The sequence below is a fragment of the Podarcis cretensis genome (genome assembly GCF_951804945.1).
Source record: "Podarcis cretensis genome assembly, chromosome: 4".
Taxonomy (NCBI): domain Eukaryota; kingdom Metazoa; phylum Chordata; class Lepidosauria; order Squamata; family Lacertidae; genus Podarcis; species Podarcis cretensis.
The window spans coordinates 656,681-778,576 of NC_137173.1; the positions used below are offsets into that span (position 1 = coordinate 656,681).

The 121,896-nt window shown below is 47.8% G+C and overlaps 3 protein-coding genes across 4 annotated transcripts in view; 1 reads left to right on the forward strand and 2 right to left on the reverse strand.

Moving 5' to 3' along the window:
• LOC307214657 (uncharacterized protein) overlaps positions 1-7,363 on the reverse strand; it is an 18,968-nt gene extending 11,605 nt beyond the window's left edge. The window contains exons 1-4 of the mRNA XM_079973424.1: positions 7,080-7,363; positions 3,022-3,510; positions 2,738-2,819; positions 2,362-2,444 (exon numbers count right to left, since the gene is read on the reverse strand). Of these exons, the coding sequence (XP_079829550.1) occupies positions 2,362-2,444; positions 2,738-2,819; positions 3,022-3,423 (567 nt within the window). The 5' untranslated portion in view covers positions 3,424-3,510; positions 7,080-7,363. The remainder of the gene's footprint in view (positions 1-2,361; positions 2,445-2,737; positions 2,820-3,021; positions 3,511-7,079) is intronic.
• Positions 7,364-16,935: 9,572 nt separating this feature from the next.
• LOC307214789 (uncharacterized protein) lies at positions 16,936-108,554 on the forward strand. 2 transcript variants are annotated; one of them, XM_079973796.1, is made up of 6 exons: positions 34,111-34,235; positions 35,691-36,172; positions 36,844-36,925; positions 37,228-37,310; positions 51,014-51,140; positions 104,151-108,554. In XM_079973796.1, exons 2-6 carry the CDS (start codon positions 35,780-35,782, stop codon positions 105,323-105,325), a joined length of 1,860 nt encoding a protein of 619 aa, XP_079829922.1. In that variant the 5' UTR covers positions 34,111-34,235; positions 35,691-35,779; the 3' UTR covers positions 105,326-108,554. The 2 variants fall into 2 exon arrangements, with proteins under 2 accessions (XP_079829921.1, XP_079829922.1); XM_079973795.1 differs by lacking the exons at positions 34,111-34,235; positions 35,691-36,172; positions 36,844-36,925; positions 37,228-37,310; positions 51,014-51,140 and adding exons at positions 16,936-17,401; positions 84,886-84,967; positions 85,246-85,328; positions 88,510-88,636.
• LOC307215394 (CD209 antigen-like protein C) lies at positions 63,195-72,870 on the reverse strand. Its single transcript, XM_079974586.1, has 7 exons — positions 72,734-72,870; positions 71,947-72,057; positions 70,418-70,516; positions 69,451-69,537; positions 67,669-67,820; positions 65,659-65,768; positions 63,195-63,691 (listed from the first exon to the last, which is right to left on the reverse strand). The coding sequence occupies exons 1-7, from the start codon at positions 72,801-72,803 to the stop codon at positions 63,538-63,540; spliced, it is 783 nt and encodes a 260-aa protein (XP_079830712.1). The 5' UTR covers positions 72,804-72,870; the 3' UTR covers positions 63,195-63,537.
• Positions 108,555-121,896: the final 13,342 nt, after the last annotated feature.

The window sequence follows — 121,896 nt, forward strand, 5'->3', positions numbered from 1 at the left end:
CAGATTGAGGTCGAATCCTGACAAGACAGAAAGTACTCTTTTGGGGGACAGAGGGTGGGCAGGTGTGGGGGACTCCCTGGTCCTGAATGGGGTAACTGTGCCCCTGAAGGACCAGGTGCGCAGCCTGGGAGTCATTTTGGACTCACTGCTGTCTATGGAGGCACAGGTCAATTCTGTGTCCAGGGCAGCTGTTTATCAGCTCCATCTGGTACGCAGGCTGAGACCCTACCTGCCCATAGTCTCGCCAGAGTGGTGCATGCTCTGGTTATCTCCTGCTTAGACTACTGCAATGCGCTCTACCTGGGACTACCTTTGAAGGTGACCTGGAAACTACAACTAATCCAGAATGCGGCAGCTAGACTGGTGACTGGGAGCAGTCATTTTTTTGTAAATAGGTGGTTCTCCAGTTGGTGTTTTTTTCTTCTTCTTTTTTTAAAAAGAATATTTATTAACATTTCCAAAATAGTACAAAAACAAAAAAACCACAAAAAATAACAAAAATACAAAAATATAAAATTAAAACCAATTAAAAACAGATACAATTTCCATTACTTATTTTCGATTAACTTGTTTCCCAGACCTCCTCTCACCTCCCCTTTTTGTATTCCAGTTCAAATTATTAGCTCAGCAAATCCTTATTGTAACTTATTACAACTTATTATAACTTATTATTCCAGTTATTATTCCAGTTGGTGTTTTTCAAGTCATTCTGCCTACGCAAGCATCCCAGTTTCCCTGATGGAAGAATCCACTTTCTCCTCTCCTCGTGAGTTGTTCTGGGGAGGTTCCCTCCCAGTGCCCTAGAGCCAAATTCAAGGGGTTCATGGGGGCATGGAGAGGGGGAGGAGTGGGGGGCAGGCTATATTTCGCAGCAGATGGGGCTGGCTAGGTGAATCCTGGCCTCTATTTGTTCTTGTCTGTCCACTGCTTAAAAGCCTATTTTAGCATTCAGTGATGAATATAGAAATACAAGAAGCCTAGTTTGGATGGCCATCTGTCTTGGGTGATCTAGCTGAGACTCCTGCAATGCAGGGCGTGGGACTTGATGACCCTTGGGGTCCTTTCAACTCTAGGATTCCATGAAAACTGCAACTACAGATGAATCCTACAGGGGACATTCAGAAGGCTGTTGTCACAGAGTTATCTGGGCAGGAAATCCCACACTTCACAGCTGGAGTTTACTCTTTATCAGCAAGAACACGATATTCACAATCTTGGCTGAGTTTCGGGCCTCATGAGAACAGCAGCTCATTCCCTGAGGGTCTGTCAGTTTGCATTTCTTAGTGCAGAAAGGATGGATCTGATATTGATATTTCCTATACTATTTAATTCACGAGGGTTCCGGAAGCTTCTCTGAATAAAAGAAACAGAAGTTTCCTGATGTTTGGGTTATTCCTTCAGAGAAGCTGAGTACAGCTGGGTTAAAGTGGTTCTGTCATCTCTTCTGTCAAGGTCATGCTGACTATAAGAAGAGGCCAGAAGGAGCCTGGGTTTCACTTTCTCGTTCTATCTCTCTCTCTCCCTTCTGGTGTTCTGTACATAGTATGCTGAGTGTTAAGGTTTAGACTTATTATAAGTTGTGGTAAGTTTAGGTTAAGTCTGCTGCAACTGGATTTCTGATGGAGAGGGCCAATTCCGAACGTTTTGGATTTGTGACCAGTATCCTCATTTGCCTTCAGTAACAGTTAAAGCTCTGCCGGATGAAATACAATTGCCTCTGGCCTATTTTTGGGAATCCTGCAACATGTTTAGGTTTTACTCTGCTAACTATACATTGGACTTCTGCTCTGGATGAATATTGAGTAGAATTTTTGTGTCTTCCTCCACAAAATCATTTGCTGAGAGTGAAGGCCCCCAACTCCCCACAGCTTTCCAAGTCCCCTCCTCTCTGGGGTTTCTGGCAAGCGATTGAACAGTGCGCCAGTGTGCAGCCTGCCTTTGCTCCTCCATTGTCAGACGTTTCCTGGCTCTGAGAGACAAGCAGGGAGGGTGGCTTCTGGCAGAAGGAGAGGGAGCCCCCAGTGGCTCCTCCTTCTACTGACTCACCTCTGCCTCTCGACCTTCCTCCTCCCCCTCGCCTCCTTCCTCTTCTGCCTCTGATTCTGCACTGCATTCTGCCTCAGAGTCCCCCAGCCCACTAAGCCCTGTTACCATTCCAGCTTCTGACACCTCCTCTTCCCAGGCTTCTCCCTCTTCTGCCTCTTCTCGCCCATCCTTCCTCCACCTCCACTCCTTGGGTTCTGACCAGTCTTCCCTTCCTGGTTCCCCGGCTGCTTCCTCCCACCATTCCTCTGTGCCCAACCAGTCCATGACATTGCTCCATCCCTCGGCCTCTGTCCCCACAAGGCAGCTTCCCCTGACCTGATCTGGTTCCACAGCCACTGCTTCCCTTCTGCCCCCATGAAAAGATGGATCAGGAGGTTTTGCCGGCATCGTTCTGTCACCTGCAAGAGAAAAAATGTAAGCAGGATGCCAGGAGTGCCTGCTTCTCTCACAGGTGAAACAGGGCATCTCTAACTACAGATGGGCCTTTCAGAAAGCCTTTCCTGCTGAGAACATTTGGACGTTTGTGCCCATTTCATATGTTAGTCATGCAGAAATACATCTCTCCTCCTCTGGACCCTTCCTCCCAACTCCCCCCCTCCCCCCAAAAAAAAACTTGATGAAAAGAACCCAGAGATTAGTTGGGAAAGCAACAGAATGAGACCAAACAGAGAAAAGCCACCTTCCTCCTTACCCAGTGGCCTCTCTCTGGTGTCCAACGGAGGCCTCTCTGCCTCACAGGAATCCAGGTCCATTTCTGCAAAATGATCCTTTTCCTGAAAAAGAAACAAGGATTCAAAACAGAGAATGGGGAGAAATACTAGAAAGAGAATGACAAAGATAAAAACTTTAAGGGTGTGAGATCTCATTCCATGGATGGCTTCCCAGAAAAAGGATGGGCCATCAGCCGAGCATTATGGGATGTTCATCATCCTGTTTGGAGCCCCTTGGGAGTATCCAGAGGAAAGTCTCTCTCACCTGCTCTCTCTCCTCTGCCTGACTCAGGAGGAAACCTTCGGCCAGGGCCACCGCCTGGGAACTGGTCTCTGCTCCACACTCCCTCACCCAGCTCTCCATCTCCAGAGGAAGGACAGCCAGGAACTGCTCCAAGATCACCAGGTCCAGCATCTCAGCTTTCGTGTGCCTTTCTGGCTTCAGCCACTGACGGTCAAGGTGGTAGAGTCGGCTGCAAACCTCTCGGGGTCCTTTAGCCTCCTGGCAGCAGAACTGCCTCAACTGCTGGCTCTGCACCTCTGAGCGGAGGGTGTCCTCCTCACCCAGGATCTTCTGCCCAGAGTTTTCCCAGAATCCCCCACTGCTCCCAGTTTGGTTGGCATGGCCTCTTCTTGCTCCAGGGCCAGCTGAGTCTCGCTCATCCATCTGTGCTCTCAGGAAGCCTCTGAGAGATCGGAAGGAACCCTTTGGTCTTCTGCCAAGTTCTGTCTTAATGAGAAGCTCTTGCCAATCCTACAAAGCAAATGCTTTGTTACGTAAAAGTTTTTATTATTAGTAGTAAATATTTTTATTTTTTGTATAGTTTGTATAGTTTTGTTCTTTAGGTGAGAGGGTCAGGGCTGTCTGGGAGTCGGCCCCATTCAACAGAATGGCAGGGGGCGGGTTCCCCGGGGGGGGAGCACTGGGACACCCGATCACAGTGATCACAGGTAGGAGGAGGAGTTACACTATGACCAGACCACGTCATTACCGAGGAGGCAGGTTTAGTCATTGTTTGAGGACTATCCTTCCCTCCGGGTCTGGTCTTGACCAGAAGGATACTGGATTCAGCAAGGGAGACCCACGTGACCTGAAGGGGCTGCTGTGCAAGCCAGGTCAATGGTTCATAAGACCACGACTTGGATGGAGGACTTGACCTGGCATGTTCACCTCTAGGGATGTGGGTGATCTGACACGAAGTGAAACCAAAACAAAAGAAGTGTCATGGTCAGAACACTTCCTGGTGCAACTGGACTTCTCCACGACCCTTCCCTACAGCAAGGAGGAGGGACGGATTCGGACGGCCCACCCCTGGTACTTAATGGATCCAAATGGTTTCCAGAAAGGAGGTGGGGATGTTTTATCCCATGTTGATGGCCTTTCAGCTGATTTTCTTGTGGCCCCTGGAATGTGGAGTTAACCCGGGCTATCGATGGCCTGGTTCAAAATCGACCTCTTTGATTGCATGGAGCCTGGACAGCCCCATGGTTTTCCCCGGATCTGATGGGGGTGAAACAATCACTGAGATGGCTAGAGTGTCGGTGGCAGAAAACACACTCTGAATCTGACCAGATATGGGTTAGAGCTCAACGTCGAGCCTACCAAGTGACGATGGCTGTCTAAACTGCCTCTATTGCATCTGCAGAAAACAACACCAGGAGACTCTTTCAGGTGGTTCACAATTTAGTGGACCCACCTGCGTCATTGGGGCCTCAAAAGGACCCTGAGATCTCCTTCAATGATTTGGCAAAGTTTTGTGCAGTTAAATTGACCCAGATTTGGAAAGAGGTAGACTCCACCATGGGCCAGGGTGGGAGAGTGCTAGAGTCCCGTCTAGTCAGGTTGCCTCCAAGGATGTGGACAGGCTGCTTGGACAAGTGAAACTGACCACCTGCCTCCTTGCTCATCCTGGCTCATAAAAGCCAACCGGGAAGGGCTGGGCGATGGGCTCTGCAGGGTGGTGAATGCTTCCCTCTGTGAGGGAGCCTTCTCAGACCCGATGAAAGAGGCAGCTACTAAACCGCTTCTTAAAAAAAATATCTTTGGACCAGGCCAATATAGCCAGCTATCGCCCAGTCTCAAATTTTCCATTTTTGGACAAGGTGATTGAGCGAGTGGTTGCTGAACAACTCCAGGCACGCCTGGAGGATGCGGACCATTTGGATCCCTTCCAGTCGGGATTCAGGCCTCATCATGGAACTGAAATTCCCTTGGTTGCGCTGGTTGATGATCTCCGGCGGGCTAGGGACAAAGGTGAGAGCTGCTTCCTAGTTCTGCTGGATCTCTCAGCTGTCCATGGAAGCACAGGTCAAATCTGTGTCCAGGGCAGCTGTTTACCAGCTCCATCTGGTACGTAGGCTGAGACCCTATCTGCCTGCGGACTGCCTCACCAGAGTGGTGCATGCTCTGGTTATCTCCCGCTTGGATTACTGCAATGCACTCTACGTGGGGCTACCTTTGAAGGTGACTCGGAAACTACAACTACCGCAATCCAGAATGCGGCAGCTAGACTGGGAGCTGGTGACTGGGAGTGGCCTCCGTGACCACATAACACCAATCCTGAAAGACCTACATTGGCTACCAGTACATTTCCAGGCACAATTCAAAGAGTTGCTGCTAACCTTGAAAGCCCTAAACGGCCTCAGTCCAGTAGTCCTGAAGGAGCATCTCCACCCCCATTGTTCTGTCCGGACACTGAGGTCCAGCACCAAGGGCCTTCTGGCGGTTCCCTCATTGTGAGAAAAGAGGTTACAGGAAACCAGGCAGAGGGCCTTCTCAGTGGTGGCACCCGCCCTGTGGAATGCCCTCCCATCAGATGTCAAGGAAATAAACAACTATCTGACTTTTAGAAGACATCTGAAGGCAGCCCTGATGTTTCATACTGTTTTTAGTATTCTATTGGGGGACACCCAGAGTGGGTGGAGTATAAATATTATTATTATTATTATTATTATTATTATTATTATTATTATTATTATTAATAATAATAATATTGGAGCCAGGGCTGGATTGCACCACAGCCAAAACCATGAGGTATCTGGAGGAGGAGGAGGAGGAGAAGGAGGAAGCAGCCTCTATCCCTCCTAGAAGGAAGATTGCAATGCAGAATGTGGAGGCAACGGAAAGGGTTTCTGGGAGATGAATCAGCCTGGTTGCTCCTGCCTTCCAGTCAATGCATGAAGTCAGAACTGACTGACAAGGCAATCATTTGTATCTTGTGGAAAATGGATGCCTGGCTCACTTGGGGGTCCTCAGGAGTTGCTCTCCCCCCACCCCCACGTCTGGGCACATTTCTCCCCTGCTTCCGTCTCCTTTTCTTGCACTTGGACTCTCTGCCGCTCTCATGACAGATTCATGGGGTGGGGTCCCTTTTTCTTTGCTGTGAGGGCCAGGTATGTATCTAGTCAACCCCCTGAGGGCCAAGTGGGCGGGGCCAAAGACATCTCCCTTGAAATTTAGGAGTGTAATTTAGTATTATTATTCAGTTAGATAGCTTAACACACGCACAGCCACTGATGCCCAGGTCCCTGGAGGCTCAGTGAGGAGCAGCGCCCATTTCCGGCTGGTTTTCCAGCACCAATCCCTTTGGGAGAGAGAGGATGGGGTCCTGGGATGCCCTGCTCTGGGTGCGAGGGGATTGCTGCCGTGGCCTCCGTGGGGAGATGCCCTGGGAGACACTGGGAGACACTGGGAAACTGGTCCCCAATGCAGCAGCCAGACTGGGATCCCTCTCTTTACTCCTGGTCTTCCTCTCCCACCTTTTTTTTTGAGGGGGGGGGGGGCTAGTCCACCTCCTCGTCCAGCTTTGGAAAACCAGTTGCACATGTTTCCTCTGTTGTGCAATGGGACTCCTTTGTTTAAAGAAGGGAGATTTCGTGGGAGTCATTTTTTCTGAAAGGCCAACTGAGTTTGGGATCCTCTGCTCTGCAGGAAGGAGGGAGAGCGTGGCAGCCCTGGCCCCTCCCTGGCAGGACCCCCTCCTCCTCCCTGACTTGGCCCCCCCCTGCAGGAGCAGATCCGCCCCCCCCCCAGGCCTCCTCCCCTGCTGCAGCCCTGGGACCCCCACCCTGACTTGGGGTCCCCCCCTCTTCCCGGCAGGAGCTCTCTCCTTCCCTGACCTTCCTCCTGGCTCTCAGCCCCGGGGCTCCTTCCTCCTCTGGGTAGCAGGAGCATATGGGGGGGTCTTTGCACCCCTGACCTTCTCCTCCCTGACTTGGGGTCCCCCCCCCTGCAGGAGCAGATCAGCCCCCCCCCCAGGCTTCCTCCCCTGCTGCAGCCCTGGGACCCCCACCAGATCCCAGAGAGAGAGAGGGGAGACTCACCAGATCCCAGGAGGGGGGAGCGAGGCAGCCCTTGCAGGAGAGACACCCAAGCAGGGAAGGACTGGGGGGGGAGGGGCCTTGGCTCTGGAGGACCTGCCCCCCTTGCTTCCTGGCCTCTCTAGGAAGGCAGCTCGGTTCCCTTTAACCCTTGCCAAGCCGAGTCCCCCAGCTGAGCCCTTCCTCCCTTTGCACAGCCTGACCGACCCGCTGCGCCCCTGAAGAGATCCCGGCTCGCCAAGGGTCTCTCTCATCCATCGCTGAAGCGCAGAAAGGGGGGGGGGAGTGGAGGGCTTGGCCAAAGAGGGGAGCCCCCCCCGCTCCCTCCCGCCTCCACGTTCCCTCCTGGCTGGACCAGAGCAGCTTCTCCTGGGGGGCCACCCCCTCCTCTCCCCCCCACCCATAAATTGGCATATTCATGGCACCGTTTTAAAGCCGATTTTGCGGGGGGGGCGCCTATGCCGGGGGGGGGGGAGACGTCCTTGCCACTTTCTTGCTAGATACGGCCCTGATCCCAGGGTCATCTAGTCCAACCCCCAGCAGTGCAGGAATCTCTGCGGAAGCATCCAGGGCAGATGGCCGACCGATCTCTGCTGAGAAACCTCCAAGGAAGGAGAGTCCCCCACCGCCCAAGGGAGACCTTTCCCCTGCCCAACTGCTCTTAGATGTCCCTCAAGGCAGCGGGTCCTGAGTTCGAGCCCTGCTGAAAGAATGGCACTGGCCGCCAAGGAGGAACCAAGAGAAGCTCAAAATAACATCATCATAATAATAATAATAATAATAATAATAATAATAATTTATTTATACTCTGGGCAGCTTCCAACCAAATATTAAAAACACATTGAAACCTCAGTCATTAAAACCTTCCCTAAACAGGACTGCCTTCAGTTGTCTTCTAAACATCAGATAGTTGTTTATTTTCTTGACATCTGATGGGAGGGTGTTCCACAGGGCGGGCGCCACCACCGAGAAGGCCCTCTGCCTGGTTCCCTGTAGCTTTGCTTCTCGCAATGAGGGAACCGGCAGAAGGCCCTCAGAGCTGGACCTCAGCGTCCGGGCTGAACAATGGGGGTGGAGACGCTCCTTCAGGTCTACTGGGCCTTTGAGGCCGTTTAGGGCTTTCAAGGTCAGCACCAACACTTTGACTTGTGTTCAGAAACGTAATGGGATCCTATGTAGGTCTTTCAAGACTGGTGTTATGGGGTCTCGGTGGCCACTCCCAGTCAGCAGTCTGGCTCCCGTGTTCTGGATTAGTTGTAGTTTCCGGGTCACCTTCAAAGGTAGCCCTGTCCACCCCCCAAAACAGTACTTCTGTCTTGTCAGGATTCAACCTGAATGCATTAGCCGCCATCCATCCTCCAACTGCCTCCAGGCACTCACACAGGACCTTCGCCGCCTTCACTGGTTCTGATTTGAAAGAGAGGTAGAGCTGGGTATCATCCGCATACTGATGAACACCCAGCCCAAACCCTCTGATGATCTCTCCCAGCAGCTGCATGTAGATGTTGAAAAGCATGGGGGGAGGACGGAATCCTGAAGCACCCCACAAGTGAGAGCCCAGGGGTCTGAACAGTCATCCCCCACCACCACTTTCTGAATACGGCCCAGGAGGAAGGAGATTAACCACTGTATAACAGTGCCCCCAGCTCCCAGTCCCTCTAGACCAGAGGTCAGCAACCTTTTTCAACAGGGGGCCGGTCCACTGTCCCTCAGACCTTGTGGGGGGGGCAGACTATATTTGTGGGGGTGGAGAACGAATTCCTATGCCCCACAAATAACCCAGAGATGCATTTAAAATAAAAGGTATAATTTTTCTCATGTAAAAACACACTGATTCCTGGGTTGTCAGCGGGCCGGATTTAGAAGGCAATTGGGTCGGATCCAGACCCTGGGCCTTAGTTTGCCTTCCCATGCTCTAGACGGTCCAGAAGGATGTTATGGTTGATGGTATCAAAAGCCAGAGAGATCCAGCAGAACTAGGAAACAGCTCTCACCTTTGTCCCTAGCCCGCCGGAGATCATCAGCCAGTGCGACCAAGGCAGTTTCAGTCCCATGATGAGGCCTGAATCCCGACTGGAAGGGATCCAAATGGTCCGCTTCTTCCAGGCTGCCTGGAGTTGTTCAGCAACCATTTGTTCAATCACCTTGCCCAAGAATGAAGGATTTGAGACTGGGTGATAGTTGGCCATATTGGCCGCATCTAAAGATGGTTTCTTAAGAAGCGGTTTAATAAGGCTTCGGGTTCCTTTTGCTGAAGCCGGGAGAGCAAGACTCTCCCGGCTTCAGCAGAGAGGGAGAGCTGCGCAGTACCCCTTCAGTCAAGAAGGAGGAGAAATGGAAGGAGCTCCGTTTCTCCTGCCCCTTCGCTGAAGTGGCGCTGAGCAGAGAGGGGGAGAACCCCCCCCCCGTTCTCCCCCTCTAAAACAAGGTGTGTCCTATGGTCGGGTGCGTCCTATAACTCACAGACAAAGAACAGATCCCTGGATGATCTCTCCACCCCTCAGAGGCAGGACGACTGGAACTGAGCTGTTTAACCCTGTAAACTCTGATTCCCCTCACAGAATCAGCTGAAAGGCCATCAACATGGGATAAAACATCCCCTACCACTCTCTGGAAACCATTTGGATCCATTAAGTGGCAGGGGCGGACCATCCAAATCAGTCCCACCTCCCTGCAGAGGGGAAGGATCACGGAGAAGTCCAGTTGCACCACAAAGTGATCTGACCATGGCACTTCTTTCGTTTCGCTTTTACTTTGTGTCAGATCACCAGCATCCATAGAAGTGAAAACGAGGCATGTCCATGACTATGAGTTGGGCCAAACTTATTCAGGGACAGCCACAAGGAGGCCATGCTTTCCACAAAGTCCCAAGTGTAAAGTCGTGTCGGTGTGGATGTTAAAATCCTCCTGGACAACAAAACTTGGTGCCTCCAGGAGAACATCCGCCATGAACTGAAGAAGCTCAGGCAGGGAATCCTTGGTGCAGCGGGGAGGTTGGTACACCAAAAGGAGTCTTGTACTGCTCCTATTGCCCAACTTCCAGAACATGCACTCGGAAAACTGGGTCTTCCCACTAGGATGCTGATACGGAAGGAGAGGGGGGGTACCTTTCCTCACTCCTCCTCCTCCTGAGTAAGGGGCCCGAGGCGATGACCTTGACGGCGCCCAGCTCTGCCGTGACTCCTGAACCCCCACACTGTTGCACAAGCACCACACTATACCCCTTGACTTTATAAATAATATCCTTTCCTTCTATATACGGGCGAAATAAGCCCTTCCTTCTTAAGCCTAACTTTCGCCCTATTTCTAACATGAGTAGACCGTATCGTACTGTTTTCCCCATTGACTATAATGGCTGCGCCTTAGCCAATCAAGAGCGTGCATTCCCCTGCAGGAGCTAGCTCAGGGAGCTCTTGCACGCCTCATTTAACCTCCTGACAAGTTGTTGACGGCTCCCCGCTGCGGAAACAATGGAACCGAAACCAGCGACCTTGTAAAACTGTCAAAGTCTTGCTACAATGTATCCATTTGTTTCCGCTTCTGATATACAATACACACTTGACCGGCAAAGGGCTGAAACTTTGGAAAAATCATATAAAATCAACCAAAGCTCCGACTTTCTCCATCTTGACGTCATTCTACTCAGTTCCCTTCGGACTCCATGTTGCTGCCCCACTTCCATAATTCCCTGAGCGACAGGTCACATACTCAGGAAGACCCTAATCCGGTCGGATCGTTCTGCCAAACCCTTTCCCCGGGCAATGCCAGGTGGCAGACGATGCATATCTGCGCCATTGTCTTGCCATCACCTGTACTCAGGAAACGTTTATCCATGTTTATCTATGCATATCTCTTACTCTGCATATTCCCCCCTCCCTTCCTAAAATGCTAATCCATGTAACCCCACCTTTCTGTAATATATTCATGATGTAATCCGTGAAACCCAACCTTCCCATAATGTATTCATGACATTTGTTGCACTGTATTCTGGGACTTGGAGGGAACTTTTAAAAGTTTATGTCACCCCATACTCGGGGTTCAATTCCATTTTGAACCTGTTGCGCAATAAACTTTGGATCCCCGTTTATTGCTCCTGTCTCCGGCTGAGCTCATTTCTTCCGCTAGGACTCGCGGACATCGTCCGACGAGCCGGGTGGTAGGGTAACTCCGCACCCGGAATTTTCCGTAACATTTGGCGCCCAACGTGGGGCGGGCAGTTCTCCCGTGCTGCTGACCGGGGCCCCCGAAATCTTCAGCCGGCACCTGGCCATTTGCCTGGGAAGATCCTTAGGACCTCCGGCCATCTTCCAGGCGGTAATCGAACGTCCCAAGGGTTCAGCCAGGGAGCAAAGGGAATCCGGCCGGCATATTCATCGATCCCGGGATCAACGTTGAAGACGCGTGAGTATAGTAGAGAAACCCAGTGCACTGGTGGTAAGGGGGTGGAATCTCCTGGCAACTGAATTCTCTGCCCTCCTCTCTATCGATCCTTCTTACCCTTCTCCTCTTGGTCCGTTGCGAGAGAGAACGTGGACCACTGCTCGACCCAAAGGGGGTTCTGAGCTCTATCTCTTTCCCCTCTCAAACCCTCCAGTCAGCCGCACCAATTGGGGGTCCGAAAATAAGACGGAGAGACCCGGCTTGAAAAGATAGCCGACTCCCCGCAACAGACATCTCAGTTGAGAGCAAGGGTCTGGAATTCTTTTCCGAACTTCCCGAGCGCCCTTACGGAGGGGGCAGGAAGGGGTCTGGCTTTCTATTAATTAATCCCAGCCGCACCGGTCGGGCCACGTAACACGTGAATCGTGCGTGAGCCCGCTTCCGAAAGCAAGGGGGATTTTCCGTTCGAGAACTCTATCAAGGGACCACCCGATCTGGCACCGCACGGTGCGGGCGTCCAGTAGGGCCCCTTTTCCTAAGATTGTGACGATAGGTAGGAGGTTGCCAGGAGAGATAGTCCAGGGAGGACTGGGCGGGACTTGGCAGAGTGGAAAGGGAACCCCAGGAAATTGAAGAAGAAGTAGGAAAGGAAGAAAATAGGAAATAGGTAGAAAGAGCTCTCTAAACCCCGTTAGGAAATTGTTGAAAATTCCCAAAACCCCAATAAACCCTAACGACCTCCCCTCTCCCTTCTCTTTACCCAGACACGCGTGAACAAAATGGGTACCCAAGCTTCCAAGCATGAGCGGGCTCGCTCCAGGAGGAAGGCTTCAAGGAAGCCATCTGAATCCCAGAGGGACCCCGACTCCCCTCTTGAATTTGTCATCTCTTATTGGAAGTCTATTCCCGGGCACAACTTGCTATCGAGGCAGAAATTAGAAGATCTATGTAGAGAAACCTGGCCGGCCGGAACTGCCTCCGCGAAGCCCGAGTTACGTTGGCCAACAGGAGGCTCTTTCAATGAAGACCGCCTGAAACATCTAAGAAACTACTTGATGGAGGAAAAACCCCGTCAACTAGGATAACACCTTAAACAAACAAACAAAACCAATAAAACAATACAACAACAAAAATGTAAAAATTACAAAAACATCAAAATAAAAAAAATAATTCCCCAAACCCAACCAAACATCCATCCCACCCCCACCCCCCACATACAAAAAATCCAAAAGAAAATTAAAAAAAAACATTTTAAAACCACTCTGTGCCCCTCTTGCAGTAACAACTGTCCTAGTGAGGCCTGTCAGGCCCCGCCCTGGGCCAGGTGGTAAGTGGCAGGAAGGAGCAGGACCCTCAGGCACCCACTCAGGGGAGTCCTCCTGGGCAGCAGGCAGCAAGCAGCAAGCCGCATGCAGTCCTTATGAGGCTTCAGGCACCGCCCCAGGCCAGATGGTAAGTGGCAGAAAGGAGCAGGGCCCTCGGCACTCACTCAGGGGAGTCCTCCTGGGCAGCAGGGAGCAAGCACCATGCAGTCCTTATGAGGCTTCAGGCCCCACCCCAGGCCAGATGGTAAGTGGCAGAGAGGAGCAGGACCCTCAGGCACTCACTCAGGGGAGTCCTCCTGGGCAGCAGGCAGCAAGCAGCACGCAGTCCTTATGAGGCTTCAGGCCCCGCCCCAGGCCAGATGGTAAGTGGCAAGAGCAGGGCCCTCAAGCACTCACTCAGGGGAGTCCTCCTGGGCAGCAGGCAGCAAGCAGCACGCAGTCCTTATGAGGCTTCAGGCCCCGCCCCAGGCCAGATGGTAAGTGGCAAGAGCAGGGCCCTCAAGCACTCACTCAGGGGAGTCCTCCTGATAATGCAGGTGAGCTGTGCACATGTGAGCTGCAAGCAAGCTGCCGGCCAGCTCTGTGGAGGCTCCTTTTATTGACACAATATGCAAACCCAGGCAGATACATTTTGGGCTGTGACCTTTACACATCTTCCAGTCCCGAGATCGTGGGGTGGTACAAAGCTATTTTGGCACCTGTTTCCACCGCGTCCTTTTCCCCTTGCACAGTGTATGACGAAGGAGACACAAAGGTTACAGACAGGACATGGCAGAGTACTGAGACCGCAAAAGGTTAGACAGAGGGCAAGATGTTCAGACAGCTGTGGCTTTATCTGTGGAGGGGAGTGTGCCCCACACCCAGCAATCATTCCTACAAAAATAAAAGCAATTTTTAAAAAAGGAGGTGGGGAAATCATGTGTACTATTCTACAGATCTTGCATGTGTTTTATGTTATTTGCAGACTGTAACTCCCAGTGATTTCACATTATCTATGTGTTTCTGTGTGTTCAGCACACATGATTGCAGGTGAGACTGAATAAAAGACTTCCTAGGAAATTCCCTTTGACCGCTTCTGTATTATTTCAAATGTGACTTCACTTACAGATAAGAACAAATATTTATTGTTGACAAATCACACCACAGTCAGCTCATTAATCTCAACCCCAACAAACCCTGTGTTTAACAGGAGCAGCTGCTTTCTTCCCATTTCTTAGGTGGAAATAACTATAAGGAAGAAGGGAGATACACCCTTTCCCTTGACCTTTGGGGGTCTGGGGGGCTTCATTTCACCCCTTAGTCCTGCTCCTGAAAGCTTGGCAAATGTGAAGTATTTGCTCACACTCTGCCATGACTTAAAGATCAACATTTTTTTAAAAATGGTATTGCAATACTAAAAAGGCTCGAGAACGCCATTCCTGTAGTAGCTTGAATTAACAATTAAGCATTTCTGCATGGGGAAATGATATACAGTGGTACCTCGGGTTACATACCAAAGGCCCCCCCAAAAGGGACCGAGGGAGATGCTCAGAGCCCAGCCAAGAGCCAAAGGCCCCCCCCAAAGGGACTGAGGGAGATGCTCAGAGCCCAGCCAAGAGCCAAAGGCCCCCCCAAAAAGGATCCCTTTACATAGGCGGATCCAGGGGGAAGCTGCCCCTTTAGAGCCATTCAAAAGAATAAAGAGCTGAGGTTCAGAAAGGCGAGAGAGGGCTGAGCTGGGGGGGACTCGGCACTGCAAGGGTTAAAGGGAACCGAGCTGCCTTCCTAGAGAGGCCAGGAAGCAAGGGGGGCAGGTCCTCCAGAGCCAACCCCCCCCCTCCCCAGTCCTTCCCTGCTTGGGTGTCTCTCCTGCAAGGACTCTGGACTCTCCTGCAAGGGCTGCCTCGCTCTCCCCTCCTGGGATCTGGTGAGTCTCCTCTCTCTCTCTCTCTGGGATCTGGTGGGGGTCCCAGGGCTGCAGCAGGGGAGGAAGCCTGGGGGGGGGCAGATCTGCTCCTGCGGGGGGGGGGGACCCCAAGTCAGGGAGGAGGAGAGGGTCCTGCCAGGGAGGGGCCAGGGCTGCCACGCTCTCCCTCCTTCCTGCAGATCAGAGGATCCCAAACTCAGTTGGCCCTCTGCCCCCCCCTTTAGAAAAACAATGACTCCCACGAAATCCGGGACTTTAACTTTGAGTGACATCGCTCAGCCTCATTGCACAACAGAGGGAACATCTGCAAATGGTTTTCCAAAGCTGGACGAGGAGGTGGCCTAGACACCCCCCTCCCAAAAAAAACCCCACGGGGAGGGAGGAAGAAAAGGTGGGAGAGGAAGGCCAGGAATAAAGAGAGGGATCCCAGCCCAGAGTCTGGCTGCTGCATTGGGGACCAGTTTCCCAGTGTCTCCCAGGGCATCTCCCCACGGAGGCCACGGCAGCAATCCCCTCGCACCCAGAGCAGGGCATCCCAGGACCACATCCTCTCTCTCCCAAAGGGATTGGTGCTGGCAAAGCAGCCGGAAATGGGCGCTGCTACTCACTGAGCCTCCAGGGACCTGGGCATCAATGGCTGTGCGTGTGTTAAGCTCTCTAACTAAATAACAATACTAAATTACCCTCCTAAATTTCAAGGGAGATGTATTTGGCCCTCAGGGGGTTGAACAGATGTATACCTGGCCCTCAAGAGAAAGAAAAAGGGACCCCACCCCAGGAGTCTGCCTTGAGAGTGGCAGAGAGTCCAAGTGCAAGAAAAGGAGACAGAAGCAGGGGAGTGGGGTGGGGGAGCAACTCCTGAGGACCCCCAGATGAGGACACCCACTAGAGCCAGGCATCCATTTTCCACAAGATACAAATTATTCCCTTGTCAGTCAGTTCTGACTTCTTGCATTTACTCGAAGGCAGGAGCAACTAGACTGATTCACCTCAGAGAAATCCCTTCAGTTGCCTCCCCATTTTGCATCGCAATCTTCCTTCTAGGAGGGCTAGAGTCTGCTTCCTCCTCCTCCTCCTCCTCTCCTCCTCCTTCTCCTCTCCACCTCCTCCTCCTCCGTCTTCTTCTTCAGAAGATATCTCATGGTTTGGTACAGTCCCACCCTGGTTCCTAGGAAGACTCATCCATGCTTGCTCAAGGAACATTTCTCTTCTTCGGACCTAAAAATTCTGTAACTAAACAATGTATTTGCTTTGTAGGATTTCCTTGTTGTTGTTTAGTCGTTTAGTCGTGTCCGCCTCTTCATGACACCCTGGACCAGAGCACGCCAGGCACTACTGTCTTCCACTGCCTCCCACAGTTTGGTCAGACTCATGTTTGTAGCTTCGAGAACACTGTCCCACCATCTCATCCTCTGTCGCCCCCTTCTCCTTGTGCCCTCCATCTTTCTTCTCCAGGGAGTCTTCTCTTCTCATGAGGTGGCAAAGTATTGGAGCCTCAGCTTCAGGATCTGTCCTTCCAGGGAGCACTCAGGGCTGATTTCCCTAAGAATGGAGAGGTTTGATCTTCTTGCAGTCCATGGGACTCTCAAGAGTCTCCTCCAGCACCAGAATTCAAAAGCATCAATTCTTCGGCGATCAGCCTTCTTTATGGTCCAGCTTTCACTTCCAGACATCACTACTGGGAAAACCATGACTTTAACTATACGGACCTTTATTGGCAAGGTGATGTCTCTGCTTTTTAAGATGCTGTCTAGGTTTGTCATTGCTTTTCTTCCAAGAAGCAGGTGTCTTTTAATTTTGTGGTTGCTCTGAAAATCTGCAGTGATCATTGAACCCAAGACATTAAAATCTCTCACTGCTTCCATTTCTTCCCCTTCTATTTGCCAGGAGGTGATGGGACCAGTGGCCATGATCTTAGTTTTTTTGATGTTGAGTTTCAGACCATATTTTGTGCTCTCCTCTTTCACCTTCATTAAAAGGTTCTTTAATTTTTCCCCACTTTCTGCCATCAAGGTTGTGTCATCTGCATATCTGAGATTGTTTATATTTCTTCCTGCAATCTTAATTCCGGTTTGGGATTCATCCAGTCCAGCCTTTCACATGATGAATTCTGCATATAAGTTGGATAAGCAGGGAGACAATATACACCCTTGTCATACTCCTTTCCCAATTTTGAATGAATCAGTTCCATATCCAGTTCGAACTGTAGCTTCTTGTCCCACATAGAGATTTGCTAGCACTTCTCATTAACACAGGTAGAACTTGACAGAAGACCAAAGGGTTTCTTCTGATCTCTTAGAGACTTCCTGAGAGCACAGATGGATGAGCAAGATTCAGCTGGAGCAGGAAGAGGCCATGCCAACCAAACTGGGAGCAGTGGGGGATTATGGGAAAACCCAGTGCTGAAGATCCTGGGTGAGGAGGACACCCTCCGCTCAGAGGTGCAGAGCCAGCAGTTGAGGCAGTTCTGCTGCCAGGAGGCCAAAGGACCCCGAGAGGTTTGCAGCCGACTCTACCACCTTGACCGTCAGTGGCTGAAGCCAGAAAGGCACACGAAAGCTGAGATGCTGGACCTGGTGATCTTGGAGCAGTTCCTGGCTGTCCTTCCTCTGGAGATGGAGAGCTGGGTGAGGGAGTGTGGAGCAGAGACCAGTTCCCAGGCGGTGGCCCTGGCCGAAGGTTTCCTCCTGAGTCAGGCAGAGGAGAGAGAGCAGGTGAGAGAGACTTTCCTCTGGATACTCCCAAGGGGCTCCAAACAGGATGATGAACATCCCATAATGCTCGGCTGATGGCCCATCCTTTTTCTGGGAAGGCATCCATGGAATGAGATCTAACACCCTTAAAGTTTTTGTCTTTGTCATTCTCTTTCTAGTATTTCTCCCCATTCTCTGTTTTGAATCCTTGTTTCTTTTTCAGGAAAAGGATCATTTTGCAGAAATGGACCTGGATTCCTGTGAGGCAGAGAGGCCTCCCTTGGACACCAGAGAGCGGCCACTGGGTAAGGAGGAAGCTGGCTTTTCTCTGTTTGGTCTCATTCTGTTGCTTTCCCAACTAATCTCTGGGTTCTTTTCATCAAGTTTTTTTTTTTTTGGGGGGGGGGGAGTTGGGAGGAAGGGTCCAGAGGAGGAGAGATGTATTTCTGCACGACTAACACATGAAATGGGCACAAATGTCCAAATGTACTCAGCAGGTAAGGCTTTCTGAAGGGCCCATCTGTAGTTAGAGATGCGCTGTTTCACCTGTGAGAGAAGCAGGCACGCCTGGCATCCTGCTTACCTTTTGTCTCTTGCAGGTGACAGAATGATGCTGGCAGGACCTCCTGATCCATCTTTTCATGGGGGCAGAAGAGAAACAGCGGCTGTGGAACGAAATCAGGTATCGGGAAGCTGCCTTGTGGGGACAGAGGCCGAGGGATGGAGCAATGTCATGGACTGGTTGGGCACAGAGGAATGGTGGGAAGAAGCAGCTGGGGAACCAGGAAGGGAGGACGTCTTAGAGACCAAGGAGTGGAGGTGGAGGAAGGATGAGCGGTCAGTGGGAGTAGAGGGAGAAACCTGGGAAGAGGAGGTGTCAGAAGCTGAAGGGGCAATAGGGATTAGTGAGCTGGGAGACTCTGAGTCAGAATGCAGTTCAGAATCAGAGGCAGAAGAGGAAGGAGGCGAGTGGGAGGAGGGAGGTCGAGAGGCAGAGGTGAGTCAGGAGAAGGAGGAGCCACCGGGGGTCAGCATGACCTTGACAGAAGAGTTGACAGAACCTCTTTAAACCAGCTGTACTCTGAAGGAATGATCCAAACCTTACGAACCTTCTGACTGTTTCTTTTTCGCAGAGAAGCTTCCGGAACCCTCTTGAATTACCTTATTTTTCGCTCTATACGACACACTTGTTCCCCTCCAAAAATGAAGGGGGAAAGTGTGTGTGTCCTATGGAGCGAATGCAGGCTTTCGCTGAAGCCTGGAGCGCGAGAGAGGTCCCAGCGGACAGCTGCCTGCAGCCCGAAGCCCGGGGAGTGCGGCGCTGTGCACCCCGGGCTTCGGGCAGCTCTCCACAGGTCTTCGGAGCCCGGTGGGAGTTCCTGCCGGGCTCCCAAGGCTTGCAGATAGCAGTCTGCTGTCCCCGAAGCCAAAAAAGTGAGACGGGGCGCTGCGCTGCCCTCCATCTCGCTGTTCCAGCTTCGGGATGGCTGCGAAAAGCCTCTGCAGGGTGGCGGGGTGAAGGCACCCCACCGCCCTGCAGAGGCTACAAAGGATGTCCCTAAAAGCCTCAAGCCTTTGGAGTGCAGCTGCGCTCCAAAGGCTTCAGGGATCTTTGAGGCTGGTGGTGGGGGAAAGCAGCGCTTCCTCCCACTGCCAGCCCCACAAGCTCGGGGGGCAGCAGCAAGGTTCCCTGACCTGCTCTTGAATGCACCATGAACGCACCTTGTTTTTGAGGGGGAGAACAAGAAAAAAAAATCCCCCCCCCTATTCTCCCCCTTCTATGGTCCGGTGTGTCCTATGGTCCGGTGCATCCAAAAGAGCGAAAAATACGGTAACTAGAATAGGAAAGAGCTCTACATATCAGATCAATGCTTTCTCCACTAAGAAATGCAGACTGACAATTTATTAAGTGCAGGAAGTATTGATACGCAAAACACCTCTGGAAAAATATTGCATGTACACTTTCCTTTGACAAGAATAAATCCTAGCCTTTGGTTGGTAGACCTGCAGTTCACTAGCAGACGACACAGTCTGACCAGAAGCTTCTGTGAGCAGCAGAACAACATCCTGACTCCGAAAACTAAATGTTGTCCCTCACATTAGAAAACAAAAGGCTACCTATGAAACCTGACACAGTTAAGGAAAAAACACAACTCACTCATCAAAACAGCTATCTTATAAACCTTATCACCTTATCTTAGTTTGGTTAGCTTACTAATAGTATATAGACTCCACTCAAACATATAAACCAATGTCACGGCTAAAATGGCCGCTGTTTCTTTAATGCGAATACAGCTGGGTCAGCATGACTTAGCGGCCTGCAGCAGGTTGTATATATAAAGTGAGAAATGTTAGTTTGAGGCTGAAGCTGGTGTTTGGTTGGTTAGTGCTGGTGTGTATAGTTATTCAGTCGTGTTTTGCACAAAGACTTGTTCCAAGGATATTCTCGTGGACTCTTTTTGTTCCGACAAGGGTCCGAGGACCAGGCTGAGGAGACAAAGGGAGGTCAGAACCTTTTCCTTCTTTTTTGCTTTTTACAAACACTGACAACCAAGACCGGAAAACCTCGCTTTATAGCAAATCTCTCCAACAGAATATTCAACAGAGCACTTCTTTACCAAACCACATCAACAAACTTTGCACTATATCATCTCACTTTTCAAATCTCTCCACACTAAAGAAACTTCCTCCTAGACAACTAGTCCATTAATTGAGTGACGGTGCAAACTGACAGACCCTCCAGGAATGAGCTGCTCTTCTCATTCGGCCTGAAACTCAGCCAAGATTGTGAATATCGTGTTCTCGCTGATAAGGAGTTAACTCCAGCTGTGAACTGTGGGATTTCCTGCCCAGATAACTCTGTGACACCAGCTTCTGAATGTCGCCTGTAGGATTCATCTGTAGTTGCAGTTTTCATGGAACCCTAGAGTTGAAAGGGACCCCAAGGGTCATCAAGTCCCACCCCCTGCATTGCAGGAGTCTCAGCTAGATCACCCAAGACAGATGGCCATCCAAACTAGGCTTCTTGTATTTCTATATTCATCACTGAGTACTAAAATAGGCTTCTAAGCAGTGGACAGACGAGAACAAATAGTGTCCAGGATTCACTTTGTTGTTGTTGTTGTTTAGTCGTTTAGTCGTGTCCGACTCTTCGTGACCCCATGGACCAGAGAACGCCAGGCACTCCTGTCCTCCACTGCCACCTGCAGCTTGGTCAGACTCATGCTGGTAACCTCGAAAACACTATCCAACCATCTCGTCCTCTGTCGCCCCCTTCTCCTTGTGCCCTCCATCTTTCCCAACATCAGGGTCTTTTCCAGGGAGTCTTCTCTTCTCATGAGGTGGCCAAAGTACTGGAGCCTCAGCTTCACAATCTGTCCTTCCAGTGAGCACTCAGGGCTGATTTCCTTCAGAATGGAGAGGTTTGATCTTCTTGCAGTCCATGGGACTCTCAAGAGTCTCCTCCAGCACCATAATTCAAAAGCATCAATTCTTCGGCGATCAGCCTTCTTTATGGTCCAGCTCTCACTTCCATACATCACTACTGGGAAAACCATGGCTTTAACTATACGGACCTTTGTTGGTAAGGTGATGTCTCTACTTCTCAAGATGCTGTCTAGGCCTGTCATTGCCCTTCTCCCAAGAAGCAGGCGTCTTTTAATTTCGTGGCTGCTGTCACCATCTGCAGTGATCATGGAGCCCAAGAAAGTAAAATCTCTCACTGCCTCCATTTCTTCCCCTTCTATTTGCCAGAAGGTGATGGGACCAGTGGCCATGATCTTAGTTTTTTTGATGTTGAGCTCTCCTCTTTCACCCTCATTAAAAGGTTCTTTCATTCCTCCTCACTTTCTGCCATCAAGGTTGTGTTATCTGCATATCTGAGGTTGTTGATATTTCTTCCGGCAATCTTAATTCCGGCTTGGGATTCATCCAGCCCAGCCTTTCGCATGATGAATTCTGCATTTAAGTTAAATAAGCAGGGAGACAATATACAGCCTTGTTGTACTCCTTTCCCAATTTTGAACCAATCAGTTGTTCCATAGCCAGTTCTAACTGTAGCTTCTTGTCCCACATAGAGATTTCTCAGGAGACAGATGAGGTGATCTGGCACTCCCATTTCTTTAAGAACTTGCCATAGTTTGCTGTGGTCGACATCTTTATCAACGACTTGGATGATGGACTCAAGGGCATCCTGATCAAATTTGCAGATGACACCAAACTGGGAGGGGTGGCTAACACCCCAGAGGACAGGATCACACTTCAAAACAACCTTGACAGATTAGAGAACTGGGCCAAAACAAACAAGATGAATTTTAACAGGGAGAAATGTAAAGTATTGCACTTGGGCAAAAAAATTGAGAGGCACAAATACAAGATGGGTGACACCTGGCTTGAGAGCAGTACATGTGAAAAGGATCTAGGAGTCTTGGTTGACCACAAACTTGACATGAGCCAACAGTGTGACGCGGCAGCTAAAAAAGCCAATGCAATTCTGGGCTGCATCAATAGGAGTATAGCATCTAGATCAAGGGAAATAATAGTGCCACTGTATTCTGCTCTGGTCAGACCTCACCTGGAGTACTGTGTCCAGTTCTGGGCACCACAGTTCAAGAAGGACACTGAGAAACTGGAACGTGTCCAGAGGAGGGCAACCAAAATGGTCAAAGGCCTGGAAACGATGCCTTATGAGGAACGGCTAAAGGAGCTGGGCATGTTTAGCCTGGAGAAGAGGAGATTAAGGGGTGATATGATAGCCATGTTCAAATATATAATAGGATGTCACATAGAGGAGGGAGAAAGGTTGTTTTCTGCTGCTCCAGAGAAGCGGACACGGAGCAATGGTTCCAAACTACAAGAAAAAAGATTCCACCTAAACATTAGGAGGAACTTCCTGACAGTGAGAGCTGTTTGACAGTGGAATTTGCTGCCAAGGAGTGTGGTGGAGTCTCCTTCTTTGGAGGTCTTTAAGCAGAGGCTTGACGACCATATGTCAGGAGTACTCTGATGGCGTTTCCTGCTTGGCAGGGGGTTGGACTCGATGGCCCTTGTGGTCTCTTCCAACTCTATGATTCTATGATTCTATGATTCTATGACACAGTCAAAGGCTTTTGCATAGTCAATGAAGCAGAAGTAGATGTCTTTCTGGAACTCTCTAGCTTTCTCCATAATCCAGCGTATGTTTGCAATTTGGTCTCTGGTTCCTCTGCCTCTTCTAAATCCAGCTTGCACTTCTGGCAGTTCTCGTTCCACATACTGCTTGAGCCTTCCTTGTAGAATTTTAAGCATAACCTTGCTAGAGTGTGAAATGAGTGCAATTGTGCGGTAGTTGGAGCATTCTTTGGCACTGCCCTTCTTTGGGATTGGGATGTAGACTGATCTTCTCCAATCCTCTGGCCACTGCTGAGTTTTCCAAATTTGCTGGCATATTGAATGTAGCACCTTAACAGCATCATCTTTTAAAATTTTAAATAGTTCAGCTGGAATATCATCACTTCCATTGGCCTTGTCATTCACTTAGGTAGCCCCAACAGCATGCCCCCTTGAACCCCTGGAATTTGGCTGTGGGGCACTGGGAAGGATCCTCTTCAGAACAGGACATGAGGAGAGGAGAAAGGGGATCCTTCCATCTGGGAAACTGGAATCCCTGCGTAGGCAGGATGACTTGAAAACCACAAGGAAGAGAACGTCAAAATAGGCATCCATAATACAAATGTGCAGCAAAACAATCCTATTGAAACAACGCAGCAATTAACAGGAAGGAAGGAGACAGAGCATTGTGTAGCAGATCATATTTCTGCTGTCTCAGAGGAGGACATTTCCCTTTTTCTTTTAGGGTCCAGTGTGCTTTGAAGATGTCACTGTTCGTTTCACGGACGAGGAGTGGGTGTTGCTGGATCCTGACCAGAGAGCTCTGCATAAGGACGTCATGGAGGAGAATAGTGGGATCGTGGCCTCTCTTGGTAAGGCTCCCTGTGGGATCGTCCTATCTGCCAGGAAATTCAAGAAATACCTCTATGTAACAAACCTCATATATTTTCACAGGGTTCAACAGCGCCCCCTCCAACACCTAGTTTCTGTCAGGTTTTCTGTTTTTGTTTTCTTGGGTTGATCCAAGAGACGCCTGACATTGGCGATGGAGGGGATGCCATGACTGGGCCAAACAAAATCCATCCCAGAGAAGAGCCAGGCTGATTGAATCTCAGGTAGTAGAATCAGTGATAATAATAATAGTAATAGTAGTAATTTTTATTTATCCCCTCCCCATCTGGCTGGGTTGCCCCAGCCACTCTGGGTGGCTTCCAACACATATATACACATGAAATATTAGTAATAACAATCTGTCCTCATATAAAAAGTACATTAACTTTAAAATAAACAATTTATAGTAGTGGCCAAAATTGTGGAAATCTCTTGCAAAGAGTATATTTCTGAGGTTTGATGGCTCAAAACACCACCTTTTTGGGAGTGATACCATAAAATTGTATATCAATGGAAATATAATTTTAATGAAGAATGCAATGCAATAACTTTTATGAAAGCGTATGTATTAGAACAGCAGCCTTATAAATACGAAACATGAAAGACATAGAAAAAATTAGATCTACAGAAATTCTCACCATGTCAATTAATACGTAGTTTGTTAACCTTTAGCTTTAATTCTGGCCTTACAACGCCTTCCCATGGAGTGAAGCAAGTTTTTCAGTTCTGCAGCTGTAATAATATGAATCCAAGATGGAATTGTTGCCTCTATTAATTGGGCTTTATTGCTGGATTGCTTCTAACTAAATATTTATATAAATATATGTCAGGGAACTGCCATCGGAGCCTAGGGTGGAGGTACAGCTCCCCAATGACGCCGGAGAGGGAACCAGCAAGGAGAGAGGGAGAGCTTCCTCTGGGGAAGGAAATCAGCGTGACGCCAGGAGGAAAGGGGAGGCTGAGAGGGTTTCGGAGGGAGGGCTCCGAGACTCTTCCACCAGCGGGGAGAGCACAGGACCTCCGCTGGGCACGCCCACTCTGCGCAGAAAGCTTGCGTGCAGGGAGGCTAGGCGGAGACTTGGTGTCAAAGAACTTTTATGCTGGAAGAAGTTCAGGAAACGCTCACTGATGGATTCTGCCAGTGATTGAGACAGCCACGGTGTAAGGGCTGTCTAGCCAGGGAAAAGTTTTAGCCAGACAACCCAGCTTGGAGCAGTGACGGCTTACGCACAAGCAACCCCAATTCCCATTACAGCATATATTGTTGTTGTTTAGTCGTTTAGTCGTGTCTGACTCTGACTCGTGACCCCCTGGACCAGAGCACGCCAGGCACTCCTGTCTTCCACTGCCTCCCGCAGTTTGGTCAAACTCATGCTGGTAGCTTCGGGAACACTGTTCCACCATCTCGTCCTCTGTCGTCCCCTTCTCCTTGTGCCCTCCATCTTTCCCAACATCAGGGTTTTTTCCAGGGAATCTTCTCTTCTCATGAGGTGGCCAAAATATTGGAGCCTCAGCTTCACGATCTGTCCTTCCAGTGAGCACTCAGGGCACTCTAGTGGGGTGCCACAGAGTTCTGTCTTGGGCCCGGTCTTATTCAACATCTTTGTCAACGACTTGGATGATGGACTCAAGGGCATCCTGATCAAATTTGCAGATGACACCAAACTGGGAGGGGTGGCTAATACCCCAGAGGACAGGATCACACTTCAAAACAACCTTGACAGATTAGAGAACTGGGCCAAAACAAACAAGATGAATTTTAACAGGGAGAAATGTAAAGTATTGCACTTGGGCAAAAAAAATGAGAGGCACAAATACAAGATGGGTGAGACCTGGCTTGAGAGCAGTACATGTGAAAAGGATCTAGGAGTCTTGGTTGACCACAAACTTGACATGAGCCAACAGTGTGACGCGGCAACTAAAAAAGCCAATGCAATTCTGGGCTGCATCAATAGGAGTATAGCATCTAGATCAAGGGAAGTAATAGTGCCACTGTATTCTGCTCTGGTCAGACCTCACCTGGAGTACTGTGTCCAGTTCTGGGCACCACAGTTCAAGAAGGACACTGACAAACTGGAACGTGTCCAGAGGAGGGCAACCAAAATGGTCAAAGGCCTGGAAACGATGCCTTATGAGGAACGGCTAAGGGAGCTGGGCATGTTTAGCCTGGAGAAGAGGAGGTTAAGGGGTGATATGATAGCCATGTTCAAATATATAAAAGGATGTCACATAGAGGAGGGAGAAAGGTTGTTTTCTGCTGCTCCAGAGAAGCGGACACGGAGCAATGGATCCAAACTACAAGAAAGAAGATTCCACCTAAACATTAGGAAGAACTTCCTGACAGTAAAAGCTGTTTGACAGTGGACTTTGCTGCCAAGGAGTGTGGTGGAGTCTCCTTCTTTGGAGGTCTTTCAGCAGAGGCTTGACAACCATATGTCAGGAGTGCTCTGATGGTGTTTCCTGCTTGGCAGGGGGTTGGACTCGATGGCCCTTGTGGTCTCTTCCAACTCTATGATTCTATGATTCTAATTTTGCTATAAGAAGCTGATGATCTGAGCCATAGTCAGCTCCAGGTCTTGTTTTTGCTGACTGTATAGAGCTTCTCCATCTTTGGCCGCAGAGAATATAATCAATCTGATTTCGATGCTGCCCATCTGGTGATGTTCATGTGTAGAGTCGTCTCTTAGAATCATAGAATCATAGAATCTTGTTTATTTCCCATGCTTTGCACATTAGTGTACATACATTGAAATCCATTAATCATTCCCCCGTGTCTCTTATTTAAGGATTTTTTCCTCCCACCACTAGGTCTGCATGCTGTTTGCTCCATTTGGTCTATGACATTTGGAAGATCATCTTCATCAACTGATAGACTCCTACCTTCAGGAGCACTGTCTCCCTCCCCCATATTAGTCAGTTTAAAGCCCTCCTGATGAGGTTTCTGAGATTTTTGGCAAAAACATTCTTCCCAACTGTTGTGAGGTGCAGCCCATCGCTTGCCAGAAGTCCATCTTCAAGAAACTGCAGTCCGTGATCTAAGAATCCAAACCGTTCCTGTTTACACCATTTGCGAAGCCAGCTGTTCACTTCCACTATTTTTCCCTCTCTCCCTGGGCCACGTCGTTCAACTGGGAGGACAGATGGGATGACAATTTGTGCATTTAAGTGCTTCAATTTCCTGCCTAGAGCCTCGTAGTCTCTTTTGATCTTCTGGAGGCTATTGCTTGCAGTGTCATTGGTTCCCACATGAACCAAGAGGAAGGGGTATTTGTCAGTGGGTTTTAGGATTCCTTGCAGTTGTTCAGTTACATCTTGGATCTTAGCCCCGGGGAGACAGCACACTTCCCGAGACATCTTGTCAGGCCCACAGATCACTGCTTCTGTTCCCCTCAGTAGGGAATCCCTATCACCACTACACGCCTCCTCTTAGGTTTGGTCGGGGTTCTTCCGTGAGCTGTCTGTTCCAAGGTCGCCTGCACATTCCCTGAGGACTGACTTTGCTGCTCGTCTTCATATACCTGATTGACTGTAATGAGGGAGAGATCCTCAAATGGAGTCTGCTCTTCGTCTTCCATGCTAGGGGAGAGGACCTCAAAGCGATTGTGTATTTCTAAACAATCAGAGCGAACCCTGGGCCTCCTACTTCTTAGAGTCACATTTCTCCATATATCTGGCTCCTGTGTTGGTGAACTAGCCTCCTTCTCAGGGGAGTCCCCTGTCTCCTCCTTGGTGGAGACGGTGTGCTCTGTTGCTTCCAAGAAGAGCTCCAGCTCTCTAATTCTTTGGAGCGTAGCTACACGTTCCTCCAGTTGCTGGACTTTGTCTTTTAAGAGGGCAATCAACATGCAATTGCTGCAGGTAAAGCTGCTTGCAACCTTTGGCAAGATGGCAAACATTGCGCAGGAACCGCAGGCAACTGCAGCTGTTCCCTCACTCTCCATCTTGAGAACATGTCGTTGGGGGTGGCTACAGTGGTCCTCCATCATAAGAAGCATGAAGACAGGACAAATAACCCCCCCCAAAAAACCCTAGGTCTCCCCCAACAAACGTTTGAGACTAGCTCCCCTAAATCTAAAAGATGGATCAAACTGTGCACGCCACTAGGCGCGCGCCGCTGCCCTGCAAACAGCGGATTGTGTTGTTGGAAAAGCGTGTTTGTGATGACCAGCTTGTTCTCTTGGCAGAACTCTATTAGCCTTTGCCCTGCTTCGTTTTGATCTCCAAGGCCAAACTTGCCAGTTGTTCCTTTTATCTCTTGATTCCCTACTTTAGCATTCCAATCCCCTATGATGAAAAGAACATCCTTCTTTGGTGTCACTACTATAAGGTGTTGTAAGTCTTCATAGAATTGGTCAATTTCAGTTTCTTCAGCACCAGTAGTTGGTGCATAAACTTGGATTACTGTGATGTTAAAAGGTCTGCCTTGGATTCGTATCAAGATCATTCTATCATTTTTGAGATTACATCCCAGTACAGCTTTCACCACTCTTTTGTTGACTATGAGGGCCACTCCATTTCTTTTACGGGTTTCTTGCCCACAGTAGTAGATATGATGGTCATCCGAACTGAATTCGCCCATTCCCGTCCATTTTAGTTCACTGATGCCCAGGATGTCAATATTTATTCTTGCCATCTCATTTTTGACCACCTCCAACTTACCCAGGTTCATGGTTCTTACATTCCAGGTTCCTATGCAATATTTTTCTTTACAGCATTGGACTTTCCTTTCGCTTTGTCCATGGAGTTTTCTTGGCAGGGATACTGGAGTGGCTTGCCGGTTCCTCCTCCAGGTGGATAACGGTGGGTCAAAACTCTTCACTATGACCTGTCCACCTTGCGTGCCCTGCTCGGCATAGTTCATAGCTTCTCTGAGTTATTCAAGCCCCTTCGCCACGGCAAGGCAGTGATCCATGAAGGGGTTAGGTCATATACATTCCCATTAATGATGCAAATTCTGCCCACACCTTTTTCTGTCATACAACCCCAGATCATCACACCATCTATGGGAACAACCCTTCAGGCTCTTTCCAGTATGACACTTTGGCCCCCACCCTGGGGTGAGAGCATGCATTAGCAGAGTTTAGCGATAACAGACTGTGCAGGATTGTAGCATCAAGAATTTTATTTACAGCAGAGAAAACATAGAAACAGGGCCACGTCCTCTAAGTCAAAAGAGAAGGACAGAGGAAGTAAAATCATCCTAACTTCCGTTCCCATACACCCAGCAGCAAGGAATGTAAATATAGGATCATAGGACCCTGCAATGGGAGAATGAAAATACTAACAACTGGGTGTTTCACGGTCGGTGTAATGCAAGTAGGATGTAAATCTTCTCCCATTCTCCTCATGCATTTCATGCCATCACTACCAAGCAAGGAGATTGGGGTCTCATCACTCCAAATAACACTTTCCCATTGTTCGCTGTCCAGTTACCATGGGTTTTAGCCCATGTTTAATCTTTCCAACCTTGGCTTGAGAATTTTGCGCTAGGATGAGAACGGAAATCATTTGGCGGCAGTGAAGCAGCAGCAAGAGGCCACATTCGTGAAAGCATGCCTCTATTTAAGAACAGTTTTGAGTTAAAAACAGACTGCCGGAATGAAAGAAGTTTGTAACTACAGGTACCACTGTAAATCAAACAAAGCCACATTTAACCAACCATGTAAATCTAAAAATAAATATGTTGGATATTGATAAACAAAAAAAGGTATTGAACACACACCCAACTCCCTTCAGTTCTTCTCCATTTCTTCCTGAGGCTCTAATCCCTTTTTGTCTCCATTGCAGATTGTGATGAATTGGAAATCGAGAACAAGGGTGACCACAACAAAATTCCCATAAAGAAGAAGCCACATCAAAATTTGGAGTGTGGAGAAAGCTGCAGTCAGAGCTCCCACTCCACTTCCCAACAAAGAATTCACACAGGAGAGAGACCCTATCAGTGTGTGGAATGCGGAAAGAGTTTCAAGAGGAGCTCACATCTCACTTCCCATCAAAAAATTCATATGAGTGAGAAACCCTATCAGTGTGTGGAATGTGGAAAAAGCTTCAGTCACAGCGACATTCTCACTAAGCATCAGAGAATTCATACAGGGGAAAAACCCTATCAGTGCATCGAATGTGGAAAGAACTTCAGGAGGAGCTCCCATCTCATTTCCCATCAAAAAATTCATACAGGGGAGAAACCCTATCAGTGTCTGGAATGTGGAAAGAGCTTCAGTCAGAGCCACAGTCTCACTTTCCACCAAAGAATTCATACAGGTGAGAAACCCTATCAATGTGTGGAATGTGGAAAGAGCTTCACTCATAGCTCCTCTCTCACTTCCCATCAGAGAATTCATGCAGGGGAGAAACCCTATCAGTGCATGGAATGTGGAAAGAGCTTCAGTCAGAGCTCCCATCTCACTGCGCATCAAAGAATTCATACAGGGGAGAAACCACATCAGTGTGTAGAATGTGGAAAGAGCTTCAGTCACAGCCACAGTCTCACTTTCCATCAAAGAATTCATACGGGAGAGAAACCCTATCAGTGTATGCGATGTGGAAAAAGCTTCAATAAGAACTCCAATCTCACTTCCCATCAAATAATTCATACAGGGGAGAAACCCTATCAGTGTGTGGAATGTGGAAAGAGCTTCAGGAAGAACTTCACTCTTACCTCCCATCAAAGAATTCATACAGGGGAGAAACCCTATCAGTGCGTGGAATGTGGAAAGAACTTCAGTCAGAGTTCCCATCTCACTAGGCATCAGAGAATTCATACAGTTTGGAAAAACCCTTCAGTATAGCTTTAGACATCAGGCTAATATGCACCTTTTTAAGTAGACCTTTGGCAGATTGACATCTAATGTCCTTTTAAAATGTTGGGAGGGGGGTTACAGATGTGTAATTTTTGTTTTTATTTTGTCTTTTTATGTCGTAACCATCCTTAGACCTGAGGGTGTAGGGAATAGAAGCCAACTCTTAGAGGCCGAGGGTTCTTTGCCCCCCAATAAAATATTTGAGGGGGCACCCCCCCAGTTGATTCCCCCCCACACATTGATTTTACTTGCCAGCTACCAGTATGCACTGGTCCCTCTGCCCAGGAAGGTGATGGGCTATGTGGATGCCCTCAGCCGGCTACCACTACCATAGACCAATCCCAACCCAGTGCGCAAGAGGTCATGAACCTGGAGCTGCTTCCTGATTGCCCCAATCAGGTGCAGGAACTAGCGTGCCACTCCATAAAAGATAGGGTCATCTCCCAGGTCCTGGACTGGGTGTGGCAAGAATGGCCCAGTAACAGCTGAGGTCCGGATTTGCGGGCTACACGACCCGCAAACAAAAACTGTTGGCCCACAGATGATGCCTGTTATGTGGGAGGAGGCTGGTAGTTCCCCAGCCACTCCGCCAAAAGTTCCTCACAGCCATACACGAGAGACACCCAGGGGTAGTGAGAATGAAGGCCCTTGCCAGGAGTTACATGTAGTGGCCCGGGATCAATGGGGAGAGATAGAGGCCTGGTTTAAATACGGCCAGACCTGCCAGGAGTCCCACCTGGATCCCCTCAGGGCCCCCATCCAGTCCTGGGAGTCCACCCAAGAGCCATGGTCCTGCCTGCACATGTACTTTGCTGGCCCCTTCCAGGGAAAAACATCCTTTGTAGTGGTGAACTCCAACACCAAATGACTAGAGGTCACCCTGGAATGGTTCCATTTCTATGGCCGTGGTCATCTGGGTACTACGTAGGCTGTTCATGACCCATGGGCTTTCCTGACACCCTCGTCTCAGACAACAGAACTGCATTCACGTCAGAGGAGTTCCAGACTTTCACAGTGCAAAATGCCACCCGCCACGTCTGCTTGCCACCGTTCCACCCAGCCACCAACAGCAAAGCAGAGCGCACAGTGCAGAGCACCAAAGATACCCGAGACCACCGAAAGCCAGTGTGGTGTAGTAGTTAAGAGCGGTAGACTCGTTATCTGGGGAATCGGGTTCGCGTCTCCGCTCCTCCACCTGCAGCTGCTGGGTGACCTTGGGCCAGTCACACTTCTCTGAAGTCTTGCAGCCCCACTCACCTCACAGAGTGTTTGTTGTGGGGGAGGAAGGGAAAGGAGAATGTTAGCCGCTTTGAGACCCCCGAAGAGGGGTGATAAAGCGGGATATCAAATCCAAACTCCTCTTCATCTTCTTTGCCGCATGACGCAAGGGGGCTGGGAGTACCACCTCACCACATTCCTTCTAGCTCAGCACAGCAACCCCAGCACAACAACCGGCCAGAGCCCAGCGGAACGATTAAAGGCCGGCGCCTCACAATAAGACTTGACCACCTTCACCCCAACAGAGCTCAGGACAAGGCAGCGGTGGGGGGTAGCATGGACCCCCGGACCCAGGGTACAGAAAGAATTTCAGGGCAGGCCGTCATGGGTAACTGCCACAGTTAGCAGGGCGACTTGCCCCATGTATTATGAGGTGCTAATGGGTGGGGGGGGGTGGGCAATGCTGACACCGCCACTGCGGTGAGCTACAGCGACCGTTCCTGGGAGAAAACCGGGAGGAGGGCTGGACAGAAGGGTCCCAAGGGGGCAGCTGGGCGGTGAGGCCTATAGAGCAGGAGGAGTGGGCAGGGGAGGCAGAACCACTATGCCCAGAGATAACCCCTGAGGCCGAGCGGCCACAGGAACCAGAGTTGTGACTGAGTGGGCCAGCTGTGCCAGACCAAATGCATCCAGCAGCCCCGGAACATGAGCCAGAACCAGAACCCCCAACCAAGAAACACCCCAGGCATCAACTTAGACGTAGGCAACCAGCGTACATTGAGGACAATGAATGCAAACCTCCTGTATGTACTGAGCTTGGATCCAAGAACAATATGCAGGTAGGATACAGAAGGCAGCAACCTGATTGGCCTGTAGGAACAGTCCATTCAGGCTCTAGGAGGGGACATGAATCAGCCAATCACGGGGGACCCATTGTATAAATAATGTACATATAGCCAGAGGTTTGGGGGGGAATTCATTCACTGTATACTAGGAGCTGAAATAAAGAGCATGAAATCAATACTCCGAGTATATTTCACCCTTTGCGGGGGGAGCTCAAGCAGTGGGGAGATTGCAAGGCCTGCCGGGGCAGTTGGTTGCTGGGACAGACAGTATAGCCAGAGCTGAGTCTGGGGTGTAAAAGGTAAAGGGAGCCCTGACTGTAAGGTCCAGTCGTGGACGGCTCTGGGGTTGCAGCGCTCGTCTTGCTTTATTGGCCGAGGGAGCCGGCGTACAGCTTCCAGGTCATGTGGCCACATGACTAAGCCGCTTCTGGCGAACCAGAGCAGCACACGGAAATGCCATTTACCTTCCTGCCCGGAGCGGTACCTATTTATCTACTTGCACTTTGACGTGCTTTCGGACTGCTAGGTTGGCAGGAGCAGGGACCGAGCAATGGGAGCTCACCCCGTCGTGGGGGTTCTAACCACCAAACTTCTGATTGGCTCTGTGGTTTAGACTACAGTGCCATCTGCGTCCCTCAGTCTGGGGTGTAAAGGTAAAGGCAACCGGCGTCCCTCACAACTCCACCAGAGGGCCAGGGCCTCTCTCTGATTGGCTACCCTACAAGAGAGGGATGGAGGGAAAATAAAGAGGGCCATTTCTGAGGGGATTTTTAGAAAGGGCTGGATTTGAGATGGGAGAGAGGGAAGGTTGGGAGAAGATGGGGATGAGGAGAGGGTGGAGGGAGGGAGAAGTGGCTCTGATCTGAGTGGATCCTCCGCTCTGAGGAGAATATCTATGGAGCCAGAGGAAGGAGCCTCACAGCTGAGATGGGGAGACCATGTTGAGGGTCTGGAGGGAGTGAAGCTGGAGGCAGAAGCTGTGGGAAGACTCTCTTCTTCTTCTTCTGGGGTCTCCTTCCAGTCAGGAGGAGAGAGATCTCGTAGGAAAAGGAGATTCCCAAGTCCGTGGCAAGGGCTGAGAGGATCCCCTGGGTCTGGCATACGAAGGAAAATACCTGAGGGGAACCCAGGAAAAGTGGCCCCTGGCTGTGAAGGAAGCTGGGCTGTGTCAAAAGTACCTCACGGAAAGACCCCTCATAACTGAGGGGATGAGAGAGAAGCAGCAGAAAGAGAGTTCAGTCTTTCACCACCTATTGTGGAAACCTGAACATCTCCCTGAAGTGCAGCAAGTGAATTGGAGGGAAGCTGCAGAACCGTGTTCAATCCTGAGGCCTTCAGGTCCGCCACCTGCTTTCCCGGGTGCGAGAGGACCTTTTCTGGCTCCCGATGAATTCTCCCTGCTTTTGGGCGGGACGGGCCTGTCTGCTGATTGGGCAGGCGACTGTGGACTGCGGGAAGCTCGGCTGCCTATTGGCTGGGAGGGCGAGGAGGCGGCTGCTTCCGCTGATTCGGCAGTTGAGAGGCAGCTTGGGCCAAAGCGCTCCCAAATAGCCCGAGAAAGGCGGCCGATCCTCCGCTGGCAGGCTGCCCTGAGGGAGACGAGCGGCTGCTCTTCTTCCTCCTCCTCCTCCTCCTCCTCCGGGCTCGCCTAGGCGGGGCAGCCGAGGGGAAGGAAGCCAGCAGCGCGAGGACTGCGAGAAGATGGGGCTGCAGGCCAAGGCAGGGAGGTGCTCAGGGCCCAGCCAAGAGGAGAGCCGGGCAGTGGCCTCGCCAGGGGGGCAGCTGGCCCTCCACAGCCATCGCAAATAACAGAAAATCATGGAAATCTGCCTGGCTGCGGGCGTGGGTGGACTCGGCATTGCAAGGGTTAAAGGGAACCGAGCTGCCTTCCTAGAGAGGACAGGAAGTGGACGGGAGGGGCAGGTCCTCCAGAGCCAAGGGCCCCCCCCCCGTCCTTTCCTGCTTGGGTGTCTCTCCTGCAAGGGCTGCCTCGCTCTCCCCTCCTGGGATCTGGTGAGTCTCCCCTCTCTCTCTCTGGGATCTGGTGGGGGTCCCAGGGCTGCAGCAGGGGAGGAGGCCGGGGGGGCTGGATCTGCTCCTGCAGGGGGGGGACCCCAAGTCAGGGAGGAGGAGAGGGTCAGGGGTGCAAAGACCCCCCCATATGCTCCTGCTACCCAGAGGAGGAAGGAGCCCCGGGGCTGAGAGCCAGGAGGAAGGTCAGGGAAGGAGAGAGCGCGTGCCGGGAAGAGGAGGGGGACCCCAAGTCAGGGTGGGGGTCCCAGGGCTGCAGCAGGGGAGGAGGCCTGGGGGGCCTGATCTGCTCCTGCAGGGGAGGGGGGACCCCAAGTCAGGGAGGAGGAGGGGGTCCTGCCAGGGAGGGGCCAGGGCTGCCACGCTCTCCTTCCTGCAGAGCAGAGGATCCCAAACTCATTTGGCCTTTCGCCCCCCCTTTCAGAAAAACAATGACTCCCCCAAAATCTCCCTTCTTTATACAGTACAAAGGAGTCCCTAGGACTTTAACTTTGAGTGACATCGCTCAGCCTCATTGCACAACAGAGGAAACACCTGCAAATGGTTTTCCAAAGCTGGATGAGATGGACTAGCCCCCCCCCAAAAAAAAAATAACTCACGGGGAGGGAGTGAGGAAGGAAAGGTGGGAGAGAAAGGCTACGAATAAAGAGAGGGATCCCAGCCCAGAGTCTGGCTGCTGCATTGGGGACCAGTTTCCCAGTGTCTCCTAGGGCAGCTCCCCACGGAGGCCACTGCAGCCATCCCCTCGCACCCAGAGCAGGGCATCCCAGGACCCCATCCTCTCTCTCCCAAAGGGATTGTTGCTGGAAAACCAGCCAGAAATGGGCGCTGCTACTCACTGAGCCTCCAGGGACCTGGGCATCAGTGGCGTGTTCAGCCATCTAAGAGAATAATAATGTCCAGATACATTCCTGGCCCTCAGAGCAAAGAAAAAGGGACCCCACCCCAGGAGTCTGTCTGGAGAGTGGCAGAGAGACCAAGTGCAGGAAAAGGAGACAGAAGCAGGGGAGTGGGGGTGGGGGGAGCAACTCCTGAGGACCCCCAGGCAAGGACCCCCACTAGAGCCAAGCATCCATTTTCCACAAGATACAAATTATTCCCTTGTCAGTCAGTTCTGACTTCTTGCATTTACTCAAAGGCAGGAGCAACTAGACTGATTCACCTCAGAGAAATCCCTTCAGTTGCCTCCACATTTTGCATCGCAATCTTCCTTCTAGGAGGGCTAGAGTCTGCTTCCTCCTCCTCAGTCTTCTTCTTCCTCTTCTTCTTCTTCTCTCCTCCTCCTCCTCCTCCATCTTCTTCTTCTTCAGAAGATATCTCATGGTTTGGTACAGTCCCACCCTGGTTCCTAGGAAGACTCATCCATGCTTGCTCAAAGAACATTTCTCTTCTTCGGACTTAAAAATTCTGTAACTGAACAATGTATTTGCTTTGTAGGATTTGCTAGCACCTCATTAGCACAGGCAGAACTTGGCAGAAGACCAAAGGGTTCCTTCTGATGTCTCAGAGACTTCCTGAGAGCACAGATGGATGAGCGAGACTCAGCTGGCCCTGGAGCAGGAAGAGGCCATGCCATCCAAACTGGGAGCAGTGGGGGATTTTGGGAAAACTCTGGGCAGAAGATCCTGGACACCCTCCGCTCAGAGGTGCAGAACCAGCGGTTGAGGCAGTTCTGTTTCCAGGAGGCCAAGGGACCCCGAGAGGTTTGCAGCCGACTCTACCACCTTGACCGTCAGTGGCTGAAGCCAGAAAGGCACACGAAAGCTGAGATGCTGGACCTGGTGATCTTGGAGCAGTTCCTGGCTGTCCTTCCCCTGGAGATGGAGAGCTGGGTGAGGGAATGCGGAGCGGAGACCAGTTCCCAGGCGGTGGCCCTGGCCGAAGGTTTCCTCCTGAGTCAGGCAGAGGAGAGGAAGCAGGTGAGAGAGACTTTCCTCTGGATACTATTTTGACCAGAGCCAGGGCCTTTTCGGATGTGGCTCCGTCCTGGTGGAACGCTCTCTCACAAGAGACCAGGGCACTGTGGGATTTGACATCTTTCCTCAGAGCATGCAAGACAGAGCTGTTCCGCCAGGCCTTCAGGGTTCAGGGTTCAGTCTGATTCTTTTCTTTCAGTACAAGAATAAGCATTAAAGAGGCTTCTTAGCCTGCTCACACCTCCTTTATAAGACCAGTGGTAACAGTAGTTGGACCTAGCGAATATTAACCACTCTCAATTTTACCAGTGGACTGCCGTCTGTCCAGATTTTAATTTGTTTTGAACTAATTTTAAGAAGTATTTTAATTAATTGATTGCCTGTTCTTATATTCTTTGTATACTGTGTTAGATTTATGATGTTAGCCGCTGAAAGATTGGCTCCGACCAGGGAGGGTGGAGTATAAATTAAAAATTATTATTATTATTATTATTAGGGGCTCGAAAGAGGATGGAGAACATCCCATAATGCTCTACTGATGGCCCATCCTTTTTCTGGGAAGGCATCCATGGAATGAGATCTCACACCCTTAAAGTTTTTTAGTTTTCCATTATCTTTCTGCTATTTCTTGTCATTCATTTTTTTTTTTTTTTGAATCCTTGTTGCTCTTTCAGGAAAAGGATCGTTTTGAGGAAATGGACCTGGATTCCTGTGAGGCAGAGAGGCCTCCGTTGGACACCAGAGAGAGGCCACTGGGTAAGGAGGAAGGCGGTTTTTCTCTGTTTGGTCTATTCTGTTGCTTTCCCAAGTAATCTGTGGGGTTTTTAAATCTTTTTCTTTGGGGGGGGGACGACACAGTTGGGAACAAGGGTACAAAGGAAGGGAGAAGTATTTCTGCACGACTAACATATGAAATGGGCACAAATGTCCAAATTCTCTCAGCAGGAAAGGCTTTCTGAAAGGCCCATCTGTAGATAGAGATGCCCTGTTTCACCTGTGAGAGACGCGGGCACCTGTGAGGGACGCCTGGCATCCTGCTTACCTGTTTTCTCTTGCAGGAGACAGAATGATGGCGGCAAGACCTCCTGATCCGCCTTTTCATGGGGGCAGAAGGGAAGCAGCGGCTGTGGAACCAGATCAGGTCAGGGGAAGCTGCCTTGTGGGAACAGAGGCCGAGGGATGGAGCAATGTCATGGACTGGTTGGGCACAGAGGAATGGTGGGAGGAAGCAGCTGGGGAACCAGGAAGGGAAGACAGGTCAGAGGCCAAGAAGTGGAGGTAGAACAAGGATGAGCAGTGAGAGGGAGAAGAGGGAGAAGTCTGGGAAAAGGAGGTGTCAGAAGCTGAAGGGGAAACAGGGCTTAGTGAGCTGGGAGACTCTGTGACAGAATGCAGTGCAGAATCAGAGGCAGAAGAGGAAGGAGACGAGTGGGAGGAGGGAGGTTGAGAGGCAGAGGTGAGTTAGGAGAAGGAGGAGCCACTGGGGGCTCCCTCTCCTTCTGCCAGAAGCCACCCTCCCTGCTTGTCTCTCAGAGGCAGGAGACGTCTGACAATGGAGGAGCAAAGCCAGGCTGCACACTGGCACTCTTTCGCTTGCCAGGAACCCCAGAGAGGAGGGGGCTTGGAAAGCTGTGGGGAGCCAGGGGCCTTCTCTTTTGGCAGCTGATTTCATGGAGGAAGACCCTGTCTTGCAATTCTACTCAGTATTGATCCAGGCAGAACTCCAATGTATAGTTACCAGAGTGAAAATGTAAAGACGTTGCAGGATTCCCCAAAATAGACCAGAGGCAATTGTATTTCATCCAGCAGAGCTTTACTGCTACTGAAGACAAATGAGCAGAATGGATCCCAAATGCAAAACATTCAGGATTGGCCCTGTCCATAAGAAATCCAGTTGCAGCAGACTTAACTGAAACTTACCACAACTTATAATGTCTAAACCTTAACACTCAGCTTACTATGTACAGAACACCAGAAGGAAGAGAGATAGAATGAGAAAGAGAAACCTAGGCTCCTTCTGGCCTCTTCTTATAGTCAGCATGACCTTGACAGAATCATAGAATCATAGATTTGGCAGAGACCACAAGGGCCATCGAGTCCAACCCCCTGCCGAGCAGGAAACACCATCAGAGCACTCCTGACATATGGTTGTCAAGCCTCTGCTGAAAGACCTCCAAAGAAGGAGACTCCACCACACTCCTTGGCAGCAAAGTCCACTGTCAAACAGCTTTTACTGTCAGGAAGTTCTTCCTAATATTTAGGTGGAATCTTCTTTCTTGTAGTTTGGATCCATTGCTCCGTGTCCGCTTCTCTGGAGCAGCAGAAAACAACCTTTCTCCCTCCTCTATGTGACATCCTTTTATATATTTGAACATGGCTATCATATCACCCCTTAACCTCCTCTTCTCCAGGCTAAACATGCCCAGCTCCCTTAGCCGGTCCTCATAAGGCATCGTTTCCAGGCCTTTGACCATTTTGGTTGCCCTCCTCTGGACGCGTTCCAGTTTGTCAGTGTCCTTCTTGAACTGTGGTGCCCAGAACGAGACACAGTACTCCAGGTGAGGTCTGACCAGAGCAGAATACAGTGGCACTATTACTTCCCTTGATCTAGATGCTATACTCCTATTGATGCAGCCCAGAATTGCATTGGCTTTTTTAGATGCCGCGTCACACTGTTGGCTCATGTCAAGTTTGTGGTCAACCAAGACTCCTAGATCCTTTTCACATGTACTGCTCTCAAGCCAGGTGTCACCCATCTTGTATTTGTGCCTCTCATTTTTTTTGCCCAAGTGCAATACTTTACATTTCTCCCTATTAAAATTCATCTTGTTTGTTTTGGCCCAGTTCTCTAATCTGTCAAGGTCGTTTTGAAGTGTGATCCTGTCCTCTGGGGTGTTAGCCACCCCTCCCAGTTTGGTGTCATCTGCAAATTTGATCAGGATGCCCTTGAGTCCATCATCCAAGTCGTTGATAAAGATGTTGAATAAGACCGGGCCCAAGACAGAACCCTGTGGCACCCCACTAGTCACTCTTCTCCAGGATGAAGAGGAACCATTGATGAGCACCCTTCGGGTTCGGTCAGTCAGCCAGTTACAAATCCACTGAGTGGTAGCATAGTCAAGACCGCATTTTACCAGCTTCTTTACAAGAATATCATGGGGCACCTTGTCAAATGCCTTGCTGAAATCAAGGTAGGCTACATCCACTGCACTCCCTTCATCTACCAGGCTTGTAATTCTGTCAAAAAACGAGATCAGGTTAGTCTGACATGACTTATTTTTCAGAAATCCATGCTGACTATTGGTGATCACAGCATTCCTTTCTAGGTGCTCACAGACTGTTTGCTTAATGATCTGCTCCAGAATCTTCCCTGGTATTGATGTCAGACTGACTGGGCGGTAATTATTTGGGTCCTCTCTTTTCCCCTTTTTGAAAATAGGGACAACATTTGCCCTCCTCCAGTCTGCCGGGACTTCGCCTGTTCTCCAGGAATTCTCAAAGATGACTGCCAGTGGTTCTGAGATCACATCTGCCAGTTCTTTTAATACTCTTGGATGCAGTTCATCTGGCCCTGGAGACTTGAATACATCTAAACTAGCCAAGTATTCTTGTGCTATCTCCTTAGGTATTCTGGGCTGTGTTTCCTCTGCTGAATCATTTGCTCCAAATTCTTCAGGTCGGGCATTGTTTTCTTTATCGGAGAAGACTGAGGCAAAGAAGGCATTGAGGAGTTCAGCCCTTTCTGTGTCCCCTGTTTGCATTTCACCATCTTCTCCTCTGAGTGACCCCACGGTTTCTTTGTTCTTCCTTTTTGCTACAAACATACCCATAAAAGCCTTTTTTGTTGCTTTTAACCTCTCTAGCAAGCCTGAGTTCATTCTGTGCTTTAGCTTTTCTGACTTTGTGTCTACACGTGCTGGCTATTTGTTTGAATTCCTCTTTGGTGGTTTCCCCCCTTTTCCATTTTTTGTACACATCCTTTTTTAATCTTAACTCAGTTAAAAGTTCTTTAGATAGCCACCCTGGCTTCTTTAGGCACCTTCCATGTTTCCGTCTCATTGGTATTGCCTGAAGTTGTGCTTTTACTATCTCCCTCTTAACAAACTCCCAGCCATCATGAACTCCCTTTCCTTTTAGTATTACTGTCCATGGGATCTCACCCAGCACTTCCCTAAGTTTTATGAAGTCGGCTTTCTTAAAGTCAAGAAATTGAGTCCTAGTATGCTTGGCTGCTCCTTTCCGCTGTATAGTAAACTTCAGAAGAGCATGATCACTCGCGCCTAATGATCCTTCCACTTCTACCCCACTAACCAGGTCATCAACATTGGTTAGGACCAGATCTAAAATGGCTGTTCCTCTTGTTGCTTCTCCCACTTTCTGGACAATGAAGTTGTCTGCAAGGCGAGTGAGGAATCTGGTTGACCTTATGCTCTTGGCTGAGTTTGACATCCAACAAATATCCAGGTAATTGAAGTCCCCCATTACTACTATCTCCCTTCCTTTTGCAAGCTTGGCCATCTCTTCCAGGAAGGCATGATCTATGTCCTCTGTTTGGCTTGGGGATCTATAGTAAACTCCCACAATGAGGTCACTGTTATTCTTCTCTCCCTTAATTTTGACCCAAATGCTCTCACTTTAGCTTTTAGGTTCTAAATCTTGGATCTCTTCACAGGTATACACATCCCTGACATATAACGCCACTCCTCCTCCTTTCTTGTCTGGTCTGTTTCTCTGAAATAGATTGTATCCCTCCATTATTGCATTCCAATCGTGGGACTTATCCCACCAGGTTTCAGTGATGCCTGTTATGTCATATTTAGTTTGCTGTACCAAGAGCTCAAGCTCATCTTGTTTATTACCCATGCTTTGCGCATTAGTGTACAGACATTGAAGTCCATTAATCATTCCCCCGTGTCTCTTATTTAAGGATTTTTTCCTCCCATCACTAGGTCTGCGTGCTGTTTGCTCCGTTTTGTCTATGACATTTGGAAGATCATCTTCATCAACTGATAGACTCCTACCTTCAGGAGCACTGTCTCCCTCCCCCATATTAGTCAGTTTAAAGCCCTCCTGATGAGGTTTCTGAGATTTTTGGCAAAAACATTCTTCCCAACCGTTGTGAGGTGCAGCCCATCGCTTGCCAGAAGTCCATCTTCAAGAAACACCAGTCCGTGATCTAAGAATCCAAACCGTTCCGTTTACACCATTTGCGAAGCCAGCTGTTCACTTCCACTATTTCTCCCTCTCTCCCTGGGCCACGTCGTTCAACTGGGAGGACAGATGAGATGACAATTTGTGCATTTAATTGCTTCAGTTTCCTGCCCAGAGCCTCATAGTCTCAGAGATCTTCTGGAGGCTATTGCTTGCAGTGTCATTGGTTCCCACATGAACCAAGAGGAAGGGGTATTTGTCACATCTTGTCAGGCCCACAGATCACTGCTTCTGTTCCCCTCAGTAGGGAATCCCCTATCACCACTACACGCCTCCTCTTAGGTTTGGTCGGGGTTCTTGCGTGAGCTGTCCGTTCCAAGGTCGCCTGCACATTCCCTGAGGACTGACTTTGCTGCTCGTCTTCATATACCTTATCGACTGTAATGAGGGAGAGATCCTCAAATGGAGTCTGCTCTTCGTCTTCCATGCTAGAGGAGAGGACCTCAAAGCGATTGTGTATTTCTAAACAATCAGAGCGAACCCTGGGCCTCCTACTTCTTTGAGTCATGTTTTTCCATATATCTGTCGGAAATCAAGCCTTTATCAGGAGAAACTGGCATCTCTCCCAGGCACCCGGTATGATTCCCTGTTGACCTCCCTGGCTGCATTCCCCAGCAAGATCCAGGCGAGGTCTCAATAGGCAATTCTTCTCAAACGTGAGAAGAACACCCCCCCTCTTTCCTGCCCCCCCCCGGGGGGGTGCATGCACACGAAAGCTCATACCTAGAACTCACTTAGTTGGTCTTTAAGGTGCTACTGGAAGGAATTTATTTTGTTTTGACACAAGATAATATCTTGCATTGCCTCTAGATAGTGCTAGAGGACCAATCACATCAGCATACACTCGGTGAAATGCACTGTTAACTTTGGTCGCCTTCTGGACGTCCTTCGCCATACCTGCAAGAGAAATCATGTCAGATTCAGGTGCATTACAATTTATGCAATCACTTTGATTAAAAGTCAACAAATACAGTCCATCTTTCTCTGGCGGAAAGATACAGCTCTCCATTTTTGGAGATTTTGCAGCTTTCTCTATCATAGGACAAAGTCAGTCCTTTCTTTGTGATCTGCGAAACACTCAGCAGATTGAACTTTAAATCAGGAACCAAATACACATTGTTAATAGTCAAGTTCAGACTTTCAAGATATAATAATAATAATAATAATAATAATAATAATAGTAATAATTTATTATTTGTACCCCGCCCATCTGGCTGGGTTTCCCCAGCCACTCTGGGTGGCTTCCATAGAAACCAAAAATACACTAAAATATCACAGATTAAAAACTTCCCTGAACAGGGCTGCCTTAAGATGTCTTCTGAATGTCAGGTAGTTATTTATCGCTTTGACATCTGATGGGAGGGCGTTCCACAGGGAGGGGCCACTACCGAGAAGGCCCTCTACCTGGTTCCCTGTAACTTGGCCTCTCGCAGTGAGGGAACTGCCAGAGGGCCCTCAGCGCTGGACCTCAGGGTCCGGGCAGAACGATGGGGGTGGAGACGCTCCTTCAGGTATACTGGGCCGAGGCCGTTTAGGGCTTTAAAGTTCAACACCAGCACTTTGAATTGTGCTCGGAAACGTACTGGGAGCCAATGTAGGTCTTTCAAGACCGCTGTTATGTGGTCTCAGCGGCCGCCCCCAGTCACCAGTCTAGCTGCCGCATTCTGGATAAGTTGTAGTTTCCGAGTCACCTTCAAAGGTAGCCCCACGTAGAGCGCATTGCAGTAGTCCAAGCGGGAGATAACTAGAGCATGCACCACTCTGGCGAGACAGTCCGCGGGTAGGTAGGGTCTCGGCCTGCGTACCAAGTGGAGTTGGTAGACAGCTGCCCTGGATACAGAATTGACCTGCCCCTCCATGGACAGCTGTGAGTCCAAAATGACTCCCAGGCTGCGCACCTGGTCCTTCAGGGGCACAGTTACCCCATTCAGGACCAGGGAGTCCTCCACACCAGCCCACCCCCTGTCCCCCAAAAACAGTACTTCTGTCTTGTCAGGATTCAACCTCAATCCATTAGCCGCCATCCATCCTTCAACCGCACTCACATAGGACCTTCACCACCTTCACTGGTTCTGATTTAAAAGAGAGGTAGAGCTGGGTATCATCTGCATATTGATGGACACCCAGTCCAAACCCCCTGATGATCTCTCCCAGCGGCTTCATATAGATGTTAAAAAGCATGGGGGAGAGGACAGAACCCTGAGGCACCCCACAGGTGAGGGCCCAGGGGTCTGAACACTCATCCCCCACCACCACTTTCTGAACACGGCCCAGGAGGAAGGAGCGGAACCACTGTATGACAGTGCCCCCAGCTCCCAGCCCCTCTAGATGGTCCAGAAGGATGTTATCAAAGGCCGCTGAGAGATCCAGCAGAACTAGGAAACAGCTTTCACCTTTGTCACTAGCCCGCCGGAGATCATCAACCAGTACGACCAAGGCAGTTTCAGTCCCGTGATGAGGTCTGAATCCCGATTGGAAGGTATCCAAATGGTTCGCATCCTCCAGGCGTGCCTGGAGTTGTTCAGCAACCACGCGCTCAATCACCTTGCCCAAGAATGGAAGATTTGAGACTGGGCGATAGTTGGCCATACTTGCCAGGTCTAAAGATGTTTTTTTAAGAAGCGGTTTAATGACCGCCTCTTTCAGCAGATCTGGGAATGTTCCCTCACAGAGGGAAGCATTCACCACCCTGCAGAGCCCATCGCCCAGCCCTTCCCGGCTTGCTTTTATTAGCCAGGATGGGCAAGGATCCAGGAGACAGGTGGTTGGTTTCACGCGTCCAAGCAGCCTGTCCACATCCTCGGGGGTAACGGATTGAAATTGATTGCATGCAACTTCACCAGACAGAGCTCTAGCACTCCCGTCTCAGCCCTGCTCCCACGGTGGTGTCTAGCTCCTTCCGAATATGAGTGAATTTAACTGCAAAAAACTTTGCAAAATCGTTACAGGAGATCTTGGGGTCTTTACAAGGCCCCGGTGGTAAAGGTGGTTCCATTAAATTGCGAGCCACCTGAAAGAGTCTCCTGCTACTATTTTCTGCAGATGCAATACAGGCGGTGAAGAAAGTCTTCTTCGCCGTTGCTAACACCACTTGGTAGGCTCGACGTTGAGCTCTAACCTGTGTCCGGTCAGATTCGGAGTGAGGTTTTTTGCCACCGATGCTCTAGCCATCTCAGCGATTGTTTCATTGCCCTCAGCTCCGAAGAAAACCACGGGGCTGTCCGGGCTCCATGCAATCGGAGAGGGCGCTTCGGAGCCAGACAGTCGATAGCCCTGGTTAACTCAGCATTCCAGCGGGCCACCAGGGAATCAGCTGAAAGGCCATCAACATGGGATAAAGCATCCCCTACCACTCTCTGGAAACCATTTGGATCCATTAAGTGGCGGGGGCGGACCATCTGAATCGGTCCCACCTCCCTGCAGAGGGGAAGGGTCACGGAGAAGTCCAGTTGCACCAGGAAGTGATCTGACCATGGCACTTCTTTTGTTTCACTTTTACTTAGTGTCACATCACCCACGTCACTATAGGTGAACACCACATCTAAGGCATGTCCATGACTATGAGTTGAGCCAAACTTATTCAGGGACAGCCCCATGGAGGCCATGCTTTCCACAAAGTCCCGAGCAGCCCCTTGTAAGGTCGTGTCGGCATGGATGTTAAAATCCCCTAGGACAACCAAACTAGGTATCTCCTGGAGAAAATCCGCCACGACCTGAAGCAGCTCAGACAGGGAATCCTTGGTGCAGCGGGGAGGTCGGTACACCAAAAGGAATCCTGTACTGCCCCTATTGCCCAACTTCCAGAACTTGCACTCGGAAAACTGGGTCTTCCCAATAGGACGCCTGGTGCAAGCTAGTGACTTCCTAAAAATCACTGCAACCCCCCCTCCCTGCCCACATGACCTGGGTTGCTGTGCGTAAGAGAAACCTGGTGGGCAAGCAGCGGCAAGGACAGGCCCATCTGCTTCCTCCAACCAGGTCTCTGTCACACATGCCAGGTCAAATCCTCCATCCACAATCAGGTTGTGGATGGCAGTGGTTTTATTCATCATTGACCTGGCATTACACAGCAACACCTTCAGGTCATGTAGGTTTCCCCTGTTGATTCCAGTATCCATCCGGTCAAGGCCAGACCCGGAGGCAGGGATAGTCTTCAAACAACGACTAAACCTGCCTCCTCAGTAATGAGATGGTCTGGTCTTAGCGTAACTCCGCCTCCTGCCCATGATCACTGAGATCGGATGTCCCAGTGCTTCCCCCCCTGTGGAACTTGTCCCAGCCATCGTGTTGGCTGGGGCCCCACTCCCAGGCAGCCCTGATCCCGCCCCTTAAAAACAAAACACAAACTATACAGAACCAATAAAACAACAACAACAAAAAGGAACAGAACAGTTATACTAAAATTAATCCCCAACCAAATATCCATCCCACCCACCCCCAACAAAGGAAAAAAGAAATAAAAATTTAAATTGCCACCAACTGCTTGAGGACATTTTAAAGCACATTAACCACCTGGAACAGGGAAGCAATGGCAGAACACTTCCCACCCTTCCCAAAAAGTTTGTTCCAAATAAGGGCCTGGGCCACGCTCCCTGGGCCACTTGGAAAAGGCCCTGGAAGGGAGCAGGCCCTGCAGTCCTCACCCAGCCGATGATCCGAGGCCTCACCGCAGCAGGAGTCCCTTTATAGCCGGGAGAGAGGGCCTGGGCCACGCCCCCTGGGCAAGTTGGAAAAGGCCCTGGAAGGGAGCAGGCCCTGCAGTCCTCCCCACAGACGATGATCTCTTAACATTTTTTTGTATTCAAATACACTTTATTAAAGGAATGTATCTAAATGTATTTTCAGCAATACCATCCCCCTCCTCTCAGGAACATCTCTGGAGGAAGGAAGTGGAATACACATTCATTCCAAGCCAAAGACAAGAGAGGGGCTTAGTATGTCTTCCACCATCCAGTTCAGAACTGACACCTGCCATTCTCAGAGAAACAGGTCATATTCTTATTGTTCCTTGTCCTAACCTGCAGCTCATTTAGCTTACATAAGCAAGTCTAAATCTTCACAGACTGCTAATATGTTCTGTTTATGAACATTTGTGAATGTTCTCTTGATTAGAAGAGTGTCAGGTCTTTGTGAGAAAGCCTTCATTCATCCTTCCTGAGTCACGCTTCCTCTCCTCATCTGAGAATTTTACAAGAAGGGGAACAGTCTCTTCTTCAGGATGTAAAGCATGGTGGCCAAAAACAAGGCAAGGGCGAGAAAGAACCCGGTCGCTTCCAGCTCCTGGCCATTGGCCTGTTTCACAGCAAAGCTTTGCTTCTTAAATGTAGAAAACAGTTCTCTGCACGACGTCATGTGTTGCGTCGCTCCAGTGTCCATAACAAAAGTGTTTTCCGTTGAAAATGCAGCTTTCGTTGAAAGCAATGCCTTTGCAGGTTTCATCTGGGACTTGGTACGACTTTTGCCTGACGCCTCAGGCTTTGCAGAGCTCTCCTTAGCTCCTTTCTGTTGACATGGCTTCTTACAATTCCGCTGAAGATGCCTAGTCTGTCCACAATTGAAACAACGGACAACGTTCAAAGCAACAGCCTGTTCTTCACTTGCAGAAGCAGTAGGGGTGTCAGAACTCCGAGCTTCTCTCCCCCTGTCAGCAACATCCGTTGCAGCAAGAACAGGAACACCAACAGCAACAGTAGCAACAGTTCCCTCACTCCCCCTTTTGGGGTCAAAGCTCTCCTCAGCTTTCGATAAGCTTTCAGGACTTTGGCCAGCGTCATCTTGGCTCTCCCCTTCTGGGGTAGTTAACCTTCGGCTCTTGCTTCTCACTCCAGCTTCACAAGCTTTTCAGAGCTTCTGAGAGAACAAAGCCATCTCAATCTCAAGCTTCAGCTCTCACTCTTGAGCCTGTAAAATCCAATAGCTGGGTGTTTACTCTTTGCACCTGGCAGCTAAACGCAGGCTGCTTTGGAAGTCCCTCCAAGAGCAGTGAGATAGTAGACAAACATTGTTTTTCTTGCCTCTTACAGTCCCAGCCTCACTTCCGTGTTGGCTAGTAACTTTCCACTTTCTTTTCAAGCTAACTATCTCCGAAGTAGCTGAAAAGACTGAAGTCTCGTTGCTTAGCAACTGGACATTCCAGGTTTGAGCAGCAAACCGTTATCCGTCCCAAGAATGCGAAGAATGTGGCTCTCTCTCAGTGCTGTTTTTCTATCCAAAAAGCAGCATTTGTGAACCAGAGAAAAATCAATCAGCGTTCACTCTTTTGGCCCATAAATCAGCATACCTTGGGGTTCCGTTGCTCCTTGCTTATCAGCAAAAACGTCTGCTTTGGTGTTCAGCCGTTCGTTGTAGCCTCCATCCACACGCTACCACAAACTCCTTGATCTCCTTGCAGAGGATGAATATGATCTATCAACCTCTTTAGCTGCTTTCATGGATCGATGCCATCGGCTCCGTGCTACCAGATGTCGGAAATCAAGCCTTTATCAGGAGAAACTGGCAACTCTCCCAGGCACCCGGCATGATTCCCTGTTGACCTCCCTGGCTGCATTCCCCAGAAAGATCCAGGCGAGGTCTCAATAGGCGATTCTTCTCAAACGTGAGAACACCCCCCCTCTTTCCTGCCCCCCCCTGGCAGGGGAAAGAGATAGACAGAAACGTATTTACATGCCTTTATTTCTGTCTTTGCAGCATTACAAAAAACATGACTGCTTTCTTCAAGCTCCAGCAGTCTAGAGACAAACACTTCCTGTACTTACTGGACAGGAACAAACGGAAGAGCTCATATTACACTCTGAGCTAATTCCGGTGGTTCGCACTGTGAATTGACTGTCCCTCTGTTTCCCACGGGCAGCCCCAACATTCCCATCATGTTTACTTTTCAAGCTAGCACTTTGTAGCTGCATTGCATCCATATCGTAACAATATCTGGCTCCTGTGTTGGTGAACTAGCCTTCTTCTCAGGGGAGTCCCCTGTCTCCTCCTTGGTGGAGATGGTGTGCTCTGTTGCTTCCAAGAAGTGCTCCAGCTCTCTAATTCTTTGGAGCGTAGCTACACGTTCCTCCAGTTGCTGGACTTTGTCTTCTAAGAGGGCAATCAACATGCAATTGCTGCAGGTAAAGCTGCCTGCAACCTTTGGCAAGATGGCAAACATTGCGCAGGAACCGCAGGCGACTGCAGCTGTTCCCTCACCCTCCATCTTGAGAACGTGTCGTTGAGGGACTACATCATAAAAAGCGTGAAGACAGGACATCTCCATCATAAAAAGCGTGACAGGACAAATAACTCCCCCCCAAAAAAACCTAGGTCTCCCCAAACAAATGTTTGAGACTAGCTCCCCTAAATCTAAAAGATGGATCAAACTGCGCGCTCTGATAAGCTCCTCCCACAGCTAATCACCTGCCTCAACAAAAACCCTGCCTCCTCTGACCTTTGCACAGGGAGAGCATCTAATCAGCCACAAAGAAACACACACACAAGAAAACCCTTTTTGCTCCTTCAGCTGCTGCCCTGCAAGCTCTCATAACAGAACCACTTTAACCCAGCTGTACTCAGGCTGTGAGGCCTGGGTCCTTGTGCCAAAGGCCAAGCTCAGAAAGGGTAGCCCTAGGTCCCAAAAGATGATTTTCTGTGGGTATGAGCCAGGCACCAAGGGGTGGAGATTTGCCTATCCAACAGGCAATCAGTCCAGGATTCTGCTCAGCAGCAGTGCTGAGTTCTGTGAGTAGAATGGATGGACACGCATACATGGGAACCCTGATGTTCTTTCAGAGAGTCTTCTTGACTCTGCTGATGAGGAAGAGGTAGGGGTCGAACCTGCAGCTGAGGCAGTGTCCTGGCCCAGAGCAGGTAGAGGGAAGAACTTCTCCTAAAGCTGTGAAGCTTCAACATAGAAGTGCTCCTTCCTCACCCACAGGTTCAGCTGAGAAGTCTAAACGGTGCAGTAAGTCAGAGGGGGAGCTCTCGGAGGCCAAGGACGTTCTAGCTGGTCCTAGTGGGTCTGAGGGGGTACCTGAAACTGGGTTGAGACATTCAGCTCGCACAACGAAAGATAAACCTCCTGACAGGTTTGCAGTTACAAGTGTGAGTTTTGGCATGGCACAGTGTAAACCCGAGAGTTTTGAGGATGTTCAGAAACTGCCTCAGGAAGAAGCCAGGAAATGGCATGAGGCAATGCAGAAGGAGATGAGCTCAATGGAGTCTCTAGGTGTGTTCTCACTCACAACGTTGCCAGTGGGCAAACAGGCCGTGAGCAGCCGCTGGGTTTACCGTCTTAAACCCACAGCAACAGGGGAACCACAGTACAAGGCTAGGCTAGCAGCCAGAGGGTTCATGCAGGAAAAGAGCCTGCATTATACTGAGGTATATGCTCCTACTTCCAGATGTGAATTTCTGCACATGCTCTTTGCGATTGCTGCACAAAGAGTTTTTCAGGTGAATCACTTTGATGTGGATGTGGCCTATTTGAACTCAGACCTCCAGGAGGATCTGTACATGCTTCCTCCTTCAGTATTTGAGGGCAATGAGCCAAATACTGTATGGAGGCTTCACAAGTCTATTTATGGTTGGAAGCAATAGGCCAGAAATTGAAACTTGTACCTGATGAAGCCTTAGAGAAGCTAGGTTTCAAGAAGAGTCTTGCTGACAGCTGCCTGTACCTTAAAGGGTCAGGAGTCACAGGAAATGGTGTTGATCTTTGTTGATGACATCATTCACATCTCAGGGGCAAACAAACAGGTGCAGAAGTTTGCCAAAGAGCTTGGAAAACGGTTTCAGCTCAAGAACCTGGGTGCAGTAAGGATCTACTTAGGTGTTCAGATAGACAGGACTGAAGATGGAAGCTTCTTGCTCAGTCAGAAAGGCAAGATTGAGCAGTTGCTTGAGAAGTTCAGAATGTCTGATTGTGCAGGGGTTAGGGCACCCATGGAGACAAGCTATGTGAAAGACAGTTGGCTAGCAGAACGCGTTGAGTTTGAGAACGCTGAGCTCTTCCAGTCAGCTCTGGTAGTCTGTTGTATCTGTTCCAATGGAGCAGGCCGGACATTGCTTTTGCTACCAATCTGCTCAGTAGGGAAGCATCAAAGCCCAGTGTAAGTGCCTGGCACGGTATCAAGTGGGTACTGCGCTACCTGCAGGATACCAAGGACTTCAGTCTCAAGCTGTCAGCTGCAGGTGAGACGGCGCTTACTTGGTGGGCAGATAGCGACGGGGCGAATCTGGATGACAGGAAGTCCGTATCTGGGATGGTAATAAACCTTGGGGAATCTCTAGTTGGGTGGAAGTCCTGGAAGCAAAGTCTCATTGAGCTGTCCTCTACTGAGGCTGAGTTCATTGCACTGTCGGAATTGTGCAGGGAACTGGAGTTCTATAGATGCCTGGTGCAAGAGATCTATGGGGATAGTTGCCTGCCCATCACTGTTTGGGAAGACAATCAACCCTGTCTGAAGTTGGCAGAATCTGGGCAGTTTAAGGCCAGAACCAAGCATTACGTTTCCAGAATGCGTGTCAAAGTGTCAATCCTATTGAAAGCAATCGTATCGAAACAACACAGCAATTAAGAGGAAGGAAAGAACAGAGCATTGTGTAGCAGATCATATTTCTGCTGTCTCAGAAGAGGACATTTCCTTTTTCTTTTAGGGCCCAGTGTGCTTTGAAGATGTCGCTGTTTGTTTCACGGACGAGGAGTGGGCGTTGCTGGATCCTGACCAGAGAGCTCTGCATAAGGATGTCATGGAGGAGAATCGTAGGATCGTGGCCTCTCTTGGTAAGGCTCCCTGTGGGATCGTCCTATCTGCCTGGAAATTCAAAAAATACCTCTATGTGACAAACCTCATACATTTCCACAGAGCTCAACAGCGCCCCCTCCAACACCTGGGAATCTAACACCCCCACAATAAACCTTGAACAGCAAATTCCATTTTTTCTGTATTCCAGCAAATTCCCGTTTTTTTGGTATCTGAAGAAGTGTGCATGCACACGAAAACTCATACTAATAACAAACTCAGTTGGTCTCTAAGGTGCTACTGAAAGGATTTTTTTTTATTTAGCTTCAGAGTTGTGCAGAAAGATAAGTAGCTTCTGTCAAGCTTTCTGTTTTTGTTTTTGCTGCTGTCAGTCTTGGGTTGACCAGAGAGACGACTGACAGTGGAGATGGAGGGGATGCCATGACTGGGCCAAACAAAATCCATCCCAGAGAAGAGCTAGGCTTATTGAATCTCAGGTAGTAGTAGCAGTGATAATAATTTTTATTTTTACTCTGCCCACCTGGCGGCTTCCAACACTTATATAAACCAGAAACATTAACCATAACAATCTGTCCCCATATAAAAAGTACATTAACTTTAAAATGAGCAACTTACACTAGTGGCCAAAATTGTGGAAACCTTTTGGAGAAAGTGTATTTCAGAGCTTTCATACCTCATAACACCACTTTTTGGGGAGTAATAGCATAAAACTATATATCAATGGAAAAATAATTTAATGAAGAATGTAATGATTTTCTTCTGTCATGCAGGCACAGTCTCTCCATTCTTCGATCATCACTTGCTGTTGTGCACCTTTCCCTGCCTTTACCAGTCTGATTTTGGAGTGACTGAGTCTCTTATACCTCTTCAAAAATATAGACCAGCTTTGGTTAAGTTTCCCCGCATCTTTCTTCTAATTTCTTCATACCTGTAGCCTTGTTCACTTAATAGTACGATTTTACATCTCTTTCTGGGTAACTAGTCAACTCTTTGTACCATTTTTTAATTTTATTAAGTTTTACAAACTCACCAAATGAAAGAACCAAGAAACCAACCAAATTGATCGCAATCACATAATACACTGACAAACGTCAACCTAAGCAAGTTGTGCTTCCCTTTTCTGGTCATATGTCTATAACCTTTGGTAGAATACAGATAATTGAACAAACTTTGTTGCACTACATTCTTGATTAAATTATCTTTCCATTGCTATATAATATTATGGTATTACAGTCATACCTCGGTGTAATGGTTCTAGGGGTTGCTAGTGCGTAAATCGGTGCCAACCCTTTCTGTTCGGGCAGCCACTCATCCATGGCTGTCTCAATCGCTGGCAGAATCCGTCAGTGGGCGTTTCTTGAACTTCTTCCAGCAAAGAAGCTTCTTGACGCCTAGTCTCTGCCTACTCTCCCTGCACGGAAGTGTTCTGCGCAGGGAGGGTGTGGGCAGCGGAGGACCCGTGCTCTCCCCGCTGGTCTCCGACGAGGAGTCATGGAGTCACTTTGCTGATTCCCCCATCTGCCCCCCTTCTCCACTGGTGCTACACTGATTTCCTTCCCCAGAGGATGGGCTGCCTCTCTCCCTCCTGGGACGCTTTCCGGAATCCCTCCAGAGCCCTCCCTCTCCCTCTGGCTCCGATGGCAGTTTCCTGACACTCAGGTTACATTCGCTTAAGGTTGCGTGTTTTCGTGTTGTGCACTGAGCTGAACCTGGAAGTACCGGAATGGGTTACTTCCAGGTTTGAGTGCTCGCACATGCGCAGAACCACCAAATTACAACCCACGCGTGCGCAGATGCAACGCTGCAACTTGCGAACACTGCGGATTGCGAACATGTCTCCCACACAGATCATGTTTGCAACCCAAGCATCCACTGTACTCCAAAAGAAGTGGTGTTATGAGCCATCAAACATCTGAAATGCACTTTTTTCTAAAAGGCTTTCACAATTTTACCACTAAGTATTTCAAAGAAAGCAACATTCAACAACCCATCAGAATCTAATAATAAATATGTTGGTTAATGACAAACCACAAAGGTAACGAACACACACCCAACTTCCTTCAGTTCTTCTTCATTTGTTCCTGAGGCTCTAATCCCTTTTTGTCTCCATTGCAGATTGTGAGGAATTGCAGATCGAGAACAAAGGTGAACACGACAAAATCCCCAGAGAGGAGAAGCCATGCAAAAATTGGGAGTATGGGGAGAGCTGCAGTCAGTGTGTGGAATGTGGAAAGAGCTTCAGGGAGAGCTCTGGTCTCACTAAGATTCAGAAAATTCATACAGGAGAGAAATCCTATCAGTGTGGGGAATGTGGAAAGAGCTTCAGTCAGAGCTCCAGTCTCACTTCCCATCAGAGAATTCATACAGGGGAGAAACCCTATCAGTATGGGGAATGTGGAAAGAGCTTCAGTCAGAGCTCTAGTCTCACTTCCCATCAGAGAATTCATACAGGGGAGAAACCCTATCAGTGTGGGGAATGTGGAAAGAGCTTCAGGAAGAGCTCCAGTCTCACTTCCCATCAGAGAATTCATAGAGGGGAGAAACCCTATCAGTGTGGGGAATGTGGAAAGAGATTCAGTAGGAGCTCCAGTCTAACTTACCATCAGAGAATTCATACAGGGGAGAAACCCTATCAGTGTGTGGAATGTGGAAAGCGTTTCGGTCACTGTTCCAATCTCACTTCCCATCAAAGAATTCATACAGGGGAGAAACCCTATCAGTGTGGGGAATGTGGAAAGAACTTCAGGGAGAGCTCTGGTCTCACTAAGCATCAGATAATTCATACAGGAGAGAAATCCTATCAGTGTGATGAATGTGGAAAGAGCTTCAGTAGAAGCTCCCATCTCACTTCCCATCAGAGAATTCATACAGGAGAGAAATCCTATCAGTGTGGGGAATGTGGAAAGAGCTTCAGTCACAGCTCTGATGTCACTAAGCACCAGAGAATTCATACAGGGGAGAAACCCTACCAGTGTGGGGAATGTGGAAAGAGCTTCAGTCAGAGCTCCCATCTCACTTCTCATCAGAGAATTCATACAGTGGAGAAACCCTTCATCCTATAGCTTTAGGAGCCTGGTTAATATGCACCTTTTTAACCAGGCCTTTGGCTGATTGAAATCTAAGGCCCTTTTAAAATGTGGTGGGGAGTTGAGTTACTGATGTGTATTTTGTGTTTTCATGTTGTGTTTTTATGTTGTAATCGTCCTGAGACACGTGGGAACAGGAGTCAACAACTAGAGGCCAAGGGGTTTTTGCCCCCCAATAGTATATTTGAGGGGGCCGCCACCCCAGTTGACAGGCATTGCCATTCCAATGGCCTGCATGCATCATGTGATTGATTGTGGAAGGCGGGCCTTACCTGGCTCCTCCCACCAATATTTTATTCAAGTTGGCACCACTGGGTCGAGTGGTATACAAATTAAATAAATACATAAATCGCCTTCCTTTGCACATGTTCCAGCTTGTCAATATCCTTATTCATTATCATTTTTAATATTTATGTGCCCTCCAATTGAAGATTTCACAACAGAAACATGCAAGATGAAAGCATGGCTTTCTCAAAAACAAGAAAAGCCAGAGAAATCTCTCCTCCCCTTTTTTTGGATGTAGTTACAAACTTTGTTGATCAGGGAACAGCTGTGGAAATAGTGTGTCTTGATTTCAGTAAGGCTTTTGACGAAGTCCCCCCTAAAATGTGGGCTGAATGAGGAAACTGTTAGGTGGATTTGACTAACCGAACCCAAAAAGTCCTCCTGAGCGATCCCTGCTTCAGTCAACAATGAGTTGCACCTGGCTCAGGGAAGGCCTGTGGAGTAGCCATAATACTCAGTAGAGACCTGAACTTCAAAGCCAGAACAGTCCTCAAAGACAAAAGAGGCAGACTCATTTTTGCTAAAGGGACACTAGATGGCAAAACTAAACTGACAATTGGCTCCATATATGCCCCAAACTTGAAACAGCTAGAGTTCATCCAAAAAACATTAAACAAGTTCCTCTCCTCTGAAGGGGAAGCAATTCCGGGGGGGGGGGTGACCTCAACCTAAATATGAAAAGCATATCCCTGAAAGACACCCACCCTACAACTCCCTGGGAAACCTTCCTCCGAAGGAAACCCCCAACAACTAGGGACTCTTACAAGTTGCTAAAAATGCTAAAAACAGGGGTCTCTGACATTTGGGGTGAAGAAAACCCAGGAGACACCAGCCACACATTCTTTTCTGGGCGCCATGGAACAGTGTCCCTCTGGACAGCATTCTGCTCACACAAGGTCTGATCCCCTCAGTAGAATCAATGAACATGGGTAACATTAAAATCACAGATCACGCCCCAGTAGAAGTTACCCTCAAAATAGGAGGGGGAACACAAGCCACCCCATCATGGTCCTTCAGTCCCATCCTAACCACAAATAAACACAGAGAGTCTCACAGAAACTCCCAAACTACTTCAAGGAAAACAATGTAGACAACAAACAACCCCGCTCCTATGGGATGCAATGAAAGTGGTCACCAGAGGAGCTTCCATAAAAGAGAAAGCATCCCTTAAAAAACAAACCTCTATAAAAGTTGGCAAGATAGAACAAGACATCACGGCCCTCTCATCATGCTACAAACAGGATCTAAAAAAGTCCTTGAAGCTATAGAACAGAAACGGAGAGAACTAGACTCCCTGGAAATCAACAAAACAATGATCAACATTCTATACTCTAAACAACGCTTCTGTGAGTATGGAGGGGAAAGCTCCAGAATATTAGCAAACAGGTGTAGGAAAAAAGCACTCAGAACAAGAATACATTGCAACACCAAAAAGGACGGCAACATAACATTTCCCCCCAAAGAAATAACCTCAGAATTTGCAGAATTGTACTCCAACCTATACACCTCCCATAACTGATGAGGAACAGGAATTCATGGACAGTCTTATCACCCCAGAGGAAATACAGTCCTCAAAAACCTGAAGCCACACAAAGCCCCAGGCCCAGACAGCTTTACAGCAGAATTCTATAAGAAATTCAAAGAACCCCTGATGCCCTACATGACCCACCTATTCAATGACATCATAAAAGGGGGCCCCATTCCAAAAACCTGGACCTACTCCAAGATAGTCTCCATCCCAAAACCACTGAAATACAGCCTCAAAGTAGAATCATTCCGTCCAATCTCAATAATAAACCATGACTATAAGATACCCATATCAATCTTGGCCAACCGCCTAAAAATCTTCCTACACAAGTTAATAGTCCCAGACCAGACTGGCTTCGTCCCTGGCTGCAATATAACAGACCCCATCAGGAAACTACTGAATCTGATTGAACACAGCAAGGCAACTAAACTCCCACTGACAATTATGTCCCTAGAAATCCAAAAAGCTTTTGATTGCTTAGAGTGGAAATATATTTTAGAAGTACTAACTAACATGAAATTTGGCCCCAACTTCCTACAAACCCTCAAACAAATATACACCCGAGCCTCAGCAAAATGCAAGACTAACAATAATACCATTATTGAAGTGTGCATGCACACAAAAGTGTGCATGCACACGAAAGCTCATACCTAGAACTAACTTAGTTGGTCTTTAAGGTGCTATTGGAAGGAATTTTTTTTCTTTTATTTTGTTTTGACTATGGCAGACCAACACGGCTACCTACCTGTAAATAATACCATAGCAATCCAAAGAGGCACAAAACAAGGATGCCCACTGTCTCCCTTCCTATTCATCCTGGCTCTGGAACCTTTAACAATCCGAATCCGAGCAGCTGCAGACATCACTGGAGTGGAAATAAAAGGCAGAAACTATAAATCAGGGCTCTTGGCAGATGACCTAGTGCTCACAACACCAGACCCCATAAACACAGCAACCTCCCTAACCGGAGAACTCAACACATTTGCAATGGTATCAGGCCTACAGGTAAATTTTGCAAAGTCAGAAGCAATGTGCTTCAACATCCCCCTTACACCCAAAAATAATTTGCCAACGTCACCAAGATAAAACTTTGCCGCACCAGGCTCAGATACCTAGGGGTACAAGCAACCAGAAACCTCAACAAAATATACCTCTACAACTGCAACCCCTTGTGGTGACAAATTAACAAAGACCTAAAGAGATGGGACAACACAAACTTCGCTCTCTCAGACAAAGTAATAATAATAATAATAATAAAATTTATATCCCGCCCTCCCCAGCCGAAGCCGGGCTCAGGGCGGCTAACAACATGATCACCCTCCCAAAACTAACCTACCTATACCAAACCTCCCAATATGGATTCCCTCAGCCACAAGTGGCAGAAAAAACTACAAATTCCCAAAATCCAATTATTCTGGACAACAACCATATGAGAAATATGCAAAATAACTAAGCAAGTATTAGAAGTTACCCCAGAAATGGCCCTACTAAACATCTTCCAAGACAATAATGCCCACTCACATCACAAAGAGCTCATAACCCACCTACTCTCAGCTGCTGGAAACATCATAGCCAGACACTGGAGAGACCTGTCAGGAGTAAGCATGGGGTGTGCCAGGTGTTCAATTTCAGAGGTTACGGCTGCATAACGAAACAGAAACATTGTCACCCCACCCCACCCCCATTCACCATGCCCCCACCTCTTTCCCCCTTTTCTTCCTAATTCAACACTAATGTCTCAACAGAGGAAACTGATCTGTAGAAAATGTAACTTGAAAAAGGAGAAATGGCACATACTTTGGTAAACCAAGAAATAAAATATGTTGTGTTTTTTTTAAAAGAGAGGGATCCCATGCCTAGAATGCTATTTTTATTTCAGACGCTGCAGATTTTGGACAAGATGGACTGTTTCAAGAAGTGGCAGAAAGACATATCAAAATTTGTCTGGCAGGGCAAAAAGCCCAGAATAAAATTTAAGATTTTAACTGATGCAAAAGATAGAGGGGGGTTTGCCCTGCCGGACTTAAGACTTTATTATGAATCGGCAGCTTTTTGCTGGTTGAAACACTGGCTACTTCTTGAGAACACGGACATTTTGGATCTGGAAGGGTATGACAATAGTTTTGGTTGGCATGCATATTTATGGTATGACAAGGTAAAGGTGTATAAAGGATTTAAAAACCATATTGTAAGGAAAGCATTGTATAATGTTTGGATCCGATATAAAGATCTGTTGGAAAGTAAAACCCCCAGGTGGGTGTCACCAATGGAAGCGAGGGAAGTAAAAAAGCTTAATATGGACTCTAAATGGCCAAAATATCATGAAATTTTAGAATATGATGGTGAAAGGGTTAAACTTCAGAGTTATGAGAAACTAAAGCCCAAGGTTCGAGATTGGTTGCATTATCATCAGATAAATGAGACATTCAAACAGGACAGGAAAATAGGATTCCAGAAAGAGAGGTCAAAACTAGAAACAGAATTGTTGGAACCCAATACTAAGAATTTATCAAAAATGTATAACTTGCTGTTGAAATGGAATACACAGGATGAAACGGTGAAATCAGCTATGATTAAATGGGCACAAGATATTGGTCATGATATTATGTTCGCGGACTGGGAACAGTTATGGACCACCGGTATTAAATTTACTGCATGTAATGCTTTAAAAGAAAACATTATGAAAATGATCTATCGGTGGTACATGACCCCAGTCAAGCTTGCAAAAATTTATCACCTGCCTAACAATAAGTGTTGGAAATGTAATGAGACTGAAGGCACTTTTTACCACCTTTGGTGGACCTGCCCAAAGGTTAAAGCTTTCTGGGAAATGATCTATAATGAAATTAAGAAGGTCCTTAGGTGGACTTTTCCTAAGAAACCAGAGGCTTTCCTCTTGGGCATGGTTGGCCAATTGGTGTTAAAGAAGGATAGGATTTTCTTTATGTATGCCACCACAGCAGCAAGAATTCTACTGGCAAAGTATTGGAAGATGCAAGAACTACCTACTCTGGAAGAATGGCAAACAAAGGTGATGGACTTTATGGGACTGGCTGAGATGACGGGCAGAATCCGCGACCAGGGGAAGGAGACAGTGGAAGAGGATTGGAAGAAATTTAAAATATATCTCAAAAACTATTGCAAAATTGAGGAATGTTAAGATGTCAGGGGGTAAGAGCTAGAGAACTGCAGCAGTAACTAAAAAACTAAAGGAAATTTTTATGAAAGGGAATTAAGACAATTGACTAAAGGGTTGCTAAAGAATCACTAAACAAGGATGCAGGGATGGGGAGGTATGGGGAAGTCAAAAGAAAGAAGGGTATGAAATGATGATTCTGAAGCTATATTGGTTTAATTGTTTTGTGTGTTTTGATTTTCTTGTTTTTCTTCTGTTTGTCTTGTTCTGTTTTTATTATGTGTTTGAAAAACGAATAAAAATTATTTTAAAAAAAAAAAGAGAGAGAGGGATCCCAGCCCATAGTCTGGCTGCTGCATTGCAATCCAGTTTCCCAGTGTCTCCAAGGGCAGCTCCCCACGGAGGCCACTGCAGCAGTCCCCTCGCACCCAGAGCAGGGCATCCCAGGACCCCATCCTCTCTCTCCCAAAGGGATTGTTGCTGGAAAACCAGCCGGAAATGGGCGCTGCTCCTCACTGAGCCTCCAGGGACCTGGGCATCAATGGCTGTGTGTGTGTTAAGCCATCTAATAGAATAATCATAATAAATCGCCAGCCTAAATTTCAAGGGAGATGTCTTTGGCCCCATCCACTTGGCCCTCAGGGGTTTGCCAGATATGTACCTCTTGCTGGCCTTCTCCCACTTTGGAACAAGCTGCCTCAAGTGTCCACATGAGAGTCAGAGGGGTCAGATAGAATCGCAGGATTGCAGAGTCGGGATGGACCCCAGGGTCATCTAGTCCAACCCCCTGAAAGGCAGGAATCACAGCAAAAGACTCCCTGACATGTAGATGGCTCTAGGTGATGGCTTCTTCTTGCGGTTATCAGCCTCTAGGAAGGCGACATCTTTTTATATGGTCTATAGAGATCTTGCTCTTCCGGCCTGGGTGCCTCCATTCCTAGTCTTTGCTCTCTAAGAAAAGATGGAGCTGGAATCTCTATCCCTTTTGATCTTGTGGAGTTTTGATGAAGCCTCCAAAGGAACATCGGAAGATGCCTTCTGCTGAGCCCGACCAAGGGTTCCCTCTAACCCTGTATACTCCACACTGACTGGCAGCAGCTCCCCAGAGTTTCAGGCACGGGTCTCATCCAGCCCTTGCGGGAGATTTCAGGGGCTGACCCTGGGACATTCTGCATGCCAAGCAGATGCTCTTGGTTCCCCATATTTCACTAGCCTTTCAATGTTATTCTGTTAGCAACCGTGGAGATTCCACCTGCCTCTTTCCAAAGGAGAAAACTCACCTGTATAAAGAATTTGAGGTAATGCATCATTTGTATACTTTTTTTGAGTTCTATGTTTTCAGTGTCCCTGAGATCTCTTGATGAAGGGCGGTATATCAATTTAATAGATATTAAAAACCATCCATTGTTAGTCCCCTGAATTTGCAATGAAGTGTAGGGGGGGGTTAATTTCACTGCACACAGGTGGTGTAGTGATAATAAAGGTTTATTATTATTACTGTTCTCGAAGCTACCAGCATGAGTTTGACCAAACTGTGGGAGGCAGTGGAAGACCGGAGTGCCTGGCATGCTCTGGTCCAGGGGATCACGAAGAGGCGGACACGGCTAAACGACTAAACAACAGCAATTATTACTGGAAGGAGAAATGGCATACAGTGGTACCTTGGGTTATATACACTTCAGGTTACAGACTCCGCTACCCCAGAAATGGCACCTCGGATTAAGAATTTTGCTTCAGGATAAGAACAGAAATTGTGCTCTGGTGGCACGGCAGCACCGGGAGGCCCCATTAGCTAAAGTGGTGCTTCAGGTTAAAAACAGTTTCAGGTTAAGAACGGACCTCCGGAACGAATTAAGTTCTTAACCTGAGGTACCACTGTAAAGGTAAAGGTAAAGGGACCCCTAACCATTAGGTCCAGTCGTGACCGACTCTGGGGTTGCGGCGCTCATCTCGCTTTATTGGTTGAGGGAGCTGGCGTACAGCTTCCGGGTCATGTGGCCAGCAGGACTAAGCCGCTTCTGGCAAACCAGATCAGCACACAGAAATACCGTTTACCTTCCCGCTGGAGCGGTACCTATTTATCTACTTGCACTTTGATGTGCTTTCAAACTGCTAGGTGGGCAGGAGCAGGGACAGAGCAACGGGAGCTCACCCCGTCATTGCGGGGATTCGAACCACCGACCTTCTGATCGGCAAGTCCTAGGCTCTGTGGTTTAACCCACATCTATTTACATACTTGCCAAAGTTCAAGGATTCTCGCTCGAGGCCGAAGTCTTCTTCTTGAGCTTCTGCCGCTCAATCCTGTCTCTTCTCTCTCTTTCAACATGTTGGGGGGACAGGAGACCCTGCAGAGTCCAGCGCTGCTGAGGGTCCGTGGCCAAACTTTCCTTTGGGGCTTTTGTCCTGAAAAGGCAGCTTCATGAGCGAGATGTAAAACAGTCTTTCTGTCTGTCTGGGGCACACACTTGGCTCACAGTCTGGGCAGATTTCTTTGGAAAGAGCCGTCTACAAAGCAACTCTTCCTCCCAGATGAAACTAACTCTTGCTTCAGTGCCAGCCCTGGGGACCCCGGCACTTCTACATAAGTTGGGTCCTTAAGCATTTCATTTCATTATTAAGCCATGTCATGCTTATGACATTCTATTCTCTTTTTAATTACGGTATGCTGTTATAAATGTGCATTTTATATTTGACTTCACTTAGCAATGTTTTTTTTTAGAAAAAGTTTAAGTTTTTTTTCTGTTAACCTTGTGTTAAATGTGTATTCTGTAGTTGACCTTCTTTGTAATGTTTTATTTTGAAATTTTAAGATAATATTTTAGTTTTCTGTTAATTATGTTGTTTTGACTATATACAACTATATTTTGACATCTTTTATTGATGTTTTAATATGCTGTAAACCACTTTCAGATTTTTCTTAAAAATATAAAGCGGTATAGAAATGAAAATAATGATGATGATGATGAAGGGGTGAAGGAGGAGTCGTGGTATTCTCACCATACTTTGCCAAGGAAATTTCTGGTGACTCACAATCTTCATGAAACTGATTTACATTTCCAATGACAGGTTCCTCAACACATTGGCTGGATGATACACCAAAAGTTAACTCTTTAGAGTCCGGCAACAGCTCTTTTTGCTGCTGAGCTAAGTGCTATTTAAAAGCGAGATCATTGCTTATAAGGCAAGGTGTAAAACATACCATTTTCATGTACTAAAACTGGTAAGGACCCTTTAAAATCTTTGTATTCACAATCTACCTGGGCTAGACTGGTTTTTACTGCTTGGACCCCATAGGGAGTTCCAAACAACTATTTACCTTCTAAAAATTGGCCAGGCTGTAATAACCCCTGAGGAAGCATCAGCCCCTGTGTCCTGTAACCCAACTATTAATATCTTATTAATTTTAATTTCATCACTGAATTGCACCTGAACCCGTCTAGATTGACACACGTCCATTAATGCCGTTCTCACAGAGGCCCATTCTGGTGAACAATTTTCTGAGGAGCGGGAGCTGCTGTTAGATATTGGTCACTTGGCCTTTCTCCCTCCTCCCATTAAGGCTCCTCAGACTGCAGTACACACACTTGTGCTGTTCTCGAGATGCGACCCGTCTGCCATTTTCTGTCTTGCCGCAAGCTACCATCTTTCTTCCAGCCATCAATCATGCAAGACGTGGCAGGAGAGGTCCCCGGCTAGGCTCCTGGGGTGCTAGTCCTCAGCATAGACCTAGCTACTCACACCTTGAAAAGGTGTGATTCACAACAGCAGAATCTCATAGGTTAGTTTTCTCAGTTGACAGCAACTGTGCATAGGAGCCAACTCCTAGGGGGCAGAGGTCCCTTGGCCCTCTGATCACCCAGGGGGGGGGGGAGCTTACCTGCTCCACCCTCAATATTTTGTTCAAGTTGGCACCCCTGCCACCATGAATGCCATGGAAGCAGCACCACTTGCTGCCATGCTGTGCCCACACTGGTGTGGACCCCCGTCTTGCCCCTGCCAAGCTCTGAAGAAATCGAGAACAGTTCAATGGGTTTGTTGCCCAGTGTTAGCTCTATATGAGAGTACGGGTGCCGGAATCTCCCAATGAGAAAGCCAAAGTTGTATTTGTGATTAGCCTGCTAGAAGGGGACACCAGGCACTGGGTGGCCCCCATTCTCGCTGCTGTCAGGAAACAGGCTATTCTCTATTTTTGTAGCCATCCAGATCTGAACTTTCAGAAAAAGGTCTTTTCAAGGTGATTTTAAGGGCGGATGCCAAAGAGTCCCGCAACCTAGATGGCAGAGTGTGGATTGTGCATTAAAACAGTGGGGTGCGGTGATCTCTTGGTTTTGCTTTTGTGTAGAAATCATGGGATACAGTTTCATTCATCTTGAAGTGTCTTCTTAGAGCCAGGCATCATCAGGCACCTTCTTACAAATATACTGTATGCGTTGAGCACAGTTAAATGCCATCCAGCATCTTTCATAGTAGCAATCAAAGGTCATTGCACCACAGTCGTGGAACGCTTCATAATTTGGCTCGTAGTAATTCCAGTACCTGAAAAGAAAGAAACAGCCGCACTGATGAATCAAGATTGGATGTTTACTTCCTCACCTTCTCCCCATGCCTTCTACCATTAAAAAGATGTTCAGATCTTTTTCTCTTAACCTCCCCCCACAACTGTGATGGATATTTCTCCCCAGATTTTAGAATTCTAACCATGTAAAAACAACAACAACAACAACAACAACAACAACAACAACAACAACCACACACACACACACACACACACACAAACTAAGACTCTCTACATTCTTTTCATATGACGTGATTTCTCATAGGAAACTACAAAAAAGTGAGGCAGTCACTGTGGAAGGCTCAGTGGTACACACAAGAACTTTAATTCAATTTATTCAGTTTATTTTACAATTTTGGGCAGTATCCAATGCAGTGCTTCTGCTATTGCCAGGATTTCCATTTCTGCAACAGAACCGCCCCTCTCTCCTCTCCATATGCACCCACATCCTCCTCAGATCTGCTCTGTACTGTTGTGGGTGATGGAGAGAGAGCCTTACTCTCTCGTGGCCGAGTTAACACAGTAGTGATTGATCTGAGCATATTAAAAACTTGTTAGATTTGCATCCGCTTTCATCCACCTCATCTCACATCCATCACCCACCCCATGCATGAGTATAGCAATGACAGTATACAGAAACTAAAATAGCTACGTCTACAAACGAAATACAAAAAATAATCTATAACCATAAAGCCATTATAGAGCTGATTGAAATATATCATCATCTCATTGATTGAAATATATTATCATCTCATTGATTGAAATATATCATCATCTCTCACATATATATCTAATCTAAATCTTACGTGATGGTTCTAAGTTTAATCAATTATCCATAGCTGATAAAGGAATCACCCTAGCCTCCCACTTATTGGCCTTCCATTGTATACTGAATCAAGTCCCACTACATAGCACTAAAATTCTGTGATAAATGTATTCTTTAACTCCCCCATTTTCAACTCTCCATGAATCTATTCAATTGATACTAGTAATAATGGTGTAGTAGGTGTTTTTTTATTCCCATGAGATGTTTGGGTTGGATGTGCCCTTTGATCAAGTCTAAGTTCACATACAGCAGTGATTCACCAATTGGAGGTCCAAGGACCACCCACCCAGCGGCTCCATTACACCATTCACATAACAAAAACTGCCACAGAGATATCCAAATGTTCAAAGGTAGAGGGGCCCATGGGTCTTGGCTTCTGAAAAAGAAGGGGTCTGTACTACTTAGCTAACTGGGAACCACTGGCATACAGGGTTTAAGTTCCCAGCTGGTATTATCCAACTCCAATGGCCGTTTGTGAACTTTACTCAATGCCTTTGCCAAAAAGGTTAAGTGATTAGTATTGGGTGCATCAATGGAGATGAATGCCATTGGGTTTTGTTCCAGGAGAAAGCGACCCTCTATTCATCCAGTCTTGGTAATAAATGCCAGACCAGCTCGCTGTTCTACTACCAAGCTGTGGATGAGTGAGATCTTATTCTGACCTTGTCAATCCATCAACACGGGTTGAAAATAACTGTAAGGTACTTAAAGGGAACCATGAACTGTCTTAAACAACCCAAATCTATTGGGGATCTGTCAGTGATTCCTGCTTTGCAGGGGGTTGGACTAGATGACCCTTGGGGTCTCATCCAACGCTAAATTTCTATGTGTCTATGATTCTATCCAAGAGAGTGAGCTTCATCTACCCTCCCTTACACACTTACTTCATCTGCTCCTATTATTTTAGGTTTGAGGTTGCTGGTTATTCAGCTTGTTTAGCAGATAACTGCAGAAATACTTTCCTAAAGAGAGTGTTGCTCAGCTTTAGGTTCTTGCAAGTCCTTTTGAAGCTGAGCTAAGCAGCACAAAACATTTAAAATCATGCCTTGATCCTCTTCCGAATCACCGCATTCACTTGGTCAGAGAAGCATTTGGAACGCATGCCATTCTTCATAAACTTACGTGGTTTCAGGACTCATTCCTGACGTCCATCTCCATGTCCCTCCCTTGTCTTTAAAGAGTCCAATCCAAAAAAGCATTTTATGGCCTTTTACTTGCTGGTTTATAAAGAACTAGGGTAGAGGAAGGGAGAAAGAAAAAACAGAAAATCATCAGTAGGAATGAGGAGCAAGGCACTTCTCTCAAAGCCCTTCTAGACAATGTCCCTTTCTCTGGGAGACTACAGCCCTTGACCGACATTCAACAGGCACAAAACAAATACGTTTCAAAAGGAGCAGGTGTCACCACTGGAAGTCCAATACACATTTTTTTAAGAAGCAGTGATCAAAACTATACAGTGGTACCTTTGTTCTCAAACGCCTTGGTACTCAAACACCTTGGTTCCCAAACGCGAAAACCTGGAAGTACGTGTTCCAGTTTCTGAACATTTTTCAGAAGCCGAATGTCCGATGTGGCTGTCTGGCTATTGTTCCCAGGGTGCCTGCACTAACCAGAAGATGCTCCTTGGTTTTCAAACATTTCATAAGTCAAATGGACTTCCAGAATGGATTAAGTTTGGCGTTTTGGGTTTTGCTATTTATTTTGCCTTTTTGTTTTTTAGGCTTTTTTGGTTCATTTGTTTTTGTGACTGTGTGGAACCCAGTTCAGCTACTTGTTGGTTGGTTGGCTGATTGATTGACTGATTGATTGACTGATTGATTGTGTGATTGTGGAAATGGTTAAAAGCCTCCCATCCAAACAATGACTATCATCAGTGCAGGTAAGAAAAAAATAATAATTTTAATTTCCGTCATCTACGATGCTTCTTATTAATTTTATAGCACATCACATAGATTCTTGCTTTCATTTTATGGTCTCGTTAGATAGTAAAATTCATTTAAATTGCTGTTTTAGAGGATGCTTTTAAAAGGTTGGAATGGATTAATCTGTTTTGCATTGCTTTCTATGGGAAAGCATGCCTTGGTTTTGAAATGCTTTGGTTTTGGAACGGACTCCTGGAACCTATTAAGTTTGAGAACCAAGGTACCACTGTACATAGTACTCCAAGTAAGGTTGCAACAAGCACCAAGAATAATTGTGTACTGAGGATGTGCTATCGTCCCCCTGATCCCAATTATGATGATGCTGATGATGATGGAATCAAGGAAGCATCCCAAAGAGGAAATATTACAGTGAAGGGTAGCTTCACCTGCCCTCACCGAGACTGGCTACACATGTATTTCCATACGTATCAGTTACTGATAGGTAGCCGTGTTGGTCTGCCACAGTCAAAACAAAATAAAAAAATTCCTTCCAGTAGCACCTTAAAGACCAACTAAGTTAGTTCTAGGTATGAGCTTTCGTGTGCATGCACACTTCTTCAGATACACATACGTATGTCTTTCATGAAACAGAGTTAAAATTTCCAGATAATGTAAATGACTGTGCCATAAAACAGTTTGTCTTGAAACCATCTAGCAGGACAGTGACCTGTGTAGCAAACACTCCAATTTCTGCATCCATGCTTGCTTGTTGATTCCAGAGACACAGGAATCAGTCTGGTTGTGGTATGCTTGAAGGACTGATGATGGGGTCTCACTTATGTCTGTGCCCTGCAGCACCCCAGTAGCCCCTCTACCTGGGCTAAGGGGCTGGCAGAGGGATATACCTTGCAAGGTCCTCTAGAGTCATCTCCATGATACTCTCATGCCAGAGGGTCAGGGTGGAGCAGAGGAAGAATTTACCGGCAAACCAAGGGATAGATGCCCCTCAAGTATCTCCTTCTTCATCTCCTTCAAGACCTCCTTCCCGACTGCCAGCTTCATTCTATTAGAGCTCAGCAGCTCCAAGAAGCCTCAGTGAGTCCCAGGTGGTAGCAGCTGCTCCCTGCCCCACCCACCCCTTGGCTTGACTGATGGAGTTGCTGTCTTGGCCGCATACAGGGGGATTGGAGCCTCTTAAGTGGATGGTGATGATAGGAGCCTTTGGCTCAAGGAGATCTCCTACCTTCCTGTACTCAGCTTTGATGCTCACCTGTTCTTCCCATGTTTCCACAGAAATGAGCCTGGCGCCCTCCTGCTCACAATGTTTTTTGGAATCCATCCATGAGCGTAGCTCAAGAGAAAAGAAATAGAATGTCCTTGAATATACAATCCAACCATCGTCCAAGTTCCTAGTAAGGATGTCTTTGAGTCAAGCCAGATATGGAGGAAGAAAAGAGAAAGAAAACAAGATAGGGAATTTAAGGGGACCAACTTTGTATTTCTGTGCGGACCTCAATTATTTTTGTTAAGTTCATTTCTGTGGCCATGTGATAACATACATTCATCTAGGAAGCTCAGAAAGATTAAAATAAGACCATTAACTCTTCACCCCATGCTGATGCTGCAGTAAATATCTGGGTGGGCATAGCTGGGAGTGCAGTCAAGAACCTTTATTCGAGAGAATAGACAAAAGATGTACGTCCCCTCACAGGCCTTATCTGAACCCCTGGGGCCTTACCTATTTGTTAAAAATCTGGATACTCAGGGCAGCATCAGGGCAGACTTGAAGGTTGGGGAGGGGAAGTAGCTGTGGCTTATCAAAATTCTCTTTCTCTCTCCAAGCTCTCTGCTTGGGGGGGGGGGTGGGAATCTAGAGTGTGTGTTCCTGGCATTGGGCAACTGGGACAGATGAGGGAGTCTGCTGGTTTACCACCCACTTTGCTGCCCAGCAGTCTCCCTGCCTGAGCTGACAGGATGGATCCAGTGGGCTTCCCAAATGGCTCTGGGGGGTTTTGGTGCTCCTGCTGAACTTTGGCCAAGCTCTGGAACATCACCATCATCATCATCATCATCATCCTTTATTTATATGCTTTTATTAATGTTGTGCCCAGCCACTCTGGGCAACTTCCAACAAATTAAAACAGAATTGGACACCAACCATTAAAAACTTCCCTGAACAAGGCTATTTTCCATCAGATAGTTGTTTATTTCCTTGACATCTGGTGGGAGGGAGTGCCACAGAGCAGGCGCAGCTACCCAGAAGGCCCTCTGCCTTGCCTCAGGCAGTTGGCACAATTGCCCCTGAGTGCCCTCTCCCTCTTCATGCAGCGTGTTTAGCCCCCTGGTCTACTGCAGAGGTTAGGGTGAAGAAAGAATCTGGGAGATGGCTTGAATGTGAGTGGAGGAAAAATCTGGTTGAATGCAATCGACTACTGGTGAAGGCTCATCATCGAGCCCACCAAGTGGCAGTGAAGGCTACAAAGAAGACCTGCTTTGCTTCCTCCATTGTGCCATCCAGCAGAGCTTTCCCGGGTAGCGTGGGGCCTGCTACAGTCTGAGAGCAGCTTTCTGTGACTTGTTTGCAAAGCATTTTGAGGATAAAATTGCTTGCATCTTGACCCTGCTATTACAGCAGATGAATCTCAAAGGGTGTCCAGAGCAGAGTCGGTTTCCATTGTGCTGGGTGTGCCGTTGCACCAATCACCCCACTGCCCAGCAGTCTCTCTAAGTTGGCGGAAGTTGCCTTGAAAGTGCTGCTCAAGAATCCCTCTCCCGTGGGTCAGTATAATAAAGGACAGGTCTTTTAGCTGACCTGTTTCAATTGTCTCTGTTATAACAAAGAATGGCAAAGTCTTTTCTTTCCTCACTGCAGAAGCTAAATCAGTTCCAAAGTTCAGGAGAGCTAAACTGAGCATCTCTGATGGTTCCCTAGGGTGGCAGCTCTCTGCTCTGGCTCTAAGAGTTTTCAGCTAGAGGAGGGGCTTTCAGCTGGTGCAGACTCAGGGCTGATTCCCACTGCACTACAATTTTCCAGCATCGTAGGGTAGCTTACCAATTGCCTTTTGCAGCTGATCATTTCTGTTGGCAAAATACCGCATTTCCTCTGATATGTTTTGAGCTGCAGCGAGTATTTGGAAGTCTAAAAGATTAGAAACGGTTTAAGGCAGGAGCATCTGAAATAACAATCTGCAAATCCTAAGAAACCATTTTCAAACATTTTGAAACGCTCTAGCCTAAAACGAGGAGCAGAGCCCCAGGACGGGGTTCTTATGAATATGAGGGCACATTTGATTCTCTGTGGCTGAGATCACCAATGAAAAGTCTCTGAAGAATCCTGCGGCTGGATCAAACCAAAGAGCCACGCAATCCACTATCCTGTTCTCATATTAAAAGTGGCTCATGAAGTATCTCTGAGGTTCCCCTCCTATGTCCTCCTTTTCTGCTGGGAATCACAGAGTCACAAAGCAATTCCTCCCTGAATCCCACAGTAGAGCCAAATATACAAAGAATACTTTGCAGTTTTCAATTATGCTTTGTGAGATCTAGGAAAATACAGGCACCCAAACTCTTTTTCTGATGAATATTGGGTTGCATTCCCTATAGTTCTAAAGAGGGCGTTCTGTAAGCGCAGAAATTTCTCCTTGTGCAATGCAATCTTCCACCCCCTTCCCTCCAATCTGTTCTGAAGTCCCCCCCCCCCCCACTTTGTTGATGGCATGCAGGGAGAAATGGGAACGTTCCCTTGTGCTAGTGCTAAAATCTTGCACTAGCACAAACATTGTGAATTGCAGTGTGATGAGGGAGGACGGCATTTCTAGTGGGGAGGTGTGAGAATCACAACTGTCTGCTTTTCTTCCTGCTGAGCAATGAAACAGGGATAAACTCTGTTGGGTGCTGAGTTTCATTGAATACATGTATGGCTCAAGCAATATGAACCCCAAATTTAACTACAGGAATTGAAATCTGTTTAAATTAAACCTGTTTTAGCAAAAGTGAGGATTTGTATATAAAATGCTTACCATCCTTGTCCATATAGTTTGAATCAATCCCAACCACAAAGGTTCGAATCATGTTCATTGCCTCTTGGAACTCTGCTCTTTTTTCCACTTCCTTCTTATCTAAAAGGTAGAAAAGAAATGAAGAAAATGTGTTCTAGCACACTAGTCTGATGAGCTGTGCAAGCGGGATACTTGGTTTCAAACTGCTATTAATATTTAATTTTAAATGCTGACTTGTAACAGGTCCCGGGACCTTAGGGAGAAGGGTGAATAAAAAATCAAATCAACAAAAACAAGAATATGACTTCTATTAATATTTTCTGCTCCAAACATTTATACTGAGGTTTCCTATGCCTTGATTGTGGCTGCCCTGGTGGTCTGGAGTTCTGTTTCCATGGCTGGCCTTCCTCAGAGAGCATTAGATTTTTGGTTGTCTAGATACACCTAGAATCATAGAATCATAGAGTTGGAAGAGACCACAAGGGCCATCAAGTCCAACCCCCTGCCAAGCAGGAAACACCATCAGAGCACTCCTGACATATGGTTGTCAAGCCTCTGCTTAAAGACCTCCAAAGAAGGAGACTCCACCACACTCCTTGGCAGCAAATTCCACTGTCGAACAGCTCTTACTGTCAGGAAGTTCTTCCTAATGTTTAGGTGGAATCTTCTTTCTTGTAGTTTGGAGCCATTGCTCCGTGTCCGCTTCTCTGGAGCAGCAGAAAACAACCTTTCTCCCTCCTCTATGTGACATCCTTTTATATATTTGAACATGGCTATCATATCACCCCTTAACCTCCTCTTCTCCAGGCTAAACATGCCCAGCTCCCTTAGCTGTTCCTCATAAGGCATCGTTTCCAGGCCTTTGACCATTTTGGTTGCCCTCCTCTGGACACGTTCCAGTTTGTCAGTGTCCTTCTTGAACTGTGGTGCCCAGAACTGGACACAGTACTCCAGGTGAGGTCGGACCAGAGCAGAATACAGTGGCACTATTACTTCCCTTGATCTAGATGCTATACTCCTATTGATGCAGCCCAGAATTGCTAACTAATCCTCCTTTGCTGTGGGAGAGCCCCCGTTTCTGGTCCTCGGCACCCTGCCCTCTGCTAGGGCTCCAGTTCCTTCAAGGAAAGTGTTTGGGGAAAACAGGCTGCGAAGGATAAGGCCATGGCTAATGTGGCTGGATCCATAGCCTACCTAAATATCGATGGCCCTTGTGGTCTCTTCCAACTCTATGATTCTATGATTGATTCTATGATTCTAGTTGGGAAAGGAGGAGAGAATTGCAAGCTGGGAAAGGGAATTTTCCAGGATGTCCCAGGGACTTGTGTTAGGCTGTGCTTCTGTTCCAAGTGCTGGAACTCACTTATTCAGGGAGAACAAAACAGTGCCATTGCTCTCACTGGGTGACAGCTGGAACTCCCTCCCTGACATGAAAGAGAGATGAAAGGGGTAAATGGAAGCTGCATCCTGCCTTCTCTTTTTGGAAATGCTACTGGCATTAAAATAAAGCCCGTGTTATTAGTTGCTAAGTCCACCAATTATGTACTTACATAGCATGTAAATCAGCAGCGTCATGGCAGTAAGGATGAAAATCTCAAATATGATCAATCTTTCATCCGTTGGAGATTGGAAGAAAGTAACCAAGTCCTGAATAGCAGATGCTTGAAGAAAGAAAATGCTTTAGCCATCAGTAGCCAACATACCATTGCCACTCCAGGAAAAAGGGTTTCCATGTGCTGTGGAATCCATCAGCCAGAGACACTCAACTGTTCAGGGGGTGGGCAATTGGGAGGATAAAAGCAGGTGGAGGAAGCCAGGCGAGATGCCTTGCTGCTTGTGGAAACTTTTCTGACCAATGTCTGGATCAGAAGACAGGAGCCTTTGATAGGACTTTCTGCCCCCCAGGCAAATGACAAGATGCTCCCTCCAAACACGTAATTCCACATACACAACCTGGGCTGGGCTGGCCATTGGCTCTTATCTCAGTGTTGCTAATAAGGCAGCAGACTAACTGAGGAGGTGGAGTGCAGCTTGTGTGGTCTGCACATCTCTACCCACCCCAGACCTGCTACCTGAGGCAACTGCCTCATTTTGCCTAATTGTACAGCCATTCCTGACTGCACACACTAAAGGAACACAGCAGCCAGCAGCAAAGAGTGGGCTCACCCCTGGGGTTTCTATGGGGCTTAGTGGATCTCTGGCACCCACAGAGCTGCGTGGGCTTTACTTGGCACTCCTCCCTGGCACAACATGACTGGCTCCACTCCCTGCCCGTCTCCCCATCAACTTCCCTTTCCTGCGCATTCCTTCTCCCCTGTGACTGTGCTGGATACAGACCACCAGTTTCATTTGCTTTTGCTTTGCGCTTTCTGGACGCTGAAAGCTTTGTGGGCGTTGGCTTCGCCATCCTCTCAGATGTGTCTGTGAAACAACAAACTATTATAACATGGAGGATAAGACCATGAACACATTGCTTGGATGCCGGGGGGGGGGGGGTTCCCTTCCAAGCTCAGAGTATAAGTCTCTTGTCAGGCATGAAAGTTCACAATATTCTCTTTGTTGTCCTGCACTTAAACTCCCCATTTCAAGAACATAATTTTAAAAATAGATGCACGTCTACAAATGTCAAGGATTTCATCGGTACAAAGTTGAAATGGGCAACAGCTTCTGGCCAAAAATGGGTCTCAGTGAGGCATTTCCAACATTAAACTTTGGCGTCTGTCAGGATCAGACAATCCTTTCCCATAAAGACATTGCTGAGTCCAATATAACTGAAATGTCTTTTTCTTTTGCTGGATCAATCTCCATTTTAAAAAGATGTTCCATATGGATTCAAAGGCATTTAAAAAAATGTTTTAGATAACATAGCTTTCTCATTTGCATCTTATTCCTCTCTAAGCTCCTGGGCATCTAGTTTATAGGACTTCAGGAAGCATTTGCAAGCAACAGGTATGGGTTTGATCCATCTTTTCTCTCTATATTCATTTTATGGGGTAAATCAAATTTGGGGCAATCTTCTTTGTGGAAGAAACGGGTTGACTGTAAGATCTATACACTAGATCAGCTGATAAATCAGATGGAGAATTTTTGGTTCTTTTTAAAATTGCAGCTGAAATCTCAGTTACTGGTGTGTGCTGAAAAGAAACATCTTGCTTTGCAACATTTGTTGGTGTTTATTTATAGGCTACCTGCTTTGATACCAGCCCTCAGGCTGAATGTGGCTTCCCCATAATACATTACCAGATACAGATAGGTAGCCGTGTTGGTCTGCCATAGTCAAAACAAAAAAATTCCTTCCAGTAGCACCTTAAAGACCAACTAAGTCAGTTCTTGGTATGAGCTTTCGTGTGAATGCACACTTCTTCAGATACACTGAAACAGAAGTTTCCAGACCCTTCTATATAGTGAGAAGGTGGGGAGGGGTATTACTCAGAAGGGTGGTGGGAATGGGTGAAATTGGCAGATAGCTGTGATGAGCCTGTTGACGACTCTTAACGACTCCAATAGGTCTTACAGGAAAAAGCAAGGGGTGAAAAGGTGAAAAACGGCTTTGTCATGTATAATGAGCTAAGAATCCAAGGTCTTTGTTCAGACCAGGTCTCTCCATGGTTTTAAGTTTGGTGATAAGTTGCAATTCAGCAGCTTCTCTTTCCAGTCTATTTCTGAAATTCCTTTGTAGTAAAACAGCTACTTTGAGACCTTGTATAGAATGTCCTGGGAGATTCACATACAGCTCCCAAGTTAAAACAGTACAACGCATCATCAGAGATCTACAACCTCTCCTGGACAATGACAGTTCTCTTTCTCAAGCTCTGGGAGGAAGACCTTTCATTGCCTACAGACAGCCGCCCAATCTTAAACAACTCCTAACCCACAATAATACTACAACCAGACCTAACACGGACACTGGCACCAGAGCCTGCAATAAACCCAGATGCCAACTTTGCTGCCACATACACCCGGACAACACCATTACTGGCCCCAACAACATCACACATACCATCTCGGGACTATTTAATTGCTCATCGTCTAACACTGTGTATGCCATTAAATGCCAACAGTGTCCATCAGCTCTCTATATTGGACAAACAGGCCAGACCTTACGCCAAAGAATAAACGGACATAAATCGAACATCAGGAATCACAAGACAGAGAAACCAGTAGGGGAACACTTCAGTCTCCCAGGACATTCTATACAAGATCTCAAAGTAGCTGTCTCAAAGTAGTAGTAAGAGTAAATTTTTTGAGGTCTTAGAACAAAGGAAGGAAGTCAATACGTGTATATGTACGTAATGATATGGTTTTTTTCTGTAGATGTGTGCTTTTTCGTTTATGTATAGCTTAGTTTTGTTTCCTGCGTTTTTTTTCCTTTTTCTTTTCTGTTTTTTTGTCTGTTCCTTTTTTTTTCTTTGTATAGTATTATTTTGGATTCAGTGTTTGTAATTTTTGTTATGATTCTGCATTGAAAATAAAAAAATAAAAAAAGAAGAAGAAGAATCCTTACTCCTCATAAACGCTGCTAGTAATATTGGAAAGCTTCCTATCTCAGCACTTGTACCAGGAAATATGGCAAAGTGCATTAGTATAAATCTTCATTTGCAAAGTTAAAGCACAAAGAAAAGGAACAGACGCAGTCAAATTTCAATATGTTTGGTTTACATTTATTGCATGTAGCATCATCAAAACAAACATACCAAAATGCTCTTTTTCCAGAAAAAAGGGTGCCGGAACTGACTCTTATAATGGTGTCCACCTGAGAGGTGTCAGAACTGAGCCCTGCATGCAACTGACCGTCAAGAGAGGAGAACTGTACTTGGATTGAAAGATAGATCTGCACAAACTCAGAACTGGACTCTGCTAATAACAAGGCCAGTGGAAGTGATATATTCCAGCTGAACTATTTAAAATTTTAAAAGATGATGCTGTTAAGGTGCTACACTCAATATGCTAGCAAATTTGGAAAACTCAGCAGTGGCCAGAGGATTGGAGAAAACCAGTCTACATCCCAATCCCAAAGAAGGGCAGTGCCAAAGAATGCTCCAACTATCGCACAATTGCACTCATTTCACACGCTAGCAAGGTTATGCTTAAAATTCTACAAGGCAGGCTTAAGCAGCATGTGGACTGAGAACTCCCAGAAGTGCAAGCTGGATTTTGAAGGGGCAGAGGAACCAGAGACCAAACTGCAAACATGCGCTGCATTATGGAGAAAGCTAGAGAGTTCCAGAAAGACATCTACTTCTGCTTCATTGACTATGCAAAAGCCTTTGACTGTGTCGACCACAGCAAACTATGGCAAGTTCTTAAAGAAATGGGAGTGCCTGATCACCTCATCTGTCTCCTGTCTGTGGGACAAGAAGCTACAGTTAGAACTGGATATGGAACAACTGATTGGTTCAAAATTGGGAAAGGAGTACGACAAGGCTGTATATTGTCTGCCTGCTTATTTAACTTATATGCAGAATTCATCATGCGAAAGGCTGGGCTGGATGAATCCCAAGCCGGAATTAAGATTGCCAGAAGAAATATCAACAACCTCAGATATGCAGATGACACAACCTTGATGGCAGAAAGTGAGGAGGAATTAAAGAACCTTTTAATGAGGGTGAAAGAGGAGAGCGCAAAATATGGTCTGAAGCTCAACATCAAAAAAGCGAAGATCATGGCCACTGGTCCCATCCCCTCCTGGCAAATAGAAGGGGAAGAAATGGAGGCAGTGAGAGATTTTACTTTCTTGGGCTCCATGATCACTGCAGATGGTGACAGCAGCCACGAAATTAAAAGACGCCTGCTTCTTGGGAGAAAGGCGATGGCAAACCTAGACAGCATCTTAAAAAGCAGAGACATCACCTTGCCAACAAAGGTCCGTATAGTTAAAGCTATGGTTTTCCCAGTAGTGATGTATGGAAGTGAGAGCTGGACCATAAAGAAGGCTGATTGCCGAAGAATGGATGCTTTTGAATTATGGTGCTGGAGGAGACTCTGGAGAGTCCCATGGACTGCAAGAAGAACAAACCGATCCATTCTGAAGGAAATCAGCCCTGAGTGCTCACTGGAAGGACAGATCCTGAAGCTGAGGCTCCAATACTTTGGCCACCTCATGAGAAGAGAAGACTCCCTGGAAAAGACCCTGATGCTGGGAAAGATGGAGGGCACAAGGAGAAGGGGGCGACAGAGGACGAGATGGTTGGACACTGTTCTTGAAGCTACAAACATGAGTCTGACCAAACTGCGGAAGGTAGTGGAAGACAGGAGGGCCTGGCGTGCTCTGGTCCAGGGGGTCAGGAAGAGGCGGACACGACTAAACAACAACGAACAACGCTCCAGCCTGGGCTGCGCTGCTCCTCCGCTTCCTGGCGTAGGGACGGAGGGAGATGCTCAGAGCCCAGCCAAGAGCCAAAGGACCCCTCAAAAAAGGGACGGAGGGAGATGCTCAGAGCCCAGCCAAGAGCCAAAGGACCCCTCAAAAAAGGGACGGAGGGAGATGCTCAGAGCCCAGCCAAGAGCCAAAGGACCCCTCAAAAAAGGGACGGAGGGAGATGCTCAGAGCCCAGCCAAGAGCCAAAGGCCCCCCCAAAAAAGGGACGGAGGGAGATGCTCAGAGCCCAGCCAAGAGCCAAAGGCCCCCCCAAAAAAGGGACGGAGGGAAATGCTCAGAGCCCAGCCAAGAGCCAAAGGACCCCTCAAAAAAGGGACGGAGGGAGATGCTCAGAGCCCAGCCAAGAGCCAAAGGACCCCTCAAAAAAGGGACGGAGGGAGATGCTCAGAGCCCAGCCAAGAGCCAAAGGCCCCCCCAAAAAAGGGACGGAGGGAGATGCTCAGAGCCCAGCCAAGAGCCAAAGGCCCCCCCAAAAAAGGGACGGAGGGAGATGCTCAGAGCCCAGCCAAGAGCCAAAGGCCCCCCCAAAAAAGGGACGGAGGGAGATGCTCAGAGCCCAGCCAAGAGCCAAAGGCCCCCCCAAAAAAGGGACGGAGGGAAATGCTCAGAGCCCAGCCAAGAGCCAAAGGACCCCTCAAAAAAGGGACGGAGGGAGATGCTCAGAGCCCAGCCAAGAGCCAAAGGCCCCCCCCAAAAGGGACCGAGGGAGATGCTCAGAGCCCAGCCAAAAGCCAAAGGCCCCCCCAAAAGGGACCGAGGGAGATGCTCAGAGCCCAGCCGAGAGCCAAAGGCCCCCCCAAAAAGGGACCGAGAGAGATGCTCAGAGCCCAGCCAAGAGCCAAAGGCCCCCCCAAAAAGGGACCGAGGGAGATGCTCAGAGCCCAGCCAAGAGCCAAAGGCCCCCCCAAAGGGACCGAGGGAGATGCTCAGAGCCCAGCCAAGAGCCAAAGGCCCCCCAAAAAAGGGACCGAGAGAGATGCTCAGAGCCCAGCCAAGAGCCAAAGGCCCCCCCAAAAAGGGACCGAGGGAGATGCTGAGAGCCCAGCCAAGAGCCAAAGGCCCCCCCAAAGGGACCGAGGGAGATGCTCAGAGCCCAGCCAAGAGCCAAAGGCCCCCCCAAAAGGGACCGAGGGAGATGCTCAGAGCCCAGCCAAGAGCCAAAGCCCCCCCAAAAAAGGGACGGAGGGAGATGCTCAGAGCCCAGCCAAGAGCCAAAGGCCCCCCCCAAAGGGACTGAGGGAGATGCTCAGAGCCCAGCCAAGAGCCAAAGGCCCCCCAAAAAAGGGACCGAGGGAGATGCTCAGAGCCCAGCCAAAAGCCAAAGGCCCCCCCAAAAGGGACCGAGGGAGATGCTCAGAGCCCAGCCAAGAGCCAAAGGCCCCCCAAAAAAGGGACCGAGGGAGATGCTCAGAGCCCAGCCAAAAGCCAAAGGCCCCCCCAAAAGGGACCGAGGGAGATGCTCAGAGCCCAGCCAAGAGCCAAAGGCCCCCCAAAAAGGGACCGAGGGAGATGCTCAGAGCCCAGCCAAGAGCCAAAGGCCCCCCCAAAAGGGACGGAGGGAGATGCTCAGAGCCCAGCCAAAAGCCAAAGGCCCCCCCAAAAGGGACTGAGGGAGATGCTCAGAGCCCAGTCAAGAGCCAAAGGCCCCCCCCCAAGGGACCGAGGGAGATGCTCAGAGCCCAACCAAGAGCCAAGGCCCCCCCAAAAGGGACCGAGGGAGATGCTCAGAGCCCAGCCAAGAGCCAAAGGCCCCCCAAAAAGGGACCGAGGGAGATGCTCAGAGCCCAGCCAAGAGCCAAAGACCCCCCCAAAAGGGACGGAGGGAGATGCTCAGAGCCCAGCCAAAAGCCAAAGGCCCCCCCAAAAGGGACGGAGGGAGATGCTCAGAGCCCAGCCAAAAGCCAAAGGCCCCCCCAAAAGGGACCGAGGGAGATGCTCAGAGCCCAGCCAAGAGCCAAAGGCCCCCCCAAAAGGGACCGAGGGAGATGCTCAGAGCCCAGCCAAGAGCCAAAGCCCCCCCCAAAAAGGGACGGAGGGAGATGCTCAGAGCCCAGCCAAAAGCCAAAGGCCCCCCCAAAAGGGACCGAGGGAGATGCTCAGAGCCCAGCCAAGAGCCAAAGGCCCCCCAAAAAAGGGACCGAGGGAGATGCTCAGAGCCCAGGCAAGAGCCAAAGGCCCCCCAAAAAGGGACCGAGGGAGATGCTCAGAGCCCAGCCAAGAGCCAAAGACCCCCCAAAAAGGGACCGAGGGAGATGCTCAGAGCCCAGTCAAGAGCCAAAGACCCCCCCAAAAGGGACGGAGGGAGATGCTCAGAGCCCAGCCAAGAGCCAAAGGCCCCCCAAAAAGGGAACGAGGGAGATGCTCAGAGCCCAGCCAAGAGCCAAAGACCCCCCCAAAAGGGACGGAGGGAGATGCTCAGAGCCCAGTCAAGAGCCAAAGGCCCCCCCAAAAGGGAACGAGGGAGATGCTCAGAGCCCAGCCAAGAGCCAAAGGCCCCCCAAAAAGGGACCGAGGGAGATGCTCAGAGCCCAGCCAAGAGCCAAAGGCCCCCCCAAGGGACCGAGGGAGATGCTCAGAGCCCAGCCAAGAGCCAAAGGCCCCCCCAAAAAGGGACCGAGGGAGATGCTCAGAGCCCAGCCAAGAGCCAAAGGCCCCCCCAAAGGGACCGAGGGAGATGCTGAGAGCCCAGCCAAGAGCCAAAGGCCCCCCAAAAAAAGGGACGGAGGGAGATGCTCAGAGCCCAGCCAAGAGCCAAAGGCCCCCCAAAAAGGGACCGAGGGAGATGCTCAGAGCCCAGCCAAGAGCCAAAGGCCCCCCCAAAAGGGACGGAGGGAGATGCTCAGAGCCCAGCCAAGAGCCAAAGGCCCCCCCAAAAAGGGACCGAGGGAGATGCTGAGAGCCCAGCCAAGAGCCAAAGGCCCCCCAAAAAGGGACCGAGGGAGATGCTCAGAGCCCAGCCAAGAGCCAAAGACCCCCCAAAAAGGGACCAAGGGAGATGCTCAGAGCCCAGCCAAGAGCCAAAGGCCCCCCCAAAAAGGGACCGAGGGAGATGCTGAGAGCCCAGCCAAGAGCCAAAGGCCCCCCAAAAAAAGGGACGGAGGGAGATGCTCAGAGCCCAGCCAAGAGCCAAAGGACCCCCCAAAAGGATCCCTTGCCATAGGCGGAGCCAGGAGGAAGCTGCCCCCTTAGAGCCATTCAAAATGACAGAAATGAATAGAAATCAGAGTTCTGCCCTGGCCACGTGAGTGTGCAATGCAGGGGGGGGGGGCTGAGCTGGGGGGACTCGGCTTGGCAAGGGTTAAAGGGAACCGAGCTGCCTTCCTAGAGAGGACAGGCTGAGGTTTCCGGCTTCCCAGGCAGCAAGGTCCCTCTTCTTCCTTTGTGGTGTCCTCCTCTTCGTCCCCCCCCCCCAGGACCCTCCTCTCTTTCTCAGCATCAGGGTCTTTGCCAGGGAGGCTTCTCTTCTCAGAGCCCAATTCTGGGAGAGAGCGAGAGAGGGCTGAGCTGGGGGGACTGGCCTTGCAAGGGTTAAAGGGAACCGAGCTGCCTTCCTAGAGAGGGCAGGAAGTGGATGGGAGGGGCAGGTCCTCCAGAGCCAAGCCCCCCCCCCCAGTCCTTTCCTGCTTGGGTGTCTCTCCTGCAAGGGCTGCCTCGCTCTCCCCTCCTGGGATCTGGTGAGTCTCCCCTCTCTCTCTCTGGGATCTGGTGGGGGTCCCAGGGCTGCAGCAGGGGAGGAAGCCTGGGGGGGGCGGATCTGCTCCTGCGGGGGGGGGACCCCAAGTCAGGGAGGAGGAGGGGGTCCTGCCAGGGAGGGGCCAGGGCTGCCGCGCTCTCCCTCCTTCCTGCAGAGCAGAGGATCCCAAACTCATCTGGCCTTTCAGAAAAAATGACTCCCACGAAATCTCCCTTCTTTAAACAAAGGAGTCCCATTGCACAACAGAGGAAACATCTGCAAATGGTTTTCCAAAGCTGGACGAGGAGGTGGACTAGACACCCCCCCCCCAAAAAAAAAGGTGGGAGAGGAAGGCCAGGAATAAATAAAGAGAGGGATCCCAGCCCAGAGCCTGGCTGCTGCATTGGGGACCAGTTTCCCAGTGTCTCCCAGTGTCTCCCAGGGCAGCTCCCCACGGAGGCCACTGCAGCCATCCCCTCGCACCCAGAGCAGGGCATCCCAGGACCCCATCCTCTCTCTCCCAAAGGGATTGGTGCTGGCAAAGCAGCCGGAAATGGGCGCTGCTACTCACTGAGCCTCCAGGGACCTGGGCATCAGTGGCTGTGTGTGTGTTCAGCCATCTAAGAGAATCATCATCATCATCATCATCATCATCAAACTACCCATCCTTTACTCTGAGTTTCAAGGGAGATGTCTTTGCCCCACCCACTTGGCCCTCAGGGGGTTGGCCAGATACATACCTGGCCATCGGAGCAAAGAAAAAGAGACCCCACCCCAGGAGTCTGCTTTCTTCATCTCCTCCTTCTCCTCCTCCTCCTCCTCCAGATACCTCATGGTCTTGGCTGTGGTGCAGTCCAGCCCTGGTTCTAATAATAATAATAATAATAATAATTATACTCCACCAACTCTGGGCGTCTCCCAATAGAATACTAAAAACAGAATGAAACATCAAACATTTAAAACTTCCCTAAACAGGGCTGCCTTCAGATGTCTTCTAAACATCAGATAGTAGTTTATTTCCTTGACATGTGATGGGAGAGAGTTCCACAGGGCGGGTGCCACCACCGAGAAGGCCCTCTGCCTGGTTTCCTGTAACCTTCCTCGCAATGAGGGAACCGCCAGAAGGCCCTTGGTGCTGGACCTCAGTGTCCGGACAGAACAATGGGGGTGGAGATGCTCCTTCAGGACTACTGGACTGAGGCCATTTAGGGCTTTCAAGGTTAGCAGCAAATCTTTGAATTGTGCCTGGAAATGTACTGGTAGCCAATGTAGGTCTTTCAGGATTGTTGTTATGTGGTCACAGCGGCCACTCCCAGTCACCAGCTTCCAGTCTAGCTACCGCGTTCTGGATTACGGTAGTTGTAGTTTCTGGGTCACCTTCAAAGGTAGCCCCACGTAGAGTGCATGGCAGTAGTCCAAGCGGGAGATAACTAGAGGATGCACTACTCTGGCGAGACAGTCAGCTGGCAGATAGGGTCTCAGCCTACGTACCAGATGGAGCTGGTAAACAGCCACCCTGGACACAGAATTGATCTGCAGCTCGATGGACAGATGTGAGTCCAAAATGACTCCCAGGCTGCGCACCTGGTCCTTCAGGGGCACAGTTGCCCCATTCAGGACCAGGGAGTCCTCCACACCTGCCCGCCTCCTGTCCCCCAAAAACAGTACTTCTGTCTTGTCAGGATTCAATCTCAATCTGTTAGCCGCCATCCATCCTCCAACCGCCTCCAGACACTCACACAGGACCTTCACCGTCTTCACATGTTCTGATTTAAAGGAGAGGTAGAGCTGGGTATCATCTGCATACTGATGAACACCCAGCCCAAACCCCCTGATGATCTCTCCCAGTGGCTTCATATGTATGTTAAAAAGCATGGGGGAGAGGACGGAACCCTGAGGCACCCCACAAGTGAGAGCCCAGGGGTCTGAACACTCATTCCCCCCTCACCACTTTCTGGCCACGGCCCAGGAGGAAGGAGCGGAACCACTGTATGACAGTGCCCCCAGCTCCCAGCCCTTCTAGACGGTCCAGAAGGATGTTATGGTCGATGGTATCAAACGCCACTGAGAGATCCAGCAGAACTAGGAAACAGCTCTCACCTTTGTCCCTGGCCCGCCGGAGATCATCAGCCAGCGCGACCAAGGCAGTTTCAGTCCCATGGTGAGGCCTGAATCACGATTGGAAGGGATCCAAATGGTCCGCATCCTCCAGGTGTGCTTGGAGTTGTTTGGCAACCACCCGCTCAATCACCTTGCCCAAGAATGGTAAATTTGAGACTGGGCGATAGTTGGCCAAATTGTTGTTGTTGTTGTTTAGTCGTTTAGTTGTGTTCGACTCTTCGCGACCCCCTGGACCAGAGCATGCCAGGCCAAATTGGCTGGGTCTAAAGATGTTTTTTTAAGTAGCGGTTTAATGACCACCTCTTTCAGCGGGTCTGGGAAGGCTCCCTCAGAGAGGGAAGCATTCACCACCCCACAGAGCCCATCACCCAGCCCTTCCCGGTTCACTTTTATGAGCCAGGATGATCAAGGAGAAAGGTGGTCAGTTTCACTTGTCCAAGCAGCCTGTCCACATCCTTGGAGGTAACAAACTTGAACTGATCCCACGCAACCTGACTAGACGGGACTCTAGCACTCTCCCACCCTGGCCCTGCTCCCATGGTGGAGTCTTTGTTGTTGTTTAGTCGTGTCCGACTCTTCGTGACCCCATGGACCAGAGAACGCCAGGCACTCCTGTCCTCCACTGCCCTCCGCAGCTTGGTCAGACTCATGCTGGTAACCTCGAAAACACTATCCAACCATCTCGTCCACTGGTGGAGTCTACCTCTTTCCAAATCTGAGTGACTTTAACTGCACAAAACTTTGCCAAATCATTGAAGGAGATCTCAGGGTCCTTTTGAGGCCCCAATGACGCAGGTGGTTCCACTAAATTGTGAACCACCTGAAAGAGTCTCCTGGTGTTGTTTTCTGCAGATGCAATAGAGGCGGTGAAGAAAGCCATTGCTATTGCCACTTGGTAGGCTCGACATTGAGCTCTAACCCGTATTTTGTCAGATTCAGAGTGTGTTTTCTGCCACCGACACTCTAGCCATCTCAGTATTTTTTCCATCGTCCTCAGCTGCGGGAAGAACCACGGGGCTGTCCAGGCGCCACAAGGAAATCAGCTGAAAGGCCATCAACATGGGATAAAACATCCCCTCCTCCTTTCTGGAAACCATTTGGATCCATTAAGTACCAGGGGTGGGCCATCCAAATCAGTCCCACCTCCCTGCAGAGGGGAAGGGTCGTGGAGAAGTCCAGTTGCACCAGGAAGTGATCCAACCATGACACTTCTTTTGTTTTTGTTTCACTTCATGTCAGATCACCCACATCCATCCAAGTCGTGGATGGCAGTGGTCTCATGAATCATTGACCTGGCATTGCACAGCAGCCCCTTCAGGTCACGTGGGTCTCCCTTGCTGATTCCAGTATCCACCCGGTCAAGACCAGACCCGGAGGCAGGGATAGTCCTCAAACAATGACATGGTCTGGTCATAGTGTAACTCCTCCTCCTACCCGTGATCACTGTGATCGGGTGTCCCAGTGCTCCTCCCCCGGGGAACCCGCCCCCTGCCATTCTGTTGAATGGGGCCGACTCCCAGACAGCCCTGACCCTCTCACCTAAAGAACAAAAGTATACAAACTATACAAAAAATAAAAATATTGACTAATAATAATAAAAACTTTTACGTAACAAAGCATTTGCTTTGTAGGATTGGCAAGAGCTTCTCATTAAGACAGAACTTGGCAGAAGACCAAAGGGTTCCTTCCGATCTCTCAGAGGCTTCCTGAGAGCACAGATGGATGAGCGAGACTCAGCCGGCCCTGGAGCAAGAAGAGGCCATGTCATCCAAACTGGGAGCAGTGGGGGATTCTGGGAAAACTCTGGGCAGAAGATCCTGGGTGAGGAGGACACCCTCCGCTCAGAGGGGCAGAGCCAGCAGTTCTGCTGCCAGGAGGCCAAAGGACCCCGAGAGGTTTGCAGCCGACTCTACCACCTTGACCATCAGTGGCTGAAGCCAGAAAGGCACACGAAAGCTGAGATGCTGGACCTGGTGATCTTGGAGCAGTTCCTGGCTGTCCTTCCCCCGGAGATGGAGAGCTGGGTGAGGGAATGCGGAGCGGAGACCAGTTCCCAGGCGGTGGCCCTGGCCGAAGGTTTCCTCCTGAGTCAGGCAGAGGAGAGAAAGCAGGTGAGAGAGACTTTCCTCTGGATACTCGCAAGGGGCTCCAAACAGGACAGAGAACATCCCATAATGCTCTACTGTTGGCCCATTCTTTTCCTGGGAAGGCATCCATGGGATGAGATTTCACACCCTTAAACTTCTGTCCTTGTCATTCTCTTTCTAACATTTCTCACCATTCATTCTCTGTTTGGAATCGTTGTTGCTCTTTCAGAAAAGGGATCGTTTTGCAGAAATGGACCTGGATTCCTGTGAGGCAGAGAGGCCTCCGTTGGACACCAGAGAGAGGCCACTGGGTAAGGAGGAAGCTGGCTTTTCTCCATTTGGTCTTGTTCTGTAGGTTTTCCAACTCATCTGAGGGTTCTTTTTTTTGGGGGGGGGGAACAGTTGGGAACAAGGGTCCAAAGGAAGGGAGAAATAGTTTTGCACAACTAACATGAAATGGGCACAAACGTCCAAATGTTCTCAGCAGGTAAGGCTTTCTGAAAGGCCCATCTGTAGTTAGAGATGCCCTGCTTCACCTGTGAGAGAAGCAGGCACTCCTGGCATCCTGCTTACCTTTTTTCTCTTGCAGGTGACAGAACGATGCCGGCAAAACCTCCTGGTCCATCTTTTCATGGGGGCAGAAGGGAAGGAGTGGCTGTGGAACCAGATCAGGTCAGGGGAAGCTGCCTTGTGGGGACAGAGGCCGAGGGATGGAGCAATGTCATGGACTGGTTGGGCACAGAGGAATGGTGGGAGGAAGCAGCCAGGGAACCAGGAAGGGAAGATGTCTCAGCCCAAGGAGTGGAGGTGGAGGAAGGATGAGCGGTCAGATGGAGAAGAGGGAGAAGCCTGGGAAGAGGAGGTGTCAGAAGCTGAAGGGGCAACAGGGCTTAGTGAGCTGGGAGACTCTATGGCTGAATACAGTGCAGAATCGGAGGCAGAAGAGGAAGGAGACGAGTGGGAGGAGGGAGGTCGAGAGTCAGAGGTGAGTCAGGAGAAGGAGGAGTCAGCGGGGGCTCCCTCTCCTTCTGCCAGAAGCCACCCTCCCTGCTTGTCTCTCAGAGCCAGGAGATGTCTGAGAATGGAGGAGCAAAGGCAGGCTGCACACTGGCGCACTGTTCAATCGCTTGCCAGAAACCCCAGAGAGGAGGGGGCTTGGAAAGCTGTGGGGAGTTGGGGGCCTTCACTCTTGGCAACTGCTTTTGTGGAGGAAGACACTGTCTTAAAATTCTACTCAATATTGATCCAGAGCAGAACTACAATGTATAGTTAGCAGAGTGAAATTGTAAAGACGTTGCAGTATTCCCCAAAATAGACCAGAGGCAATTGTATTTCATCCAGCAGAGCTTTACTGCTACTGAAGGCAAATGAGCATAATGGTCCCACATCCAAAACGTTCAGGATTGGCCCTGTCCATAAGAAATCCAGTTGCAGCAGACTTAACTGAAATTTCCCACAACTTATAATAAATTTAAACCTTAACACTCAGCATACTATGTACAGAACACCAGAAGGAAGAGAGAGAGAGAGAGAGAGAGAGAGAGAAACCCAGGCTCCTTCTGGCCTCTTCTTATAGTCAGCATGACCTTGACAGAAGACATAACAGAACCACTTTAACCCAGCTGTACTCAGCTTCTCTGAAGGAATAACCCAAACATCAGGAACCTTCTGCTTGTTTCTTTTACGCAGAGAAGCTTCCGGAACCCTCTTGAATGAATTAGTATTGTTGTTTTTGTTTAGTCGTTTAGTCGTGTCCGCCTCTTCGTGACCCCCTGGACCAGAGCACGCCAGGCCCTCCTGTCTTCCACTACCTTCCGCAGTTTGGTCAGACTCATGCTGGTAGCTTCGAGAACACTGTCCCACCATCTCGTCCTCTGTCATCCCCTTCTCCTTGTGCCCTCCATCTTTCCCAACATCAGGGTCTTTTCCAGGGAGTCTTCTCTTCTCATGAGGTGGCCAAAGTATTGGAGACTCAGCTTCAGGATCTGTCCTTCTAGTGAGCACTCAAGGCTGATTTCCTTCAGAATGGAGAAGTTGGATCTTCTTGCAGTCCATGGGACTCTCAAGAGTCTCCTCCAGCACCATAATTCAAAAGCATCCGTTCTTCGGCGATCAGCCTTCTTTATGTTCCAGCTCTCACTTCCATACATCACTACTGGGAAAATCATAGGTTTAACTATACGGACCTTTGTTGGTAAGGTGATGTCTCTGCTTTTTAAGTGCTGTCTAGGTTTGTCATTGCTTTTTTCCGAAGAAGCAGGCGCCTTTTAATTTCATGACTGCTGTCACCATCTGCAGTGATCATGGAGCCCAAGAAAGTAAAATCTCTCACTGCCTCCATTTCTTCCCCTTCTATTTGCCAGGAGGTGATGGGCCCAGTGGCCATGATCTTTGTTTTTTGATGTTGAGCTTCAAACCATATTTTGCACTCTCCTCTTTCACCCTCATTAAAAGGTTCTTTAATTCCTCCTCACTTTCTGCCATCAATGTTTTGTCATCTGCATATCTGAGATTGTTGATATTTCTTCCGGCAATCTTAATTCCGGTGAGGGATTCATCCAGTCCAGCCTTTCGCATGATGAATTCTGCATATAAGTTAAATAAGCAGGGAGACAATATACAGCCTTGTCGTACTCCTTTATAGGAAATATCAATATCAGATCCATACTTTCTGCACTAAGAAATGCAAAGTGACAGACCCTCCGGGAATGAGCTGCTCATTACGCCTGAAACTCAGCCAAGATTGTGAATATCGTGTTCTTGCTGATAAAGAGTAAACTCCAGCTGTGAACTGTGGGATTTCCTGCCCAGATAACTCTGTGACACCAGCCTTCTGAATGTCGCCAGTAGGATTCATCTCTAGTTGCAGTTTTTATGGGATCCTAGAGTTGAAAGGGACCCCAAGGGTCATCTAGTCCCGCCCCCTGCATTGCAGGAGTCTCAGCTAGATCCTCCAAGACAGATGGCCATCCAAACTAGGCTTCTTGTATTTCTATATTCATCACTGAATGCTAAAATAGGCTTCTAAGCATCGGACAGACGAGAACAAATAATGTCCAGGATTCACCTAGCCAGCCCCATCCGCTGCGAAATGGGGCCTGCCCCCCACTCCTCCCCCTCTCCATGCCCCCAGGAACCCCTTGAATTTGGCTCTAGGGCATTGGAAGGGAACCTCCCCAGAACTCCTCACGAGGAGAGGAGAAAGTGGATCCTTCCATCGGGGAAACTGGAATCCCTGCGTAGGCAGAATAACATGGAAAACATAAGCTGGAGTACCACCTATTTGCACAAAGACAAATACCCGTAATTAAAAGCAGAATAAAATAATTGAATTTAAGCATTAAAATAGCTACCCATAATTAAAATGTGCAGCAAAGCAATCCTACTGAAATAACGCAGCAGAATTAGATAAACTAACAGGAAGGGTTCAAAACCGTCGAGGCCAGAAATCCACAGAAGACTGGAGTAAATTTACGGACTATATAAAAAGTAATTGTGAAGAGCAGACGACGTTTGTAGGGTTGCAAGAAGTTTTGTGAGAAGTATTATTAGAAGTATGGAAAAAATGGAGAAGGGGGAGGATGATTTGTTAAGAGATGTAAAGGCAATATAAAGTTAAGAAATGCATAAGAAGTGGTGAAAATGGTGGATCATCAGAGGTGCTGATGGAAGTTCAGAAAGATTGTATGAGGGATAAGTTTTGTGGTACATTTTATAATTTATTAGTTAAAATTAAAAAATATATATATAAAAAGAAATAGCGCAGCAATTAAGAGGAAGGAAACCACAGAGCATTGTGTAGCAGATCATATTTCTGCTGTCTCAGAGGACGACATTTCCCTTTTTCTTTTAGGGTCCAGTGTGCTTTGAAGATGTTGCTGTTCGTTTCACGGACGAGGAGTGGGCGTTGCTGGATCCTGACCAGAGAGCTCTGCATAAGGACGTCATGGAGGAGAATCGTGGGATCGTGGCCTCTCTTGGTAAGGCTCCCTGTGGGATCGTCCTATCTGCCTGGAAATTCAAAAAATACCTCTATGTGACAAACCTCACATATTTTCACAGAGCTCAACAGCGCCCCCTACTGTTGGAAAAACGCCCAGGAAGGCCACCACCTTCCCAAGACACTGGGGTGTCTCTCCGGTGGTCTCTCTCTGGCTGTAAATCTTCCTCAGTCCAGAGAGACCCCTCCCTCCTGAGAGGAGTACGCTCGTCTTCTGGCATCTCATTGCAGAAGAAAAAGACAATCAGTAGCTATAAACTACTTTATTTACAGTCCATATATACAGAGAACCCACCAGCATGTCCGCTCTCTCTCTCTCAGCAGCAGTACAGAACAACATCTCACACAAAAGTGAAAGTGACTTCTGTCGCAGTACTCAACAGTACCGAGACTCCCTGTCTCACGCTCTCAGACACTCACATGATATAAACAACCATAGTGCTACTTGCTGACCAGCTGGTGAGATAAAGATCCTGACACCTACAACACCTGGGAACCTGACACCCCCATAATAAACAGTAAATTACAGTTCTTTTCTGAGAACCATCTTCCTCCTGTTCTGCCTCTTTATACCACGGTTGGGCTGGTCTGAACTGCCCAGGCCATTTTAAATGTCAGCTTCAGAATTGTTAGGAAAGATAAGTAGCTTCTGTCAGGTTTTCTGTTTTTGTTTTCTTGGGTTGACCCAAGATACGCCTGACATTGGCGATGGAGGGGATGCCATGACTGGGCCAAACAAAATCCGTCCCAGAGAAGAGCCAGGCTGATTGAATCTCCGGTATTAGTAGCAGTGATAATAATAGTAGTAATTTTTATTTACCCCCTGCCCATCTGACTGGGTTGCCCCAGCCACTCTGGGTGGCTTCCAACACATACATACACATGAAACATTAATAATAACCATCTGATCCCATACAAAAAAACCTTTAACTTTAAATGAACAGCTAGTGGCTAAATCGTGGAAACTTTTTAAAAAGTGTGTTTCCGAGGTTTGATGGCTCATAGCACCACTTTTTCGGAGTGATACCATAGGAAAGATAATTTGATGAAGAATGCAATGCAATAACTTTTATGAAGGAGTATTTATTAGAACAGCAGTCATAAAAAAGAAATGTGAAACACATAGAAAAAGGGAGATATACAGAAATTCTCACCATGTCATTTAATAGTGACTTTGGTAACCTTTAGGTTTAATTCCGGCCTTACAACACCTTCCCATGGAGTGAAGCAAGTTTTTTAGTTCTGCAGCTGTGATAATGTGAAACCAAGATGGAATTAATAATAATAATAATAATAAAATTTTGTTTATACCCTGGCCTCCGCAGCCAAGACCAGGCTCAGGGTGGCTAACAACCAGTAATAAAAACAAGTTGATTATAAAACAATTTAAAAGATTAAGATACAACATTAAAACATCAGGATGCAGCCTCTTCATGGGAGGAGAAAGGAAAAAGAAAGAGGGGGAGGGAATCAAACTGATTCTAAGCCAAAGGCCAGGTGGAACAACTCTGTCTTACAGGCCCTGCGGAAAGAAATCAGATCCTGCAGGACCCTGGTCTCATGAGACAGAGCGTTCCACCAGGCCGGAGCCAGTGTTGAGAGGGTCCTAGGCCGTGAAGGGCTTGAAAGGTCAAAAGCAGCACCTTAAATCTGACCCTGTACTCCACCGGGAGCCAGTGCAGCTGGAAAAGCACTGGGTGAATATGCTCCCACGGCAGAGACCCCGTGAGGAGCCTCACTGCAGCATTCTGCACCCGCTGGAGTTTCTGGGACAGCTTCAAGGGCAGCCCCGCGTAGAGCGAATTACAGCAGTCAAGCCTGGAGATAACCGTCGCATGGATCACTGTGGCCAGGTCGGGGCAGGAAAGGTAAGGGAGCAACTGCTTGATGCAGCGAAGGTGGGAAAATGTCGCCTTGGCTGTTGCTGTAACCTGTGCCTCCATGGAAAGGGAGGCGTCAAGGATTACACCCAAACTCTTAACGGAAGGCAATGGCAAGAGAAGGGAGTTGGTCCCTCATCCCCTCATTTCACTTGGGCTATTCCAGGCCATTCCAGCAGTGGAATATGATTTCACATTCAGAACGCTTCCGTTCAGGCTAGTTATTTGATTTATGTATTTGGGGGCATTGACGTTCCCCTTAATGACACAAATTCTGCCCCCACCTTTTGCTGTCATACAACCCCAGATCCTCACACTGTCTGGGTGTTTCACGGTCGGTGTAATGCAAGTAGGATGTAAATCTTCTCCGATTCTCCTCCTCGCGTATTTCATGCCCTCACTACCATGCAAGGAGATTAGGGTCTCATCACTCCAAATAACACTGTCCCATTGTTCCGCTGTCCAGTTACCATGGGTTTTAGCCCAGTTTAATCTTTTCCACCTTGGCTTGAGAGATAATGGCTTTTCCCTTGGAATTCTAGCATTTAGACCAGTCCTTGCACTCAACTTCACCTTCCATTGCCCCATGCCATCTTGTAAACACCCAGATGATTTTCTTCTGTCATGCAGGCACAGTCTCTCCATTCTTTGATTGTCACTTGCTGTTGTGCACCTTTTCCTGCCTTTACCAGTCTGATTTTGTAGTGACTGAGTCTCCTTATGTTGTTGTTTAGTCGTGTCCGCCTCTTCATGACCCCCTGGACCCGAGCATGCCAGGCCCTCCTGTCTTCCACTGCCTCCCGCAGTTTGGTGAGACTCATGTCTGTAGCCTCGAGAACACTGTCCAACCATCTCGTCCTCTGTCGCCCCCTTCTCCTTGTGCCTTCCATCTTTTCCAACATCAGGCTCTTTTCCAGGGAGTCTTCTCTTCTCATGAGGTAGGCAAAGCATTGGAGCCACAGCTTCAGGATCTGTCCTTCCAGTGAGCACTCAGGGCTGATTTCCTTTGGAATGGATAGGTTTGATCTTGCAGTCCATGGGAGTCTCCTTTAAAAAAAAAATAAAAATAAGAAGATATTTATTAAAGTTTCAAAAAAATATTACAATAATAAGAAAAAGAGTAAAAAAGAAAGAAAGAAAGATAGATAGATAATACTTTATTCGGCTATAAGCCCACAAGATAAAACCAATCAATAAATAAAATAGCATTTTACATTCTAAAATATCAACTAAAATATTTCAACGCATAATCTCCTTCACGTTACATACAATCTCTAGATGTACCATATTGTGGCCTTGAATATAAAGATGGTGGATAGAGTTTACTAGATTTTTAATAGTCATGCAGCATTCCATGAAGTCTTTTATATGAAAGAACTGAATTCAGGAATCTTGCAACCTGTAATGTTCTATAAGAGTCAATGTCCTGGAGTAGATAGGCTAGATGTAATTCAGGTGGTTTAGCAACAGTTTCCAAAATGATTGAACTCAGAGTCCTTGATCGGGGAACAATATATAAAGGACAATTAAACAAGATATGATAAAGGGATTTATTGATTTGTTGTCACATGCGCATAAAACAGAGGTTTTACCGTTAGAAAATCTATTGCTCAGCACATTTGAGGGGAACACATTAAATCTGGCTCTAACAAAAGCGAATCTATGCGACGCAACCGATAAGGTAGACAGATATCGAGGTATCTGGGACATAAATGTAATGCCCTGATTTATCGGGGAACATGTACCTCCACCTGTAGTAAGATTATGTTGCAAGTCAACCTCCTCCAATCTTTGTTTGATGACCTTTTTTGCTGTAATTAGATCTAAATTTAGTATATCGGAAGAAGAGATTCCATAAGACAACAGTTTGGAATGGATTTTTGTGGCTGGTAAATTCATCTCTCCAAAGGCACTGAATAAGATGGTAATTGGGCAATTTATGCCAAAGGGACAGCCAGTAATTAAAGGCATGTCTCCACATCAGGTTCTCTAGGGAGGGGGTCTTAGGTTCTAAGGGAATAGCCGAGTTGCTTACACAGGAGGGTAGTTTCAAAAGGCGTCTGAGAAAAAGATTTTGCAATGTCACCAGAGGCATGAGGTTTACAAAAGCGCCCCATAAAGGGACCACATAGGCCATAGTTGCAACCACTTTTGCACTATAAACCTTTAAGGCAGATGGAACATGCATAGCCCCCTCTGTAAAGAAAAAGCGTAATAGAGCGTAGATAAGGGCTTTGTCCTTATTTTGTAAGTATGTGATATGCGCTTTCCATCCCATATTATACTGGAAGTAAATTCCTAGATACTGAAATTTGTAGACTTGTTCAATTGGCTTCCCCTCGAGTTCCCACCTATACAATTTACGACTCCTGGAAAAAAATTAGGACTTTAGATTTGGAATGGTTAATAGTAAGTAAGTTTCTTTGGCAATATAACGCGAAGATCTTAAAGGCCCTCCTCAAACCGATTCGAGAATAAGAGAGGATCACCGTATCGTCAGCGTACAATAATAAGGGGCAGCGATAGTCTGCAAGCCTGGGTGCATGAATGGTGGTTTGGGCCTCAGCTAGGGGCGTTCTCATGTCACTAATATAGAGGTTAAAGAGATAGGGGGCAAGAATGCACCCTTGTCGTACCCCCTTATTTATTGGTACAGAGTTTGTGAGATCGCCCTCAGGTGTTAACCTCACCCTAGCGGCCGTCCCTTCATGTAATTTGATCATAAGCCACAACAGCCTTTTATCTATGCCCCACTTTGCCAATTTTTCCCATAGCAGCTCTCTAGAGATACTGTCAAAAGCCGCCTTCAGGTCTATAAAAGCGGCACATAGAAGACCATGAGTGGGGGAAGAATACTTCCGCGCCAAATGATATAGAATTATAGCATGGTCAATAGAAGCACGATTTGGTCTAAACCCGGCCTGTTCATGGCCTATCAGATTGGAATCTTCGGCCCATTGGGTTAGTCTGGTTAGCAGGAAGCGAGTATAGATTTTTCTGATGATTGATAATAAACTGATATTACGATAGTTTCCTGGGTCCTCTGGTGGTCCTTTTATATATATAGAAATTATGATGGACTCCTTCCATGATCTAGGTATCTGGCCCGTGGTACTGATTGCATCAAAGATTTTTGCAAGAATTTTGGCCCACCATGCTGGGTGTTGTTTAATAGCTTCCGCCGGGATCAGATCGGGCCCTGGGGCTTTATCAGTTTTCAGTTTAGCAATTAAATCAACTATTTCCTCCGGGTCAGTATCTGGCCATATGGGCAAGTGACATGAAAGAGTACAGTGGTGCCCCGCAAGACAAATGCATCGCAAGACGGAAAACCCGCAAGACGAAAGGGTTTTCCGTTTGCGAGTTGCTTCGCAAGACGAATTTCCCTATGGGCTTGCTTCGCAAGAAGAAAGCCCATAGGGAAATCTCCGGGGACCTCTTTTAAATGCTGGCGGTGGGGAGCAAAGCATTTCCCCCCCCCAGCCTTCAGAAGAGGTCCAGGAAGGCCGGCGGGGGCCGAAAGGCTTTGCTCCCCACCGCCAGCATTTTAAAAGTGGTCCGGGATAGCAGGGAAGCGCTTCCCGCTATCCCGGACGGCTTTTGAAGGCAGGCAGGGGGGGAGGAAAGACTTTCGCCCCCCGCCGGCCTTCAGAAGAGGTCCTGGACCTCTTCTGAAGGCTGGCGGGGGGCAAATGTCCTTGCTCCCCCCCCGCCTGCCTTCCCGGGGGCTTTTAAAATGCTGGGGGTGGGAAGAAAAGCCCTTGTCCCCCCCCAGCCTTCAGAAGAGGTCGGGGGACAGACTGTCCCCGGACCTGGTCTGAAGGCGGTTTCCATAGGAACGCATTGATTGATTTTCAATGCATTCCTATGGGAAACCGTGCTTCACAAGACGAAAAACTCGCAAGACGAAAAAACTTGCGGAACGAATTAATTTTGTCTTGCGAGGCACCACTGTATCAGAATGAATGTTAGAGATAACTGTCTGGGAGAAATATTTTCTTAGAAATTGTTCCCATGTCGGAGCTGGTATAACCGTCAATGGGTATTTCCTCAATCTTTTGTTGATTAAATTCCAAGAACCACGAGAGCTGCGAAGCTTAGAGGCAGCAATCAGTGCTTGCCAACGTCTTAGCTGCCACTCGTGCTTGGCTGACTTCTGTGCCTGTTTGTAAGCAATTTTGGCCTGCAAGTACTCTGGAGGAAGAGTTTCAGCTCCAGAAGATTTATATCTGTTGTAGATACAACAGAGAGAGAGTCTAGCTTGCTTACATTTGGAATCAAACCAAGGTGCACCGAACCTGGGTTGATCTCGGTTAACCAGGTGAGTCGGCATCGTAAAGAAGCTAGTTAAATCTACAGAGAGGTGGGAGAACCACTCCAATATCCTATTTGGTTCAGACAACTCCGCCACTGAAACAATAAGGGGTTCGGAGAAATTCCTCTGGAAGAATTCTGCGTATTTTTGGGCCTGTTTCATAGACCATTTAATGCTTCTTACTTGAGCTGCGGCATTTAAACCTACATGAATTGGGTGTGAACCGCTAACCGGGTGCCAGTCAAGCGTTAGCTTGGCCACTAGAGGTAGGTGGTCACTGGATTCACTGGATTGTACATTGTCTACTTTAAAATAAAAGAAGTTTGAGAATAGGTCTTCTGAAACTAGAAGATAGTCTAGGACACTATTTGGTGTTGTGCCCAAATGAGTGAATTCTCCTGGCATGTCCGGAGGGCAATTGCCATTCAAAATGTTTGGACTGGGTGTTCATCAGTATGCAGATGACACCCAGCTCTACCTCTCCTTTAAATCAGAACCAGTGAAGGCGGTGAAGGTCCTGTGTGAGTGCCTGGAGGCGGTTGGAGGTTGGATGGCGGCTAACAGATTGAGGTTGAATCCTGACAAGACAGAAGTACTGTTTTTGGGGGACAGGAGGCGGGCAGGTGTGGAGGATTCCCTGGTCCTGAATGGGGTAACTGTGCCCCTGAAGGACCAGGTGCACAGCCTGGGAATCATTTTGGACTCACCGCTGTCCATGGAGGCGCAGGTTAACTCTGTGTCCAGGGCAGCTGTCTACCAGCTCCACCTGGTACGCAGGCTAAGACCCTACCTCCCCGCGGACTGTCTCGCCAGAGTGGTGCATGCTCTAGTTATCTCCCGCTTGGACTACTGCAACGCGCTCTACGTGGGGCTACCTTTGAAGGTGACCCGGAAACTGCAATTAATCCAGAATGCGGCAGCTAGACTGGTGACTGGGAGCGGCCGCCGGGACCACATAACACCGGTTCTGAGAGATCTGCATTGGCTCCCAGTATGTTTCCAAGCACAATTCAAAGTGTTGGTGCTGACCTTTAAAGCCCTAAATGGCCTTGGTCCAGTAGACCTGAAGGAGCGTCTCCACCCCCATCGTTCAGCCGGGACACTGAGATCCAGCGCCGAGGGCCTTCTGGCGGTTCCCTCATTGCGGGAAGTGAGGCTACAGGGAACCAGACAGAGGGCCTTCTCAGTAGTGACAGCCACCCTGTGGAACGCCCTCCCATCAGATGTCAAAGAGATAAAGAATTATCTGACATTCAGAAGACATCTTAAGGCAGCCCTGTTTAGGGAAGTTTTTAATATGTAATGCTGTACTGTTTTTAACACTGATTGGGAGCCGCCCAGAGTGGCTGGGGAAACTCGGCCAGATGGGCGGGGTATAAATAATAAATAATAAATTATTATTATTATTATTATTATTATTATTATTATTATTATTATTAATTCATACGAATGGCCAATTGATAAAGGACTCCCGCCTCATTCACTCTGATGTCCTTAGATCTTCTTGATGTAAAAGAGATTAAATCAGATTTTGGGTAGGGGGGTGGTACCCACCACTTGCCCTTGATTATCCCATCCCAATTGGTGGCCGTACGTGCATTAAAGTCACCACCCATTATCGATGGAATATTAGGGTACATAACATAGCGTGCCAATAAATGATCTTCCAGAGAATCCCATCTATAATGGAGGTCCGATATAAGACCACCTGGAGGAAGATAAACATTGGTGATTAATAGGGAGAATTTTTCGCTTGAAATCAGACCTGTAAAGGCAAAAGGAGGAAAAGTCTGAACTAGCGAGAGTTTAGCGCTCATTTTAAGCGATATGGTGATTGCAAGACCACCTCTGGACCGGCCACCTTTTGGGGCTCCTTTGCAACTTGGGGGAGCGCAAATGGTGCCCGCCGAGTCCCCACGTTGGCAGGCTTCCTCCGCCTGAGATTTTTAAAGGGTCCCCGCTTTGCCGCAGCGGTAAGACCCGATCCCAATCTGAAGCTCAGAGGGAATCCGCCATTAATCGTTGGCAATGACCCGGAAGTCCTGATTTTTAAATGCTTTATGTGCTTTGACCTTATCATACCACAAATATGCATGCCACCCAAATACATTATTAAAACCTTCTAAATCCAAAATGGCTGTGTTTTCAAGAAGCAGCCATTCTCTCAGCCAGCAAAATGTGGCTGATTCATAATAAAGTTTGAGGTCTGGCAGGGCAAATCCACCTCTTTCTTTTGCATCCGTTAGTATTTTAAGTTTTATTCTGGGCTTCTTGCCCTGCCAGACAAATCTAGAAATATCTCTCTGCCACTTCTTGAAACAGTCCCTTTTATCCAAAATTTGCAAAGTTTGAAACAAAAACAACATTGTTGGCAATACATTCATTTTTATCGCAGCAATACGGCCTAGCAATGAAAGCTTCAAATTTGTAAATCTTTTTTCACTTCCGTCCAGCATTTTTCATAGTTATATTTAAATAAATTCACCTTCTTAGCAGTCATATTAACCCCCAGGTATTTCACTTTCTTAACCAAAGTTAAACCTGTCTCCCTCTGAAACCTCTCTCTCTCAATCACTGTTAGATTTTTCTCTAAAACCTTGGTTTTTAACTTACTCAACTTAAATCCTGCGGCCTGACCAAATTCTTGAATCAGTTCCAATACTCTTTTAGTACTAGATTCTGGCTCCTGTAATGTCAATACTAAGTCATCTGCAAATGCTTTCAATTTGTACTGTTTGGCTCCGACTTAACCAATTGGTCCCTTCTAATCATATTTAACAGGACCTCCAGGACCGATATAAAAAGAAATGGGGAAATTGGGCAACCTTGTCGTGTCCCTTTCTCTATCTTAAATTCCTCTGTCAACACATTATTAACAATTAGTTTAGCCTTTTGTTCAGAGTATATTGCACTTATACCATTTCCAAAACCTTGACCAACCCCCCATCCCCTGTAGGTTCTTCATAAAACTCCAGGAAATATTGTCAAAGGCTTTCTCTGCGTCCACAAATATCAAAACAGCCTTGGTGTTAATATTCACTTGTAATTTCTCTAAAATGTTAATTATGTTTCTCGTATTATCAGACAAGTGTCTGCCCGGGAGAAAGCCTGCTTGATCTTTATGTATCTCTTCCACTAGTACTTTTTTTAATCTTTTAGCCAAAATATCTGCGAAAATTTTATAATCCACATTAAGCAGATATGGGGCGGTAATTCTTAAGCTGTGTCTTCTCAGACTCAGTTTTCGGTATAAGTGTAATGTAAGCTTCCTTCCACGACTCTGGTGCTTTTTTCCCTTCCAAAATTTCATTGCAAACTTCCTTTAGTGGTTGTATTATCCAACTTTTCAAAGATCTATAGTATCTTGAAGTTAAGCCGTCCGGCCCTGGAGATTTACCCAATTGCATATTCTGGATGGCACCTTCTACCTCCTGTTCAGTTATTTTATAATTCAACATTAGCTTGTTTTCTTGAGAGATTTTTTGTAGTCCTTTTATTTTCAAAAATCGATCTATGTCAATTTCTTTCTGTGGCCCTTGTGTATATAGTTGCTTAAAGTACCTCTGGAAACAATTTCTAATCTCCACTGGGTTCTGTACATTCTTTCCTTCCACTTCCAAATTTTTGATAGTGTTGAGTTTTTGTCTTTTTTTATTTGCCAGGCCAGCAATTTCCCACATTTATTAGCCGACTCAAATGTCTTTTGTCTCATCTGTTTAATTTTCCATTCTATTTCCTGCTTCATCATTTTTATATATTGTACTTGATATAACTTTATTTCTCTCAAAATCTCTTGCAACTTTGGTTTTGCTCTCAGTTTCTTCTCACCTTCCTTTATTTTCTCCAAAATTTTGTCTTTCTTCTCGTTTTGAGTTCTCTTCTTTATTGCATTCTGTTGTATCAGGAACCCTCTCATGACCGCTTTACTTGCATCCCAGATTACTCTTTTTTCAACAGTAGTATTCATATTTATCTCAAAATAGTCTCTCAAGGTTTTTTGGGCCTTCTTAATCACTTCTTCGTCCCTAAACAAGGTGTCATTCATCCTCCATCTGAAAGAGCCAATTGGTGTTAGTTTCATCTCCATCTTTACAGCATTATGGTCGGAGCAAGTTTTAGGGCAAATTTCCACTTTTTTTATTTTTATAAATATTTATTAAGGTTTTTACAATATTACAAAATGAAAAAGAAAAAAGAAAAAATACAAAATAAAAATAGTTAAAAACAATTCAATCTTTTCATCACTTATCTATCATTTACTTGTTTCCCGGACATCCTCATACCTCCCTTTTTTGTATTCCAGTTCAATTTATTAGTTCAGCAATTCCTTTCCCTCCTTATTTTATCCTGATCTTTAATCTTAAATTATTATAGCATTAAATTTTTGCCTGTTAAAAAACCATTTTTTTTCATATTCTTTTATACCATTACAGCTAGAAACCACTTAATTTCAATCCAACATCATTCTAACATTCATTAATTTTGCAATATTTCTGTAAATAGTCTTTAAATTTCTTCCAGTCTTCTTCCACCGACTCTTCTCCCTGGTCTCGGATTCTGCCAGTCATTTCCGCCAACAGATTTCCACTTTTCTTGTCTTTGGAGCCAGTCCTCTAGTTACCCAAATTTGTCAATTCTTGTCCATGTCATTTTGGCTTCAGAGAAAAAAAGTTCCCTCTCTACCCAAGGGGTTCTTTGTTCTCCAAATGTCAACTAAATCCAAATTGTCAGTCATCTCAAAAAAAAGTTATTGGTAGTCTGCCATCCTTAGTGACTACCTGTCTCTGTGCCTTGTCCATGTTTGTAGATACCACTCCATTCATATCCCCCATCATGATCACATTGTAATCCAAATAGTCCATCAAAGTCTCATGCAACTTTAAAAAAAAATCTGATTTCCCCTCATTTGGTGCATAAACTCCTACTATCAAGAGTTTCTCTCCTTGTAGTTGAATTTCAATAGCCACAAATCTTCCTTGGTCATCTTTAAATATAAATTTTGGTGATAGGCTCTCCTTTGCATAGATCACTACTCTTTTTTTGACTTTGTCCGATGAAATAAACTCTTGACCCAGTCTTTTATTGATTAATACTTTTCTGTGTAACCTAATCACATGTGTTTCCTGTAGACAGATCAAGTCCAATTGTTCCTTTTTTAATAAATGAAAGACTCTTTTCCTTTTCTGAGGGGAGTTAAGACCATTAGTATTCCAGCTCTCTTGGACTTCCGGGGTGGCGCCACCGGCAATGGCGGACTCCCTCTGAACTGGAGGGAATAGCTCCGCGGGAAACGGGTCTTTTTCCGCTACGGCGAAGCGGGGACCCTTCAAAAATCACAGGCAGATGAAGCCTGCGATCATGGGACTCGGCGGGCACCTTTAGCGCCCCCCCCCAACTCGCTAAGGAACCCATAAACGGGCTCTGAAGTGAAGAGGGGGAAGCGGCGCGGTGCTGAGAGTCAACCGCTACTTCCGTGGAGAGAAGCCGCACAGCCGTTGCCGGAGAGCACTGCCTTTTTCCTGGGACAATTTGGACTTTAAAACAATAACCCGTGAGTAGTACGGAAATTGGTTTTCTAAAATATTAATAAATTTGGCTGATCGGGGAAGGTCCAACCAGGAAGTCTGCCTCCCCTTTTTGTAAATAATCTAAAGCAAAGAACTTTAAACTAAGGTTGTGGAGAGTCTTACTCTATGTTAAAGATCTTAATTCTACTGATTGAGATAATAAGAAATTTTATGTGGAAGCAGGGGAACCTGCAGGAGAAGAACTAAATTTGAGAATTGATACCACCCTTCCCCCCGGACCCGGGAGCGGTCTGTGAGAGTCGGTTGATGAGCAATTGAACAATTTGACAGCTGTCAAGGTAGCTGTCAAGATACAAAAAGAGGACTTTGTTTCTTCTGTCTACATTTGTTACAAGTTTATGCTTTAAAAGAAGGAAGGACTGTTACAATTTAACGTATGGAACTTTTGGTTTTGTACTAAAAGGAATAAAAAGAAACTTAAACCCCCCTAGAGGGAGCTTTGGGACATTGCGTTAAAAAAGCCAGCTGATAAATTGTTTTTTGACCTTGAAACGCTTAAGAATGGCAGTCGGAAAGGAAATCCAGTCTGAACTGAACAGGACTTTCTTACTCTTGGGAAAGCTGCAAGACCAAATAGATGTTTTGACTACAAATGTTATAACTTTGGGTTCACGAGTTAGTGCCAGGAATGAACTTGATAAGACCTCGGCACAGGAATTCCATTCAACTGAACAAACAGAGAAAGTGGAGAAAAAGAAGAACGTTGATCTTGAAGAGAAAAAAGGGGGAGCCGTAGCCCTGCAGATGCAAAAGGCGAGCCGCAGTTTGAGGCCTGATATGACGGCAACAAGGAGAAGCAAATATTTGAAGATGGAAGCCTGGCCTGAATTAGAAAATGAAAGATGGAGAGATCCTCTTATATGGAGAGCATACGACCCTTGGATTACAAATTTGATTCAGGTGGAAGTTGGAGCTATGGGGACATTTGGAACTGAATGGAGAATGAAACAAGATGTGGAATACCCTATAGGCTTTATTTTTAAGTATGCAGGCCTAGCTGGAAGGAAGGTGGATACTGCTGGGCGCGTGTCTCCCCGAGATTTGGCTCTTAATATTAAAGACTATCAAAAAGACTGGCAGAGGAGCTATGAGAGAGAATTAAGAGCCTCGCATATAAGATCTCCGGGTTGATGGTTTGTTTGTTTTCTTCTTCTTTGAGACTTGTTGGGGACTGAAACCGGGAAAGGGGCATGGGTGGAATGAAAAACGGGAATTTAAAGTGTATATATTATAAGTTGTCTTTTTGTTTTACCTTTTTGTTTTGCTTTTAGGAGAGTTGGGAAATCCGTGGAAGGGAATTTTCTTTCGACCTTAGGGAAATGTCTTAATTAAGAATTTTGTTGATAAGATGTTTGAAAAAGAAATTAATGTGGTTTTGGTAAAAAGATATGAAAGGAATAATTAAAAATGAATTGATGAAAGAGAGAATGTAAAGATACAGCATTTTAAAATTAGAAATAGGTTAAAATTTATTGATAAGGATTTGTTGAATTAACAATTTGAATTGGAATACAAAAAAGGGAGATATGAGGAGGTCTAGGAAATAAGTTAATGAAAACTAAGTAATGGAAATTTTATGTGTTTTTTAATTATTTCTATTTTTCTATTTTTGTTATTTTTTCTTTTTATTGTATTACTATTGGAAACTTTAATAAATATTCTTTTAAAAAAATCTGCTTTTTCTTTTCCATCTGCCATAACACTTTAGCTGAATACCCAAGGTCAATCCCACGGCCACAATTTGTTTTGAAGAGGAAAATTCCCCTGGCCCAATTGTTGTAACAATTTCAAAAACTTCCTCTAGGGGGACACTGTAACAGTCAGTACTTATTGCATTAAAAAGTAGCACTTTTTAAGCCCCCATTTCACAAAATAAAAGATGATTTCAATTTCAGTTACTTTTCTCTTACTTCTAAGATCAGGAGGAGACAGCCAGAAACAATGTATCTCCCTTGCAAAGCTAGCTGTCAAAAAAGTATTCTATTCACAAACAGTGCATTTCACAATGCGGCAGTCTTATTGTCCATTGGCAGCCCGTTCCCAGGTTTTGAGCAGTAGATTTTAATTTCCTTCCCTCTCTCTTGCAGACAAATATAGTTCAAACCTCTTCCCCCTCCTCTCCTGCAACCAAGGGGGGGAATTCACTTATTTTGATATTGGAATTTTAGCCCTTCCCAATCAACTTCCAAGGCTTTAGCTTGCAGCTTCTTTGCTTTAGTCTATTTACAAGAAACGGAAGGCGGACTTCCTGTTTATGCCTCCCCGCTTCGTTGCTAAATTAAACCCTTTTTTTGCTTCATTTTTTCAATTTATCCTACTCACGGGTAGTTGCTTTTGTAGTCGAATTGTCACAGGAAAAAGTCAGCGCTCTCCGGTAACGGCTGTGCGGCTTCGCTCCGTGGAAGAAGCAGTTGACTCACAGCACCGTGCCACTTGCCCTGCTTCGCTCTGGAGCCCGCGATCGGGTTTCCTTACGAATTGGGGGGTGCAAAGGGTGCCCGCCGAGTCCCACGCTCACAGGCTTCACCCGCCTGTGATTTTTAGAGGATCCCCGCTTCACCATAGCGGTACAGACCCGATTCCCGCAGAGGTGGTCCCTCCGAGTCAGAGGGAGTCCGCCATTACCGCTGGCGCCAACCCGGAAGTCATCTTATACCTCTTCACAAATATAGAAAGGCCAGCTTTGGTTAAGTTTTCCTCAATCTTCTTTTTAAAAAATGAATATTTATTGAATTTTATAACAAATAAAAATATCTCAATCATCATGTTATATACAAATGTTCTCCCTCCCGTCCTCCGGACTTCCCTCAACTCCCCCTCTACTGAGTTATTTAGTTTTATTTATTGTGTCCTGCTTTATGTAAAAGTAAATTCCCTTATCATTTTGCTAAAATTTCTGTTAATATAATAAAGTTGTGAACGTTTATTCAGACCCTGCCAGTTGTTGTTTCTGCAAATAACCTGTAAATGGTTCCCAAACTCTTTAAAAATCCTTTTTGTCCTTCTCTCGTAATTCACCAGTTTTTCTTACCATTGTTCTTTTGATAGTATTTCTTCCATCTTCCAGTTTTGTAGTCAAGATATTTGCCGCTGTTGTAGCATACATAAATAATGTCCATTTTTCTTTTGGCAGCTCTTGATTTGAGATACCTAACAGAAAGGCTTCAGGATGTTTACCAAAGCTCATTTTAAACATTTTTTTCAGTTCATTATATATCATTTCCCAATATTTTTAATGCATTTGCATTCCCACCACATATGATAAAATGTTCTTTCCTTTTCTTGACATCTCCAGCATCTCTTATTTTCTTTCTTAAACATCTTTGCCATTTTCACAGGTGTGATATACCATCTATACATCATTTTCATGTAATTCTCTCTTAATAATATACAATCTGTAAATTTTATATCAACTTTCCGCAGTATAACATAACACACTGACAAAAGTCAAGCTAAGCAAGTTGTGCTTCCTTTTTCTGGTTATTCCGCTATGACTTTTGATAGAATACAGATAATTGCATTCTTCATTAAATTATCTTTCCATTGATACATAATTTTGTGGTATTACTCTAAACAAAGTCATGTTACGAGCCATCAAACATCTGAAATATACTTTTTTCCCAAAAGGCTTCCACAATTTTGGCCACTACTCCCTTCAGTTCTTCTTGATTTGTTCCTGAGGCTCTAATCCCTTTTTTGTCTCCATTGCAGATTTTGATAAATTGGAAAACAAGAACAAGGATGAACATGACAAAACCCCCAGAGAGGAGAAGCCACGCAAAAATTTGGAGTATGGAGCGAGCTGCAGTCAGAGCTCCCATTCCACTTCCCAACAAAGAATTATCATTGGAAAGAAACCCTATCAGTGCATGGAATGTGGAACGAGCTTCAGTCAGAGCTCCAGTCTCACTAAGCATCAGAGAATTCATACAGGGGAGAAACCCTATCAGTGTGGGGAATGTGGAAAGAGCTTCAGTTACAGCCAAAGTCTCACTTGCCATCAGAGAATTCATACAGGGGAGAAACCCTATCAGTGTGTGGAATGTGGAAAGAGCTTCAGTCAGAACTCCTCTCTCACTTCCCATCAGAGAATTCATTCAGGAGAGAAACCCTATCAGTGTGTGGAATGTGGAAAGAGCTTCATTTACAGCCACAATCTCACTTCCCATTGGAGAATTCATTCAGGAGAGAAACCCTATCAGTGCTTGGAATGTGGAAAGACCTTCAGTCAGAACTCCTCTCTCACTTCCCATCAGAGAATTCATACCGGGGAGAAACCCTATCAGTGCATGGAATGTGGAAAGAGTTTCAGTCAGAACTCCTCTCTCACTTCCCATCAGAGAATTCATTCAGGAGAGAAACCCTATCAGTGTGTGGAATGTGGAAAGAGCTTTAGTATGAGCTACAATCTCACGTCCCATCGGAGAATTCATACAGGGGAGAAACCATATCAGTGCGTGGAATGTGGAAAGAGCTTCAGTCACAGTTTCCATCTCACTTCCCATCAGAGAATTCATACAGAGGAGAAACCCTATCAGTGCATGGAATGTGGAAAGAGCTTCAGTCAGAGCTCCTCTCTCACTTCCCATCAGAGAATTCATACAGAGGAGAAACCCTATCAGTGCATGGAATGTGGAAAGAGCTTCAGTATGAGCTCCTATCTCACTTCCCATCAAAGAATTCATACAGGGGAGAAACCCTATCAGTGCATGGAATGTGGAAAAAGCTTCAGTCACAGCTCCAGTCTCACTTCCCATCAGAGAATTCATACAGGGGAGAAACCCTATCAGTGTAGGGAATGTGGAAAGAGCTTCAGTCAGAGCGCCAATCTCACTTCCCATCAGAGAATTCATGCAACGGTTGGAAAAACCATTATCCAGCTTTAGGAGCCAGGCAAATCCGCACCTTGTTAACCAGGCCTTTGCCTAATTGACATCTAATGCCCTTTTAAAATGTGGTAGTGAGGCGGGTTACAGATGTATATTATGTGTTTTTATATTATCTTTTTATGTTGTAACAGTCCTGAGACATGTGGGAACAGGAGTCGACTTTTAGAGGCTGAGGGGTTTTTGCCCCCCTATGATATATTTGAGGGGGGCACCCCCCTGTTGGGATTCAGAACTTACAGGGTTAAGATGTTCTGAGTGATGCCTCACATTCTGACGTCAGTTTTGGAAGGTGGGAGGAGCTTTTTCCTTACTTGTCTCTGTGTCTTCGAGAGAGACAGCAGCCATTAGCCATGAGTGCTAGAAGTCCGGGAGAGTTTATCTGAGAAATGCTGAGTTGTAAATATTCTGCTGCAATAAAGGACTGATAAATAAGCACACTAACGCTTCGTGTGTTTGCATGGATTTGAAGCAACAGTTGTTCCGCTCTGTTTTACTCTGCAAGGCGAAACCGGAGAGACGCAGATCGGCGCAGCTTGGCTGAGGAGCGTGCCGGACCGCTGTAAACTGCAGCTTAATTGGGGTTGTAAACCAATTAAGCTTAATTATCTAACAGGTTATGGACCTAATTACCGCCATAAAAGCTGTTGCTTTGAAGTCAGCTGGGTCAGCTGGAGGTCGCTACCGAAAGCGGAGGTCTGCATTCTGAGGCAGAGGAGCTGAGAGCTGAGAGCAGCTGAGAATCGCTTCTCCAAAGACAGGTGCCGGAGGCTACTGCTACGTGAGTAAGCTGGGGCACTGGGGGAGAAGATGGCACAGTTCCAGAAGCATGGCTTTAAGCTTAAGCTACCATGTGAAAAGCTGACGCGTGAAGGCTGGTTGCAGTGGAGCTTCCACGTAGAAATTCTTCTCGTGGGGACAAACCTTTGGGAAGCAGTACAGCCACAGAAAGCGGCTGGAGCAGCTACAGAGCTGAGTGAAGCTGAAGAAATGTCCAGATAAGCCCCAAAGAGTTGCGTGGGAAAGCAGAGACCAGTCCGGTCTCCAAGGCAACAGAGGAAGTTGCTTCTACTGAAGCTGACAAGGTCCTGAACAAGGGGGAGTTGGTTGACGTGGCAACCAGAGAGAACTGCTGCAGACGCCCAGAGGGAGGTGGCAGCGAGACTTTTGTTGCTATGGCAATGTTTGAGGACAGCTCTGAGAGAGACACTGAGCTCTGCTTTGTAATCGACTCAGCAGCGAACCGCAACTTGATTCCAGAGACCCCTGCTGTCGAGATGTGGAATTGCAAGGCAATTCCAGCTGGGAAAACTGTTCTGTTTGCAGATGGGGAAAAAAGAAATGTAACTAATGTTGCAAAAATCTTTCTTTCTGTTTTGCAGGAGGAGTTGGAGGTTTGCACTGTACCAGGGATGCATCACTGTCTTTTATCTGTCCCTTATTTGTTAAAAAAGGGGTTTAAGTTTTCTTTTGAGAATGATGCTTGTACAATCTACAAAGGAGGGAAGCAGCTAGTCAAAGTTAAAAAGGGGCAGAATGATCTCTTCATTCTTAAAACGCCTCTGGAGGGTGAGGGGAAGGTTGAGAGAGCACAAGCCCTGCGTGCTACAGTTCCCACTCATGTTTCATGTGCATGTGTTTGGCACAAGAAGACAGCTCATAGTTCTCTTGAAGAACTACAGGTGCTACCTGAATGCACCAAAGGCTGTAAAATTCCTGAATGTGGAAGTGCTATAAATTGTGAGACTTGCAGACAGGCAAAGGTAAAAGGGTGCAGTTACCCAAAGGTGGAGAGGGTAACCACAAAACCTTTTGAACTTGTGCACATAGATCTGTTGGGTCCCATGAAGGAACCAAGTCTGGGAGGGGCCAGGTTTCTGCTGACGATGCAGGATAGTTTTTCGCAGAACTCCTGGACTCATGCTCTCAAATCCAAGGAAGATGCAGCACAGCTGATTAAAAGTTGGATTGAGGAGGTGGAACTAAGGTTCTCCACCAAAGTGCAAGCAGTCACTAGTGACAGAGGTGCGAAGTTTACTGGGTCTGCTTTGCAGAAGTTCTTTCAACAGAAAGGGATACGTCACAAAGTGACTTCTCCTCAACAGAGGGGAGTGGCAGAGCTCAGGAGTGAGGCTCTGGTTAAGGCTGCACAGGTGATGCTGACTCTGGGTTACCTCCAAGTTTTTGGATGGAGGCAATTAAGTATGTGAGCTTCACCTGGAATCAGATCTACAATTCAGTGGTAGGTGACACACCTCATTTTATGTTGCACGGCAGGAAACCCCAGATTCACTTTCTGCGTTCTTTTGGGTCAATTGCATCTGTGCCGGTGCCTAAGGCTTTGCGAGGGCCAGGTGAACCCAAGTTCCAGAAAATGATCTTCTGTGGGTATGAGCCGGTTTCTAAAGCATGGAGGTTTGCGTACCCATCAGGTGATCAGAGTAAGCTGCTGATCAGTAAACACGCTGAATTCTATGAGCAGGATGAAAGGTCAAAGACTCCTGCCAGACATGATGTTCTTTCAGAATGTCTTTCTGATTCAGAGCAGGAAGGTTCTGATGAGGAGGAAGGAGAGGCTGAGTCTGCTGATGACGATCAGCTCACTGACCAAAGTCAGGAACAGGATGGGGCATCTCCACAAGTTGTAAAAAGAGAGCCCAAGAGTGAGCCTAGTTCTCCTGTTAGCGTAATGCAGAGGATTCGAAGACGCTTTAAGTCAGAGGGGGAATCCCGGGATGCAGAGGACACACCTGCTGGCCACAGTGAGTCAGAGGAAACACCTGAATTTGTGCCCAGGCGGTCCAGTCGCACAACGAAGGGTATTCCACCTGAAAGGTATCAAGCCACAGGTGCGTGGGTAAGTTTCGCACAGTGCGAATCTGAGAGTTGTGAGGATGTTCCACAGATGCCTGACAGAAACGCCAGGAGAGGGCGCAAGGCATTGGGGAAGGGATTGATCTCACAGAGGTCTGCAAAGGTACATCCACAGGTCTCGTCAGAATGCAAGGCAAGAGGGGGTGTGGGGATTCAGAACTTACAGGGTTAAGATGTTCTGAGTGACGCCTCACATTCTGATGTCAGTTTTGGAAGGTGGGAGGAGCTTTTTCCTTACTTGTCTCTGTGTCTTCGAGAGAGACAGCAGCCATTAGCCATGAGTGCTAGAAGCCCGGGAGAGTCTATCTGAGAAATGCTGAGTTGTAAATATTCTGCTGCAATAAAGGACTGATAAATAAGCACACTAACGCTTCGTGTGTTTGCATGGATTTGAAGCAACAGTTGTTCCGCTCTGTTTTACTCTGCAAGGCGAAACCGGAGAGACGCAGATAGGCGCAGCTTGGCTGAGGAGCGTGCCGGACCGCTGTAAACTGCAGCTTAATTGGGGTCGTAAACCAATTAAGCTTAATTATCTAACACCCCCCAGTTGATAGGCATTGCCATTCCAATGACCTGCATGCGTCATGTGATTGTGCAAGGCAGGCCTTACCTGGCCCCCCACCAATATTTTATTCAAGTTGGCACCACTGAGTTGGGTAGTATACAAATTAAATAAATACATAAATCACCTTCCTTTGCACATGTTTCAGCTTCTCAATATCCATATTTGTCAGGGGCTCAGGAGCAGAGGCACAGGGAAGAGAGGAAATGGAGAGCGAAGGGGAAGAATCTGAGGGCAGCGTAGGAGAAGATGACAGTGGCCCGAGAGATTCCATGAGCCTCTCCAGCGAATCGGAAGATTCACAGAAGGGGCCGATGGCCAGGGCAAGGGGGGTCCCAAGGGGGACACTCCAGAAGCAAGGGGCCAGCGGGGACTCCCAGAGCAGCAGTTGGAGATCAGGACCAGCTTCCCCACCAGAGCGTAGTGGGGGGGAAGAGTCCCAGGTATCGGGGCCAGAGTCTCCACCAGCAGGGAGAGAAGATGAGTCAGGGCTGACCACGCCTCCATTGGAGAGTCAGGGAACGGAGGGGAAGTCAGGTCCAGCTAGCCTCCCGGAAGAGGGAAGCAGTGACAGAAGCAGTGTAACGGTCAGGAGGAAGGTCACTGGCTGGGCGCGAGCGCCAAGTTCAAATGTACAGGCGCGCGGGACAGCAGAGAACCCGGATTGGGAACCAGGTCCTAAAGCCCGCCGGAGGCAGGGGGAGGAGTCAGGGGACTCAGCGTCAGAAGAGTCCAGAAAGGGGAATGCCCCAGTGGACAGGAGGACCCAGAGGAGGAGAGAGCAGAGGAAGAGGTGGAGCAGGGCTAGAGTCTTAAACTGGTGTCAGAGGGGAGGAGATTCAGACGGAGCTTCGGCGGTCTAGGGTTTAAGACGTAGAGCTGCGCGCCACGGCTTTGAATTAGAGACTGAACTTCAATACAGACTTTTGTATATAACAGCGATCTGGCGTTGGTCCTCTGTGAGCTGGGACCTTGGGCAGCTCTGACAGTAAGCTCCGTCTCCGTAAGAAAATTAACCCTCGCAGCGTGAGTGGGTGCAGCGGGGGGGGCAAAAACTCGGTGTTTTGCGAGCTCACGAAGATTGGCAAAGATGACTACAGAGGAGAAAGTAAAACAGCTGCAAGACGCAGTCACGAGGCTTTCCATGGAGATAGGAGCATCCAGGAAGAGGGAGGAAGAAGCACTAGCGCTCTGCCAGGATCTGCAGACCAGGTGGGAACGTTTGGGCAAGGAGGGACTGCCAGGACCTAAGCCAGAGGGAGTTGGCCTCGGGAAAAGGGGGGGCAGCATCGTATCCCATTTCGACGGGAACCTGCAGCAGTATCCTAACTTCAGAGCAGACATAGTGTTCGCGCTCAATTTGCTTCGGAAAGACTTTAGAGATGAGGAGGAGAAAGTAGGCTTCATAATAACTCACCTGCACAGGGAAGCTAAAGCGTGGCTGCGCAATCTTTGGCGCGACAATGATCCCGCCCTCCAAAATTCAGATGCCTTTATTAAGGCTATGGACGCTTGTTTTAAATCTATAGTGGATGTGGACGTTGCCAGGAGGGAAATGCATGGATTGAAACAGGGCAAAGCCACTGTGAGACAATATCACTCCCGCTTTTTTACGTTAGTAAATGCGCAGGGCTGGGACAAGAACTCAGCTGCAGTCAGAGATCTGTTCTGGGAGGGGCTAAATGGGGCCGTGAAAGATGAGCTGGCGAGGGGGGAGAGACCCAACAACACCTCAGAAGTCGTCCAAAAAGCGCTGGCAATAGGGGTGCGCCTGGAAGAACACCCTTGGAGGAGGGATGAGGGACGTATGAAAAGCACACCAGCCAGAACAACTCCTTTCCTACCTAGAGAGACAGCGCGCGCGCAGTCCACGCCTCCACTGGGGGGAGGAGAAGAGCCGATGGAGATAGGTGGTGCCAGGGCTCAGACAGCAACCAGAGCCCAAACACCAGGAGCAGTCAAGGCGAAGGCTCCTAGAGGGAACAGGAAGTGCTACATCTGCGACAGTGCTCAGCACATGGCCAAAGAGTGTCCCCAGAGGCTCCAAAGGCACACTGCAGCCTCAGCAACAGTAAAAGGAGCAGCTCAGCAGGGGGAACAGCTGCAGGGAAACGACGGAGTCTGGCTGGAGACAGAGGCACTGGGGCCCAGCCAGGCGAGTCAGTGAAGCAGTCCCCAGGGATTTTACAGCCCACAGACCCCCTCCCGCCCAAACCAGTGGTGCAACTCACCGCATCACTACAGCTCCCCAATGGACTCACCATGGAAGTCCCTATTACCATTGACTGTGGTAGTAATGCAGACTTTATAGGAGTGGATTTCATCAAGCAACATCGCATAGCGCTCTTACCAGCCACAATGCCCCTGAACGTCGTCACGGTCGATGGTAGAGAGCTACTGGGAGGACAGGTGGTACAGCAAACACCGCCAATGGTGATGCAAATTGGAAATCACCGCGAAGTCATCAGCTTCAATGTCACCCACCTGTCGGACACGCCCATAGTATTGGGCATGAGTTGGCTGGACAGGCACAGCCCGGCATTAGCATGGTACCAGCGTCAATTGACCTTCTGCTCCTCCTACTGCGCAGAACACTGCATCCTGACCAGCCAGGAAGATGAGGGGCGAGAGGATGAACCACAGCTACACTTGGGCATGCTGCAAGCGGTGCCCGACAAGTACAAGGCGTTTTTGGAGGTCTTCTGCGAGAAGGATGTGGACAAGCTGCCTCCCCACAGGCCCTACGACTGCAAGATTGACCTCCTGCCGGGGGCGACGCTGCCGACTGGAAAACTGTATTCCATGTCTGAAGACGAACTGCAAGAACTCAGGGAGTTCATAGATCACAACTTGAAGCGGGGATTCATCCAAGAATCCAAAGCAGTGGGGGGCAGTCCCATGTTTTTCGTGAAGAAAAAAGGCACGCCCCAAAAGAGGCTTGTAGTTGATTACCGGGTCATAAATTTGAGGACGAAGCCCACGGCATTCCCCATGCCCAAGATCGACGACCTGCTTGCGACGGTGCGGAAGGGACGCATCTTCACCAAGTTGGATCTGCGAGGGGCGTACAACCTTATACGCATGCGGGAGGGCGACGAGTGAAAGACGGCCATGTTTACGCCTTTAGGCACCTATGAATACAGAGTTATGCCGTTTGGCTTGCAAAATGGCTCCCACTGTTTCCAAGCCTTCATGCACCACGTGTTAGCGGGACTCCTCTACAAGAAGTGCGTCTGCTTCCTGGACGACATTCTGATCTCGGAATCGCAGGAGACTCACGAGAGGGACGTCAAGGAAGTTCTGCAGAGACTACGGGAGCACAGACTTTACGCCAAACTGGAGAAGTGCCAGTTTGACATGACGGAGGTGGATTTCCTGGGCTACAAGCTGTCCGACAAGGGACTCGCCATGGACAGCGCCAAGGTCCGCTCGGTGTTGGACTGGAAGAGCCCACGCAATCGGAAGGAGGTCCAGAAGTTCGTCGGCTTCGCCAACTTCTATCACAAGTTTATCAAGGGATTCGCGATGGAGACGGCGGCCATCATGGACACCCTCAGCTCCAAGAAGAAGTTCGTCTGGACGGACCAGGCGGAGCGGTCCTTTCAGAAACTCAAGCGTCTCTTCGCGTCCGAAGAGCAGCTGCTACACGTAAACCCCAGCAAACCAATGAGGGTTGAAACGGACGCCTCGGACAGAGCCGTGGGGGCGGTCCTGTTGTAGCAAGATCTGCAAGGGGACTGGAGGCCGTGTGCTTTCTACTCCAGGAAACTCAGCAAGTCGGAGCAGAACTACACCATCTGGGACAGGGAGTTGCTGGCCATTCATGCAGCCTTCAAGGCGCGGCGGCACTTCCTCATCGGAGCCAAACACACGGTGCAGGTCCGCATGGACCATAAGAACCTGGAGTACTGGCTCACGGCGCGGTTCCTGAACCAGAGACACATCTGCTGGGCGGAGTTCTTTGCGGATTTCGACTTCAGGATAGAATACATCCCGGGAGACAACAACGTCATGGCGGATGCGCTATCCAGGAAGCTGCAGTATCTCGAGGAAGCGGCACCGGTGGCAGCCAAACACATTTTCGCACCGAAAGCGTGGGCATGCGCTTCAGCCACCGTGGACCTGGACGCGTTACGTCGCGCGCTGCAGACGGATTCCTTCGCACAATCCAAGATGGAGGAGGTGCGAAGAGGCACAGCGAAGGACGACAGGTTTCAGACGCCGGGGACCGCACCAGACCCGCTCAGCGAGGCGCCCACGAAGAGGGGGTCACCGAGGGCGGCACCACTCAACGAGGTCACAGAGATTTTAGACTCGAGATGGGGGGAAGAGGGGGTTGAATATCTCCTAGCCAGGGAAGGTACCCCGGCCAGCGCCAACAGGTGGGTGCCTTACTATGCGGTGGAGGAGCACTACCTCAAAGACGAGTTTCATGCACTATTCCCACACAGACCCATGCCGGCAGATTATTTCGATGAATATCTTTTCACACCCACACTTTCAGCCAGCACGTTCCAGGGGTTCTCATCAGCTGAGGAAACGGCACCAGAGACTAGCTCCCCAGAGGGATCAATCTCAGGGTTTGGCACAGACCGCTCTTATTGGTGGGAAGATCAACCAGAGGTGGGGTGGAGCAGGGAACTGCCGAGCGGGCCCTCGCACGCAGCGTCACCCGAGGCAACGGGGAGAGGGGGACATGGACGTGTTGGGGGAGGATCCAGGGTTCGAGCACACCTGCAGAGAGATGGAAGCAGAGGAGATCGACGTCGACGATCCCATTGCGGACTGGCCGGATCCAGCCGGCTGGCTGCACACCGGGGGGGAAGAACTGTATCCTGCACTCACCCCCACAGCACTGGAGCACCCGGAACCCACACCAGAAGAGGGGGAGGGGGGAAGGGGGGCTTCGAGGGGGGGATGGATGTCAGGGGCTCAGGAGCAGAGGCACAGGGAAGAGAGGAAATGGAGAGCGAAGGGGAAGAATCTGAGGGCAGCGTAGGAGAAGATGACAGTGGCCCGAGAGATTCCATGAGCCTCTCCAGCGAGTCAGAAGATTCACAGAAGGGGGCGCCGGTGGCCAGGGCAAGGGGGGTCCCAAGGGGGACACTCCAGAAGCAAGGGGCCAGCGGGGACTCCCAGAGCAGCAGTTGGAGATCAGGACCAGCTTCCCCACCAGAGCGTAGTGGGGGGGAAGAGTCCCAGGTATCGGGGCCAGCGTCTCCACCAGCAGGGAGAGAAGATGAGTCAGGGCTGACCACGCCTCCATTGGAGAGTCAGGGAACGGAGGGGAAGTCAGGTCCAGCTAGCCTCCCGGAAGAGGGAAGCAGTGACAGAAGCAGTGTAACGGTCAGGAGGAAGGTCACTGGCTGGGCGCGAGCGCCAAGTTCAAATGTACAGGCACGCGGGACAGCAGAGAACCCGGATTGGGAACCAGGTCCTAAAGCCCGCCGGAGGCAGGGGGAGGAGTCAGGGGACTCAGCGTCAGAAGAGTCCAGAAAGGGGAATGCCCCAGTGGACAGGAGGACCCAGAGGAGGAGAGAGCAGAGGAAGAGGTGGAGCAGGGCTAGAGTCTTAAACTGGTGTCAGAGGGGAGGAGATTCAGACGGAGCTTCGGCGGTCTAGGGTTTAAGACGTAGAGCTGCGCGCCACGGCTTTGAATTAGAGACTGAACTTCAATACAGACTTTTGTATATAACAACAACCTGGCATTGGTCCTCTGTGAGCTGGGTCCTTGGGCAGCTCTGACAATATTTTTTATCATTTTTAATATTTAAAATGCCCTTCATTTGAAGATTTCATAACAGAAACATACAGGATGAAAGCATGGCTTTCCCAAAAACAAGTCTCTTGGTTCATGTGGGAACCAATGACACTGCAAGCAATAGCCTCCAGAAGATCAAAAGAGATTATGAGGCTCTGGGCAGGAAATTGAAGCAATTAAATGCACAAATTGTCATCTCATCTGTCCTCCCAGTTGAACGACGTGGCCCAGGGAGAGAGGGGAAAATAGTGGAAGTGAACAGCTGGCTTCGCAAATGGTGTAAACAGGAACGGTTTGGATTCTTAGATCACGGACTGCAGTTTCTTGAAGATGGACTTCTGGCAAGCGATGGGCTGCACCTCACAACGGTTGGGAGGAATGTTTTTGCCAAAAATCTCAGAAACCTCATCAGGAGGGCTTTAAACTGACTAATGTGGGGGAGGGAGACAGTGCTCCTGAAGGTAGGAGTCTATCAATTGATGAAGATGATCATCTAAATGTCATAGACCGAATGGAGCAAACAGCACGCAGACCTAGTGGTGGGAGGAAAAAATCCTTAAATAAGAGACACGGGGGAATGATTAATGGACTTCAATGTCTGTACACTAATGCGCAAAGCATGGGAAATTATCAAGATGAGCTTGAGCTCTTGGTACAGCAAACTAAATATGACATAATAGGCATCACTGAAACCTGGTGGGATAAGTCCCACGATTGGAATGTAATAATGGAGGGATACAATCTATTTCAGAGAAACAGACCAGACAAGAAAGGAGGAGGAGTGGCGTTATATGTCAGGGATGTGTATACCTGTGAAGAGATCCAAGATTTAGAACCTCAAAGCCAAAGTGAGAGCATTTGGGTCAAAATTAAGGGAGAGAAGAATAACAGGGACCTCATTGTGGGAGTTTACTATAGATCCCCAAGCCAAACGGAGGACATAGATGATGCCTTCCTGGAACAGCTGGCCAAGCATGCAAAAGGAAGGGAGATAGTAGTAATGGGGGACTTCAATTACCCGGATATTTGTTGGATGTCAAACTCAGCCAAGAGCATAAGATCAAACAGATTCCTCACTGGCCTTGCAGACAACTTTATTGTCCAGAAAGTGGGAGAAGCAACAAGAGGAACAGACATTTTAGATCTGGTCCTAACCAATGTTGATGACCTGGTTGGTGGGGTAGAAGTGGAAGGATCATTAGGCGCGAGTGATCATGCTCTTCTGAAGTTTACTATACAGCGAAAAGGAGCAGCCAAGCATACTAGGACTCAATTTCTTGACTTTAAGAAAGCCGACTTCATAAAACTTAGGGAAGTACTGGGTGAGATCCCATGGACAGTAATACTAAAAGGAAAGGGAGTTCATGATGGCTGGGAGTTTGTTAAGAGGCAGATAGTAAAAGCACAACTTCAGGCAATACCAATGAGACGGAAACATGGAAGGTGCCTAAAGAAGCCAGGGTGGCTATCTAAAGAACTTTTAACTGAGTTAAGATTAAAAAAGGATGCGTACAAAAAATGGAAAAGGGGGGAAACCACCAAAGAGGAATTCAAACAAATAGCCAGCACGTGTAGACACAAAGTCAGAAAAGCTAAAGCACAGAATGAACTCAGGCTTGCTAGAGAGGTTAAAAGCAACAAAAAAGGCTTTTATGGGTATGTTCGTAGCAAAAGGAAGAACAAAGAAACCGTGGGGTCACTCAGAGGAGAAGATGGTGAAATGCAAACAGGGGACACAGAAAGGGCTGAACTCCTCAATGCCTTCTTTGACTCAGTCTTCTCCGATAAAGAAAACAACGCCCGACCTGAAGAATTTGGAGCAAATGATTCAGCAGAGGAAACACAGCCTAGAATAACTAAGGAGATAGTACAAGAATACTTGGCTAGTCTAGATGTATTCAAGTCTCCAGGGCCAGATGAACTGCATCCAAGAGTATTAAAAGAACTGGCAGATGTGATCTCAGAACCACTGGCAGTCATCTTTGAGAATTCCTGGAGAACAGGCGAAGTCCCGGCAGACTGGAGGAGGGCAAATGTTGTCCCAATTTTCAAAAAGGGGAAAAGAGAGGACCCAAATAATTACCGCCCAGTCAGTCTGACATCAATACCAGGGAAGATTCTGGAGCAAATCATTAAGCAAACAGTCTGTGAGCACCTAGAAAGGAATGCTGTGATCACCAATAGTCAGCATGGATTTCTGACAAATAAGTCATGTCAGACTAACCTGATCTCGTTTTTTGACAGAATTACAAGCCTGGTAGATGAAGGGAACGCAGTGGATGTAGCCTACCTTGATTTCAGCAAGGCATTTGACAAGGTGCCCCATGATATTCTTGTAAAGAAGCTGGTAAAATGCGGTCTTGACTATGCTACCACTCAGTGGATTTGTAACTGGCTGACTGACCGAACCCAAAGGGTGCTCATCAATGGTTCCTCTTCATCCTGGAGAAGAGTGACTAGTGGGGTGCCACAGGGTTCTGTCTTGGGCCCGGTCTTATTCAACATCTTTATCAACGACTTGGATGATGGACTCAAGGGCATCCTGATCAAATTTGCAGATGACACCAAACTGGGAGGGGTGGCTAACTGGACATGAGCCAACAGTGTGACGCGGCAGCTAAAAAAGCCAATGCAATTCTGGGCTGCATCAATAGGAGTATAGCATCTAGATCAAGGGAAGTAATAGTGCCACTGTATTCTGCTCTGGTCAGACCTCACCTGGAGTACTGTGTCTAGTTTTGGGCACCACAGTTCAGGAAGGACACTGACAAGCTGGAACGTGTCCAGAGGAGGGCAACCAAAATGGTCAAAGGCCTGGAAACGATGCCTTATGAGGAACGGCGACGTGAACGGCAGCCTTGTCCTATGCTCGGTAAGGCTTTGTTTTTACTATCTGCTTTGGCGGGTTCTAAGGGCCCTAAGATGCCTTAAGGCGTTTATTTTAGAAGTTTTATGGTTTATGGTTCATATTATTTCTACTTCTCCCATAAATCTGCAAGAAACCACGGCAGATAAAGATAAACACGGCAGATAAAGACTGTTAAAGGGAGTAGGGCTCATTAACAGCACAACCTGCCCTGACCCTGCAATTTTAAGAAATCCTCTCCCTATTTTTCTTGCCGACATGAGAGGGAAGAAACGCTGCAGGCAGCATTCCAATGAAGCTACGAGCACGGCCAAAAAACAGACAAATATCAGGGATTTCCTGCCTGACAATGACCTAAATGAGATCTGTAGAAACTTCCCTACAGCAAACAGTTATGAGGCCCTTGCTCCCAGCACTACTCATGAGGAGCCTGCCGGCATTGTGGACAGCCCACAACTAGCCTCGAGCCTGTGTATGAAGGAACAGATGGAACAGACTCTTGAGTCCCTGCAAAAAACTTCACCTGAATTACCCCAGCCACCAGCCCAGTTAAACAAGGACCGAGAGGCACTGGAACTGCTAATCTGCCAGACTGAGTTGATAACACATACCATCACCAACCTATATAAAAGGCTGGATGGGATTGAAAAGAAGCTCGAAAAAGTCTTTGGCTTGCTCAGTTGCCCCCCCCTCACCTCCTCAGCTTAACAATATTGCAAGCCCTGCTCACCCCTGCTCAACTGCGCAGGCTAACCTTGCACAAAAACAAGTGAGATGCCTGCCCAACCAAGTACAAAACTCAAGTCTGCAACTCCAGAACAGCAAACCTGCAGTACTGGTGGGAAACCACCCCTTGAATCACAACAAATGGGCGGATAAACATTCGGTCGCAAATTCCCTGTCCCAACTGCTGGGGCAGACACTACGCCCCGTAGATATCGTGGACATCTCATGGCTGCCTTCTGGACATTATACGAGACGTATGGTTATTAACTTTAGATCTGCCCACTGCGTTGCAAAGATTCTAGGACTAAGAAACCGTACAAGAAAATGGCACATCTATTTCACATGGGTATTCACCAATCTGACCCGCACACCGCTATGCACCAGGATAGGTGCTGTCTGTGCTAATGCCGGGCCTGTGCGCCATAAAGAACAAACAGTCGGGGGAATGGAGCCAGGACACATTTCCCCTCAGAGAGTGGCAAGCCTGCCCGCAAATGACGTAATTGATTTTCTACACCCCCCGCTTGGTACCCTGGTCTCTACGTGCAACGAGCCTGGTATTGGACTACCCAAGCAAGACCAGTTTGAAATGCTCTCGTCCTCATATGCCTCGATGCCGGAATTGGAGGCTTCCATTATTTTAAGCCCAATACGCAATCAAGATCCACAGCATTTGTCAAATTTTGACCCGCTAGCAGTACCGACACAAGATTCAGCTGTTGACCTGCTACCTGTACAGCCTATACGGGTCGGCAAAGCCCTCGCTCTGCAAAAACCAGCTGAACATCATGATACATCAGCTGATCATCATGATATTTGTAATGGTGTCATCGAAGATCCTCTGGGCCAAATCAACCTATTGGCCCCCCAGTTAAAGCCATCACACCTACCTAGGGACCAGCGACCTCAAACCTAGAACCACCAAGCAGAGCAGAAGGAGGAGGAGCCTAACTCAGGAGCCCCAAACCACCGGAAAAGAGATTGCCTGCCACTATTTCCACCATCACCCTATTTCCACATTCTATCTTGGAACGTGGCGGGGTGGTTATCTAAGCAGGGTGACGTCGACCTTCTGGATTTCCTTACAAAATTTCAGATTATTTGTCTACAGGAGACATGGTGTCTAGATCTCCATGTCCCTTCTCTTCAGGGATACAAAGCCTTTGCTACCCTTGCGATAAAACCAAATTTCCGAGGCCGACCTAGTGGTGGCTTAGTCACTTTTGTTTCCATCAAGCTAAAGTGCAAGGTCCGGCAACAGCAGTGGGTGAAGAGTAACAACCTACAAATCCTACTTATTTCTAGCAGTGAAGGAGGAGATTTCCTCTGCTTTAATATATATATCCCTCCCATAGGCACCCCTTCCCAGTCGTCACAAATCTGGGAAGATTTAGAGCTATGTTTGGAGAAGGCTGAACTAGAATTCCCTGGCATGGATATCCTGCTGGCAGGTGATTTCAACGCCAGGATAGGAAACGACATTAATATGTACTGCTCTAAATCCCAGTTACTGCCAGAGGCAGATTGGTTTATTCACTGGTCTTCTGACGATAAGGTCTTGAATAAGGCAGGCATTACTTAATGGAGACTGCCTTCAAACATAATCTGTATAATTTGCATGGTACCCATATGGACAGGTCAGGGGGTTTCTTTTCTTTCCTTGGGCCTAGAGGTGCGAGCGTTATTGATTATATCCTGGTCTCCCCAAAACTTTTGGAGAGGTCACAGGGCTTTAGGACTTTCAACAGAACTGAGAGTGATCACCTCCCTATATCAATCGCACTAATTCCCCGTGGTTTGGAGGATCCGCAACACCGTAATCACTGTGCAGACCCACCTCTAACTCTGGCCCTTCGTAGGCATAAATGGAACAGCGACCTGGAATTCAAAATCAAACTACACCTGCATTCATCAGATTTATTGGCCCTGAGAGACCAATGTATTTTATCTAATTCTGACCCCTTTTTAACATTTCAGCAGGTCTGAGAGTCGCTCCTCCCACTACTTACGAACTCCAACCCTCCCAAACAACAAAATAATTCGAGGGCCTGGTTCGACAAAGACTGTAGGAATCTAAGATCTTTGCTTAGGAAATTACAAAATAAGGTAAAACAGGAAGGGACCCTGTCCTCAGTGGAAAACCTGCGCAGGTGGCGCTCTCATTATAAAAATACTCTAAAATTTAAGAAATCCCTCTATAGAAAGGAACAATGGGAGGCACTCGACAAGGCAATCAAATTGCGGGACGATAAAAAGTTCTGGGAAATAATTGCTCAGGGAGTCTCACCCAAAGGGAAAATTGTAACCAATAGTATTTCATCTAACTTATGGTACCAACATTTTTCCCGGCTATATTCAGCTCCAAACATTGCTAAACCGAGCCATCTTCCTCCTATTAAAAACGATCTATTAATGGGCTGGGATCCTGTTACCAAATCAGAATGTTTACAGCTAATTAAAACACTCAAGAATGGCAAAGCTCCCGGTGAAGATATGATTCCTCCTGAGGTGCTTAAACTAAATGCCCAGTGGTGGGCTGCTTTTTTGGCCCAACTTTTTACGGCAATAAATGATACATGCAAAATCCCAGAAAACTGGAAACCGAGCCTGGTAGCCCCCATCTCTAAGAAGGGAGATCCCCAAGACCCCTCAAACTATCGCCCCATAAGTCTCCTGGACATTGTGTATAAACTTTACACTCGCCACCTGCTAAATAAATTGGTTGACTGGGCTGACCACTCTAACTTGTTTAATCCGGAACAGGCAGGGTTTAGAAAGGGCCATAGTACAATAGGCCAATGTTTGGTACTACAGACAATGATAGATAAGTATACAAAGACACATAAGAGCAAACTTTTTGTGGCTTTTGTAGATCTCACATCTGCCTTTGACTCAATCTGTAGGGACAAATTATGGCAAAAACTATATGACACAGATATTGATAGACGACTTCTCAAAATACTTAGAGAGTTACATTCAGACACCACAGTTAAAATCAGAACTGGGATGTCAGGCAACTATACTGACCCACTGCCACTGGGGAAAGGGGTTAAACAGGGCTGTTTGTTAGCGCCGTTCCTCTTTAATTTCTATATAAACGACATTGTTCAACATATGGCAAAGTATAAGTCATCAGCTCCTGCCCTGGAAGGCAAACACCTGAATATACTGCTATATGCTGATGACATGGCGGTCATGGCACTCACTCGAAGGGGCCTACTCAGCATGCTGGAGGGACTCGCAGCTTATTGTTCCCAAAACTCTCTAAAGATAAACTATGATAAAACAAAAATTGTGGTATTTACTAGAGCTCGCCACACATTTAGATGGTCTCTAGATGAACACAAAATTGAACAATGTCTCCTCTTTAAATATCTTGGTATCACTTTCCAAGCTACATCTAGCTGGCTTGCCCACTTCAAGACTGTAGCCCTTCTAACACGTAGGACAATTGGTGCTCTGCTCAGCTTTTTTTATTCGAGGGAAGGGCAACTGGTGACCCCGGCACTAAAAACTTTTGTTGGAAAAGTGATTCCACAGATGTTATACGGAGTAGAACTATGGGGATGGAATCAGAAGCTGTTAGAACGGCTTGAAATCTTCCAAAATTTTTATCTCAGAAGAATTCTAGGCCTCCCTCAGAGTACTCCGGCAGCTCTCCTAAGAGTGGAAGTAGGATTACCTTCTGTGTCTGCCAGGGCCCACTTAAGATTCCTGTGTTTTTTCACCAACCTCATAGATGCCCCGAACACCTTATTGGCTAAACAAGCCTTTGTATCATT

Excerpts from the sequence above, each read along its gene's own strand:
- LOC307214789 (XM_079973795.1), top strand. The coding sequence starts at position 17,006 with ATGGATGAGCAAGATTCAGCTGGAGCAGGAAGAGGCCATGCCAACCAA. Across the intron at positions 85,329-88,509 it reads TGGCTGTGGAACCAGATCAG|GGTCCAGTGTGCTTTGAAGA; the intron begins GTCAGGGGAAGC and ends TTTTTCTTTTAG. Across the intron at positions 88,637-104,150 it reads TGGGATCGTGGCCTCTCTTG|ATTTTGATAAATTGGAAAAC; the intron begins GTAAGGCTCCCT and ends TCTCCATTGCAG.
- LOC307215394 (XM_079974586.1), bottom strand. The coding sequence starts at position 72,803 with ATGGCGAAGCCAACGCCCACAAAGCTTTCAGCGTCCAGAAAGCGCAAA. Across the intron at positions 70,517-71,946 it reads GCTGCTGATTTACATGCTAT|ATAAGAAGGAAGTGGAAAAA; the intron begins GTAAGTACATAA and ends TCTACCTTTTAG. Across the intron at positions 63,692-65,658 it reads GGAATGAGTCCTGAAACCAC|GTACTGGAATTACTACGAGC; the intron begins GTAAGTTTATGA and ends CTTTCTTTTCAG.